This window comes from Melanaphis sacchari, unplaced genomic scaffold (genome assembly GCF_002803265.2).
Source record: "Melanaphis sacchari strain LSU unplaced genomic scaffold, SCAv2.0 Contig0_pilon_pilon, whole genome shotgun sequence".
Taxonomy (NCBI): Eukaryota; Metazoa; Arthropoda; class Insecta; order Hemiptera; family Aphididae; genus Melanaphis; species Melanaphis sacchari.
In genome coordinates, this window is record NW_020270366.1 from 11,468,031 (window position 1) to 11,612,209 (window position 144,179).

The 144,179-nt window shown below is 25.8% G+C and overlaps 4 protein-coding genes across 4 annotated transcripts; 1 reads left to right on the forward strand and 3 right to left on the reverse strand.

The window, feature by feature from the left end:
* Positions 1 to 4,681: 4,681 nt before the first annotated feature.
* On the reverse strand, positions 4,682 to 6,095 carry LOC112597773. Its single transcript, XM_025343977.1, has 3 exons — positions 5,743 to 6,095; positions 5,350 to 5,570; positions 4,682 to 4,904 (listed from the first exon to the last, which is right to left on the reverse strand). The coding sequence occupies exons 1-3, from the start codon at positions 5,810 to 5,812 to the stop codon at positions 4,779 to 4,781; spliced, it is 417 nt and encodes a 138-aa protein (XP_025199762.1). The 5' UTR covers positions 5,813 to 6,095; the 3' UTR covers positions 4,682 to 4,778.
* A 1,395-nt stretch (positions 6,096 to 7,490) lies between these two features.
* Positions 7,491 to 12,383, forward strand: LOC112590829 (ancient ubiquitous protein 1-like). The gene is made up of 9 exons (XM_025337983.1): positions 7,491 to 7,694; positions 8,057 to 8,197; positions 8,268 to 8,415; positions 8,480 to 8,658; positions 8,727 to 8,888; positions 8,968 to 9,088; positions 9,200 to 9,371; positions 10,375 to 10,469; positions 11,901 to 12,383. Exons 1-9 carry the CDS (start codon positions 7,651 to 7,653, stop codon positions 12,018 to 12,020), a joined length of 1,182 nt encoding a protein of 393 aa, XP_025193768.1. The 5' UTR covers positions 7,491 to 7,650; the 3' UTR covers positions 12,021 to 12,383.
* Positions 12,384 to 12,871: 488 nt separating this feature from the next.
* Positions 12,872 to 21,106, reverse strand: LOC112598909 (DDB1- and CUL4-associated factor 10). Its single transcript, XM_025349322.1, has 8 exons — positions 19,947 to 21,106; positions 18,299 to 18,412; positions 17,561 to 17,758; positions 17,308 to 17,482; positions 16,754 to 16,903; positions 16,507 to 16,682; positions 16,265 to 16,446; positions 12,872 to 14,816 (listed from the first exon to the last, which is right to left on the reverse strand). The coding sequence occupies exons 1-8, from the start codon at positions 20,189 to 20,191 to the stop codon at positions 14,140 to 14,142; spliced, it is 1,917 nt and encodes a 638-aa protein (XP_025205107.1). The 5' UTR covers positions 20,192 to 21,106; the 3' UTR covers positions 12,872 to 14,139.
* Positions 21,107 to 27,885: 6,779 nt separating this feature from the next.
* LOC112591211 (protein Skeletor, isoforms B/C) lies at positions 27,886 to 61,403 on the reverse strand. The gene is made up of 14 exons (XM_025334961.1): positions 61,179 to 61,403; positions 46,992 to 47,132; positions 46,180 to 46,252; positions 45,977 to 46,085; positions 44,620 to 44,782; positions 43,719 to 43,978; positions 33,895 to 33,994; positions 32,080 to 32,282; positions 31,543 to 31,741; positions 30,518 to 30,666; positions 30,279 to 30,447; positions 29,981 to 30,174; positions 29,638 to 29,865; positions 27,886 to 29,356 (listed from the first exon to the last, which is right to left on the reverse strand). Exons 1-14 carry the CDS (start codon positions 61,288 to 61,290, stop codon positions 27,986 to 27,988), a joined length of 3,471 nt encoding a protein of 1,156 aa, XP_025190746.1. The 5' UTR covers positions 61,291 to 61,403; the 3' UTR covers positions 27,886 to 27,985.
* Positions 61,404 to 144,179: the final 82,776 nt, after the last annotated feature.

Consider the following 144,179-nt stretch of genomic DNA (forward strand, 5'->3'; position numbering starts at 1 on the left):
TTACATCGAATAGATAACTCGAAAATCAACAATCCACAACGGATTTCTTAAGATTCTGCGATCGGTTACAATTTTCTGAGTGCGTGCAATGGCAAAAATTGTATAGGTAATAATTACATTACTAGGTATTAGATAGGTTCGTAAAATCTACACTGTACATATATATAGTATTTTAATTTTTATCGAGTTCACTTCCCTCCCTTAAAAGTTGTCTAAACGAACGCCCACGTTTTATTCAAAAGTTATTAGTTTATTACGTTAGGTAGTGTTTTTATATAGTATAATTGTTCAACAGTTAATTTTAATTACGTTATTATAATATAAAGTTAAAGTTTTAATTTTAGTTATAGCCTTAAAGGCACAAGTATTCAAACTTTCTAAGATAAGAAAATCAGATTATAGACGAAGTAAGATTTTATTGTTATTACACAAACATAATGTACCTACCTAAGGTCTTACGAATGACATCACATTGTTATAGTTCTTTATCTATTACTGACAGTTCTTGTTGTTGATTGTTGATACTTCAAAAGAAATTATAACAGAAAAATAAAAACCAAATGTCACGCCCACAATACTATCGTTTATTTACATTTTTATAGAGTTCTTTTTCATTAACGTTATTAACAGCAAAACCCTTTTATAGTAGGTAATAATAATAATAATAATAATAATAATAGTAATAATAATAACAATAATAGGTACAAAACATTTTAATTCGAAACTTCTTACTTTTATTATTATATTAAAGTTAACTCTCGACGTTTTTATTCATTCTTAAGTAAATATTTACATTTTACCTCTAATTGAAAAGAAAAACAATTGACTTCTAGAAAATAAAAATTATCAAATTGGTATGATTTATCATAATAATAAACTCCTAGCTCCTCACAATTCTAGCATAATCATATGGGAAATCAATAACAATAATAATTTATATACCTAGGTATACCACACAGAATAAGTTGGTCGTACATTGTTGCTATTATAATATATTAAGTGGTACACTGATCACTGGTGCAACTTGTCCTAAAATGTTGAGGTTACAGTAACCATTATAATTTTTACAATGCGATATAATATGTTTATTGGAGAAAATTATTATATGTTATAGTCATAATCACATCGTGATTCGTAGTTATAATATTATAATTAAATATAAAATAAATATTATATGATATGTAAATCGGGTTATGTATCTTTCTTGTAACTATTGTAGCTGATAAAAAAAAATTTCAAGTAAATTCAAATTTGTATTCATTGATTCTGGATAAATATTTTACGAGTTTAATTTTTTTAGAGGGAAAATATACGTAGGTAATTTTTAACAGGCTTAGCCACTCCAGCATTCTTTTTTGATCTTATTTATATATTCTTTATGTTCGTTATTATATTAAAAGCTATTTTATATAAGGAAGGTATATTAATATGGTATAAATACATTATGGTATTAAACACAGGTATCTAGGCAAATACAAGAGAAATTATGGTGGTGTAATAGAGTCCACAGATATATAAAATCAAGGAATGTGTATCTAGTGAAACTAGAGTGATGCCTATAACATAAGTCATGAAATTATAATAACGAAAATGATTTTGAGTTCATAAAAATATAGTTATTTTAACTTAATAAGATAAAGATCTATATTAGTATATTAGGTACGGTATCTAATCCTTACGCTATCATTATGGAAATTTTGCAGACTATTGCGTCAAGGGCAGCGAGTGAATTTTTGCGGGCTGACAGACCGCGACGCCATATTGCGGTTAGTGCCGAGCAACGTGCGTCAGCGCTGTAACCACAACACGTTTTTGTTAGGCCGCAATGGTAGCACGCTGTACTATACAGCATACTACCGAATGTTATCTAGACGGCGGTGCCACCGACAAAGCAGAAAGAAATGATTTACGTCGATAACTATATACCCAACCACAGTAGCAGAAACAAGATCAGGATCAGGACCGGAACCGTGATCTGGATCAGAATCAAGACCAAAATCTTACCATGATCACGGTTTGGATCTAGAACAGGAGAAGGATGAGAATGACGATCATCAAGTAGACGAGTCAAGAGATCAGCCGTGGGCAAACAATTACAGACATGTGACGAAAACGCTACCTACGTCCGTGAAGTCAATCACGGGGTTGTTTTTGAGCGACTACGAACACGTGTACGTTCTGTGCATGTGTAAGCAGCCGGATAGACGAGACGAGAAAGACCGACTGCAGATCGAGGTAAGCGTATCCAAATGGGTGCCTAACCCGTTGATGGAGACATTCGAGTCATTGAATTTACAGGAAGTTATAACGAATCTGTAAAGCACAAAAAGCACCAAGAAATGCAACAGTTCCAAAAAAAACCAGCTACTTCGATAGTCCCACCGGTTAAATTGTGTTCGATCTTGCGTTGTAGTAAAACGCGCCGGTACCACTGTACTAGTATTGCAGACTGCAGTCGACGTATCTAATGCGTCCTGATACTTCAGCCCTCTACCGATCTCTCCAGCTGTCTTTCAAGCAATACATCTGAAAACCCGCAATGTACATTCCCTGATGTTACCTACAGAATCAATTAAGTAGGTACATTAGCATTTCTACTGATAGATTTTCCCGAAGTTTCGGATTTCCTGTAATCGTGGGCTTAAAGTTGTTTCAAACATATCTTTCGTTTTCGTGTGCTTTAGAACAGCCATTGGATAGCTCATAATTTATTTATTTTGCTAATAACACTTTTCGAGTTTCGGATTTAGCTATCCGATTGAAGTTGTGTGTGTTATTGAATCTTTTATTGCGTGGTTTGAACAATAACATTAGAAATGTTTTCGTGTTATTATGAAAATGATCTGCACAAAATTAAAACAAAAAACTAATGCAAATAAACGCTTCCATTATGATGTGTACTGTGTAGGCAAAAAAAAATACCATAAACATATAGGTATAAATATTAATTATATTATTTTTCCTGTTCATAACTTATAGTATATAACCAACATAATGTTATATAAATTATAATTTGATCAAAATACAAAAATAATAATCGAAACGAGTAGATATGTGAACTTTTTTTTTCAAAAAACGTCGATTCACATAAAAGAGCGGATCATGGAGATCGATTCAAAATATCGATTAATCGCATGAAAAAGATCGATTTAGATTGTTCATCACAATGAATACTATAATACAATTTACCTTAAATTATAACTTGTAAAGACTGAAAACTATATTTGAGTAATTGCACGTAATACATATATGATATATAAGTATCGCACGAATAAAAAGACTGTGGATTTACTCTTGTTTTTTTATCTCATTAATAAGAACTTATGAGTTCTTGTGATATATACCAAAATTTTTTTTAATTAATGAGGAAAAACCTTAAAAAATAAAAAAACATCATATGTCTATACTCTATAGTTTAAAACGAATCAAAATATTTTGAAAATGAATGTATATAAAATACTTGATTAAACTGCATTTAGTGAAAATCTCATTTTTAAGTAAAATAAAAAAAAATAAAATTAATTTTGTCAAGAAGTATTTGTTTTTCTAATTATAAGAGTTTTTTTTTTTATTTTTGAACTCGTAAAGTATTAAATTGATCTAATTTTCTATTAAAATTATTGTCCAAAGTTTATTAATTTTAAGCACATTTTGTTACTAGTATTTTTAGATACATAAATAAAAACATACATTGTAAAATCAAAACCTACTAACATTTAGTGATATGCTCTGAATCTATATACTGGAAATCATTATTTTTTCACAGGAATAGATTAAAAAATAAAACGTAACATAATAAATAATAATATTCAACATATTATAATAGGTAAAAGGATTTTTGCAAAATTTATAATTTTCAGTGTTAAATGGATTAAAAACAAATAGACATATTTTATATGATTAGGTTGTACCTAAGATACATACAATTGAAAAGTTTAAATAAGGAATCATTTCCTTTTACTTTATAAAAAAATGAAAACATAAAAATATCTACTCAAGCAAGTCAATAGATATGTTAGAAAGGGGTTCAACTGGTTGAAGCCCTACTTATAGGCTTCTCTTAAATTTGGTAGGAAGAAAAAAGCCTATTTTTAAAAATTTACTTTATAAACAAGTAGTGGAAAGGAATTAGGTAATAAGTCTGTGCCCTCTTCAATGTTTTAGATAATATATGTTATATGAAAACTTAATAATTTATACTACGGATATTACACTGTTTATAAAATATTTATTGACGTCATTCCTCATTGTTAAATCCATGTCTCTTCCAAAAACATATGTGTAAGTACATACAGGTTTTAAATTTTATGTTTTCACTTTATATTAATTAATTTATTAATTTTAAATTTTAAATTTTAAAGGATAGTCTAAGGTATCTAAAGATATTATTATTAAGCATTTTTATAATTTATTAATTACTTTTTTTTTTATTTAGAACAGCTTTTAAAATAGAAGATTTTATCCAACATCATGTGTCATAATATTATGTATTGAATTTTATTGTACTAGAACTAGACCTTAATAATTAGTAGATATTGTTAATAAGATATAAATTAAAAAATTAATGTAGATATTAATAGTTTAATGTTGTATGAAAATGTTTGAAATTAAAAATAAAAACAAAGTTAAAATGGTTTATTTAGGTTTTTAATCTTAATGTATATGTAGGTAGTATATTTAACAAAAAAATCTTTATATTATGATTATTTTTCCGTAAAATAATATTTTAACCTTTAGATAACAATTTATAAAACACATCGGTTAGTAACATTTTCAAGTTAACATTCACATTCACATTCAAATTCATACTCTTCATCACAATCGGCACATTCAAATATATCTTCTCTGACTTTATTGAAGGGATAAGGAGGCGGAAATGCATTAAAAAACACAGATTCTTTAAGCTGAAAAAAAATTAAAATATGACTACATGTACAATTTGATATTTTATTTTATTCAAATACTAATTAAGTATTTATCTACATGTCAATGATACAAAATTAGAATATAATTCTAAATATTGATACTTAAATATTATTAGTAGTCATGTATAACTATATAAGAATTTAATAAGATGGATAAATTTTGTGTTAGTATTAAATTGTATATTAGTAATAACTTATGATTCTTGAACATTTATTTATCATATAAGTATACTAAGTAATTAGTACTTTATTAGCCTTTACTACTTTGTAGTCTATACTTTTTGTCTTATAAGTTACTATTTTATAGTATAGATAAGTAATAAATTTAAAAATCTATAATATCATTTAATAAACTAAAGTTTTAAATTTTTATCTTATGATCTGTACAAGAAGAAATTTTCTAAAATAATTAAGTTTGACTTACAAATATTATAGAACCAATCAATGAAACTAAACCAAACAAGAATACTCTATTGTAAGATTTGTTTCTTTTTGCATTTTGTTCTTTCCAATTACCATATGGCAATTGCATATCATCCATAGTTAGTATTTTGTAATGTATTGGAGGACAAATACATTCTAAGACTGGCTGTTTTTGTTTGCATTCATTTTGTTTTATGTCTTTTTTATCATGTAAACGCCGAACTATGTAAATGTAAAAAAATATTGTAAATTATAATAGATTAGTGAGTGATAACTTACTTGAGTGATTTCTGTCTACATAAAAATATATCAAATCACCAAGATGATGAATTTTTTATACAAAATACAATTTTTTATTTTTTACTTATCCAAAGCTAAAAGATTAATTTCTTACCATTAAGATTCTGTACCATATAAGAATGTCGATACAATTTCGATTGTGCAATGATCAATCTCCGAAACATATTTTAAACTTTTAATTTTTAATTTATATAGTAGTCAGTATTCAATACAAGTATTAGATAATCAATTTATTTAAAAATATATGTCATATAATACGTATTTTGATACTTAATAGATTTAAGAATTATACAGTGTAGTAAAAAATATGTAACGTTAAAACTTTATTGCAAATAATTAAGTGTAATGGACCGTCGACTGGTGTAAACTGTAAACGTATAACGTATAACGATTGATCGAAAGTGACTTAGCAATTTAGCATTTAGCAAATTGCAAATAAATAATGACCAACGTAAATAGTATTACTATTATTAAAATAATAATATAGATTTCGACAGGGATGTTACTAAAATAGTACCCATCTAGAATTTAGTATTTACCACGGTTATGAATATATATCATGGAATGAATGGTTGGTAAGATCTGCGGTTATGATGGTTAGATATTGAGAACACAACCCACAGGATAAATATTATTAATTATTATTTACCGTACAATTTTTTGTTCACATCTCAATATCTGAGATAGAAAATGACATGATTTTTTTTTGAAATTTTACATCATCGACTCCTATTTTATAATTTTTTTTATGACTGACAGCTTTGTGGATCGTGCGTATATTAGAACGAACGTCTCAAAAGTATTTTTGTCTATGCATCTCAAATAATTTATGGCAGTACTGTCTAGTTGCGGAAGTGTGCGTCAGACGTTCAAACTAATATTATTTTGATAGATGGCACTATCATTATCGTTCTTGACTGAAATCCTAAAAATCTTAACAGTGAATAGCGATTGCCATTTGCCACTTGGCACTTACTACTTTAGTATGACATACATAACGAATCAGTAATCAGTAATCACAGGCTTGCAGTCGGTGACATAGAAAGACTCGCTAACTTCCCTGATAAACGTAGAAAAAAGCGCCTTTTTACTAATTAAAAAATCAATGTGTTGATATATTTTTTTGTAATCTTTATTCTTACTAAATTTTTTTATGAATACAATTTATATTTATTAGTTATTATTATAGTGAAAATTTCAAACTTTAAAAATTTGCTTTTCTTGATTTAAGACCGGCGAATTCATCGATAATATAAATGTTGTGTTGAAGGTAGATAAAAATACCACATTTGAAGTATGATTTTGCGTCCCAGGCGTTGTCACAGTTCGTCTTACCCTTACTACGTCACTGCTTACGAGACTATAATATTTTATAAAGCGTGTAGGTGTATATACTATATACCTAGTGTTTAGAATATCAGTATAACAAGATGTAGCAAATTATTTTAAAAATATACAAATATTAAAATATTATCTTAACTATTACCTATATATTTTGACAAAATGTAAGTGCCAATCGTGTATGTTTAGCTTAAAAACCTAATCACAACTACTATTACAACTCTGAAGCAAATCTAATTATTACAAAAAAAATGTTAAGTATAATAAGTATCTTATTTTACCAATAATTCTTTATGGAAGAATTTAAAAAAAAACAGTATTTTTTTTTTATAAACATCCGTAGGTCGTATTTGTTTGGAGCAATCAATGCCACAATGAGCAATGATTGCCGATTGGTATCTACAGCTGCTGTCAGCTGACTAACGAGAGAAATTTAGATATCAGACCTGTTATCACCTATCAATACTTAAGAAATATAATAATTGATAATGCAATGATCGTATTCTACTATATTATATAGTATTAACTACCTATTATGTTTACTCAGATTTTTTTTAATAAATGACAATTCCACTGTTCACGAAGTGAAAACACATTTAGGCGTTTGAAATATAATTAAATATTTTGTTTCACAAATAGACAGTACAATATCCTCTGAATAATGAACGCCAAAATTGAAGTTGGAAATTTAGTGGAAAAATCAAGGTAAGCAATTCATTATTATTGTTGTATTATAATTTTTAATGTTCAGTTTGTTTCTTTTCGTTTTTTCCACATCATGAGTGTTTATGTTAACAAAATACATAACACTATTTGTACATAATCTAAGTACCTATTTAATGTATTTTGTTAGTAGTGCATACATGTAAGGTTGAATGTATGCCATATAAATGTCATATTTTTATTAAATCATTATGTTACTTATTTTAATACAATATATTAAACTGTTATTATTAGTTAAAGATAATTAAATATTTTAGTTATTACACTTATAATATTTATTTTTTTTTTTTGAAATGTTTACCTATGAGTTAATAAACTGTGATGTATAATTGTATAATTTTTAGGTTTCCAAAGACTGTAAATGAAACACTAGGAATAATTGCTTATTTTCCATTTGGAGTTGTACTAGTTGTTTTGAGAATTTTTATTGCAATAAATGCATTACTTTTAACAGTTATTTTGAGCAATTACCCAAACATCCGCAGGTAAATTATTTTTATAAATGACTGTTCATTGTTACGATTGTTTACTCATAATTAGGATTTGTGTTTATAGACCACTTCTAAGAATTATGTCTGGTGTTCTTGGATTAATTGTAGTCGAAAAAGAAAATTCTTCATCTAAGAACAGCAGAGTGTTGGTTTCAAATAATTTGTCATTGTTTGATCACATTGCGTTGCATTTGACAACAGGATGTTTTACTGTATGTATATAATTATCAATTATAAATTGTCAACATTTATTATATTTTTACTTCAAATTTTCAGCCAACAACTTTATTCAATACACCTATAGCATTGTATTTTGGGTTGATATCTATATTGACTAATGATAATCCTTCATCGGAGATCACTGTATTGAAACAATTTTTAGCTAACAATGATAAAAAATCGTTGCTCTTATTTCCAGAAGGAGCTTCTACTAATGGAAAATGCGCTTTACTTAAGTAAATATTGAAATGTTTATTTATTTTTAGATATTTATAACAATTTCTTTTGTTTATCAAAACACTAGATTTTCTTATGTACCAGCCTTAATAAGTGACAATTTACAACCAGTAGTCTTAAGAGTTACTCGACCATCATTTGTTAATATTAATATATCAGTGCTTGGATCAAACACTATTTCAGAAGTACTTTGGTTTTTTTTTGTTCCGTTTACTAAATTTGAGTACAAGTAAGTAAACTGTCAACTGTTTTAGTTAGCATCTATGTAATTTAATATTCAAATTCAAATTATTTAAAAATAATTATAGACTTCTTGAAGTGATTCAAAGATCCAAAGACGAATCTAATGAAACTTTAATGTTCAGGGTGGAAAAAGCTATTTCACAAGACCTCAATATATCTACTTCAAATATTACTAAGAATGCTAAAGTATGATAAAAGAAAATGTTGAAAGCTTATTATCTAATATTGTATTTTAAAGAGTATGATTAATATCAACTGCAAGTTACCTTTAATTAAATAATTTAATTTTAATTTTAGGATGAATATAAAAAAATATATTTAATCGAGTTGGCGGAAAAAAAAGCTAAAAATCATAATAGACATGTAACTCGGGATAATTTTGAAGAGGATCCAGAAATATTAAGAATGGCTGCACAAGTTACTGATGTTCTTCCATATGTTCCCAAAAATGTCATTGTTGCTAATCTTAGTAAGCTGATTAATAAACTTCTATTTATAAAATTAATATAATTTTGTTTTTTTATTTATAAAATAAATTGTCTTTAAAAAATTGTTACTGGGGATCACGAGTTCATGTATTATACTTATCAATCTTGCCAAGTCGTATAACAGTTTAATTTGTAAATTTGTACTAAGGTTGACAGGACATAATAGGGGTGACCTGCAAGAAGAGACTTGTGGTTTGCCTAATATATTAATAAATATGAAAGAGCTAAAATGAAAATAATATTACATATTAATATATAATATGATTATCGTAAAAAAGATAATTCAATATCAATTGTAATAAAATGTGTAAAATACATAACAATATAAGATATTAATTAATAATTAAATTAAAATATATATATATATCTAAATATCATATTAAAAACACTATTTTTTTGTAAATATTTTATTAATTGAAATTTAATAAAATATACTTCTTTTATATTGAAAAATAAAAATATAATTTTTTTTTTATGTTAGTATTTTATGATAAGATGTAATCAACAGTTTGGCCACCCCTGGGATGTAATATGTGAAATTTTGTTTTACTTTTAAGGTTTTTGCTGTTGACATTTTTTTTTAAATTTTAAAAGTATTCCTTTTTTTTTTTTAATTGTTAATGGTTTTTAAAAGAAGGTATCAATTATTTTAATGTTTATCATGTACAGAACTTTAACTCAAATTATTAAATAATAAAAATTATAGTCAACCTGCTAGGTCCAATGAAAATAATTATAAAGACATGCATGATCAAAAAAAGTATTTATATTTTATTAATTTCACAAAATATTAGGGTGAATTAGGTTTTGTTCATAAAGTAGATTTCTTTTTTTTATTTATGAATTATTAAAATCAAAATAACACATATTTTTTAAACACATTTTATTACATTCTATATTATTATATGAGCCTCAGACATTATTATATAATATATTAATTATGTTATAATTTCATTCAATGGATTTTTTTTTGTTGCTTTACAGGGCGAACAAGAAGTGTTGACATAACAATAACTAATATGCTTGATGGTACTGTTAAGTTTACTCCATTGCCACAGTCTTCCAAACCAAAAACAACGGTAATATATGAAATATTATGCAAATTATATAAATTATTGCTACAAAAACTTACACAATAGTCCAGCAGTTTCTTAACTATTTTGAATACACTACTCTAAAAATAAGAAAAATAAATTATGGCTCCTCTGAATAAATGAAATAATTTTTATCATTAGTATATAATGTATACAATGTAAAAATTTACCTTTATCTTCCCCTGTTAAGTGCTCACAGTTTAGGAACCACTGTTGTCTGTTTTACTTGCATAAAGATATTAATATGTCTGATTTGTAGTGAACATTTTTTTTCAAATTTTATTCACTTTTCATTATTTAGTTATAATATTTAACTTGAGTTCCTTTTGTCTAAACTATTGATTATGGTTTAAAATATTTTTATTTTATTACATAATACATACATTTATTATGATCTTAATAAATAAACAATCAATAATCAATTATTCCATTAAATTGATTTTATATTAACAGTAACTTAATCATTGAAATTTAGACTTTAGTTATTACACTTGTTTTTTCATAAATCATTGGCAACAATTTCCCATTATTAATATTAAATATATTGATTTACCAAAGTTTAAAGAGGATAGAGATATGAAGACCCAATATGTAAAAAATAGATTATAACAAAGATTAAACTAAGATTTAATTGAACAATTAATACGTGAAATAATTATTATTATCTAAATGAGACAGGAAACTTGTTTATTTTATAAAGAATTAAAATATTGTGAGCTCAATACTACACAAAAATATCATTAAATTTACTGTAAACAAGCACAATAAAATATCATAAGTTTTTCCTATTTTTTCATTTTACATTTAAATTTGAGAAATCAATTAAAACCGAATGAAATAAATGTGTTGGTCTATTAATTTTATTTAATTTAAGAGAATATTTATTTTACATTGGATTGACACATAACAGACAAAATTCAATACATAAAATCATTTTTTTTTTTTTTTTTTTTGAGTAATTTTGGAATAACATTTTACTATTATAAAAATATCAGTAAATAGTACTTTTTAAGGTTTGACATATAACGATTTTATTGATTGACTTTAAAAATAAAAAAAATTTATGTCAAATTTTCATAATTTATATAATGGGTAATTTTATTCCAAGATCACTAGCAACATAAAAAAAAAATGATTTAGGCATTTTATCTGTTATGTATAGGCTAGCAGTGAAAACAAATGGTGCGCTAATATTCTCTAAATTAATATTATTTATTTCACAAAAGTTAACATGATCATTAACCACTTATTTTTATTTTATTTAAAATTCTGTCTTTGTTGTATTATAAGTTATTAACTTCCATAAAATTCAATAAGAAAAAAAATTTAGTTTAAATCATATTTTATAGTTTGTTTTGCAGTCTTGTACTGTTATGTTTGATCAATGATTAATTATTTTTGTGGTTAATTTTATAGACCAAAAAAACGGAACCCAATAATTTTGGGGTTGGATCATTCTTAGAGAGGAAAACAAAATTAATTAATGAAGCTCGCCAACGATACATTAAGAAACATGGACTTCATCACTTAGTTTAGTGACTTACACCGATGTGTAGATAATGGCTAAAAAACATTGGTGTACTTTATTATCATTGTGAACATTTCCCAATTTAATTAATTTGAACGCTCTTTGTTTACTATTGTTTTTTTTTCTTATGGAAATGGAGCAGGTACTTATTGGATATTATAAAAGGCGTTTATCCTTTGTACTAATATTAACACAATTCTTATTAAATAAATAAATTACTATAGACAATATTTATGTATTATGTTATTTCCTATTGAAATTTTGTTATACATTTACTTCTTAAGTAAAAAACATTTATGTCATTTGATTGTATTCTTAACATGTTCATACATGATACATGTATAAATACTAAATATAACACGTACACGGATCAAGTAGTGTTGTTTTATGATATGTTTGTAAATCGATTTATTATTATAGTTAATCATTTTATTTTTATTTTTTTTTTTTTATTGATCTTATATTATTATTTTTTATATAAGTATGCATATTATATTTATCTAATAATATCATGTTTATGGTTATAAGGCTATTAACAACTTGTATTATATTTTAAAATAATAAACAATATACACGTTGATTCGCGCTTTACAAATGTTTTATTTTATTAAACATATCAGAGCGTACAAAGGGATCATTTAATGTCACTAAAACTAATACAATAAACCTTCAAAATGGATAAAAACAAAAACAAAATCAACAGTGCAGAGGAATAGAAGAGTGACCATTAAGTGTTTGAAAGGAGTAAACACGAGACAGTATTGAAAAAACGAATAATGCGTAATTTATATATTACTACACATTATAGTATATATGTTAATGGTATATGTACATATAGCACGTACTATGATACAATTTGTATAATTTTTTATATTGCTCTGGATACAAATATTTAATAATAATAATAATTAATTTTGATATAGTATTTAATCCCCTATTTACATTAACACGAGGTAATTATAATGAAAAAAAAAAACAATACATAATAATTTACATTATTATTGGAAAAATAATGTTACAGAGAGAGCCTAACAAAATATTCTCAATTGTAAGCATCAATAACATTTACTATTTAGACGAAACAAAAATTATTTTTAAGGCACCTTATATAATTATAAGACAAAGCTAGAATGCACTTACCCGAGATTATTATAATAGTAACATTAGGTTGTAATTTTTTTACCAAAAAGTTCTTTTATCATAGGTTCGACGTCGGAAATAAATCAACTGTTATTAACAGTGTTATCGAAACAAATTATGAGATTTAATATTTTTTACGATAAGCAAATATTTTTGAAGCCCATATCAATTACATTGATATTATAAATGTTTTTGAACTTTTTAAAATACTAATTGGTCTGGGAGATACATGATCCATTCAGTTAAATGTTTACTAAAACTTATTATATCAAATTGTAAAATTTTATGGAAACCGAGTTTATTGTTGTACTACAAATAAGCCACTGCATTATTCTTAAAGTCTAGTATTATAGAAAAAATTTTGTGTTGCAAAATGTACAACAGTTAGAAATTGTCTAGATAAATAAATTATACTATTGCAGTCACTTAAACTTTTTTTAAAAGACAGACAAGAATAAATGAATTTTACATAGTCTCTTACTAATTGAGCACACATTTTTTGCGTACAAGTGACTAACTTTGTATATAGTTCATTAAATCCATATGAAAAAACTACTCATTTGGTATATATTATAGTCCGCGACACAATAATTGACCAGTAACCCTAGTCATCCAACCGCCATAGACCAGCCATTAGCTATGCATTCTGAAACTCCACGGCAACATTGCAATGTTTATACAATAGGCACATAGCTTATGTTTTTTAAAACCACTGATTGGAAAATGGCTGCCAGGCACACTGGTCATTGGTCAGTTTTTGTGTCACAGACTTTAGATCTTAAATAATGTTTACAAATATAATCGCTGACATATTCAATACAAATAACATTTAAACATGAGAAGATATGTTGTCTTTATATGTTCTATAGATACAGTGGCATAAGTTTTTATGTTAAAACAAACAATAAACATATTATTCAAATCTAAAATTGTAGATTATTATAAATAAAAAACATAACATACATACAATATTAAAGTCATTAAGTATTATAGTCTCGGTTGGTACCAAACGATTCGACCAGCTAAACAACCAGATACGAGTAAAGGATGGACCGGCGAAAATTTGGTACAAAGTACAATGTTAGCATGAGAAACGTTTGTACCAATTTCATGAAGTTTTACACCTGGCAGTTTTGGAAGCAAAGTAGATAATTCATCACAATTTGGTGAAAATGATAATAGTCTAACCCCATGACTAAAGGGCGAGCATATAATACGCCCATCACTAGAATAACAGAGTTCTTTGATGTACCCTCTACCCACATTTGCCTCTTCAATAAAATGTGTAAGACGGTTAAAATTTTTATGTATTTTATGATTATGGGGAACCTGAAATCTATTCATACAATTCAGAACATAGTTGTTACGACGTTGCCTATTGCCAATAAACACCACAGTATCTGTACCAGTTCCTACTTCTACGGTATTACGTCTACTTGGCCGAGTGATATCAATTCTAGAACTTGAGGATAAATAACCACGCATTCTAATATCAGGTGCACGATTACCATTCCGATTAAATAATACTGTGACTAATCGCTCTGAAGAGGCATCATCATCTGCTATTATTTCCTCTACGTCGTCTTGGTCTTGATCTTGTAATCCAGTTGCACTACGTACGATCCGTACACCAGAATATGTTCCTAATATTCGCTCTCGTCCTTCTGAAATATTATTTTTAAATATTGATTATAAAGTAGTATATAAAATCAATATTTTAAAAAGAATATGATTAAAACACTTTGTTGTCTCAGAATATTATCTTATTTACATATTTCATCATAATAATTATTCTGTATTTTATAATTTCTCAAAATCCAAATTTGAGATTAATAGTAAAATTGAAAGAATATCATGCAAATTCTTACTTTTCAAAACTTTAAACACTTATTTATATTTATCTTATTTGTTCAATTTAAAATGTAAGTAATAAATACACTGTATACAAATTGTATAAAAATAAAAATAAAAAGTAAATCAATTTAAGTAATTATTTATTTAACAATTTAAAAATATGAAAGGTTTAACAATCAGATGTGTAAATCAATAATATTCTGAAATAAGAAATAGTTTTATAAAATTAATCTATAGTCTGTTCAGGTTAGGAGTGAACCACTACATGTAGACTGAACTACTGCCCAACAGACCCACCTGCAGTATAAGCTATTTACGTGTAAAAGCATGTATAAATATGACCAATATAATATGGTTTACTCATAATCTGAATAGACAATATAAGTAAGTACTGGTTTATTATTGCTTGACTTATTATTAACTAGGGGAATAACTGTAATTTATCAGTAAACATTTTCAATTTTATATTAAAATAACAAGATCGATCTGATCGATATCTAAAGGATTACAAAGAAAAAATGTGCAATACTTGTCTTAATAATTGATAAAAAAAAAAAATGTATAAGATCTCTGTGTAGTGTTAAGTAAACTTCATTATTGAGTAATTCACTGAAATGTATGTGTAAAATTTTAATTCAGTTATAAATAATTGCACATTAAAAACGGTTCTGAGCTAAGGCTGTCTATATTACTAGGTAAATTTAATGAGATGTTTTTTGATATTGCTATTAAAGTAATTTATTTAATTATAATAGGTTAATTTAATTTCTGAAAACAGAATTTATTTTATTATTATAATAGTATAGGTATATTAATATTATTTAATGTTGATTTCAACATTTTTATCAGTATAGTCTTACCATTAAACAGAGTGAAAAGGTTTGTGATATAAAATATAATATTATAAGCAAGTTTCAAGTCTTCACAAATAATATTTTTGAATTACAAAAAATAATTAAAATTGTTATTTTTTAATTAAATACCTACCTAATGTTATTCAAATTTGAACTTCTAATGTCTAGTCTATATTAAAATTTATAATAAAATATTTATTTTTTAGATTTTTTGGATACAATATGAGCTATTTATGAGAAACCTTGTTGCTGTAGTTTTAGTACTAAATATTTCTCACTCTAAGTCATAATTTATGGATAATGTGAGTTGTAAAATTAATTAACATAATTGAATTGATTAATAAAAAATAGTACTTATAAGTAAATATATTTGATTTTAATATTTAATAGTATACTATACATGCCTGATAAATATCTTAAACTTCTTATGCGATTACCACTATTGACATTCATCATCGCTTCCCATAAGTCAGCTTGGCGGTTACCTCTTGTTGGTCCTAACACAGAAAATGGTATCATACTACTTATGCCAACATTTATATCTCGAGGAATCACAACATGTGTACGTCGGTGAAGTCTTCCCTCCCTAAAAAATGGAAAGAAATGTATAATTCACTTTCAAAATGTATTTTTAATTATTAATTACATTGGGTCGTCAGCTAAAGAATGTTCTAATGAGTTTGCTTCTTCAGAATTTAGTTCTTCAGGTTCATTTTGTTGTTTAGGAACAGCAAAGTCTTGTATATCATGTACACATGTCCATTCAGATTGTTCATCAGTGGTAACATTTCTGCTTAATACATTCCAACCTTGTGGATGCACCTGATGATAAAATATTTATAGATTAAATAATTTAGATAAAAAAAGTGTGTATATATAAATAAATGTATTACCTGGATAGAAGATATTATTTCAGCATCATCATTTCTTGGAAAATCTACAATGAATTCAACACGATTTCGTTTACGAGTAAACATGTGTGTGTGTGCAGCTGCATTAGGAATGGTAGTTTTACTCAGTTGCATCAAACGATACATATTTGGCTAGACATAATATTAAACAGTATTTAAAATATTGATAAAATGAAAAAGTAGAAAAATAATTTTAAGTAAGTTTTAATTTTATACTAAGCTCTAAGCAAATAAGTAATAATTTTTGTGAAATTATTTATTGTAAATATTATAAAAAACAAATATTTAAATTATGATATTAAATATAGAAATTAGGTATATATTTAGAATATAATTATATATTATTTTTCTTATCAAATTAATTAATGTTACTATAGTTATTAATTTTAAGTATAAAAATTCATCTGGAAAATTTCTAGCCCATTATTAACACAAGGTTATTATTAATTCAATAAATAATTTTGCTTAAATTTAAATTGCACTATTATGCTAAATAAAAAAACTTATAATATAGATATTTTATACACAAAAATTACTTTGAATCCTTGAATATCTGCACCAAGTGTTTCCAAGTCTAAATTATTTATAAGTAATATGAAGCCACTTGTTGTACAAATAATTAACTTGCTAGAATCAGGAAGAAGTTTAATACGCATAAGCCCATTAATGTGACATACAGAGTTATTAGGAACTCTTCCTTCTTCTGAGTAACTACATCAAAACAAATAATAGTTTTTGTTAAATACAATTCATGAATATTTATTACTGACAGACAAAAAATATTTTTACCTATTAATATCCCATGTGTAAATTTGCCCATCAAATCCACTAGAAACAAGTAAATTGTCTTTTGCTGAATATTCAATACTTTTTACCCAATTGCAATGCCCTCTCAATACCCTAATATTGTCTTTAAGATTTCGAACATCCCATAATGCTATTGTTGTATCATCACTACAAGTTGCAAACATTCTAGAATCTAAAAACCTAAAATAAATAATAGATACATAATTTAAATAACTAATATAAAGAAAATACATTTAAAAACTTTATAAATACACATATACAGTTAAATGTAATAAGATAAAAATTAAATTAAATTAATATTATTAAACTATCAAAAAAATGTTTTTAAATTTTAAAAATTGTATTATTTTTAACTCTATTTTGCTGCAAATTAATATTTAAAGCAAAATATTAATTTATTAATATAAAAAAAAAAGTGATATAAATGTAAAAATATAAAGATGTTCACATAAGTTTGCTTGGATTTATTTTATTTATAGATAAAAAAAACAAATGTTGACGATAGGTAAGGTTAATTTTAATTTCCAATTATACATAATTTCATAGAATAAATATGTTTATAATTAGGTACTTAAATGAAAACAATTAAAATATTGTATCATAAGACATAAGTTATGTTTTCTTTTAGCTATAATAATATACATAACAGGATACTTTTCCTATGTTTAACTTTTTTTTTATAAAAAGAATATTATAGAATTACAAATATTGAGTACTTACTTTATACAATTAACACAATCATTATGTGCTTTTTTTATTGATGTTATATACTTTTGAGTTACAGGATCAAATAACATAATGCTTTTTTTTTCACATGCTGCTGCCAATATTTTTCTAGAAAACATGGTGAATTATCATTAAATAATTTATTCTTATTATTTATAAAACATTAAAAATTTTAAAAAATATCATAATTTGCAATTTTAACTTGTTTTATAGAAAATTATATTTTTATAATAAACCATATATAATCAGGTATATTAAATTTATTTTAACTGTAAGATTTATAAAAATATTACTATGACTAAAAATGTTTTAACTAAAGGTTAAGGTTATTATTAGTATTAGTCATTTGATGATGTATAAATATATAAATATATATATATATGAATACCTCTATTATATATATAATTGACCATGATCGGAAAGGTTATTAGTTTTTTTTTTAGAATATTTAAATGATATAATAACAATAATAGCATGTGGATTAGGTATCATCAAAAATCATATATTTATTAATTCCCAATTTAAAATTTAAAAACATGTTTTAAATGTACTTACCAAACACAGATCTAATACAATGATAATACAGAAATAGTTGTAAACAAATTTATAGAAGTTTTAAATATTGAAAAAGGAAATAGAAAATGCTCCTAATAGTATTTTCTAAAAGATTTAAAATTAAATTGTTTACAGTTTTTTAAATATATCTTTATAAAATTCCATCAATAAATAGTTTCTTCAATAAAGACTCCTAATCCATCACTTGTACTAATTCACTAACTGTATACACTGCTATGTATATCTACAATTATCAAAACACTGAATCAAAACAAAACAAAAAGGGCTTGATAATACAACTGCTTTTTTTATTATTATTGAAAAATAGAAGGAAAAAGACAAACTATACACATAATTTATACAATAAGTAATTGGGATAACAATAGTAAATAATACTAAACATAACATGAGTCACTTGATAGGGGAAGTCACCCACTGGTAATAATTCATAAAAAATTTCTTAGATTAAATTATTAATCTAGGTGTGAAGAAAGTAATTGTATAGTTCTAAGTTTTTTTGTCAGAGTATTAAGTAGCAATTTCAGTTTCTTTTCAGTCTGCATGAAGAATGATCAGAGATAAGATTTGAGGACATTTTTTGAATTAAGGAGTTGATATTTGTAGGCAGTTTTATGTAATAAGATTTGTAGTGGTGCTTTGAAAGAAAATTTACTGTTTCTATTTGTAAGTTGTTAATTAAAGATAGATTTGTTATGAACAGGGTGCACCAGTGATGGTACAAAGGGTTATATCTTGGAATGACTGGATGGGGTGAATGTTTGAAGATTTGGCTGGCTCCCAAATTTGAATAACATAGGACCAAAGTGGTTTAATAGTGAAAGTATTTTTAATTTGAGTTTGAGTATGGACTTAGGAGAGGTCGAAAAGCTGGAGTCTGCTATTCATGATTTTTCTTACGTTTTTGAGGCGAGAGCACCAAGTTAGACGTTTGTCAAGTAAAATGTCAAGATATTTAAGAAACATATTGTGATAGCATTGACACACCAATTATGTACAACTAATTGGCCATAAGAATAATAACTTTGAGAATATTTTAAAAAAGGTAAAAAATAGATAGAATGCTTACCCATCTGGGGAGAATTCCAAATTAAATATACCAGCAGGATTGGTGATGTCATTGTTTGAAACATCGTATTCCCACTTAGCGATGGGATATATGGATGTATACATTTCGCAGTGTAAACGACTTTGATCACCATACTTGGGTCTGAAGCCATACTCACGATTACGCAAATACGTGTCACGGAAGTTAGAGGTACGTCTGCGTTTGACGCTCTGTAAACCATCCGGATCGTAATATGTCGTACTCATGACGACGATGACGACAGCGACGAGGCTGTTAATGCATACGATCAACGTACATGAAACCAAGCGCCAAATAGTTGGGACAGACGAATCACTGCTAAGTGTACTTAGCGAAATCAAAACTTTTCAAAAATTGTCGACGACAAGTGGGTTCACGACTCGTGACAAAGGAGAGGACTAAAAACAAACGATAATCTCGCAAAATGGTCGCGGTAAGGGGTTCGACGTTAACTTTTCATGTTGAGCGTACCAGCAATATCGACTTTGCGCAATAGAAATCGAGAGTAAGACCAGAGTAGTGGCTATCAGCGAAAAAATAATATAACTTTTCGTTATCAACGGTACCGTGTCGTTATCAGTTTATCAAAATCGCGATCCGATGGTGCGTTTCGTCGCCCGTCAGTCGTCCATACGACCGTACTACAATACTCCCATGGTCCACGCCGCCGCCGCCGCCGCCCATGCCGTCGAAATCGAAAACAATCTCGAACGTGTGAAACGTCGACGACAATATTATTTATAACGATTACTAAATTTGTTGCCTATACCGATCTACGAATAATTATTACGGTCAACACGCTCGGAAATGTATACAAACAACGACGACGAAATACCACGGGAAACACGCGCCGCCGATTCGTCGACGAATTGAGCACGTTCGTCGGTGGGTCGATTCGACGCTGTCACGCCGATTGGAGGTGGCGTGCGCCGTCCACTACTATCCACAAAACCGCGACCGAACGGAGCGGAGTGTACTGTTTCCCGTTTGATTCTCGACAACAGCTGCGACCGCGACGACGGCGGAGTCGGTGAAAATACGCTTACGCAACACGCGACGAGCCCGACGGACGTGTGCGGCGTACGCCGTGTCGCAATCCAATAGCAATATTAATAATAATACTGTAATAACGCCCGCGACGAAGACGTCGTCGAACGCGTCGTATTTTCAGGCGTAATGGAATATCGGGGTCGCGGCACGACAAACGGGGCGATCGGGTCGTTTAAAAAATCTATAAAGTATATTAAATAAAAACCGTCGGGGCCGTATCGACGCGGATGGGTAATCGATTTTTTCGTGCGCCAAACGAGTTTGGGCGACTACTTGTTTTTTCGAGGATCGTCGAAAACAATGTTTTGTTATTACCGCGGCGCGGAGAGCGAAAAAAAAAACGCCAAATTGGAAAGTGTGGCGCGTTTTAACCGACGTCGCGGATAATATATTGTATTATTATTTATTATACTATTCATGCACGCTCGCCGTGCTGTGTGTTACGACTGCGATGTACCATGTACGCGCAATATTGTATTAATTATTTATAATTATTTTTTGGTCACGCTGAAATACCAATAATTGTTCTTATTATTGCTAATTAGTAATTACTAATTTGATGATAAATTCCGGTTATTTACTATTATTGTCGGCACGAGTAGGGGTTTCCGTTGATCGATCGGAACAACAATAATATTAGCTATAGGTATATGAACGCCGTTGCACAATGCGCCCGCCAATAAGTTTATAAATACAAACATTGTGATCGTGAGCTACACGCCGACTTCCAATGTCGACTTTGCCGTATTTATATATCCGATATCGAACAGCTTTGGCGCGGTACCCTTTACCCGTAAGCCACTCACACATAATTTAATATAGTTGTTATTATCTATGTTTGTTTATTTATCTATAACTGTTGAGTAAGATTTAATATTTTGATTTCTCTATATTCGTTATTGGCTGTTGCAAGTTGCAATATTTTCAAAACTTAATTGTTATAATTGCATAGAACTGAATGAGCATCACGAGTGAATTTATCGATACACATAAAACCGGTGCAACAATTTAACTTCGGGACTTCGAAAATATTTTGAAAAATAATATTCTGCAGATTAAAGAGTGATGAATGATGATAATATATAATGCTAAAAAGGTCTAGGATTCCTGAGATATAATTTTAATTATGAAACCCATGTTCTTATTCTTAACGACGTTTATAAGTTCAGTTTATAATTAATGCCCTTTTATAATGTGATATGTGTATTGTATAACTGTATAAGCTGTGTCCACACCTAGCAAACATATACGTCTGAGGAAACATAATTTGTTAAATGTTTGTTGAATAGTTTTTCAAAAAAACATACATTTTATTTATTCACTTAAATATTTGCTCATTTCATTAATCTACCAATTATAATTATAGCTTCTGCAGAGCAAATTGCGTGTGTAGGAGCTACGTTCATAATTATTCATAATTACTATAAAAATTAAAATAAGTATAGAAGTAAAAGACGATGGTGAGTATTGAACAAATAAGAAATAAGATACTGGCTACCAACTAACAAATATTATATCATTTAAATGTGTAAAATAAATACAACGTATTTCTACAAAATGTGCATTAAGAGTATTATGACTGATTAGTGATTCGTCCAATTCGACTGATTCATTTATGGCTGGCCAGCTATCGGTTTTCCTGTTTTTATTTAAATATATATAAATAGTACTTGGGCACTTAATATAAGCAACTGATATTATTTGGATTATGTTGATTAAAAACTGATATAGAAGGTTTGCGCTTGTCTTCAAAATTTCCAGATTTTATTATTAGCGTAGGTACGAGTTTCCTATACATAATAAAATGTTCACAAATAGCTCATGGGTATTATTAGTTTTATTTACGAATAATAATTACTGTTTATTTTATATTGATTAAAGATAATTCAGTAGTGGTTTTGAATGTTTTGAATTATTGACTTCAAGAAGAGAGCGATCACTCCTCCCCAAGTGTATACTGTTACCTCAAATTAAAAAATAATACATAGATATTAAATAAACAAGTTATTTGAAATAACTTTCAAAAAATGAATGCCATAATGTTCGAATAATTAGCGAACAATTTTATTCAGGATATTGATGAACAAAATTGTTTTGAACACGTCTATATCGATTATCGACCAAACGTTTGTAAAATGTTAATTAGGTGTGGATGCTATATTGTACCTATAAAATACTTCTCTGGATCTCGAACCTCTTTAATTATGTCTTAATCCTTAGAAGTGGTTAAATAGAGCAATAATAACGAATGAATAGGATTAATATAATATTGTAATCATCATAAGGATTTGATATTATTAAAACATTACCTTGGTTAATAATAGGTTGGCATATTATTATTTATGATAAATTATAACATTTTAAACCACATTTCACACGTTGTTGCTGCATAATTCGTGATATAACCAATAGAGTATAGAACTAGGTTATTTTTTTTATCATAGAATTATTGTTACTTATTTGGTATTGTGATTTGTGAATGGATGAGTGGGGTATATATTGTATACACAATATTATAAATACTTCGGAAGGACATTGTATCACATTTTCAAACCTTAAATATTTAAATAAAATTGAAAATGAAATTAAGTTTTAAATATAATATAGAATTTTGAATCTGTATCTACCAAAGTCTAAAGTAAAATATATATTCGTATTTTTATCTATAATTAATAATTATTAACTACAACCTAATAGATAGTGTTCTGTGTTATAATATGATAATTATGAAATTAGACAAAATAATAGCTTATTATATTATAGCTTTAACATCTATATAAATGAAACATTAAATATTTAAATCTATGAATTACGAAGAGTAAGTCTCGGTTAGATGGTTTTATACAAAAAAAAAAAAATAATTAATTTTTTCATAAATATTTTAATTACATGGTCCATTAATTAAAAAATGATTATTTAAGAACAGCCGTTATGAATTATGATTATACTTCAACAAATGTACTGAAATAATATTAATTACAATTGAATTTCCTTGAGTGGGATGAAATTCAATCACTGCAGAATGAACGGGGAAGTAAAAATTAATTTATTCGTCTATTGATTTTACACATTTTAGTCATATTATTTATCAATGAAACTTGAATGAGTATGTTATAAACTACACAATCGTGTAAAAATAAATGCAAAATTATTTATATCCATCGCGACTATCTTGTATTATTAATAAATGGAGTGTATTGAATAATTCATATTTGTTTGGACTTAGGTGATAAATATTGTACATTGTACATATAATACATATACAAGTATATATATGCTGTATTAAAATAATTTGTCAATTTGTCTACGGTTTAAAAAAAATTAATATTATAATATACTGTGCGTTGCGGAGCATAATAATATTATGTAACCAAAGTATTATACTTTAATATTACTACAATCTACAGATTTGGCTAAAATACGTTTTTCCGTGCCATTGCATTTGAATAATTTGTGAAAAAGTTCGCTATATAATCGAACTGTTTTTCGTTTATGTTTGTTGTGCGACAATTCGTGAATAAGGCAGTTCTTACTTTAATGAAAAATTTACATCAATTTAACTATCTAAAATGTATTATTATAATAAAAAATTATAATTTTATTTATGTATAAAATAGTGAGCTTTGTAATGGAATTTTTTTTTTACCACTTTTGTATATTTTTGTTGCTTCAAAATTTGAAAAATTGGACACTCGCCCTTTTTGAATTTTCATGGATTAATCAATCTAATTACTTATTGGTAGTTTAGTTCTTATGTACCAACTAGCGTGTCAAGGTCTGAGTTCTAACGGGTCAATACTCGATACGTATCGCTAAAATATCGTACAATTTGTACATTAGTACATGCAACTTTCTGAACTATCGATTTTGAGCCCATACGTATCGTTAATACACCTATATGGCTATACTCGTATTTCTTCCTTAAAAAGTTGAATTGTACCTTACGTGTTCTACTATTACAGCGATCGAGCAATTGTTTTTGGTTTTCAGTACCTACCGTTAATTATTTTTCTCACGCTCACACTTAGGTGTCGGCGTGTCGCATAATATAACTTTATTGTTTACTCCGAATTTTCATAACAACGGTGTATCATCGTTTGAAACCGATTTTTGGTAGGTATACCACGACAAATCTACATATTGCACTTTTTTATAAGATTGTCACTACTCAAAAATTAAGTTTTAATAAAATTCAATTTGAAAATATTATTTGCTTTCAAAGTCTCAAATGATTATATTTGAAGCTTTAGTTTTAATTCTTTAAATTTACCAATGTTACCCAAAGCTTATTATTTTTATATTAATTTACTTATTCTACTTAGTTGAAGCACAGTTAGACATAGGAAAATGAGGTTATAGCACTTTCGGAAGAAGCGGAATAATAAAATTGCCATATTTAGTTTTGTGTCGCCACATTATTAATTAATTGTCATATAACTATAATCAATACTGTCATCATTAAGATTTTAGGTAATAAAACTAAAGGTGATAAATGATAATATTCATTACTGCCATAAACTGAAATGTTGCAGTTTTTATTTTTTCGTGGATAGACACCTAGTTGAGAATTTTAAGCTGAAATGCCTCAAATTATTATGAAGCAACCATAATTTTTCATGTTAATTATTCAAACAAACATACAATTGTTAACAAAACAAATTCGACAGAAAAAAAATCATACTGAGGAAATGGTGTACATTTGATTACTTATCTACGATTGTCGTAATCTCTTGTTGTCATCTGTTACGACTAAAGGTATATGGTTTCGTTTCTGATTGAAAATTTTAAAACGAGATTTCGGGACTCGGCGATTTTGTTCACACCTGTCGTCGTTCGTGACGATGTCTATCGATCACCTTACATCGGATATAAATCTGAGTGTACGTTTATCTTTAACTCGAATTCTGATGCACAATTTATTCTTATTATCAGTCGTCAACAATTACGTTTTACCATAATTTTATGCTTAAAAACGTATACAACATGTTCAATAAGTTAAAAAAAAAGTGGCCAGGATTTACATTTGTTTTCGATTTACCACTTAACCTGTACTATCAAATATTAGCATCCCAAATTTATATGATTGCCAATGGTATAGGACCTATGTTATAGGTCATTGGACTTGTAAGGTATCACAAAAACTATGTGTTTAATAAAAAAAATTAAATATTTTATAAAATTTAAACATGGAATCTTCTTTGGAAATCACTCTAAATGATTATATTTTTATAAATTATAATGTTTTAAAATATAATTTATAAAATAAAATAATGAACTTGGATTTTGTATTTTTGATTTATACAATAAAAATGATAAGTTTGTTTAGAAATAAAACAAATATATTCAAAATTGTTATATTTGAGATATTTAAATCAAGTTTAAATACTTTGCACGAATAAATTATAACTATATAACATTTTTCTTAATCAAAATTGTACTAAATTAAAAATAACTGGTGACTATGATAAATTTTTTAGATTATTATTTTTTAAATAATAATATGTTAGTTAAAAATGAGTAAACCACTGTTTGACATAATTTTTTTTGCAATTTGTTTATCGCTTTTATACTTGAAGGTTGTTGAAAGTATACCAACTGTAGTGAAAATTGAAAAATGACCGTTTTGAAGTCCCGAGTCAGACAACATTTTTGATCTAAAAAGTTTCTACGTACAACTTTCAGAATACTCCTTCTGATCTAAATTAGTGATTATAAAAGTATAAAAAAATAAAAACTCATCAACTGGGTTGATTCAACTCATCTTTGTAAAACCTACTACACGTAATCACATTGTTAGAAATAAGTTTACGATTGTATTGTAATATATATAAAACGTAAAAATTAAATTACTGTTTTTTTTTTTTTTTTTTAGAGGAATTATGTTTATAATATCATAAATTGAACACAATATTTCCTAAACTTTTATAATGGTATTATAATACAATACTGCTTCAGAATGATTCATTAAGCATATTTACACTAATTTTTATTTAATAATAAATTTAGTCAAATTCTGATTTTTAGAATTTTTAAATAAGCTTTAGAACTATATTTTCAAATCTTTAGATTTTTATGTATATATAATTTAAGGAGTGACCTAATGTGGTGAATCCAACTTTTTTCGCAAACGAGAATAATGATAAAATAAATTGAAAAATGCATTTTTTGAAAATATTTATTTATATAAATCAAAATTTCAATCAGTAATTCTTGAATTAATAAAGTTTAGGTATACTAAGGATAATATTTTATAAGAGTTTTAGACGATTAGAGGCTTTAATGATTTAAAAATGAATCTCATTTTGTATCCACCGAATCAATTTATAGACTTAAATTAAGATGGGGTGATTATAATTTAAAAAAAAAAATTTGTATCGCCATTTAGCAGTAATAGGTATTTCTTAAATGACAAAAGTTAAGTATTTTAAAATATAATATTTAAGTATTCTTAAAAATCAAAGTATTAATGATTGATGACAAATGATAAACAAATATGTTTTCATAATATTAATGATTTCGTAAAATGTAATTAATGATATTTTATATTGTAGGTACAAATGAAAAATTGTTATTATTTATTTATTTTATTTTTTTAATCAATAGTAGTATTATTTAAATCATTCAAAATATAGAAGAATTGAAGTCTAAAATAAATAAATAGACATATTTTTGTATTTATAAACGTGTTACTTTAATGGCATAATTTAAGCCGAATAAAAAAAAAGTACTTATATTATAATGTAATAAACTATTAAACTTATAACAAATAGTTTTTTAAAAATAATTAAAGTGCAACAAACTAATAAGTAAATGTTTGTAAAAAAAATATATTTACTACTATATTTAATACTAATTTTTAATATAACATTATTTTATTTAATATAGTAAGTTTATGGTATAACGCCGATAGGGCAAATACGATGGCATTAATGTATAAAATATATAAATAGATCATTATCTACTATATATTATTATAAAACAAGTATTCCAGTAGTTTGATATAATTCCATGGTGTTTTCGGTGTTCGCTTTGTTTTTGTAGTTTACGTTTTCGGTTGTAGTGACAATCGTATTTTGTGGTTCCTTGGTGTCTTCTTTTGTCATGACGTCTTCGTGCTTAACCATAGGTTTTCTGGATATTAATTTTTTGCTCATTTTCTTTTCGTAATGCCTGACCGTCGCCGTTTCATCAAAATCGCCTACAGGGCCACTGATATCTTTATCAGACCTTTCTTGTAGAATACCACTACCACCGGGTAATATTGGTATAAAACCACCCTCAACTACCACGGTATTTGGGTTGAAACCACCTTGGGATTGGTGTTTTTGTACTTCGGTTTCTTGTCTGCTCTGAATTGGTATATATGATTGACCAGTTACTTGTTGAATTTTCGGGTGTTTGGATGAGGAATACGACACCGAAACAGACTGCGACACCGAAGTACTGGGTTGTTGGATTAGTGGTTGCTGTTGCTGATAAAACATTGGTTTTTGTTGCTGATAGAACATTGGCTGCTGCAGCTGTTGTGGTTGCTGTTGCTGTTGGAAATAATTGGGATAGACTGAGAGCATGGGCTGCGAAATAGGTGGCACCGGACTGTAGTTGCTTACTAAAGGTAATGGTGATTGTGTGTTAAACTTGTAAACGGGTTTCTTGAATACGACAGAATGATGAGCACCATTAGGCATGGGTCCATTTGGTGGTAACCTCTTACCCGATACCCTATAACCATGTTTAACAGCAACTGGCTGTTTAGGAGTGAAGACTATTTGTGACGGATGTTGGTCTGGAAGAATATTGGGTTGTACTTGGAAATTTGGAATGACCGGCTGTCTTATGGGTCTATAATTATTATTGTTAACATTATATGACGGTAACATATAATTATAAGTAGGAGATGTCACAGGTTGTGGACTGCCGTAATGAAATTTCGGCATATAAAACGGCACGTTCCCATATGTATAATTTGAGTTTGGATATGTGTAAAGAGTATTTTGTTGTAATGTAGTTGGCGGAAATTTGTAGTTATTATTAACAAATTGATCACGATTATTTGAAGACTTATAAAAATCGGTTTTAAGATTTTCTTCCAACGCGGTGGGAATTAATGGCATATTATACCCTTTGTGATCTGATTGTAAATCGATGTTATTCCTCAAAGGTTCATTTTTACTAAAATACTGTTTATTCTCAATATCTGGTTTCACTCTAGTTGTGTATTGAATGCTACCCCTAGACTGTAAATCTTCTGAAACAGGCGCACTATGCTCAGAGTTGGGCTGATCTTTATCACATGCATCCAATACGTTAATTTTCCAACCTAAGTGACGATGTGTAAAACACTAAAAAAACAAAATAATTAGTAAAAATGAGAAATTTTTTGAAATAATTTGATAAGCTTTTAACATACTAAAAAAAAAATAAAAAAATAAAATAAATAAAGTGTATAATAAAAATTATAATCAACTACATTTTTAATAAATAAAAATATTGAATTAAATAATATTATAACTGTTTCAAAATATTTAGTTAATTTACTGAATTTATAGACGAATTTGGGTTTTTTTTAAAAATAAATACGCAAATACTTTTATATTTTAAATTAATAAATTATATGAATTACTTGGTAATAAACGGTGTCTGGTGTGTCCGCATCTGGAGTCCATTGTACTATTCCAGGATCTCCGTTATCACATGCCAGGCTTAGAGTTCTTTGATAAGCTCCAAAGGAAACAAATTCATCTGCAGAAGGCTGTTGTGGATCTGGAGTCCAATTGCATAAACGACCAATACCTGTTGGGATTACTTCTCCTGATTTGCTAACGCTTACACCGGCAAATATTCGTATGTTCTGTTAAATAAAAGATTAAATTAATAAAAAGATAAATTATAAATACTGCACTTACATCAAGTGTAAATTAGTTTAATAAAACACGATTATAACGTGGGCACTAAAAAATAATTACATCTCTTTCTTCGGCTGTTTTGTAACCATAACCGCCAACAGGATCATCAGTAATATAAAATGGGTGGTATTTCGCTGGTATTTCTGGATCTAATCCACCTTCAACTACAAATGTGTATGTTTGTCCTCTAACGACATTTATTTCTGGTATGAGTAATCCGTTTATGTACCATGAAATTCCCCATCCAACGTGTCCTATGTAAAAATTTAATAAAACATTAGTCACTTATAATTCATAAATATAAGTGCTTACGTAGTTTATTTTTGTATTTTTATATAAATGATAAGCAATAACAGACCTGTAATAGCAGAATATCCGTGTTTTCCTCCCGTAGGACCCATTTGAGCATAGAAAACACCATCGTCTGGTTCGTAACATTGAATGGCTGGGATATCCCATGCAACATTCTTTTCTACCGGAGCAGGTTTGGGAACTGGACGAGGGCGAATTTTTTTAGTAGGGGTTACCTGAAAAATATATATTTGTACATGATAAGCTTACTTACCGGAATAAAATTTATATAAAAATCATATTAACCTCTTTTATTGAACTTTGACTGGTCGCAGTAAAATCTGATGAACTTTTTACGGTTGTAACTTCGTTATGAACTGTAACTGATTTAGTATCTGTATCTGGTATAGGGCAATTCCATTCTGGTAAACGGCCAAAATCAATTTTTATTGTTTCTGTAATAAATACAAAAATATATAAGTTAGTTTACAATCATAATCCTTGTACTAATAAGTTATAATTTTGAAAATAAATTATAAATAAAAATGTGTCAAAAATTATAATTTATTGTTTTTTAAATATTATAATTATTATCGATTATGTATTCATTTTTATAAGCTTTAAGATACTTTTTAGAATTCATAAAATATTAAAATTATGACAATCAAAAGAAAAAATAAGAACAACGTTTAATCATAAAAATAAAAGGGCCCCTTAAACTTTAGAAAAAATTTAAACTTATAGTATTAAGAACGTATGAAATGTAAGCCAAGAATAGTTATGATGTTTTTAGTGGGTTTTCCGGGGGTATAATACTTTGATATATTATATATATTACTTTATAAATTCAGTCGTTTCAGCCTATGGCGTACTAGGATTTTAAAAATAATACAGACTTCTGCATTAAATAAAATAATATATAGTAGGTAAATCAAGTATAACAATTTTTTTCTGCAAGGATTTATATGAAATGTGGGCATATTTAATTTGTTAGCGTCCACAATAATATAATGTTACACAAGAAAAATATGGTACAGTGACGGTTCTAATCTCGACGTGTATCCTTTGTATGCATATAACAATAGAAATACGGTTATTGAATGTGTTCGATGTCAATGTATGATTATGATTATCCGTGTATATACCAATATAAGTATAGATAGATACACAATACACAATAAAGTTCATTGGGTATGAATACGGATGTAATATGTATCATATTCACCAATATATCTTCATAAAATGATTATTACTTATAGCTTAAATAATAATAACAAAACATACTGATGAAAGGTTTAAATGTATAATGTTAGTTACTAATAAATAAATACCTTTTGAGAATATTGGATGATATGAAACCTCGTGTTTATCATTCAAAGGACCGACTGCCCAAATTATTGGTTGGCTGTTATTGGTTAATATTGGTAAGTCAAGATTATCTTTTGACTTTAATGGCCTCTGGTATGTGACTATCGAATATCCATTGACTATTGCCGCATTTAATAAACGAACACTTTCACCGGCCGGGCCCTAGGAAATATTATATTATTTTTAAATATATTTGTGTCACATTATTATGCACGTGAACAAACTTTAATCAAATCAGAAAATTTTAAATTATCAGTGTTAAATCAATATAAATTAGTTTATGTAATTGATGCTTTAATAAAATTTAATAATTTAAACTAGATTCAAACATAAGCTAACTTTATTATGTATGTATATACAGTATACACATAATATAATACAAATAATATAAATATAATACTAAGTACTAACTACTAATGATAAATGAACTTTAATAAAATAACATCCTTTCTTGAGAGAGCATCAAATATTTAATTATGTTAAATTTGTTATTTGTATACCTGAATATTTGAATCGGGACAACTACCGCTGACTTGTCCAGTATCTTGTTGTACAATGCACTGTGATTTATCCAATAAATAATAATCTTGAGCAAAGCCACTGATTGTGGTTTGATCTACTCCAGCTACAACTACGTCACCTCCAATCATGCGATTTGATGTAGGTGAACCAGATATACCAAAAGACATGTATTGGTTGATTTCTAAAAATCAACAGTATTTGCATTAAGTAATAATGAATTACATGACCAATACAATAAAAACGCTGAATTTTAAATGTAATTACGTTGGATAAAAATATTATTGAATTTAATGGAAGATGAGATATAAATTTTTTTTTTTGTCAAAAGTATTTTTGAATTGTATCTCAGGATATTACAATAGAATATTGATCATAAAAAATGGCATTAATAAAAATAAATAAAATATAAATTTATTCTTTTTTATTACTTATTTTGTATTAAAAATACATTTTTAATGAAAGTTTATTTAAAATTTTAATTTTATTAATGTACCAATATTGTTAAAAATACGGTATAGGCAAATAAAGTGTGTATTTTCAATAAATTTTACTGTGATTACTAATAAGTATAATATAATACTTACTATTATAAAATACGTATAACTAACTAGTAGTTAACTAATTGTTTATTACTAAGTAATTAAAAATAAGTAGATTTAATATTCTTGATTATTTTTCATTAGATATACAAGGTATAGAAACAAGATGGATAAATGTTAATTTATGTTTTAATTAAATTTAATCAATAGAAGCGCCTCACTTTTAGATACTGAACATTTTAAGATAATGACTTTTCTTAATAAATTTTACTTTCATTCAAAATGAGATTTCATGATAAATTTTTTAGGATAATTTTTAATTATTTATGGCACCTAGTAAAAATATACAATAAAAATAAACTATTATTCTATTTCTACCGAATTAGCTTATAATAATTAATAATTGCCTAATAAATAAAAAAAACCGGGCGCATTATATGAGAATAGTAAATCATGTTTAAAATTCACAACTTTGATTATGTAGTAGTTTGGTAGGAAAAGTGTGAGAAATATTGTTGATTAAAGCAATAATAATTCGTGATATGCCAAGATTGTGTAAGGTAATAACTAATATTAGATCAACGATTGAAAATCGTGACGATAAATATTTAAAAACGATTTTAATTTACTATATTAGTAGTTTTGTAAATAACATTTAAACTTAATTAAAATAAATACATATATATATTTTCAAATTTCTGTCGAAAATCAGATTAGTTATAGTCTATAGATAATAATTAATTAATATCAATATTCAATATTGACGATATTCTTTATTTTAGTATTTGTATGAAATGTTAAAGTATTTAGTTTGTAAAATACCCAAATTTTATTGTTTAAATACTTTAAAATATTTAATTAAATACAATAAGTTATAATTATTTTAATAAAAGGAATTATAATTTCATTTTAAAAATATAAACACAATAATCATTCCCTTTAGTTATTTCACCGCGTAGAGTGAATCACGGATTTCGTTTTCCTTTTATGTGCTTCAAATTTATTTTATATTCAATATTTTATTACTTGTACTTATTAAATACAACATATGTGCAATTTTGATATTCATTATGTTGTAAAAATATATCTTCTAATAAAACTTTTTATAAAATTTTAAAAATGTGGAGCTTATAATGCACGCATATTATTAAGAAATCGAGTTTTAAATTAAGATTAAAATCGAAACAAAAATCATGTACTTACCTATATTATATATTTAATAAATTACAAATCGTAATATTTTACATAACTTACCTAACTTAGCGACCAGTTGAACTACAATGCTATCACCTGCTATTGCCCAACGTACTTCGTATCCTAAAGGTTCATGGAGTACTTCACAGTTTAATTTTGACTAAAACAAAATAACATATATTGAAAATATGTATAATCATATTCTCATAATAATAAATAATGTTATATTTTAATGTATGTAGAATTAAACATGAATAATGTATATAAATCATAAATGTTTATATTTACAAACGATCGTGATGGAATGTACCTCATATGTAACAGCGCGCAGATATAATTTTCTATTTTAATATGATATATTATCATATGCATACTCGTTATTATCGTAATAAATATTTCTTAGATTTAATTGTATTAGCTGGCCATTATTTGTTTTTATTTTTTTTTATTTTTGAGTTGTATAAACTATATGTTGTATATTTGATGGTTCGTGAATTAAAAGCGTACATATTTAATTGTAAATAATATATCTTATGGATAACTGTTACATGGTATAATACATTATAGTATGATAAATGTAATACTACTTTGGGATTTTTTAACTGTATTATAATTTATTGCAGATATGTTGATAAAAGTTAAACATAATACATTGTTCACTTATTTAACACTGAGATGTACCTACACGTGTATATTGAGTTTTTTAACCTATCTAGGTTATAATAGTTTTTAAATATAATATACCTATCTAAAACATTTTACAACCATTATAAAGCTGTACAATTTTCAATTTAACCACATTTGTTTAGTACATAACAATCGACGAGCATTAAAAAAAAAAAAAAAAAAACCCCAAAATTAATTTAAGAGTTTATTTATAATATCGTGCTTGTATTTACATTTTTGACATTAATTGTTCACTAAACAAAAATTATGTTAATAATTACTATATTTTTGAGCAAAAGAGTGCTAAATTATATTTAGCATCTTATTTTGTCCCTATAATTTAGTATTATAGCCTATAGGTGTAGCATTATTACAAAAAGTTTACAAGGTATTTTGTTAGATAGACATACTTAATGTATATAAGTATTAAGTATATATATATATATATATATATAAATTACATTAACTTTTAAAAACTATTCCTTTACAGATATAGTTTTTCTTTTTATTATTATTCGCTTAATGTTTATAATTAAATACAATCGCAAAAGGACTAAAGAACATTAAATAAATAAAAAATTAATTTTTATTGACCGGCTATAGAAACCAGGAAAAATACAACTGTAGAGAAACTTTAGTGGAACAACAACTAATTTGTGTTTAATAGTATCTTTTAGATTAAACGTTGACTTGAATAAAAATTATATTTAAACAATCATTTTTCTTTTACTACGTTAAAGTTATAAATACTACAAAATGACTTCAAATACATTTCATTTTTTACAAAACTCTTAAGAAGAAATAAATAAATAAAATATTTTAAAAGTATACGAATAGCAAATTTTAAATCGTCGGACAATGGTAATAAGTAAAAATGTTTTAAGTACATAGACATATATCTACCTATCTGTCCATCTAGAGCGAAGGGGTATTTTATTTGAATTATTCATTTGTATTTCAAACCACTGTTGGTAGTAGGAATTGAAATAATTGTTATCTGTATACTCTTTTTGAATTACACCGACCTTCATAATTTATAATGATTAATACTGTGTATATGTCAGACGAGAAGTAGCTACAAGTATACAGAGATTATACGAAGCAATAATGATTATTGCCTTTCTTCTACATGCTAGTTAAAACCTCGTAGTTTATCTAGCTTAATAATGGGCGGGTACTTAAAGAGAAACTGCAAAGAAAGTAGTATATAAATATATGTATATACATTTTGATAGATTACTTGAAATTGTTAGGCGCGCTTGTAATTGGATATCCGAGCTGAGAGAAAAAGTCATAGAATCAGAGTAAACAAAAAAAAAAAAAAAAAAATAGAGAGATAGATAGATAAAGAGATAGAGGGAAAAGACACGATACCTTGCACCTTACAGTGACTACACCTTAAAGGATTGGATTGGAATGCAAGTTTATAAGTCATTGACAGACCTATCAAAATTTAAAAACAAATTTTTAACCGTCAGTGTTACTGTCGCACAGCCATTATAAAATAATAATATACATAGGCGTAGTAGATTCTATTTATTATATTATACTTGACGCGGAGGTATTTTTATTTCGTTTTATCGAATGCGTTCATTATAATATTATTATACGCATCCCACGTTGGCGCGTGACGGCGCGGATAGTGAAGGTGTTTGTTATTATAGGTATACGTTATATTTTGTTCTCTTGCAAACAGCGTAATGTTCTCTCTGCGGGTCGTCCACGCCGGCTCGCGTGGTGTTGTGCAATACATACCATAAAATAGTTAGGTATACATAACGACAACATTGTAGCTAGCAATAATAATGATAATTATACATTTATAAATACATTTCGTTCAAATTGGAGTTTGAATACAGCGTGGTCACCGTTTCGAAAACATCGTACCTATATCCTTTAATGCATAGTCAGTGATAATGGCTTAATCGAGGTAAGATTAGTACGAACAATTCGTTTGTACGCGCGTTGATGTTTTAGACACTGGATCAGAACATACTTTGTATTCACGTGTGAAACATGTGTAACCCTATTTTACGAGTATATAGCAGACATAAAAAGTTGAAATTCTTTAAACTTAAAATCGGTCATGTATCTGAGTACTATAGGCTTCTAAATGTGTTTCGAGAATATTTACGATTTCAACAAATTAATTGAAATTTCAGTTTGTTGTAATTATTCGGATGTGCAGCTATAAACGTCAAGACTATTCGCAGAAAACCTGTACACAATTTTAGATTATGCCTTTATCTGCAGAAACAAGTTTTTTGCGTGAAAACAATAAATACCACCGAATTTTAGAATAATATTTTGTTTCGCAATTTGACGATACGGAAATTTATCTAAACGATAAAGATTCTAAATAGTGATGGACATCTGCAGACTATGATTGAGATAGTACCTTTACCTACAATATTTTCGTTACCATCAAAACGTGTATAGTGTACATGTGCCTAGAAAAATAGTAGAAAAATAGTTATTGGTCGCGTGTAGACGAATAATATCATTATTATTTTCAGTTTTCAAAATTATTTTTAAAATGTGCTCAAACGACGGTTCGATATAATAAGAAAGTGCACGGAAAGGCCGCGTCTTAGCATCGCCGAGACAATAGTTCACACGATGGATTGCTATAATAATAATAATAATAATAATAATAATAATAATAATTGGTCTCGCGCAAAGGTCACACACGACGACGACCGCAACGGCGTCGGTCGTATAATATAATTGCGCAACGCGACGGGGTTAGTCGGGCGCGCGTAGGAGTAGAGCGACGGCGGCGGGTGCGAAGAAGCGTCGGTCGCCGTCGTCGCCGTAACCGGTACGCGCAGCGTCGTCTTCGCGGTCGGTTTGGAAAACAATTCGTGCGCGACGGAAATCGAAAGAAGAAGACTCGTTGCGTAATGGCACAAACACTACGTTATATTACATTTTATTATTATTATTGTTATCGTCGTCGGTGCCTTCTTTTTGTCGGTCATAATCGCGCGCACCGACCTAATGTAATAACAACTCACTATGTGGATAATACAGCTATACCCCTTGGCCGTGCGGAGGCGTCGCGAACGACGTACTTCTTGACGTTATTGTATTACAATAAAATTTACCGGTGTTGCGTATTATTATTGTTATATTATTATTATTATTATGACTTTGCATGTATAGTATTACGATCGTTGTAAATTTAATTTTAAACATGTTATCATCTGTCCGCGTTTGACAATAGGACGTTCGAAAGTAAATGTTCGCAATATTAAACCGCGGGTTCTGGCCCGGATGGAACCGTTTAGAATGCTGTAAATATTTCGATGGGTCGCAAGAATGTATACGAAGACGTATACTGATAGCCGAAAATGTTATTTAAAACCTGATCATATCACGGCGACGATCAAAGAATTAACGTCCGTAACATAATATTAAGCTCGGAACAAAAATTAAGAGTAACACATAAACGTTATAATACGAACCTAATATATAGTTTGGATAATAGTTTTTAAATATTAAATTTCGTTGACGTATTAGTTGGACTAGTTATCCGGGTTTAGTTGGGTATTTTATTTTATTTCATTCACATCCTTTTAGAAGGTAGTAAAAAATAGATTTTTATGTTGCTTGTCAAAAAACGTAATACTAATTTATGTATCGTTTATTTTCTGTTTGTTTAAATAAGCTTTTATCATCCTTATAGATAAATGCACTAGATGATAATAATATTGTCTAAGTCACGCGGTGGGGTGATTACGAAGATTTTAGTATTGTTTCTCTACTTGTTTTGAAAATCAAGCACAGTTATACGAAATCACATTATTTTGATGGTAAAACTCCGAATCCTATATATTTAACTTATATTACTTGGAGTAAAAGTTGAATAAAATAAAGTAAAGTGAACTAAATATTTAAAGCTTATTTTAAAACAATATTGCATTTCCTCTTATTTTAATGTTCCAACCCTTTGAAATTATGAAATATCATGTAAATGTTTAAATCTGTGTTATAATCGTCTTTTTTTTAAATCGAATCGATAGCCGTTTGATAATAAATAGCAGTCTTATATTGATTTTTGGTATATTATTAAAAGGCTGTATGAGGTCAGTTATATATTAGATTTTTGTATGTTGTGTTAAAAAATAATATATGAATATTATATCATAGATACCTAACCTATTTATCGAGGTCTAAGGGATAGGTTTACATATAATAAATATTACTTAAATAATATTTTTTTAATATTTAAATTATCGATAACTTATAAAATTTAGTATTTACACACAAATCACGCAATGTTAAGAGATAAAGTCTAAGGATAAAGTTATTTTGGATACTCGTTTAATATTATTAATGTTAAATCTACATATATATTAAACAAAACTCTACTATTTCTCTATAATTGCGTATTATAAATTTATAAACAATAAACATAAAATCTTATTCAATCCTCAATCCTTGAGTATACCATTTTAGAAGCTTAAATCAAATAAAAGTTTAATTATATAATTTCATGTATAAAATAATGTGTTTGTGTTTCAATGTTTTATATTCTCTACACTTAGAAGAAAAACACATAAAATTAAAAGTTTATATTATTGTTACTAATGTTAGTTTATCGTTGATAAATGATATCATTAATAAAATATAATTTCAGCTCATATTTATAAAAATATTTAAATTTTGTACTAAAATGTATTCATTTCTGCCTCTTTTTGTCTTATTAAATATTTGTTAAACAATTATATATTATCTTTATGTACTTTATTAATATGTTCAAACATTTTTAAAACAATAAAGATTTATTTTGTGTACCATTTAAGTTACAGAAAATCCAAGATTAGTACTTACTGAACGTGCAGTGTCTAAATACTAAGCAGTTTTATATATTTTATGATTATAATTCATGGTTTATAGCGAACGTATAACATATTATTATTGTTTGTTTGAATTCAGCACTTCTACAATTACTAATGTAATTTCTCATTTCGCTAACGGCGTTAATAACAATTAAAAAAATAATAAAACGTAAGACTGGCGCTGGGTATAAATAATTGCATATCTAGGATACATACAGGTTCGTAAATGTGCGTGTTTTTAGACACATTAAGTTATTCTTATGGGTAATCAGCTAATAAAGCGAAAAAAAAAAATAGCGAATTAAAATTATCGAAAATAAAAATAACAAAACTAAATATTATTATTAAAAAATAATAAATCCAATGTTTAGGGGAAAACTCTTATTACATAATAATATAATCTTTATTAGTCTGTCATTATTATTGTGACTCAAGGTAATATCCGTTATCTATTTTATCGTGAATATTGTGTAGATCATCAAATAATTTGTACGAGTACGACGTTCGATAACGTAATAATCGTTGGCAAAGTGTTATGTTTATTATTTTATTTCTTAGTATTCTATTTTTTTAAATTTGATTTTGGAGTTATGGAATTTATTAAATCTAATAAAAATAAACTTTTACTCGTGTATAATAATTATACTTATAGAGAAGAAAAAATGTACAAGGAAACGAAGTATTGGAAATGTATAGATATGCGATGTAAAGGTCGATTAACAACTACTAGTAATAATAAAATTAAAAAAGAATCTTCAGAGCATAACCACGTTCAAGATATATGAAAATTAGAAGTAAAAAAAGAAGTCGAGAGAATGAAATCACTACTCACAAGCACTATCGTCACAAGATAATCCTTAATAAATAATCGCTTCATTACCCGGAATATCTAATTTAAAACTCATTTTAAGAAGAGTACGCCAACGTAATGATTGTGCACCGTCGAATCCTCAGTCACTTTTTTACCTCCAAATACTTGAAAGGTATACTTTAACTAAAAAGATGGAAGGAAATTCATGCAATACGATAGCGGCCTATTAGATGATCGTATTTTAATATTTTTTATTAAAAAAAATCTAGAATTAATGGAAAAATGTAATAACTAGTTCGTTGATGGTACATTTAAGTGCACTTCGACACTTTTCACTCAAATTTACACAATACATAATGATAATATATTGACAACCAATTCGTTGATACCTACTGTTCACGCTTTACCAAACAAATCATAAAAAACATATGTATACCTCCTTAATCAATTAAAAAAAATTAAATCAACTTTATTACCGAAATCAATTATGTCAGATTTTGAAATGACATAAATTAATGCATTTAAAGAAGTATTTTCAAATTTAAAACAAGAAGGATGCCATTTCCATTTTCCCCAATATATTTGACGTAAAATACAATAAATTAAATATATGACTCAAAAATATACATTAGATACGATTTTCATTACCGATATGACTTTTATTAGCATTAGTAAATGTACCAGAAAATCATGAGATGTGTTTGAAGAATTAATAGATTCACAATACTACACAGATAACGAAAACAGTTTACGACCACTTATTGATTACTTTGAAAACACTTGGATAGGTCGCCCAATGGGTCGAAGAAAAGGTCGTAGATTACCAAAGTATTCAATTAGTTTATGGAATTGTTACGATTCGGCAAGTACCTTATTGCCAAGGACTAACAATGTAGTAGAGGGTTGGCATAGAGGTTCCCGTTCATTACTTGGTTACTTTTTTAAAATATATTTTATTAAATTTATATTTTAATTCAATATAATTTATAATGTAATGTTACCTATTTAAGGTGCATATCTAACATAATGGACATTTATCGATGTGTTGAAAGATCAACAACATTTAGAGGACATTAAACAGGAACAGTTCATTGCTGGTGCAAAAAAACAAAAAAAAAAAATAAAAAATAATATAAAAACTGTTCAGAAAAAAAAATACGTAAATTAACTTTATCTTACAATACTATCGACAATATTAACTATTTAAAAGGTATCGCTACAAATGTAATTATATGATTTTGTGAATATTTTTATATTATATTTTTATACTTATACTTGTTATAATAATATTTTTTCGCTATTTTTGATTTCGTAATTATGTAAACTTCGCTTTTATTTTTTTTTTCATTATTTTGGTTTCGCTATTCTTCTTTTCGATTTTTTTTTTCGTCATTATGGCTTAGAATCATTGTTATGAGCGGTCCGTTTGTATTCTGTCTCGTCCTAATAACGAGAGTAAAGACGCGTTACCGATGACCGGTTACAACTAACGCAAGTCGAGACAATAAATGCATGCATTTAGGTAAGTATAATTTTAATTATATGTATACCAAGGCGTAGGTTATTGTTTAAGATTCGTATATTGTATTACAGATCGATTGAATAACAATTTGTTAACAGATAATATTTTCATAGATTCATATTATTTAATAATAATAATGCATAACGTTGTGTCGATCGCGGACGGTCGCGGGACCCGGTTAAGACTTGAACGACAAAACGTCGACGTCTGTAATATCATAATATCAAGTATTATACGCGATGCATCCGGTCAGTGGCTTAGATTTTTTGTTGCGGCCGGACCGGAAGTTTGACGATTGGCCTATACGTGGTGGCCAGCAATGATTGATGGATCTTCGCGGATTTGAGGGTCGTCGTCTGTTGCTGCTGCTGTTGCTGCAGACCCGTTACAGCCGCCACGGTTGGACCGATGACCGTCGGCATCTCCGGCTTCTGCAACACGGATAACGGAATGCGTTTCGATCAGCGCCTGCAATCGCTGCAGCTGCAACGGGTAGTGGATCGACTAGGCGGCGGCGATGGCGGTAGCGGCGGAAACGTACAATTCACGCATGTAATTTGGCGAATATTCGTAATGGGAAGATATATTTTTTTTTGTTTAGACTTTAGGAAAAGGAACGGAAATTCAGATATAATTAGACCACATTAATGTATCTTTGATATAGTTTTTTTTTTTAGATATTCCAAACAACTGCTGTAAGTACCGCAGAATTTTCGGTATTTACTTAATTAAAAAAATACTCAAATTTACACTCCTTATACATCTATACATGTATACATCATAATATCGTGTTGAGGAAAGCCGCTGACGTACATTCTTTTTAATCATCAAAATATTACCAGAAATTAAACCCTAAAATCTTTACAATGGTTTTTAAAAAGAATATTTTATATTTAATTTTTAAACACAAACATTATTTATGGTATTTTGTGTTTTAATAAAAATTGTTTTTACCTCGTTTATCTCTAATCAAACATGTATAGATAGAGATTTATATACTAAAATACTATGAGATATAGATGTAAGATATATAGTATTACAATAGTATAGGTGCGTTATAATATTTATAAAATATTGAGTACATTCATTATTTTATTATTATGACATCAATTCTCACTATAGTCTTAAGTATATATATTCGCAAGTTTAGTTGTAGTATGTTAATGGTAATAGATACATAACATTTAGTTATGTATTCCATGGACTTAACTCACTAACACTAAAATACGTATATATGATTCGATAAATGTAAGTAATTGGCTATATGTGGCGTAAATATTATAAACAAGTATATAATAATAATAATTTTAAAATACATTTGAAATCGTTTTTACACAATTTTTTTCATTTGGTATTGTGTCTTTATAGTTTACACTTCTGTTCGCATTAAACATAATACTGTTACGACGTAAAAGCGTATATTTAAAAATAAATCTACGAGTAAAATTGAATATTATTGTTTCTATTTTAATATTTTCAAATTAGAAATAGTACTTTAAATACATAGTTTAAACACTATATTATTACATATTATATCGTTAAAATTATTTCTCAGTCGTAGTGTATTTTTATGGTTTAAAGATTATACGTTAGAATTTTTGACTTTATATTTATATTTATATTTTAATATTTGTGTTATTATGTTTTGAAAAATAATTTTCATACTACGAGTATTTAAAATAATACATTTTTAATAAATAAGTATGATACTTAGTTTCTTTAATTTATAATTATGACTTAAATAATCAGTTTTCACAATATACAGCTAGATAGTAGATATATACGAAATATTTACATGTTTGGTTAGAAAATTGGAATCAGTTAAAGATAATATATGTTAAAAATACTACCAATACTCCATTCAAGTAAAACATAATGTATTTGCATGCATACTTCATGAATCTACATGAAGATGAACATGTACATTAGCATCTACATTTATTTTATCTTTGTGGAGAACAACACCGCACGAATGTCCGCCGAATACACTATTTTCGTGAATTATACGACAATAAATTATTATAATAACTTGTGTACTGACCTGTGGCAACACTCCAAGCATTTTCAGTGATGGGGGTACGCTAAGAACTGATGGCACGGTTACATGGCCAAAATCTACTGTAAAAGCCTCACACCATATACCGAAGTGACCAATATCGAATATGGTAAGATCACCCGGTAACGTTAGCACAATAGTCTTACGATCATACCGACGCAAAGGTACTTCTTTTCCATTCTCATCCGCCACCCTAATGCCCTGAGGAGTCGGTTTGTCGCCAGGGCCTACCCAAAACTTGGCATCTAAAAAAAAATCGTTATGGTCCAAATTAACTTTTACATACTATATGTGGTATTTATTTATTTGTTTTTATTTTTTAGCAATAAATAAATTAAATGTACTGCTATAGTAAAAACAACTTTTCATAAAGGATCTCATAGTTGGCAACTAATATTTTTTCGAGCAAAAAAATTTGGAAACACATTCTATCTGTTTCAGTAAAATATATGAAAGTTTTAAATATTCTACAGTAAAAGCCACACAATAGTTATATTTTTAAATGTTTAAAGTTTAAGGAAAAAGCTTAATGCGTGATCATGATATAAACTGCGGTTTTTCCTTTTTCTTTGAAATGATAATATAAAATTATTTAAAAAGGCTAAAATACCTACAGTTTTAATATTTTAATTTATTTTCTATGTAATATAACAGTTCACAACTATATTATGATTTAATATTTAATATTAATAATTAATATAAATATTAATTAAATCAAAAGGTTTCATAAGGTTATATAAATTAATTCAATTATTTTATAATTAAATTTTCTAAATACTAAAAGTAAACCCATTTATGCCAAGGTAAGAACAAATTTAAAATCAATTTAATTGTATATCGATAATAATTAATTATTATTTATTGTTGTAATATTGTTGATCGTTACCTGGTGCTTCACCATCGTAGGAAAATCCTGGTATCAGCAATGTCTGTGCATCAACTACGACTATGTTTTCAGAAGAAACTCCGTGAATTCCGGACAAACTATCGATTTTTTGAGGTTTTGGGTAATCCAGATTGTAAGGAATTTTTACGTCTCCAAAATTAACCTTTTAAAATACAAATATTTAATAAGACATTGTGTTGTAGAAAGAGTATTTGAAGTATTTCTATAAACATACAACATTATGATATGGGTATAAATGGGTAGGTTTTTAAAAGTTGTACTAATAAATTATCTATGTAACATTAAAGTGTCAAAAAAATAGAAATATCCATGATTTTAACTAATTTGATGATAAGAAATTAGAAATTAGAATATTGTAATCTTTTATTTAAAAGACTTCATGATGTACCTATATATGTAATTAAAGATTGTAATGATGATATTATTATTATTATTATATAATTTCAATCAACCGTTTTATTATTGTGTAGTATGTAACCGTTTATTAGATAGGAATCAATCGAAAGTATACAGATTATTTTAACACAAAACGTTGAGTTTAAATGTTCGTAATTAAATGCGGCATTGCGCTCTTAAGTGCTCGTATAATTATTTCGGAGGCAGCCGTCGGCGATGGCCATCAGAAGGTCGAAGATAAAGCGATTTGTTAACATGCCTTTCTACGACGATATAGACACGACATTAAAAATAGTAAAAAAATAATAATTCTCAGTACACGGCATTTTAATTTTGTTTATTACTTTTTCTTTTTTTTCATCGTATTACAATATAACCGGCTCGTTATTTGACGGTTATTAAGAATTGGAATGGCAAATTAAACAAGTGACCGAGAAAGCACATTTACGAACGAGTGTTTTCAAGCTGTTTTTTGATTTGGTTTCATTAAAGCAACTACGGAGGCCTTACATGATATAGCAGTGTACACGTATAATATACGCGTATGAATTAACCGGAGAAAGTGGTCAGGACCGTCTGCTACCGTTAGGTATAATATTATATGTTTGCATATTATATGTACTCTGTTTGAACCGAACGAACACCACAGATATGTTTTTATCACGATAATCCATACCTATACAGAATGTGTAATACGAGGTTTCTCTAATAAATGATATCGATATGAATTCCAAACTCACATACGTGTATACAACAAAACGTATACATAATGTGTGTATGTGTGTTTGTGTGTGCATGAACATATAACTATGGTATGTGCTAGTATTAATTTGTGTAAATGTGCATAAATAAAGCTCTTCCTGTTAGTCGAGTACAAAAAACTGGGCAGACGACAAACGTGGCGGCCGAACTCGTTATTTCGTCTATAATATGCACTCACCGAGAAGTCTTCGCACCAAACGTAAAACCACTTGATATCGTGCAGTGTCAAACCCTCCGGCAGAGTGATTGTCAAGTGTTCATTTCTATACCGTTTCAGCGGGTTAGTTCTGTGGCAAGAAAAAAATAAATTCATATTTAAAAAGGGTTTTTTTTTTATGCGAACAGAATGTGTATAATAATAATAATAGTAGTAGTACTCACGTTGCTTTCTCGTCACGAATCCTATATCCGTTGACGCCGGGTTGTTTGCCATTGGAACCATAAAAATATGCGGCTGAAAACACGCATACAATATTGTCGTGTAGAATTTAAAATGTGATATAATTGAAATAAATAATTATTATTATTTATGTATAAATATTTTTTAATTTTATATCTAACCCAATTTAATTTAATAAAATATAAATTATTGTTTTATCCACTAGTTTGATCGATACATAGATGATATACTATTGATGTCAGTCTTTCAAATTTGTTAGCTGACAAATGTATTTTAGTTGAATAATAATTAATAGGTAATGGAAAATTGGATACTATATAATAAATCCAATCATTGACACCATTACAAAATGTAGAGCTTGAAAATCGCATTAGTTTGTGTAATCGAATCAATACATATGTTATCATACTTCAGTTGTTTTTAAATTAAATTGTTTGTATATAATAACAATTATTAAATAAAATAATAAATAGTTTTATAATAGATGAATTCTCCCTCTTCCAATGAAAAAATATATAAGTATAAATAATATTTCGTGAATACAAAAATATAGAAATTAAATATATTTATCTATTTTAATATTTTTTTAAAGTTAAATTATCTGTTCAGATTAAATAAATACCGTAAAGCACTAATTTAAACTTTATTTTATTATTGATACGTATTTAATTAAATTAGTTTACTTAAATATTGGCTTAAAATTATTTTTAACGCTTTCTGTTATAGCTACATCTGAGCTTGTTATCAAACGATGTCAACTATGCACTACTAAACAGTAAAAAGTAATGATTACCTGGTCCTTCACCGTCGTAAACAAAATTCCTGATGTGCAAGGTTCTAGCGTCTACAGCATATACGTCTCCACCTAAACCATGGTGATAAGACTTCAAAGGGCCTAAGTATTTTCCATAATATTCTGAGGCGCTAGATACAGCTGAAATAAAAAAATAAAAAATACAATATTATACCTAATAAATGTATTTTATTTAACGTATAAAATAAAAAAAATACCTACATCATCTAGGATTTATAAAATTAAAAATGTCTAAAACTTAGTAAGAAACCTTGTATTATTTGAATATAATTGGAGTATGTAATATGTATCTTCTATAACTTTTTACGTTTGTATTTTACCCGATGAATTGTAATTATTTTAAACAACTTAAATATCTTTAATAACTAACATGGTTTTTAATTTTTTTATTAATTAAAAATAAAAATACAAGTGTAGTTCAGTATAAAACTAATGTCTACATCGGAAACATTCTGTGAATGTTATAGTTATTTGTATTATGTATATTCATAATGACCGTACAAGCGTATAGTGCACGTGGCATTATAATATCTGTCAATGATTATAGTTCAAGGTTTGAATTGCATAAGGTTCACAATTAAAGTGAAAGTGTAAAAATTTAGAAAGGAGAGTTTCAATAATGTTCAACTTAGAAATTTAAAAAATCTACTTTAAAATGTTGTGGCGTTTAAATTTGTTTCTTGGATACCTAATAAAATATAACACCCTGCAGCCGGCGTTAACTATTTGTTTTTCGTTAGACTCATACTTGAACACGAATACATATTTCTGAAAGCTGATTGGAAATGAAAAATTAACATACAATTATTATACTAGCCAATAAATCATTGTCATTTTTTTCGGTAATATAGAATGAAAGTTTTCAAAAAACAAATTTTTACATTAAACAAGGATTAATTTTATATAAAAAAACAAAACATACAAGAAATTACCAGATTAGTGATTTATTATTTTGAAAATATAGTTTATAATTTTATAAGTATAAGTATTCGTTTTCGAAATAATTTTAAAGAACTATCTAGTTATTTTTATGATGTGGTAAGGCAAGTTTGTTTATTTATCGCATTTTTTTTGAGAACAGTTGATTTATATTTCATAATGTTATCTAAATTAATCGTGTTTGTTCAGACCTTGGTTATCGAAAAACCCTTTGTCGAAATCAATACGTCATATATTATGATATATTTAATTGTATTAGAACTTTATATTTTTATTGCTGAACAGTTAATATATTATTGCAAACGGTCTATTGAAAGAAACAGGTTACAAGATAATATTATTGTTTCGGGTCAGGTCACACATAAAAATTAAAAAATAAAAATTATTACAAGATCATAATCCGCATAAACCGTAGATGGCCCAATAACCTGCATACGTATATCATCGTACATAATTTATGTACAGGACGTACACGACGGATACGCATATATAAATATGTATATACAATATACATACATACATACATACTTGTATATACATAAACACGATCTAATGTGGATGAACATGTTTCGCTATGTTCAGTCGGTAGTCATGATAAACAATTATCGCACACATTTTCAATTAGAGCGGAAGAAAATTTTAATTACTAGTCTCATGTGTAGTGTAATACGTATAACGGATATCAACGAGACCATAACGACGAATTGGTAAAAAATAGAGGGACGCATTTATAGTTACTTTACTGATGTCACATAGATTACAATATAATATAGGCGCGTGTATGGACGGTATAAACGAGTCGGAGTACTCTAAAAAGGCTGCCGGGTATTGTGGGATGAACGCCAGGAGGAGAGGAAGTCTTCTACACGATGCATTTGCGTTAGAAGTTTTACATGTCACCTTGTATGAAAACGCTTTTGTAGTCGTCGGCAATTTTAATCATGTCAACCTAGTATATAGAATAGAGTGGAAAATCTGTTGACCTGTAAAGTACCCGATTGACTTTTCTATTACACACAATACACGCTTATATAATATATATATATATATATATATATATATTACAGTGCAACTCCTTATTTCTAAAGAAACTTCACGCTTTTTTGCGGATCGTATATATCTATGGTTGATCGTATTCAATCCAATTATTTATATATCGAATTGGTCACCATCATATGGGTTACTAAAAAAGTACCTAACCGTAGAGTTTTTTTTCTATTTAGTTACCAAGATTGAAGATACCATTTTTTATATACAAGTAAGGCGAATTTTAATCGTTTTAATTGAAAATCGATCCGGATCCAAGATATGTTTGCACGAATAACATTGAGAAATGAATAGTTTTACGTACTTCATTTTTATCTCTGCTGTCCATTGTTCTATTTATTATTATTATTTTTGTTTCATTATTATTATACCATCAATAATAAATAATAATAACATTAAACGACAGTGAATTGCACATATTATCATAACAATAGAAGTTTGATTTTATGTATTCTCCATTACATTTCGACGATGCTTGAAATTTTAGTAGAAAGTCGATTTGGGCGGCCGAATAAGGATAGGTACTTTTAGTAAACGATAAAGTCGTGTCTACCCCATATACACACGATGTATTTCGAACAAATGCTGCATTGATAAAGCTGAAACGGAAAGATCCCAAACTTGGGCATCATTACATAATATCATACACGAAATTCAAAACCGAAATCGAATTTAAATTATTTTTTATTGTGATGGTTATTGCATTTATTCGGTCATAACATACACAATGCAATTAGTAAATCATGAAATTCTATTGCTGTGTGTATAGTTAGTTTCATCTATAAATAACGTAACATAAATATTATTGTTGAAAAATTAGTATGTATTTACACTCTAACTACAATCTAACTAATTATTCAAGTTACATAATAACTTATATTAAACAGTTTATATTTTGAAGTGAAAAAATAATGATTATTCAATTTTATACAATAACAAATTGTAAGTGCATTGTATTATTACTCTCAGTACTCACTCAAACTACAATATAATTATGTACTTTTGATATTAAACTTAAAACCACCTTAATTAAGACTATTTAGATCACAGAATCCACAAAATTCTTTAACGGGCATCAGCTTATAATAAATATGAAATTTTCAGATGACAGTAACACTGTTTTTATAACGTAGTATAAATTTAAAATTGTTTTAACCAATAACAAATAATTAGTGAAATTTATTACTTAATCATTAATGTAAATCAAAACTTTTAAAAAAATGTTTCTGTAAATAATTAGAACTTTAGGTATGAATTATAATGCCGTTTGAAAATTAAAAGTATATATTTTTTAAAATCTCGATATTAGGTTAAGACGATGTGCACTTATAAACCTTCCATTAGTGTTACAGATATATTTAAACGACGTCTCATTTGGTTCATTTGAAACTTTGAACACATTTTAAATGATCGATTCACGCGTGTAATATAATACATTTTATTCCCGCTTTTCTAGCAGCGAATTCAATACATTTGCCTTTGCAATATGTGTTTCGATAGCTTCGCAATTTGGAATAACAAAAGTTTTTCTACTTCCAATAGGAACGTTGAATATAGTGAATATTTTTGTTGTCGTTTGGAATATGACTGCCAAGGACAACGGCGGTGAACGGGATATTTTACAACGGTTTTTATTATTATTATTTTTTATTTTTTTGTTATTAAATACGGTATCGTAATAATATAGTCCAGTGACAGCAGTCACTCGTATAAGTTTCGAAAGTGCGAGGGCGATTAAATACAAAAAAACGTTTCTTTCCGATAATGATTTCATTATCTCATATAAACGTATGCGCGTGTGTGTATGCTATAATTATATTATATGTATACTGCAGATAAACCTGTATTATGAAAGGCGTACACAACTGTAACATCGACAAATGTGTCAATAAATTCTACATGTATTGAATGAAGGTTTCAGATCAACCCTCCTGATTCCTTACAATAATTCGGTTAAGTAATTTTATGTGTCAGAAACTAATAAGCAATCTTCAATGGCTTAAGTTTCATAAGAAATTTGTCGATATGTTTATAAGATACGTAGAAAATACGAGGAAAAACTTTTTGAAAACATATTTAAGTACTAAGTAGTTAATTTTATCATGGGCCTTCCCATATCTTTGATTTATAATAATAATTAATGAAAATTATATTCAGTAATCAAATTAATAAACAAAAATACTATTTATCGTTTTCACAAAATAAATTATTAATATCATCTCCATAAAAATTGCATTGAGCATATTTCTATAATTCTATAATATTATACAAACCACGTTATGTGAAACTTATAAGCTATTTAACTGATAAGTGTGTTTGTATGTTACTGTTTTCTTTTCAATTTATTAAAAAAAAAAAAAAAAAAAAAAATGAAAGCATGCAACTAAATAACAACAGTTTTTATTATGGTTGTATGTTTTAGTATTTTTCTTTTAATTTAGTCATTATTTTTTTTTGTAAATTTATTTTAGAATTTTGATAAAAATAAAAAATTTAATTATTATCAAAAAATATAAATCAACCTTATAATTTCAAAAATAATATCTATAAGTTATGTGGATTATTTTAAGTGATTATGGAACTTATTAAAACGTATTAATACCTCGATATCATAATTTAAGTCACCACTGTCTGCGTGTCACTGTATCGCTATAAATAAGAAGTGTTGAATATTGATGTTAGCTCCTTCCAAAAAACAAAATTTTATTCATGATCGAAAGATAATTTTGTCACGTGACTTGACATGTGTTTGGCTGAGTTCATAAAATTATTGAAACGTAAATCATATAAAAAAGGACGTATTCCTTCATTTTAATCACGTGCAATTGATCAATTCGCTGAAAGTTCGAACCCATTTCTTTTTTCGAACACATTTGTCATATAATATGTCATCTACAGTTTATTTCGATTTATTAGTTATTTTATTATTAATGTAATAACATGTTTTAGCTTTATCATTGATAAAGTATAAACATGAAAAAAAAATGGTTTCATATTTTTATTGCTTACTAAAATGTATAGTCAGAAATATAATTTAAAGCTAGAGTACAGATATTTATAAAACGATTTAGAGTTTAATCAAAAATATTTTTATTATATATTATATACATATAAAACTATACCCATACATTGATAATTATTATTTATTACAAACTTAAATTAAATATTAAAGTATAGCTTACGTAGTACATATTTAATAAAAAACTAAAACTAAATAGGAATTGTAATAAAATTAATATTTATTGTATTTATGATTTCACAATCCTACAGATTTAAAATATTAAAATTGTTTGATAGAGTTCAATCATGTTATTTCAATATTTAATAACTTACATTTAATAATGCGGTACTTTTAATTTTTTTTATTAGTATTTATTGTATAAAAATTAAAACATGATTTAACATGAAATTATTATTTTCGTATAATAATATGTAAAATACTTTTAAAAATTACAAAAGTTCCTTTAATAATTTATTTAATTAATTGGATTTTTTGTTTCTCAATTATTTATGTTTATAGAAATAAAATAACTGTTGAACAATTTAAAAGTAATAATAGGATTTAATTTAAAAAAAAAAAGGAATTTTATTAGGTATTTAATTATAATTATGAGCATTACAATTATTCAATTATTGACTAAACATAATAAGGAAAATTTAACTTTGAAGTAGTGAATGAGCTAAAAATTAAAACTTTGAATGATTTAAAAATATAAATTTATCACATAATCAATTAATTTTTTTAAATTTTATCAGCGATTTTTAGAACTATTCTCGACTTTTAGGGTATCTATTGTAATAGGTACCTATTTATGATAATACAATTTTACTTGATGTTATTTATAATGTGTTATTGAGTTTATATTATTTGAATAAAACCATTAAACAATTTTAAACATATTAAAACAATCATTTTCTTTTTGTAAACTCTAAAGTAATTTTTTTTAATAAATCAAGATAAATATTATACTAATTATAGTAAATTGTATTAATAGATATAAAATAATTTGATTGTGATTGGAAATTATAAGCTTTATATTATTTCTTGTTATAAATTCTAATCAGTAGATTATTTTAAATACATATTTTTAGACTTTTTAAAAAAAAAAATCTTAAGATTATTTATATTCTTTATATTTTTTTATTTTTATATTTTGGCTATAAGAAATTAAATATAAGATATTTCGTATAATATGAATATCTAACTAAAATAATTTCCAAATTGAACTATAAAAAAAATAAATATATTCACCCCATTATTTTTTAATTTAATGAATAAACATAATTGTAGTTGAGCAGTAAGTATAAAATTAGATTTAAAACTATTGCTAACTTTTAAATTACTTTATAATATATAAAGATATTACTGTTCTAACAATATTATTAGTTTATTGTCATATAATAATATTATAGCAACTATTTGTACTATAGTTACTTGACTTGAATCATCAAAGTTTCTTTTGTGGATTTTTTTTTTTATAGTTATTATAAATTATAATGTTATAGACTTTTAGGATTACGCTAAATAACCCTACCTTTATTTTTAACCATAATGGATCTGTTCATAATATTGTGTATACATTGTATTATTATTCAAACGTAAAATAATACTGGCATTTTATCTTTAAGTTTAAAAACTAAACATTAGCAAAATTTGTCAAGATAGTTTAAAGTTCATTTTTTTTATTGAAAATGGGTTTAAATTGGTTTTAATAGGACTAATAGAGTCAATAGTTATAAAAATATCATAATATTTTAAATGTACATACATTTTTTATATACAAATTAAAAAAATATTGCACATTTATAACAAACACATAATATCATTCCATTACTGTGAATAATTTTTATTGAATATTTGCTGTTACATATTATTATAATATTATTATGTAAGCATCGTATTGTATACTATAAATAAGTGCGTTCTATTTTTTTAAAAATTAAATTGTGTTATCGATAACCATCGTGAAACACTAAATAAATTTGTAAACCGGATTCAGACTACGTTAAAGAATTATTATTTTCGACAGGTGGAAAGTGATCGTGGTATTCAGTAGTTATTTGAAACAAACCTTAGGTCTTTACTTGTTTAATCAAACTTACCAAAGGCTATATTATTATTGAATTTGTATATTATTATTATTATTATATACATATATTATACAGTACTATATTTATATGTGCATTGAAAATAATCAATAAATAAATTGAAGAGGAAGTAAAATAGTGTCCGTTATTGAGAGATGTTAGAAAACAGAGATTTCACTTTTTTAGGTATAAAATACAAAAGTCAAGAAACAAATTGTAAATTTTCCTAGTAAAATTATTATTTTTACTCAATAATAATTGTAATAGAACTTTATGTAATTTCTAATGATAAAATCCGTACTAAAAATGTATTCGTCTAAATCATCGATGGTGGGCGATTACGATCTGAGATAACAGCACAACCGAGGCAATAACATTTAATACGGTCTTAAATCCATTTAGGCCATTAAGTGCTACCGTCGCGCACACTAATGTCGTCGTTACAGTATTTCAATCTCTCTCTCTTTCATTAAACTAAATATTTATGTTTTCCGTATTATCATTATTATTGTTACTATACGTCCGCACACATAATATAATAATATTATATTATAATACATGTCTATGTTCCCAAAGTATAGTGGTTGTTATAAATTTCGCGTAAAACGCGCTCGCTTCCATTATCCAGTGACCGCGGAATTGGCACGAGGTGTTTGGATTGCTCTTGGTTTGACTAATTTATTTGGTTTCGGCAAGACGGGTCGTGTTGCGGTCAAAAGCGGTTCAGTGCCGTAGTGTCCGATAGTAATTAATAATTGGGGCGACTGATAAATCATCAGCCAAGCTGCAATTTGCGCGTGAATGCTTTTGGAAAACCGTGCAGAGTTTAGCAGCGCAAGCCACAGAAAAAAAAAACAATTAAAAAAATACCAAAAAAAAAAAAAAATACTAACGTATAAAATATAATGTATGTGTGTGTGAATATAATATACATTATACATGCATACATACATACGTATATAGTATATACATATACGTTCAAATGTGATCATCATTGCCAATTTCTCTTTGTTCGGGCGTAAATTTTCCATCAGTGTGTCCGACGGTGACAATAGCAGTTTTATTTATAAACGATACCTATATAATATTTACTTTATCCTCCCTAAACCTCATTTTAATCTTGTTTATATCTTTAAACATACAATATAATTATTACATTTTATATTATGCATGTACCCACTATACTCGTGTAGTCGTGTGTATACTTATCCACGTTTTTATATTTTATTATATGTATTATAGGTAGGTACTACGAAAATTGGTTGGAATTTTATTAGAAAAGTCGGAACGCACATATCATTATATTGATTTAGTTATAAGCTCTTTGTACGTAGGTTCCGTAATATCCTTTAATCTTATTACTTGATAATTACATTATATACGTACTGTGATGCTTAAGTGTGGTTATTATATTATTTTAGAAATGTTCGTATTATAGTTTGTACTTGAACTCTGCAGACTATGGAAATAGAATTGCATAGTATAACAAGCCACGTCATTTGTTAAAATTAAATTTCTTTTATAGTGTTGTGAGCATTTAAGTTTTATTAAAATTTTTAATTAGGTTATCCCCCTTAACCTATTTTCAAATCGTCTGAAAAAAAATTCAAAAAACAAATTTATCAAGTTTTATATTAATTAAAATTAAAACATTAATTCTAATGTGATACTTTTTTTAAGATTATATTAATTTATGAGTATGTTCAATTATCTAATTATTGTATTAAATTAATACAAAATAATATTAATAATAAATATTAATATCTAATAATAAAAAATAAATAATAATTATTCTTCTACTATTTTTTAATTATAAGTTTAAAAACTTTGAAATATTTTTGATCAAATAACAAAAAAGTCAAGATATTACAAGTCAAAATTATAGATTTGATAAAAATATAAAATATTTAAGAATTAATTTTTCCTTGAATATAATGTACCTATAATAAAATGACCTTCATTTTTCGAAACGCTAAAAACTAAAAAGTCTTTTGTAATAATTTAATTTACGAAAATTCTTTTGGGTATATTTTATGTTTTATTCTTACGATCTAAAAATTAAAAGACTATCTAATTTACATATGGATTATCGGTTTATTTTATTTTTATGTGAATTGCTATATGTAATTATAAAAAGAAGTAGAATGTAAATTAAATTAAAAACATACCTATGTGTAGTGTAAACAAAAAATTATCTTAGAGAAATCATCTAAGTATATTTTATATATTTGCACATGGTAAAGATGGTTGAGAAGTTTGCTCAGTTTATTTTTACTAGCAATATTAAATTTTATTCATCTTGTTAAATAGTGCAAGTATTTTAGGTTAATGAATTCCGCATGGTTGTTAAATAAAAAATAAAAATTCAGATTAATATTAATTTTTAGTAATCTGTTAAATGTATAGTTTAAAAATAATGAATTACTGAATTTTTTAATATAGAAAAAGGTAATGAGGTTTTTAAAAAAAGTATATTTAAGTTTTATTATTATTTTAATATATACATTACAAAATTATTTAATAAAATTGTGAATAGTTGAACGAATGAAAGAATAATTTTTGTGTATCAGTAAACTAATTTATGTTATTACAAATCATTTTTCCAGTAATTATTCCCATATGATAAGCATTACATATTTATCGAAATCTATGGGAAAAATACAATTAGTAATATTATGATCTACGGGCAATATTAAATTTATAATTTTAATTTAAGTCTTCAATTTTATATATTTTTTTAAACATTTTTTATCACTTATTTAAAATATGTTATTTTAATCGATAGTTAAATTGGGAATTTTAGATTGTGTATTTTGAACTGTTATGTATCCGCTGAGGTACGATATCATCTCAGTTGAGAAAGAGAATATAAATATTTTGGCAAAATGAACTAGGTATTGTTTTATTTGTTTTTATGAAATACCTACCTTGTTTATAAAATTAATTAATAATATATTATAATTTTTAATTTCTTAGCGATTTTTCACTTAAATTGCTCTAATTATTTTCAAAATTATTTTTTATTATTATACATAGTTACACTTCATAGTACATACTTTTAAATTTAAATGTCTTCATATCAAATGATTAAATGAGAACTTATTTTTTTTCAAGTTTATTCCAGAAAACTTGTTTACTTTGGAAAATTAATATAAAATAAAACTTACAACGTATAAATTTTAGATCCACTTCATGTTTTTTTTGCATAATTATCACATTACATTATCCACTTGACAAAGAAGAATTAAGTATTGAGGTCCATACATTATTTAGAAATATTTCACTATATGAGTATAAAATATATTTAGGTATTCTCATTTTCCCTAAATTTTCAATGACCTAAATATATAATTTATGTGAAATTAAAAATTTTACTTATAAATTACTTTGATGATTGTAATTAAAGTAAAATAATACTACTCGTCTATCACTATTAAAAATATTTTGGGATAATTATGCTATATTTTAGTCTTGTCTATCTATACTCTTCGTTATTATTCATTAAAAAAAAACATTCAAGCACAATATGTTTCAGCAGTTAATATAATATTTAAACCGCTATTATTTGGCTTAAATAATGATTAACTATACGTATAAGACTTTAAAATTATGCAATTTTGTAACCCAATGAAATAATATTTAAAACCTATAATTATAGTATAAATCAAAATATTTTTAAGTATAAAAATGTGAAAAATAAGAAACATGTTTCATTAAATACAATTAAGTCGATAATATCTATTGCTTTATTATGCGGTTATTAAAATTATAAGGTCTACATATTATTTTGAATAATTTAAATTTTACATAACGGTATCCCCCTAGTATACATCGAATATTGTTATATAAATTACACCTAATCGATTTAATGAACGAAATAAATTTATTGATTTAATGGTTTTCTCGTTGATTTCAAACAATTCATCGTGTAAATACATACACCAGACAATGGCAAACTTTTAGTTTTCCAAGTGAATTCTAAACTATGGTCAAGTCGTTTTGGTCACATCAAAGGTCCTACTTAACTGCGAGAATCACTCGTATACAATGTATATATTATGAATTTTGGAGGATGACGTGGTAATGAATAGAAGGAACACGATGGAATACGTGGTTACGTACCTACATAAAGTTTTCGAACACCGAACGAAACCTCTGACGGTGCAGGCGCACAGTGGTATACGCGTATTAATTTATATAGTTTTCACTAGCGTTCCAGCGATCTTCTATTTAATTAAATCGTGTATGCAATGCAGTGTCGATGAACGCACCGAAGCAATTAGTTACACTAGTATAACTTGCTGTCTCTCGAAATCTCAACTCCTCCCCAATCATCGTCGCTCGAGTTCGTATCGTCTTAATTTGTCAATATGATAGTGTGTTATAGTCGTATCGAACACATAATATACTCCTCATTACTCGTAAATTGTTCGGCTTTTGACATTAATATCATTACAGTTTGTGATTTATGTGAATAGTTATTAATTTATTATTGTGATATAGCTTCATGTACGATATACGGTATCATTATATTTCGTAATTTACTTACAACAAGATTTCTCATCTATAGAGATCAAATTCTATTAGTGCGCATATTTAGCTTATATCGTATATATGTATAATAAAATAAATTCTTCTTGGTGAGTTTATGTAACTGGGCCTGCCATGGTTTCACTACTATTTGATAAAAAATTATCCTAAAAGAACCTTTATGATAATTTATTTTCTAGCCACCTGAGAGAGACACTGTTAATACCATATCTGAGTATATAAATGAAATGCACTAACGACTGGTCTGAGTCTTCTGTCGTTATATATTCTTCATTTGTATGTCATCCTCTTGTCCCATGATAGCCATTTTAATTGTCGGCCATATAGTGTAGCCTAATGCCTGACTAATTCACCAAACTATAATTATACTCATATATACATGTAAGAGTTTTAAATGTACATTTTATAATGCGGTAATTTTCGCAGTAAATTTGACTTCGTGTAGTACCTTATATTTTACAATGTGTATTAACAAGTTTCTGAGTGTATAATATAATATATACCTATTGCCCAAGAATATTTTATGTATTATAAACATTTATCATACATGCATGTATAATTTGATCTTTTAAGTCAAGTTTAACATGGCTGTAGTGTGAAGGAGTGTCACCGCCCCGGTCGTAGTTTATATCGGTGATTAGTCTTTGATTAGAATTAGAGTATGATAGTGCTGACGATGGTAGTTATAGTGAAAGGCAGCAAATGTGGAAAAGTAAAATCATATTTTATTGCCAACTAACTTGAGCAATAATAATCACGATGACCTCCGTGGTGTTAACAAAAATAAAAACAAATATGCGATTTCAGCGTCAGGAACAATGGGACCGTTAATAATCATCAAGTAAGACATGTCCCTATAGACATAAAGGGTCAACAACGATCAGTTATTTCAAAATGTGGTTTTGCTAGCACTCATATATTTGTGTACTTAATCAGAACGACGGAAATGATTAGTATGATGAGAGTGGCTGGCTGACTAAGTAATATGGGTGTTATTAATTTTTTATGGATAGTTTATTAATAATTTTTAGTTTTTATATATCTATTGTCTTATATTATTATTCTTAATTTTATTTTAGTTTATGATCATATGATTACTTAAATTAATTAAACGAGTGACACCATAAAATGTGTATTAACTTGAATTGGTTTAATCAATATTATTTAGTATGTTAATCGGTATAAAAATTTAGGTAATTGGTCCAACCCTTTGAATTAGTTTTGTCTTGTTGTAGAGAATATTGTTGGTTCATAGAATCTTGTTTAATTATATACTTAAACGCTCTTAACACGGTTGTAGTTTTCTCGTATCAACGATAATAATAATTGGGCCGAACGAATGGGGAAACCATGGGGTTTTGTCTCTATCCGGACGCTGAATTTCAATGAAGAGGTGAAAACCATCCAAGAAAATAAAAAAGAAAAAAATTATTTACTTGAGCTGAATACGCGCGTGACTTTATACCGGTAAATCCGTGTCGTCGTCATTGTTATATTTTTTTTTTACCATAGGTATTTTGTATATATTATAATGGACAGGAATAGATTGGTGGACAATGTGTTGGCATAACACAATAAGTGAATAATATGTTAAAAGACACCTATCCAACGTGTAATTTTCATATGATAGGCAGCATAATTTTCTAAAATTTCCTAATTTATGTATTTACCTATATAATTAATTATTTACGAACAAATATAAGACGGTTCAAATAAAAGGAAAAACAAATATTTTATGTAATAGATTAAACTTTGTTTCTGAGAATGTGTTTGAGTCATGTTATGTATATTATAATGGTATTATATTGTCAAATCAAATACTAAAAAAACAATTTATAAAAACATAATATTAATATCTGATGCAGGTTGATAGATGGTTTTCATCAGTCGATGTAAAGACTAAGCGTATAGAATATTTATCAAAAAGTATGATTTAAAGTATAAAAATATATTAAACTCCTTGTACCATGATTAAAAATAGATATATTTATATTATAATAGAAGGGGAAAAAAATAAAACACTTTTTGATAAAAGTGTCACAGCTTAAACGTGCCCTTTTTTGCAATTTTCTTGGACGTGTTTATTAATTTTATAAATTTAAGTAATTTTCTCTTCAAAAGAAACCTTTTTAATACTTTACGACTATTGTGTTGAAAATATAATACGTTTATTTGAAAAAGCCCCCTGCCGGGTTTTAAAGAAATTATTATTTACGCATTTACACCTTTAAAATCAATAATATGTTTGTTATTTGTACTTAATATGTTAGGTTTGAAGGAACTCGTGTCAAATAATGATAATTAATAGTAATAATACATCGAGCGGAAATTCATCGAACGGGACACATTCATATTATAACGGTGGCGATATCATTATTCAATTATACACATCATAAACATAAGCGAATGTCACTGTAACTATTACGAAGTTAAATCGTTCACGCGTGTACAGCCGTGTATTAGCCTATTGTTATAACTTATAAGCAAGCTAACGGAATAACGTAACGTATACCGCCGAATGCGACGGAAAACGAGACTTACCGGAAATCAGACAGAGCAATGCGACGAGCATCTGCAGCCCTGGACGATGATTGCGATGGTCGCGATGACGGCTGTGGCGGACCACGGTAGACGCTACGTCGGAACTACGCATCGTGCTGCTTTGCGCGCGCGTTTCAACAGGTGAACGTGTGCGACACGAGTGAGCACCAGAACTCGAAGTCGCGCGGTCGTCTCGGGAGCCAGCCTGTCGCGGTGGTTGTGGAAAAGACGCGGCGTCGACGGCCCCATTGGACGACCGGCGGGCCCGGTTGCCGTGCCGTCCTCGAGTTTCCCCACCAACGACGGCGGTGGCAGCGAAGAAACAGCGCCGGCGGCAGCGACGTTTGCAGCAGCAGCAGTCGAGGTGCGTTGGTACCTATGTCATGAATATTTTAATCTTGTGCATTATTGCTTGCGTCGGAATAATACCTATCACCCGACGATTGGCATCACGAACATTTATTTATCTACGAGGGAAGATATCGAAACTATCCACCCGTACACGACATTATGATCTGCCTGTTTATGGTTTTTTTTTTTTTTTTATCTTCGCATTTTTTTCATTCCATACAACAATGTTGAATACGTCTTGTTACCTATATAATATGGCGATTTTAAAATGATAATTTATCACGATGAAATACTAAATTAAAATCAAAATATTATTATATTATTTATTAAATAATGGTAGTTAAATATATAAAGATATTTTCACACCATTTTTCAAAAAAAATATTCTCCCTTTAAGTCTTTTGGAGCGATTGCCTCAAGAAAAATATGTCTATGATTCCACTGCTAGTACTTATATAATTCTTCGTCATTAAGTGTCAACAAAGACGATAATAATATTATTATTTTTATGATATCGCTAATGGGCTATCACTATTGTTTAATACAAATAATAATAATGTCGTATTGAAAGTAACATGTGTATTACTTTAGTTTTATATTACCCGCTCACGTCATAATGTTAGCCGTAAGGTTTTTCTATAAGAAACTATTATGTTATTTAGAACTCGGAAATAATTAAAAATGTATAATAATGTTTGATGTTTATCATGTAATGTATATATAATTAAAATGATTTAAATAACGGATAAACATTGTTTTTTAAATTTTTCATATTTTTGAACTGTGTTTAAATAATTTCTAAAATATACGTTTAGATTATTTTCATGTTATCGTTATTATCTTCAAAATATTTCACAAAGTACTTTAGAATTTTAAATAAGCCATCAATAACAATTTTAAGTACTTAGGTGATAATAATAATAATGATTAATAAATGTGTAAGTCTATAGAATAATGCATATAAATGTCATAGTATTATAATGATTTTTGTCCATTATATCAAGTATATTTTAGATAATGATTAATTTTTTTACGATAAAAACAAAATGTATTTAGGTACGTAGTGGTATTAGTGGTATCTAGTAATTTGTATTAAAAAGAGCATCGTTATGGTGAAGTTGAAATACGCATTCAAATTGTAAGTTATGTCTTGTCAACACATTTAATACACGTAAGACGTGACACAATGCAGCGTGAAAAACCCTTAAGTCCCTAATGTGTCATGGTCATTGACTACCAAATAATAGAAGATAGTAAAAATATGTGCCAACAGCTGTTTAACAATATTCAAGTATTAACCATGAACTAAGTTTGTAGTGGTAATAATAGGCTGTTCGAATATTCCTACATAACAATTAACAACATCGTTTTTTTTTATAAAAAAAAAAAAAATCCCGAAAATTCGAGACCATTTCTCCTGCGCTGCGACGAATTGCGTCTAGTATTTAATGGTGTAAAAAGGTATAATACTAATTGCCTCTTGGGTTTTTCTTGAGCACTTCTGAATTGCGTTCCAATTACTTGTGATATATAAAATGTTTAAAGGCGAAATTATTGGTTATTATCAAATATTTTAGTATTATCAAAATTTAGTATAAATTATTACGTTTAACCTTTGATAATTATCTTGTGTGTTATATTATTATGTAGACAGACACAATAATTGTTGTAGTGCAGTGTTAATGGTTCACTACTTTATGCGTATTCCTTTTTTAAAACCAAGTTTTTAACTTTGATTATGGCGAATTAGCGAAGGTATAAGAAATTATTTTTTATTGACCCAAGTTTAGAACATAAAATTGATAGTGATACTTGTTAATGTTAAAATATTTTTAAGATTACCGTTTCTCTATCCTGACGAAATGATCTACTGTTTCACAAACGATTTATTATCTATTAAATCGTTAGATGAAACAATAGATATATTCACTAATCATATATTAGAAACATATATACTGTTGCAGTGGTGCGCAACCTGGGGGTCTCCAATTAAATGAAAAATTTATATCTTACATTCTTACATAATGTTGGTAGAAGAAGAGGGGGGGTCGTATTATCAAAATAAATAATTTTGGATTAAAGAAGGTTGCATATCATCGTACTATTGGAATCTAATTTCCTATTTTATTATGTGCATATTACTCGGTTACTTCTTTGCGAACTACTAATAATTGCGATTATTTTCATTCTAAGTTCAACGCGACGTTTTAAAATGCTCATCCAAGCATTTTTCAATTTATTGATTCTCTGAATAGATTACAATTTATTAATTATACAACAAAAATAAATAAATAGAGCACTCAATTAAACAATTTTATAATTGCTCAAATTAATAAAGAACAATTTTTTAGACAAGCAATGACAGATTTTTAACCAAAAACATGTAGTAGATTTGAATTCATAAAACAGTTATTTTCTAAATTGTTACCGATATAATTATTTATTAATTACAATTATAAAATATTATATACAAAAATATAATAATAATATAAAAAGCAAAAATAATATTTCTAACTTATCTGTAGTAGTAATTATTACTATAAAAAAAAAAAAAAAAAATACATATAATCTTAATTCTGTATAAAAATGGGAAGGGAAATAAATATTGATTAGATTTTATAACTTGCAGGGCACAATTGGTACGATTCAAAAAAATAAAAGGAACGCACAATAGGTACCTATGCTGCTTATTCCAGATTATAAGAGAAACATAAAAACTATAAATAAATAAATGTCAATTCTAACGATATTTTAAAATTATGTTTTATCATAATAATAATAATAATTATTATTATGATTACTTTTTGTTTTGGTCATAAGACATCACCCATTTGCACAAAAAAAAAAAAAATTCGTTTTAAATACAGCCCATTTGCGCCAAATTAACCTAATATAACTATAATAAATAAATACATTTTTTTCTCAAACAAAAATTAATATAGGTTTATTTAAATTACAGTAAATTGTATGAATTTTTAAAATAATAATAACAAAAATTCTTTCAAACAATAAAAAATAGTTACTAACTTTATTTTCAAAATTTTTAGAAGATGTATATGCTAAAATATTCTTATGGTCATTTTCTACAACCATTTTTTCCCTCTTGTGCTTATTATAAACTCCATTCTTATAATTTATAATTCAGATATTAATTAGTTTAACGTAATTACATTTATATAAACAAGGATAATATGTAAAATAAAATAATAAAATCACACTGAAATTGTTCTTTTGACGAATGACGAAACGATTAACGAAGTAACTAAGTTGTTAACATAATAAAACTGATATAAAACTTTTCTTTATCTTTCTACGCAATAATTTACAAAGCTTTAAAATGTATAGACTAGATTTATCAAAATAATGTTATTATTTGTTACAGATATGACGAGTTTTTTAATTAACCAATAAACCAATAAACCAATTCGATAATGTAAAATTTTTACGCAGGTAAATTTGGCGCAAATAGACTATACCCAAAACAAATTAATTTTTTTGGCGCAAATGGGTAACTCCCGGTTATACGTATGTGTGTGTATGTTTGTGGAGAGGGGGCTAAACCCCTTAACCGAGTAACTAAATAAATCATTACCGCTTCACAAAATCAATTTTTTTATGAAACAGAAATATTGCATAAATAATTACATTGTATCATATCGGCTTTGGTTTGGATTGGATTTTTGATATGGCTACTCCTAAGTGTTTTTGCTTAACTTTATTGTTTTATTAACTTTGAATTACTGTAATATGGTAATACTACCTTTCGAATGGGTCTATTATAGAATTTCGACGTCACATCGATACTGTAAGATGTTACACTTTTTAAAACGATACTGAAGATAATAATTCAATGTACGTAATCACAATTACTCGATTTATCTGGCACGGAATTATTTCATCCATTGCCGCATTATAATTGTCAATTACTATTTTTCAAACTGACAACCTTTCGAAAACACATATACATATTATTCGTTCACATAATCGCATTGCATCCGAATACTTGGTTTTCGAACACGTGACCTGCAAGTTATTCATTTGTTACCGATCGATTTAAATGTTCCGTAATGTTATATTCAGCTGTATTATAAACGTGAATAATTTGAAATAGATGGATAATATAATACGTGTACGACTGTATATGATGTATCACGTTGAAATCGCACGGTTCTTCCAGACGATCACGAACAAAGATAATTCATAGATGTATTTACTAATCTTAATGCGTAAAGATGTCAGTTAGATAATCTTAGTTTGCCATAGCTTGCGGATACAAAGCGTATCATTCTTTGGTTACGAAAAGCCAACTGATGAATATTTGTTCCTACAAACGATCAATCGTGGAAGAACTATTGCATTAGATACATTTTTTCCAGAGAAATTTTCGTGTCGAAATCGATATTATTTTAAAACGTATACCTATAAATATTATTGTTTAAACCATTGTTCTTTATTGTTTTATAACCGATTATAGTATATACTATATAGAATTATTTAAAGAATTATTATTTGAGTTTCTAAAATACACTTATAACATATATGTATACTAAAATGTGATTGTAATAAAACTTCAAATTTAAAAATACATTTAATACGTACATTTTTTTTCGATAATTAAAAATTCAATGAAAGATATAAATTTTTAAAACTTTAAAATCATAATATTATCAAATATTTAAAGATATTATTTAAAAATATTTAAATTATGGTAGTGGTTATTATAATTATGAAGTCCAAATTAAATTGTTACAAAAAATTAAGTAATATAGATATAGCATTCTATAACCATTTGTCCCGAGTTTTAATAAATAATTTAATTCATCAAATTCAGGTTACTACAGCCGTAAGTAAAAATACTATTTTTTAAATATCCAAAAGTGATTAAAAATACATTGATAATATTGTAAAACTAGTTGTTTTTGTTCTAAACAATTTTTTTCATGAATTAATATTTGAAAATTTTCCATATTAAAATATTGATGAATTCACATAAATATGCTTTATAATTGAATGATTTGAATAAATAAAGAATAATTTATCAGGCATTTATGTACTTGTCTGTACGTATAAATTATTTATGTTATTTTATCGTGTAAAACGATGAATTTATTATGATTGAAGGTATATTATTTTTCTCATCTGTTTTAATTGGGAAACAGCGTTGAATTGTTGAAGTTATGTTTAAACAATTCTGAAATAATTAAGTTAGATTTAACTTACTTCATAAACATTGAATATATTTAATGATTAAGTAATTTTTATCATTCTAATATATTTATTAACAATATAAAACATAAATATATTAAATTGTATACACTAAAGATTACTTAGTAATTATGGTATCTATATCAAAAACAAATAATAAGTACCTAATTGAAAAGAACAAAAAAAAAACATTGAAAATTTCTTATGCCTATTAACTCAAAACAATTTTGAAAATTTTATCGTATAATAAAAATGATGATATGAAAATTTTGCGGAAATAACAAATATCTTTTGTTTTTTTTTTTAAAAAAAAATACAATAAAATATTAAAAATTGTTTGGGAAGAAATCATTATTTTTTAGGTTAATATCGAATATTGTAGACATTTGAACTTGAAATGCTCTTGAAAAATAAATTTACCTTCCAAAAGATTAATTTTTTTTTCATTAATAGGTTAAAAAACTAATAAAGAACTTTATATCTTTATATTAATATTTTAAATGTTTGATTTAAGAACGTATCTTTTCATGAATTTCTAATTAAAAAATAATTCATTTATTTTTGCAATTTTTACAAATTTTGTCGAAATCTTAGTTTTATACATTTATAAAAAAAAACATTTTGACTTTAGATTTTTAACTTTATTTTAATTATGCAAATAACAACTTATGAGATGCTCTGTATTTAATTTTTAAGAATTTCTACTTAGCAAATAATTTTTAATAAATTTATTTTATATAGAAAAGAAAAAAAACTTCTGATGCCTATAAATAACATAAAAATATTATTTTAAATAGAAAACGATCACATAAATATTTGGCAAACATTAAGTTTTTTGGTTTTTTGTTTGTCGAATAGTATCAATAAAATAAAATCTATTTTGTCGGAAGTACCTATAATTTGTGCAAAAATATCCATTTTTCCTTAATTTTTTGCTTATTCTAACGGTATTATAATTTTTTAAGTTTGACCTCTTAGATAAAATTATATACTGAAAACTGCACCTATTTTTGAAAATTAAAGCATTTATCGACAACTTATCGTGTCATCCATGAAAAAAATAAAAACACATCACTGTAAAATCAATACATTCATTGATTCTCTCAGAATCTAAAATAGAAATAAATATTATATTTTATGGGATTATTATAGTTTACTAAACTATAATATTATTATTTTCGTATAAAATATTATTGTAATATTTTTATTTTAGTTATTATGATTTATATTTTTTTTTATTATTTTTTATTTAAAACTCGCTCAATCTTGTTTATCTTAAATTATTAATTATTAATTATCAATAGGTTTTTAATTTTATTTTAAGATTAATTTTCTTGAAATGCCATTTATAGTTTTCGGGAGCTGGTTCATTATTGTATAATATGGAAATTAAGCTATATACATATTTCTGTTCAGTTCTATAGAGTTTACCGCATAATTGATTGTGGGTAATGAATTAATATCAATGGTTATAGGGTAGTAATCTATTGTCAATATTGTTTTATTTATTGTGATACCACGGGTAATTGATAGGCAATAAAATATATTTAGTACGATATTGTAAGCTTATTATATTAGATGCCTAATATTTATATTAAATATGTTAAATAAATATATTTTAACATACATGTATAGTTTAAACACAAAAGGTTAAAATAATCTATTTGCATCCGATTAGAAATTATTTCAAAACTATTATTGTTGAATTTAAATAATTAATAGTTACATTAATTTATAGTTATGTACAATCTACTAATATGACATATTTAGATTAAGAGAAAAGAAAATATTTTTTTTTCGATATGTGAACCTATCCATATAATATTAATAAATGTTCAACTTACCATTGTCGATTAGTTCTTTATAGATTATTGAAATACCTACGTATAAAACATAATAAATAATATGTATACTTAGCTAAGGCTAGAGGTAATTTTATAAAATTCATTATATTTGAAGTAAAGTACTTATGTCGTAGTTTTAATGAAAAATATGATTAGAGTTAATAAAAGATGGTAACAAAGTATTATAAATATAATGTTTAAACATGTCACACATATAATTTTACAACAGTTTATTTTTACCATATTTTTTGTGATATACCTAATATGTTTTGATTATTCGGAAAAATGTAAGTAATTTAAAAAAAATGTAAATAATAAACTACATGATTTATCTAACCTTTTCGGTTTATTGTATACTAGATGTTAGGTATATCGTATACTACTTATAAAAAATTTAAATAAAAAATAAAATTGTTAACAAAAAGTTTTTGTTATAATATCAATTATTCATTCTTAGGTTAGGTTATAATGACGGATAAGAAAGAACAATGATTATAGTTAAGATTTTAGTTTGTAGGATGAAAATAATGACATAATAAGTACGTATTGTTTTGGCAATGACTGATGATGCTCTAACTTTATCACTTTGTTCATATTATTAGACAGTGATTTGAATAATTTGTAATAATAGTAATATTAATAAAATATCGTGAACTTATTTCTTTAGTCATTTATTTTTTTAATTATTATGAAAGTTAAAATTTAACATCCAGTATTCACACATATTGAATGAATAGATTTCACTTGAATTTAATTAAATTTGATTATGTTGTATTGTGTATATATACTATATACATTTTATTCTAAATAAAGTTTATTCTTTGCGTATCTAGTGGATAGGTAGTGATTATTAGAGTAGATCTACGAAGTTAACATTGTATTACTCGTTGATTGGCCATTAAATAGAATAGAATAATTAAAGAAATATTAACTTCTCTTTTTTTGGATTTATTTTAGTGTTATTTAAATTGTTATTTAGAAAAAAAAAAGTAAAAATGATGTAATAAAAAAGCCTAGTTTTCAATTAGCTTCAAAATTATTAATTATTAAATTATGATCAATTTCTTTAGATAATCAAGTGTAGATAAATAAAAAAGGTAAACCTAAATATATACAATTACGAGTTAAATAAATGATTTATAAATGTATTTCACATAAAAGTAGTATAATGATGTACATATGAAAAATATATATGCACATATTATTATGTTTATCATATGTATTATTCATTCATTATATTTTTATTTATATCATGTAAACTGTTTTTTTAACACTTCTCTATTTCTCTATATTTCATTGCATAAAACTTTAGTTTTGTATGTTTCCTTAATACTATTAAAAAAAATCATTAAGCTAATATTTAATCTGGATAATATGGGATATCCTATACATTTTTATTGCTATTGATCATTTTGATAATGTAGATGTTCCAATCATTATTTATTACTTTATTCATTATTTTTGAAATATTGTTTATTCCTATTCGATTAAACACAATGAACATTTACAAAATTATGCGTAGGTGTATTTTGTTAACAATTAGCGAATACCACAAATAATGGGTAGAGTATCATGTTTTCGTAATAATCATTGACATAATCATCCGATAGTCATAATTCATAAAATTGTATTAGTTAGCAATATATTGTTCGTACACAGACCACACACTTTACCAGTAATGAAACTTAATTAATAAAATCATTATGATGTATACTTCCCTGGACAATTTATAATGTATATGTTACAATTGTAACAATGCAGTAAAATATTATATCCAAGTTATTGCGATATATTAATAATATGTATTTCTTAATGTTCGTTCAATCGTTCCTCAGATAAACAATGTACCTACTGTTAAAAAAATATATTCTTTATTTTCTTCAATGATTACATTCAAAACTATTAATAATTCTATCTGCCGAACAAATAATTATTAATGTATATATATTAATATATAATACAAAGTGGACCATATAATTTGTAATATATGGTATTGTACAAGTAAAATATTTTATACTATTGTGTTTATGCTGTCTTAAAAATATAAAATCACTAAGAATAGTTTTTTTTTAAATTCACTCAAACTACATAACTTATGACCTGACCATAGTATATATGGTAGGAGGTAGAACTAAAAACCCATTTAAAATTTACGGTAAGAGTAGTATACATTAGTCCCTACGACTTGAAATAAGGTGGTGTTGGAATTTATTTCACGGTGTCCAGCACGGTTCAACGACTACAAACGGTTATGATAATATTAAGTAACAACCACTTAATACAAGAATAATGGTACACGCATTCGAATAAAAGCAGAGGTGATACCATGGTTTAACAATTTCAGGAGTTTAATTTTTAATTCAGGTGACCGACGCACTGTAGTCCGGCATGATCGGTTTGCGTTGTTTTGATAGATTCTATTATTATTTATTAATATATATTTTATATTAATGCATAGAAAAGTTCATCAATTTTTAACTTGTGGTAGTGTAAAAAAATAGTTTTAAATGTATTTAAAAAAAATAATTAAAATTTATCTATATATTTTAATGAAGTATCTTCCCACTGAGAGATTCTTTTAATCCGTAAATTTTGTTCGTATACTATTGTATCAATTATTATCACTTAAGCTTACTGTTATTACTGTATTAGATTGCTTAATAAATAATTATGTTAAAAAGTCTGTCTATGAAAGATCGTTAGAACTGGAATTTATTTTAGGTACTTTTTGGTTGGTAGGTATACGTTTATATTTACAAAATGACGATTGAATATTTTTTAAATCGATCGAAAATATACATCCCAACGGAATTCAGCATTTATGTATACCATATTTTTATTTTTATATTTTCAATTTTGTACAAAATTATAAAAAAAAGTAACTGAAGTACAAAAAATTCAAATACTTAACAGATATATAATATGTATAATACGCTATTATACAACGGGAAACGACATATACGACCGAGTGAGCCGGTAGTTAAGTAGGTACCTACTAAAATAGTAGTATAGCATAAATTAAATAATCCTTTATTTAATCCGCGATAATAGCAGTACTAGTAGTATTATAAACATAGGTATGTTATACTTAGTCAGTGGTAACTGGCAGTAGTGCGAGTGGATAGCAGATCATTCTAACGCAACGGGCTAGGGAGCATTGAATAATTCAACGCGATCTCGCATGCCAGTGTAATGTATAATATATATATTCTATATAATATACGCATAAACGCGTAAACGCATACGCGTATATATTTATATATATATACTACAATATCGTCATGGAGAGGTTTAGGGCGAGGCGGGCGATGGCCCGAGCGCGCGCGGCTATGAATTTTCCATTTATAATGTCATTTCTTTTCGACTTGGGAACCGCGTGTATAATACATACAGTTTCAAAATGCCCTCATCAATTAAACGCCACTGTGTGTTTAGTGGGCATTAGTGTGCGTGTATATGTATTATTATTCGAAAAGGTTTTCGTTGTTAAGTCCCTCGTCATAGTCGTCAGATGAGAGTAGGTACGTTTCTATAATCCTAGTACTCCTATATCCAAATTAAAAAGGATAAGAATTGTGTTAGAAATGTTTCTTATCTCACACGTGTATACATATGAGAAAGTCATTCGTTATTTCGAAAACCTTTTGCATCCCCCCGGTATACGCATGTTTTAAAGTTGCTACCCAGTTAATCACAGCCATTGTATAAAGCAGTGGTTACGAAACTATGGCCCACTATTATTTAATATCTGGCCTGCAAAAGTATTCTACATTACAACACTTATTTGCTTACTTATACCTAAAAATTCTGATAACTTTGAATAGTTTAAGGAAAATTTTTTTTTTTATGGCTCGCGGTAAAAAAAAGTTTGACCACCACTGGTCAAAAGCCTATATTAGGTATAGTTATAAAATTATAGTCCGCTGACCATCGTCAAGCCTATTTGAGTAACGAATATTAATGAACTATGAAATATACTATATAGTTAATATTATATAATGTACCTATGTCCTATAGGATGTAATATACCATAAAGTATTAATGTAGTATTAACGTACAGTTAAGAATACATGTTTATTCGATTTACTATATTGTTATATTTTTAAATGTATCAAGTTATCACTTAAATTAATTTTAAATATTGTTTGTTAATTTATATAATGATATAACTAAAATGCTTTTACTTTAATGTCATCAAATAAAATATCTCATGTAAAGATTGAAAGGTTGAAAGCCAAAACGGAAAAGTAAAGGTTACCTGGGGTCTGGTGCATTGAACATTAGATACTAGTATTAATATACATTATATGCTATACCTTGAACATACTAAAAATATTTATCTATATTCTATATATATAATGTAAGTATGACAGGTATGTGTATTAAATAAAATATCTATAGTATCAACTATCAAAGTATTAAACAAGAAAAATAACATTTACTTGATATTTAAGTTCATTGTTAACTATATATTTATTTAACTAATATATGTTAAAATGTATAGCATTTAATTATTTTATGATAAACGCAAAGTGTAATAATATGGTGTATGCAAGTATAATTTTTTAGAGTAAAATTAAACAAACCAATAACTAATTTATTGTTACTCGTTAGTATTGTTATACATTCAAAAATTAATGCCAAATTCTAACAGTAAAGAGGGAATAGTCTTATTTAATTATGTTAATTAGAAATATAATTTATGTTTTTAACAGATTATAAATTAAAAATAGATTTAATATTATAATTGTTAAAAAAATATTTAAGTATATTGAATTAGAATAAAAAAAATATATACTTATTGCAACCCACATAAATTATTTATACCTATTTAATTGCATAATTATTAATAATACATTCAAATGCGACAAGTTGATAAATAAATAATAATTATCTTATTTGGAACATTTCTCAGTAAATAGATTTTGATTGTAGTAATTTAAAAGTCATTTTGAATAATTATTTATATTGCCAATTGGTTTTATTTGAACAATTACGGTTAGACTGTTTTTTTAGAGGCAATATAAAATACGTTTTTAGATGAAAATTGAGTCATTTTTCATTATAATACGTATAAAAACCTTTTTATTCTTGAAGTAATATAATTAATGTTTGTTACGTGTACGTTTTTACGTACCTATGTTCTACAAACAATGTAAGTGTATATTATTTAATTTGTGTTCTGAAAAATTCTTTTGAATTTTGAATTTTTAAGTTATATATATTTTATATTTTTTTTTTTATATTTTATTTTAGTGATACCTATGAAGTTCTTGATTTTGTTATGACATTTTTTGGAAGACATAAAGTGAATTAAAAAAGTCGTAGTTACAGAAAGTTGAAATTTCAATTAATAATAAATAACGTGTACTTAAATTTCATAAATAATTGTATTTTAAATAAACAAATTAAATAAATAAATATTAAATAATTACTTATTAAGTTAAATAAATAAATTTACTTCTGACACAAAATAATGTAAATAAGTTTGTTAGTTTGCAATTTGAATATATGTTTTTTTAATGTACCATAATATTACCATTGATTTTATAATATTATGTCTATATTTCAGTATTGTAATAGTAAAATCTTGTTATACTAAATATTGACTCGAACAATGATTTCATTTTAAAAGATAACTACAGTGTTTATATACTGGGGAGAGGTAGAAGATGATATTTATGTACATTTCACCTATTATTCACAATAAAATAAACTAAAAATTGGAGTTACGAAAACAAACGAACTGAGAAGAGTTGGTCAAGGATCGCAGAAGTTGGAGAGCATTGACTGAGGCGGCGAAAACTCTTGTAGTCATGAAGTCACATGAATAAATGTACTTATATCGTTACAATATTTTTCATTATTATTATTTTTATTATAATTATAAGAATAATATTTTTTTTGAAAAACATGAAAAAAGTGTATTTGTTTTACTTTAATCTCTTTTTCTTTTTCTCCATTTTTATTATTATAAAAATTAACCTTTTTATTTACAATTTACAATTGTACAGATTGTATATATTTCATGTAAAATAATAAAAAAAAAAAAATACAATTTACGTCTTCACTTTGTTTATTTTTTTTTTTTTAGAAAAACAGAAACGACTAAAAACTCGAACTGTCGTTTATAATTTGGTATTCACCAGAAAGTAACAATGATAATACAACGCACTGCGTCAATAGATAATACCAGCTATGACTATGTCCGAAGAATCTCGATTCTATGGAAAGTAAAATAATGCATCTCTTTTTTTTCATGATATTTTTAACGTAACCTATCTATCACTTAACAGTAACCATAGAACAAGTAACCGATGACAAAAGATTATAATCATAGTTCGTGTATTGTGTTACAAACTTAAGATAACTTATGGGTTGAGTACAATCGATAGATAATAATCAAGATACTTCAATTACGACAAAAATAATCAATTTTGTGAAATAGCGTTTATTATGTAGATAAATCTTTATCTTATCTTGGTTTTATACATCAAATTAGGGGATTTAAGTTTTTTAAAATTATTTCTATAAAATAAGCTGTAGGTAGTAGTGTTAAAAAGTATGTAAAAAGTACATATATATGATGTGCAGTCTAAAAACAAGTCGTGTGGGAGGGGGGGAAACGACATCCAAATTCTTTAAAATTACGCCACTGTTTCTATAGCTTGGTAATAGGTATATATGTCGTGTGTATAAAAATTTAGTGTTTTATCAATCTTTAGTGGAGTGTATACGCGGGTATACCTACTTCTCTGTTTTTCTGTAAGTGTGTATACTTATAGAATAACATATGAAACGCGGATATGCGCGTATGAGAATGCATTTATTTTGTAAACCAATTTGATAAATAATTTTTAATTAATAAATAAAATATCGAACAAACCTTATCAATTTGACGGTTTCTATAATCAAAACAATTGCTAATATTAAAATTTAAATGTATTCATAGTATTTAGGTGAAACCCAAATCGTCGATTTTTTTCGATAGACCAAAAGCGTAAATTAATTTTGTGCTTTTGTCCCACTACTAAGGTACAAAGCGCAAAAATAAATACTGTACTCATCACACTATAAGTTTCATTTTAAAATAATTAATTATTAAATTATTAATTTTTATTAAATATATGTATTTTTATAATTCAAAATACATCAATAGTAATTGAATTCATTAGTTTCGTATTATCGTAACGAATTATAGTGAAAGTTGACAATCATAGATAATTATACAATATAATAAACAGTATAAACTTACACCCAATTTATAAAATACACTTTACTTTTGTAAAATTTATTTGCGTTTTCGCACTTACAGGCTACAGCCTAGTATTTTTTAGTATAATATACGACAGTACAATATTGTAATTAGACATTAATATTTGTTGCATGGCGTAGGTATATTGACCATAGAGTTATTTAGAAACATATTGGGAAAACGTATTATATGTAACTGATAAGATGTTATTCAGATTACAGATACAGATCTCGAAAAATTGCACGGATAAAATTAAATGAAAAAAAAGCTTATCTGTGGAAAATTTTATAATTTATTTATTTGTTTATAATGTTAATATGCCTTTTTAATTTTCATTTGCTTATTATTTTATAAGCTAAGCATGTTAGGTACCTAAATATATACTAAATTTAACAGTAGCTCAACATACCTGTAATGATTTCAAAGAGTATGAGATATATTTTATTTTGTATTTAAATAATTTCTTCTAATTCTGTTTTTGTTTTTATTAACTATTACAATATATAATTATAACTTAAAAATCTGTTATTTGATTAAAACCACTTAAAAATGAATATTACTTAATAACTTATTATCTAGGTAATCATAAAAATGTAAATGTATAATATATTTCTAGGAGTATGATTGTAGACTGTAGAGACTCAATTGCGGCATGATAGTAATAAAGTGACATAATGTATATATGTAATTATAAATATAAAAATAATAATGTAGTATATTAAGTGGGTGTAGGGGGCGAAGCCCCCATGTTTATATGTCAAGCACATTTAAACGTATACTCATTAAAAAATTCACGACTACATCATTGGTGTATAGTGTATAATATTCTAAATATAAGATATTTTTAATTATTTATGCAATTTAAAATTGTGTTATTTAACTTCCATTTTTGAAATGGAATAAGCTAAATAATTTAATATTAAAAGTTGATAGGAAATTGTTATGTTAGGTATTATAAGTGTATGTATTATTTTCATTATATTCTTATTCTTATTCTAATTGTACGAAAATAAATTTGTTTTGAATACTATTAAATATTTAATAATATTTAATCAATAATTTTACAATAACTGTTAGATCTAAGTGATTAAGACAACGATACAGTTTTATTAAGTTATAAAGTTAATATTGGTTCTCCAATGACTTATGATAACTTAATCCTCAAATATCTATTCTATATCAATACAATTATAAAATAGGTCAATTAAGATTAAATATAGTCAACTCGCTCGAAAATGAAATTCGACATAACGAATGAAATTATCGGTCCCTGTAATATAATGCGATATAACGAAAAAATGTAATATATTTTGGTCCCTTTGATATAGCGGAGCTTTTTTGATTAAAACTCTCGCAATGTAACGAATTTTTACAAATTTGGAACTTGCTATTACGAATTTTTAATTTTAATTGATAATATACAATATGTCTCTAGTATATAAATTTATGAAAAATATATAAAAATAAATAAATTACTATTTAAAAAAAAAAAAAAATGCACATGTATAATGCAAAGCGATATTATTATATTAAAAGCATATTTTTATTAGAAATATTATTATGTACATATTTATATTGATATTAAACAATAAATACATACTTTACAACTCGTGTATTTTATGTTTAATATATATGCAATTAAATACAATTATTAAATAAATATGAATTTATATTTTATTGATTTAAATTTTGAATTTTTCTTAGAATTTCGTTATAACGTATAATTTTTTTTCGGTCTCTTGAAATTCGTTATATTGCAAGTTGATTGTAATAATAAAAGATAATAATAGTTATATTATATCATAATATACTTGAACTTTTAAGCTAGTTATAAGTATGTAAATTATAACAAAATAAAAATAATTATAACTCCATTAAAATTAAAATACCCCAAAAACAAACAAAAAATACAATCAGATAATGTTCTTAAATCTTAAATTAATGGAAATAATACAATATGCAGGTTTACGTCTTATTATTAAAATATATGATTAATTTAATTTAATTATTTTAAATTAGGATAGGTAATTCAACTATATAAATTCATTAATAAATAATATATTGATGTTTAAAACTAATTATTTGTAATAGAAATTTCATATTAAATTATTTAAAAATTATGTATAAAAACTTAGATTATAATAAAAGTTATGAATTTCAGCTGATATAATTTTTCGTAGTAAATAAATCTTTGAAACTTTTTGAAAAAATAATCATATCTAGATGAATAACTAAAAATCTAAAAATTTTCTTCTTTTAAACTAATAACAATTTTTCTTGAATATATAAAATTAATTATAATATATATAAAATACAGAAATGTTTAATAGTGTTGATGCTTATGGTTATGCGAATTTACATGGTTTTAAAATGAATTTAATATAATTTAAAAAAACATAATAAGTAATCAACAATTTGAAAAATATTTATATTGTGTTTAGTAGTAATACAATTATACAAATGCGTGGTTCAAAACAATTCAATAACTATGGTACCAGATCAACCATGCATGTATTTAAGATTCAATTAAAGAATGTTACCACTTACCACACAATACTGTCCGACAACTGATTGACCTTCACATAGTAGCAAAATAATATTATTCTCACAACGATACTGAGACGCGTTATTTTAGTGGGAGAATGATGATGTGGTTGTGTAATACTGGTTATTAAATTTGTTGCAGAAATGAGTCTCAGTGTTTCATAGTTGTAATTTTATTTTTTTAGACTCTCAATTTGTTTTACGTTTTTACTGTGATTTTCAAACGCCGTTACGTCAAAAAAAATTAAATCAGGTATGTAATATTTATACTTTCATACTACTTAGATAATTACATAAAACAATACGATAGGTACATTTCGACAAGTATTAAAATGTTATCAGAAATTATGATAAGATTAATGTGGGAATATAATTATAATCTCTGCCGTGATAAAATTCTTGTTGATTGTGTTCGAATTTAAGTGTGTCGTTTGTCGAAAAGTAGAACAATAAAAATTTGCCCAAGTAATAGTCACGCATTATCGTTTATCCACCTCAAGTCCTCAATTATGCGTATTGTAATTTAAAATATTAAGTTTATATTAAGTGTATGTATTATGTGATGATGATATAATATCTGAACGCCATACACAAAATTATAAGGATACAAAAGATAGTATTACTAATATAAAGTACCTAAGTAGCAAATATAATGCATAAAAGAAAATCACGACTTAATTTGAAATATTATTCAGTGTAATTATTTTGCAGCCATGAAATAGATAAAAACTTTACTAAAATTAAAAACACATTTTCCCTTATATTTATTCGTACCAATGTAAATAAGGGTTTGTAGTATTTAAAATCAAATTAGTAAATGAGTAATGCTTTTTTCTTTTTAAATTTAATTATAAAAATCTGAAGTAAAATTATATTTTCATAATATGTATATGTATGTATATGTATTTATGATAAGCCTCTGAAATCGTGGTCATTTTATTGATAAGCGTTTAATAAAATTATTTGTAAAATAAATAGTAATATCAAAATAATGGGTTATAAAATAGTACCAACCGTTTAAAATTTGTTAAGTAAGTACACAGAAATATAAAATCTATCATAGGTATTCTGTTTATTCTGTCAAACTACTTTAATCACTGAAATAATGAAGTAATAATATATTTATAAGTCTATGAAAAATACCTAATATATATTGTGAGGTATTATTTTTAAATTTTTTCATAACATATTTTGTGTATTGTTTGTTTAACTTTAATTTATTTAGAATTTGGTTGACCTGTATGTATTTAAAAATAATAAATTACTTGAAAATGAGAAATTAATAAAGTTAGGTATTTATAAATAATATTTCCTTACAAAATTATGCGTATAGTACGGCACAGATAAAGAATAATGGAGGGATTTGATGAATTTTATTTTGTAAACCAATGGTATACTAATAACACGTTATAAGTAATAATACTGGTAGGCGGTAGCGCCGGTAGCGGTGTCGTATGCTATTTACGCAATAAATGTTATCTACAAATTTGCTATTTACGTATAAATGATGTCGTATAATTATATGAAAAGTCTTACTTCGTTTTAAACCAGAGAACTTCATAAATAAATGAAGATTGACAATGAATGTTCTTAATTAAAGTTGAATCATATCATTAAAACATTTTTCTAACGTATTTGTTGTATTTATGGAGCGCCACCATTCTTCTTTAAGCTGCCTTTCCAGAAAATTAGTGGCACCATGCAATTTTATACCATATTTCACTTTTATATGTCGCCAATAACATTCCATAGTTTGAATTTCAGCTCTTGTTTGTAAATCAATGAAATTATTTTTATGATTTACGGTATTGTGAATATAGCCATGATCGTTTAACAGCTGTAAGCTTTCCATTCATCTGAGAAAATAGACGTACCTGGCTCAATTTCTCTTTGAATAATTGGAAGCAAACTAACGCAGTCTCTTTATTGAACGATAAATAATCGACGTTCTACAATATTATCACATCTACAATACATTCCAAACACCCACGGCTCTTGTACGCTAACACCGTAATTTCGATTAGTTATTTCAGTATCAGAACTGCTAGATTCTGATTCCACAATTTCTCCTTTAGGTTGACGATTACGGTTGTACTTCCACTTGTCTTGAAATAAAGATTCGTCTATTTGCACTATGAGTCCTACACCACCCATTTTCGTACGTTTTTCAAATTGGTCACCACAAATATCACAGCAAAGATTGTACTAATCCGACACAGTATGTTGACTTCTACCTGTCCATTTCATAGTTGTAGTTACTTTCATACCATGTGCCCAATACCACACGACTTCTACTATCTGGCATAAACTTAATCTGCTATTACATTTTCCATTAGTATCGACATAGGTGAGAAACGGATTTTTTTTACGAATGGACTGTTAAATTTGACAACCACGTGTTTGGTAACGTACATATTTTGATTTTACAAATTGCCCATCAGAATTTCGTTTGCGGCTATTTTTATGACATTGCTTAAGAACGCCACCACACATTTCATTTTTGACATTATTGATTTTTTCACAAAGTTCTTGTTTAGGTAATACACCTTTTTGTTTTAAAAAATGTACACAAGTATCATCATTCATCAATATAAATAATATGTCTATATAAATCACCAATTGAAGTCATTTTGAACACAAATACAAATGACAAAAAACACGAATAGTTCACAGACACAACTAATCCTTGAAAACCCGTAGGTCTAACTTTGTAGAATGTAGATTAATATTATTACGATTATATAGATAACGTCAGACGATAAATAGTATTTGTAGATAGCATACGACACTAATATTTATTGCGTAGTTAGCATATGACACTTCTACTATAATCTTTAGCCTATTAGAAAAATATAAAAATAATTATTTAAATTACGGACTTTTTACGTAGGTAAATTGTAATAGAATTACAGTAGAACCTCGATTATCCGGGGTAATGATGGGGAGAGGGTCACACGGATAAATGAAAATCACGGTTAATCGAGACTTTTTATAATAATGAAATTTTAAAAATTTTGATTCAATTGTAATTAGAAATATACATAAGAAGACGTATACATACAATAATGTTATACATACGTCCTACATCCATAATATTGTATACCTACAACAAGTTATTAGGGCTTAAAATATGAAGTTATCGTCAAAAATGTCATTAATACGATTGTCGATATCGAGTATTATGTTTAAAAATGTTCGGAAGAATGGGCACGGTTAATCGCAAACACGGATAATCGAGTCACGGATAATCGAGGTTCTACTGTATTATTATTAATTGAATCATAATATGAACCGCTGGTTTTTAGAAATTACAATTTTTACAAACACAATAATCATATATTTATCGATTAATGTTGATGAAAATTATAAGACTAATAAATTTATTATTATGTTTATTTATTTTAAATATCTTTTGAAGTTTTCTATAAATATTTTATTTATAATTTTATTATTGAATATTTTTATTTAACATCTCAATTGCAATAGTTAAAATATGATTATTTTCAGAGTTTCCTAAAGCTATCTTTTAATTTTTTTTATAAAATCTTTATAGTTTTGAATTTTTGAATTGTTGTTGTTATTATAAATTATATCATATTATTATTATGATATACAGTTAGTAAATTTTAAATATATTTTCTGGTCAAAATTTAAGAAGTTTGTTGTAGAGATATACTTTTTATTCAATAGATTTAAATATAAATAATATAATATAATTTTTAATAATGATTATAAAAAAAAAAAAAAAAATGATTATAGTTTTACTTTTAATAGAATAGAAAATTAATATCTCAAATACTAGGTTTTAAATCTATTTGTTTTCTTTGTAACTGCTAACAACTCGTTCACCTGGAAATTAATGTACATTGTATGCATTGTATTCATTTAGTTAAGAACAACAAATATTTATAATATTTGTCCTGTCAATTGTTTACCTAATTTTTAATTTTTTGTGATTTATGTACAACTTAGTAATCAACATTTGGATAAATTGTTTTATTTGTTGATTATTAACAGTAAATATCTACTGAAAAAATCAAATACAAACAATAAATTAATGCTCAACACAGGATGCTCTTTAACTTGGTTTGTATTATTTATTCTTTAGTGACGTACAGATGGTCCCGTGAGAATTTACTAATTTAGAATAGTGGGGTAATGGAGTTTCCATTGTCCTACCACTTTAAATTAGTAAATTCTCACGGGGCACACACTACATCCTATTTCATTGATAATATCAGTGTTCACAATTTTGAATGTAATTCATATTAATTTTATGCGAACATTGAGTAATGTCTTATAAAGTCTTGAAAAAATATAGGAAAATCCTTGATGATAGAATTATTTGCTAAATTGAGAAAAAGACTAAATAATTAAAAGTTATAAAATGTTTGGTCTATGTTGAGTTATATAAATATTATCGTCAATATTCTTAAGAATTTAATGCCTTAAGAATGTTTTTATTTTTTATGAAATAACGATTTCTTAAAAGAATATTAATTGTTGATAAATTGTATTGTATTGCATATAATAATATTTAATACAAGTTATAGATAAGTATGTACTAATGTAAAAAACTATTAAAAGTGTTAACATTTCTAATTTACGTTAGGCAATAAGAAACGAGTACGTAGGATGGACAGTTGTGTATCCGATTTTATACGAGTGTGTTTTTGGTGTTACCCTAGCTTATAAATATATATAAAAAACATTAATATTGAAATCTAGATAGGAGCATGTTTAAAAAAAAAGAACACAATATTATGGTAATCGTAATAATTTTTATCGCGTTACCATAAAAAACTACAATAACCAATAATGCTCAATATACATATATATTATGTATTATTCTATTAATGAGTATAATAGTGTAGGCACCTATCAAAATAACTTGGTTGCGTAATATCGTAAAGAAGGTATAATCATTTGGCATCTCACTACAATGGTTAGGAAGTAGAATTTTTGTTTTTTTTGTTTTTAGGGGTTTTATTTATAAGATCTGGGCTCTAATATTATTTTTGATATAATATATTATGAAATAATAAAATATCGATATTCAATGAATTTTTCTCGATCAATAAAAACTTGGCCTCTATACTATACTATTGGCTATACTTAGTGTTTAGTTTCACAATGTTTTAGATTAACCATTTATAATATTTGATTAGGTGCAATATTATAAGTATTAACTAATAAGTAATATATATTTAACAAATAATAAATTAAAAATAAATAAATAATTTATTTAATAATCATAATTTTTTAAAAACTTCTTATTAAATTACACGAATTTCATCCCTTATTTTTTGAGACGCAACTCATGTATTCCTGTACTTGTCGAGCAAATTATAAATGTTATCATCGAAAATCAGTGTATTATTGTCATTAATCGCTTACACCTATAGCTGTTTATTAAATATACATGCGTATTATACATAATAATATCTACATTTCATAAAATTACATCAAGCTGGCAATAATACGTTTAGATTTAATACCTTATAAGCATGCGCAGATTTTTTTCGCAGTGTTGTGGCTGATGAGATGTGCCTCTACCCAAGAAAGTAATAAATGCTTCTAAAATTAATGCACAAGACATTGCATTATAAAACTTATGGTTACTACTTCTTAATAGAAAATAATGGTTTTCATATTTTTTTTCACTGTAAAATAATGGAATATTTTTTAAAGACACATTTATTGAAATTAAAATTTACACTATATATAATTTTTAGAATTCAAGTCTTCTTTTTCCTGGTATATGGACTTTAAATTCTTCAATCACATCTTCTATATAAATTTTAGTTGAAACAAGTCCATATCGATATCGTATTATTATTTTATAACCAGCCAAAATTATGAACTGATACTTGGTTCATGCGTCGCTTAAAATAATCGTAGGGTAGTAAGCGCATACCCTGCATACTTTGTACACATAGGTAACAAAATGACGGTACCACTTTATTTACAAATTGAATATCATGTTTTCAATTAGATGAATGAGCATGGCACTATATGAAAACCTAGCTTTATGCTTAAAAGCGAACGCTGCTGTATTATATTACATTGGTGGCTAGGTGCAGATGTACCTTTTTTTCTCCCAAAATTTGGACGAGGCTAACAGTAATTATGATATATCTGTTGGGCTGTTGGCTAGGGTCCTGTTGAATGTCCGTCAGTTCACATTTTATTTATCCGATAAACATATTAAAATTCATACATTTTACTATGGGTTCCATGTTCGTGGTTTGGTTTACAGGATTTTCAAAGCCTACTTAGAATCTGAGACTCTCCTATAACCTAAAGCTGCGTACATATTTGTAACATTTGTGCATAACGTATCGTAGAAGAGTAACAGCAATAGATGTGTGGACGTAAAGGCGTAACATCGTCGCGTAATAAAAGTTGATACGCGGCGAAGTTACATTACGTTCTAAGAGTTGTCGGAAAATTCGAGTAGCATCAAAAGATTGTTGCTTGGTAGGATTAAGAATAGCGCGTCTACGTTACGTTACGCGCAAATGTTACAAGTGTGCACGAAGTTTAACATACTCTTATCTAGACCTAGTGTGGAACACATCCACAAGCCTTCTTTTCTATTTAATGCATGATGTAGATCAGTAGATATTGAGTAAGGGTAATAATTGTTAGACTGTTGACGTGGGTTTATACTCTAAGGCATATGCAGGAGGGGGAATCATACTACTGGTCTGCTTAAGTGCATTTGTACACAATTTATAATAATTACTATAGTATATAAATAAATAATTTTACAAGAAAGGCTAAATGGCTTGGCTTTTATAAACATAAATGAGGGACAAAATGTAATAGTGAGGAAATGACACACGACTGCATAACAAATACTGCTTGAAAAATGCAATTACAAGACGAGTAAAAATAATTGACAATATATACTTAATTTAATTTAGTTTATTTACCTATTTACTGTGTAAATTAATATATTTAAATGTATTAATTTTATGTTTTATCTGATACCTCCTCTCTCTCCCCTCTTGAGAAATTTCTGGTTCATTGCTTCTTATAATATAGCTAGCCAGAAATATATCACAGTAGTAAATTTAATTGCCAACTTAAAGAATTCAGTGGCTTGTGGTTGTGCGTACGCATAATGTACACGAGGTTTGAGTTAAGACTTTAAAATATGTTGTCGGACAAATTATTGTTTTTAATGGAATTAAATTTTAGATTTTAATTACTTATAGTGAGATCAATGCGTGCGCATGATTTCTTAAGTGTAATAATATTATAAACTATATTAGTTGTTTTTTTCTTTTCAAACCTGCAACGAGTCTGTCACAAATAACATTTTTATATTATTTTCAATTTCAATAAATATTAACTGCTATCGGTTTGTTTTTCCGGTCGAATTACCAAAATCTGTTTTGCTGTATAACGGGACAGAAAACAGATTTCTCTATTTTTGCAAAAGAATCATAATAAATAATAATGTATGTGAACTAACGTCGCATTAGTATTAACGTAACCGCATAGTTTTCAGTACCGATAATTTCGAACAATGCGTCGACATGTTGCCGCAAACGGCAATAATATTATTGTATACGTGTTATAGGAGACTGTATATTTCACCGTTCTTACCTTTTTTATAATATGTAAATTATATCGGCATACATTTTTTATCCGTAAAAATGTAAATTCAATAGTGGTACTAATTTTTGACATGTAAAATAAACGTAAACTAAGCCAATACTATTTTTTGATCAATATTAAAATTTTTTAAATTCTAAGTTAAAATTTAACTGTTGTATAATGACACTTTTCCTGCTTCATCCACGTGATCATAAAATAGTATGAAACACAATTTCAAATGATAATTATTACATACTGTATAATATAAGTATTCTGATATTATCATGACGGTAGTCACGATAACACGAATAAGCATTGGCATGAAAATTAAAGACTAAATAGTAGTTGCTTTAAGCCGGAAGTTCTAAAAATTTAATTAAAAAAAAAAAAAAATCAGCAATTTATTTATCCATCTAAAATAATTTATTAATTACTAAATTCATCTACGAGAAAGGGCGCAAATAAAAAATCAGAGTGAAAAAATTGATGTTGGATAATATTTAGGGCGGTGATGTACAATTACGCGCGTTTGTTTCTTTTAGTGGCCAATTTCGTACGATTTCACAACCTTGAATAACATGATTACGTACGAAAATTAACGTAACGTTGCCAATATATCATACTACTTAGCATTCAATATTAATAAAATTAATGATATTTTCAAATAAACATAGTAAATTAAATGTTAAGAATGTTAAAATGTTGAGTAAAAATGTTGTTTCTATAAGTTAATTATTTAATCAGGTTCATGTTATAAAAAATCATAATAATAACAATAATAATAATAATATAATTTTAAATAATTTTAATAACTAAAACTATTAAAATAAAACTAATAGTATTTTAAATTAAATATATTTACATAAATATATATTGTATGTATGTATAATAATAAAATTATAAATTAAAACTAGTATCGATAACTTGTTAGTTCTGAAAATTTTGGCACTGAAAATAATAGCCATGGCACGATGTAAAATATATATATATATCTTAAATTTAAATTGTGAGTCACTGTAATGTTTATTAAACTTCATCACAGACGAGTAATTATTTCCTAAAATAAGTCATTTTACAAATGTTCATGGTTGTAAACAACGGCAACGTTGCGCTATAAGTTTGAGTAGATAGAACGTACGCAATCATTATAGTGAAAAAGTCTGTAGAGTGTAGGTAGTAGGTACTCTGTAGTCTGTACGCAATCGTAACGGATCTATTTGGGGAGTTAATTTTCAATTAGGAGTTAAACCATTTCATATTGTAGACATTTTTATTTTAAATATTAATCAATGACACTTATTTTTTTTTTTTAACAATCTAATTTTTATTATAGTGAAATGTAATTTTTTTTTACTTAGTCATCATACATTATTTTTATTTTTAGTTGTTGATGATTTTAGTTAAATGCGTATTAAAACTATTATAACGTTAATATATGTACGAGTATATATATATATATGTGTATATATAAATATTCAATTGATTATTATTACCTTGTAAAATCACTGTATAATTCAGGTAAATTTGGCGTAAACGGGCGATGCCCATTTGCATGTGGTAAATAGGAATTTTAAAATATTTTTACATTTTGAAATCGTAATAATTACAGCACTGCAGTACAAATACATAACATATTAAATATTAAGAAACTCTATTATATTATTACTTATGAGTAGTTTATCTTTTTAAAATATAATATTTAGATGTAGGTACGATGTTTATGTTGTAGGGTATAAAATCATACAGTCAATGAACATTTCAAATGTACTATATCTAATCAAACGGAATGATGTGTTAAATAATTTAACATGGTTTTAGTGATATTAAAAATAATTAATTACCGTTAAAATTTTAAGTTTGGCTTCAAATCAAAATATGTGTTTTCCAATTAGATGAAGTAGTTCATAAATAGATATCTTAGTTTCAAATATTTCCGTTTTTAAAAACAGAATTCGTCGACATGTTTGTTTGGCAAATATCCATTTCAATTGTTCAAAATATGAGAAGTTCTTAAAATTGATTTATGTTACAACTTTAAACCTTAGATTTAACCGTAAATAAAGTATTGAGGTAAATAAAGATTTGAAATAAGTAAATTATAAATGTTTTAAATGTTTAAATATAATTTTTATTTAATAATATTTTTGTGTAATAATGTTTATTTAAATATTTTTATTTTTGTTTCACCTTTTTTGCTTTACGAATACCTTATGATTTTCCACTCGAATAAATAGTAAGTTTTATTTTTTTAGTAAAAGTCATTGTTTGTAGAATTGTGCAAACTCCATCTACTTTTTTAAAAATATTAATATGATAGTAAAAATATGCTCTGTCTGCATTATTTGTTGCCTTTTGTGATTTTAGTGATGATAGAAAATACTTTACGGGTCATATTGTTGTAGATATATCTATTAAGATATATTATATATATACGAATAGAACAAATATTATAAAACCTGCAATATTACGCATTACTAACATATCTAATAAGTAAAATATTAATATTGGCGATAGGTATGTAATATTAATAATTTTTTTTAAATGAAAATTTTATGTTACAGGTGAGATACTTTGGAATACCTACGTATATTCTATACTTAGGTTTAAAGTTTATAATTTTGATAGTTGAAGGATTTTAAAGTTGATATTTATGCGGATATTAAAGATAAGATTTTTTCAGGTAAAACAATATTTCTTAGGACGGCAAATAAGGCCGGCGGCATCAATAATACCTATAACTGATTTAACATTTCAGTCTGCCATCATCTGTAGCGAGTATGTCGTGAAACATCAAATTTTAATTAAGCATACTAGTTGGAAGAGGTTGGGACCTTCTGCTCTATAGGAATAACTAGACAAGAGAAATATAATATATAGTACATTTATGACGGATGTATGACGCAAATCTCTTAATTCTGTTGATATCTTTTTGATGGAACGAATATTAGGAATTTATTAGGATGATATATAAAACCGGAGCTGTTTACTTATAAATTAAATTATGCAATATTATAAGAGCTTTAGTCTTGTGTTTGTTTTTGTAGAATATCATTTGAATGTACATTAGGTAGTAGTATTTTATATATTTGAACAACAAACACCACCACGGGGCATTGTATAATATCATCATATTATTTGAAGTTGGTACGTAGTTACTAGTTACCTAACCTATGTGTATAGATATTGAAATAATTTAAACTAAGTACTAGAGGTTGGAAATGAATAGTTAGTTTGCTATAAATATTTTGATTTTTGAGTTATTATTTAGGGTTTTATTTTTGGTAATATTCTTTACAATATAATATAGTTTATAGTGTTGATTAAATTTTGTGTATTTTTAATTTTTCTAAATAATGTACGTACTTAGTAAAATAATAGTTATTGGCATATTGTGCATATTTTATTATACTAATAATGTAAAATATGTTAATAATAATTAAAAGTATGTGCTATAATTAAATACAAATTAAATAAATTATTTGTACATAAATAGATTCATATTTGACAGTTTGATTATTTTTAGATATTTTACTTTTAAAGAGTATTACCTATATTTGTTCTTAAATAATGTATTTTTTTCTTCATAATTTTGAATTTTATGCTATGTTTAAAACTTTTAGAAATGTAGTCTATAAGTCTATATTATATTTTTGTGCAATGTGTTAAATTATAAGTTATAACCTTAATTAATCTGTCGATAATTTCATAACATACAGGAGTGTAAGAAAACTAAAAACGGCTAAATTAAATTCTGTGTATCGAGATAGTTAACTAGTAGATAAGTTATTAGTTTATTACTTATTTTGTTTTGAAGATTAATTCTTTTATTTGCTTGAACAGTGCTTTTTGTTAATAGTTCTATAAAACGTTATAGTCGTACAACGTATAACTAAAGTAGTTATAGCTTATAATAGGACACCCATATATTTGGACATATAAATATATATTTTAAGCATTGTAGTGTATTTTGACGATTGTAGGAATTTATTCTTTGTGTAAATTATACATAATAGAATGCAAATTCAAAAATAATAATACTCCTACGAATAAATGGGTTACTTTTTTTTTATTCTAAACCCTATTTTTCCCTGTATACATACAATTGAAGTTTAAAATAAATTTTTTTAATAATATAAACAAAATAACTTTTTGTTATTATACAAACTGTATCGTTATGCAATATTTTCTGGTAAAACTTATGAGTGAAGTTCTTTAAGATAGTAGATTAAATTGCCTATAAAGTATAATGTTATAAAATTCAAATAACCATTTCTTTCCTAATAATAGATTTCTTTTTTACTGTGTAAAATCTTTATGTATTTTTCTATTCCGATATTTTATATGAATTTGTTATCAGATTTTTATTTTTCTTCGTTTTTTGTAGGATGAACATTACAAATGTATTTACAGTATATCAGTATTTTTTTTATACACTATTTCGTAAAAAAAAAAAAAAACCAAACAATAATAATATTTTTCAGCATAGGTAAATAATTAATAAATTAACATTTTTTTCCTATTTTCTATTGCGTGTTATTATGTATTAACTTTAAATTGTATGTGAAATAGGTGCTTTTATGAATACTTTTCAATCATTTAATGTTAAAAATTAGTTGATTAAATAATTTTAGATTAATTTTGGTGGACTTAAGTTACAAAATAACATAAATATTTATTTTCCTTTTTTGCATAATTATGTAAATAAACGATGAGTACTTTTTACTCTTAAAATTAATAAGTTTATAAAAAATTAATTTTGTTATACAATTTTGAATTTGAATAGTACTAATTAAGTTTTGTTGGTATAATAATTTATTTAGATAATTTTGATATTAATATTTCTTATAATTGTATCTAGAAATCAGATTAGTTCCAATTTATCGTGGAAATAAATTTCTAATTAAAATCAAGTGAAATTAAATAACACTATAATAATAATAATAATAATAATAATAATAATACTGTATCATTTTAAAGCGAATTTTCTGAAATTAGCAAACGGAGTACTGAGGAAACGTTTCTCCAGCACACGCATAGTTAAAACAAGTTTGGCTGTATTTAGTGGTGTAAAAAATTGTACAAAAAAATATTGTCAAGGTTTTGTATTTAAATACGAAAGTGGCAGTGCTGGCGAAATGGATCTCGCTATGTAAGCTATTAAAAATAAATATCTTCATATTCAGTACATCGCTTTACAACGAAATTAAATTAAATTGAAATAACTTTATTCGTTATCTATCAATACGTTGTTTTAGAATTATATTTATTACGTAGTTAATGAAACTATATTATTAATTTACATAGTTTAAAATTGACGGAGAAACATATATTTTTCACATTTGATAAGTATATTGACTTCTTATTTCAAAAGTGCATATTGTAGTTATAAAGTTAGACACATTATTTTTCAAAATATCAAAAATTACAATTATCAATAGTTATTACTAAGGAGCGGATGTTTATGCTCTAAAACATTTTAAAATATGCATGCAATTATGCACTATAAAGTATAAAAATATGCGTAGAATTTATTAAAAATATGCATCAATAAATTTTTTTATTTATTAAAAATTTAAAGTAATAAATTATTAATAGGTAATTTAAAAAATAAAATAAAAATCATTATTATTATTAAAATTAAAAACGATGTTTCAAACTTCTGTTGAGTTTTTTGTTAATCTGAAAATCGACTATTCCCGGTTGACGCAAATATTATATGGGCGATATACCTATAGCCGCGGAAAATGTTGATCTATTAAGATTAGTCTTATCGAGTCCGTTAAAAATATAATACAAAAAAACCACATATATGCACTAAAAGTAAGATGAATGTAGAAATATGATCAAACAAGTAAAAATCGAACAAATATGCAAAAATATGCAAAATTAAATTGATAAATTTAAATTCTTTGAGTGATGAAACAAATTTCTATCGCACTCCGCATTAATTTAGATGTTATTAAAAAATATGATAAATGCATAAACATCCGCTCCTTAGTTATTACTTATTATTATAAATCAGTAAATTATGTATAAATTGAATTTGTTTTAAATAAGAAATCATTTTAAGAATAACACGATATTATTTTTAAGATATATTTAATTTTTAGTACAAAACTTAGGAATTTTTATTAGTTTTCGATTAAAAAAATAAAAAAGTATCTATAAATACAAGATATTAGATATTAGATATAACTGACGAACTTCAAAAGATAAGAGATACAAATGTATCTGAGATACGCATCTTAGATAGCATCCATATCTGCAGGTTTGAGAGATAGGCGTCAGCTCAATTTGAGACAAAGCTTGGAGAGCTTATCACCTCAAAAACTAGTTTAATCTTCCTTCTTAGATGTTTGTAACAAATATAATTATTTAATCACATAATAGTTTAAAAAAAAAATAAAAATAATTATAAAATTTGTTTTCAATTATCACTAAAATTTAACTAACTGCAGCCTGAGATATTGTAATCTAAATATATTTTGGTTATATTCTAACTATTTATTTTTGTCATTAAAAGTGAATAATATTGATTAAGACTTGAGAAGATTTCAGTGCTATATTTGTTTTCCTCTTTAAATCACACAGGAAATATTATATACCAGACAGAAAGAATATCGCGCCGTTAGTTTTAACATTACAGTGAATTTACTTATTATTTTAATATATGAAGAACAATTATGTTTGTTTTTCGTATTTTTCTATATATTTAAATGTTAATGCAAGTTATTAATGTATACACCTTTATATTTTAAAAATACTTTTAATATCACAGAAAAATTACCCTTACGTGTCTTTTTGGTATAAATTGTTTAACCTCTACCCTTCCATCAAAAAAAAAAAAAATTAATAGAAATCGAGCTTTTGTAGGTAGCGTTCTAATTGATCTATTTAAGTTTATTATTTTCTAAATTTTTCTACTTAATAATGTGATTGAATTTATTTTGATCTTGTAAATCATAGTTATGTATAAATAAAAGCTTCATTTATTATTTAGGTACACTAAAATAATAATTAGAACTTTCGATTTTGATAAAAAATTATATTGCTTATGAACTCATGAACTTTTTTTTAGTACTGTCGAGTTGAGTTTTGTGTTTTATTTACAAGATTTTATTGGTTTAAGAAATTATGTTGTATGACGAAAATATGTCCAAATGGCGATTTAAAACTATATTCGTATGTTTTATTTTTTTGTCTTTTATACGTAAATAAATGGACATTCGGAGTGATGAAAAATAAATTGTAATAAGCTTTCAAAATGAGTTGGAGCAAAAAAAAAAAAAAAACTCATCTTTATTCGAATTCGTCGTTAGCAACAATATCATTGTACGGTGCACACATTAATAAAATATGGTCTATATGTACCTATATCACGTAACTGTTTATGTTTTTTTTTTTTTTCATAATTGATACTAAAAACACTGTAGTTTGCATTCGTAAGTTGCAGAAGTTAAAATAATAACAATCAAACAGAAAAAATACGTTCGCGATATATACGCAACTAAACGTAGGTAGGTATAGTATTACATTACCAGTGTACCTAACGTTCGTACAGTGAGGTCAGTGCGTGTGCATATTATGTATTCACATTACCGAATGTGGATCCACAGGCAGCACCATGCCGCACTCGGAATGGACGGGGAAGAGATGGGTAAAGGTGGTGGCAGGTAAGACGATATGGTTTATGGAATAGCGGTGGCGGCGGCGGTGGCGGGCGCGCGCGCCTGTGCGTGTTGCGTGTCCGTCGAACGAGCGGTTCGTCGCTGCCGCCGCCGTGGCCGTCGTCGGCGGTGGCGACGGCCGAGGTGGCGCCGCATCGCGCGCGTATACCATTATACGTACGAATCGATAGGGACATCGCGGTAGAGACGGCCACGGTTGCGGCGGCGGCGGAGCGTTCGTAGCGCCTTGTTGGTCGTCCGCGCGGTCGCGCCACCGTAGCGCCGGCCACCATAGTGCGCCGGAATCGCGCCGAGCGCCGTCACGCCGCCGCCGAGCACCGATTTCGCGCGGATCACCGACACGCGGACAAACGCGCACGCGCGCGCTCGAGCACATTTATTATACACATAATATACCACCGCAAAAACACACACACATATACACGTACAAACGCGCGTGCGCTTATTTACGCGAAGCGCCGGTGTCGTCGCACCATCGCTGCCGGTCAGTGGTACCATTTCTGTCGACGTCAGTCCACCACGAGACCACGACACGCAATTGTCTAGTGTCACACTACTTGCACGTCTTTTTCACTCTTTCTAAAATAAATTTATTTACACGTACATTCATAAAAAAAAAACCCTCCACACAGACGCATATATATATATATTATATTATATACTTAGAAACGTTTATACATATATTATATGTATATGTGTGTATGTATGTATGTATGTATTTATATATGTGACAAAATGTTGTTGTTGTAATGTTATAATATAATCTCTGAATAATAATATAGTCTCAGACACGTTGTCTGTCGGACGAAATATTAATAATCGACTGTTATCGGATGAGATCATTCGACGACAATAATTCGTGCGTACTCAGAGTGATCAAGGCATAAAATAAAAATACTATATATAAAAAAAAAAAAAAAAAAAAAAAAAAAAAAAAAACACTTGCCCGTAAGACAACGACAACAAGACAACGGACAAAATTTTTGCCGGTATCGGCTTCAAAGGGGGCTTTTGACGGGCCGTCCATCAGCGGCAACGTACGTATTCCGTACTGGCAGAATACACACGTGTTGGCACGTTTCCACGTTTTACACGTAAGTCGTTTACACGTTTTATGTATATTAATTTTGTTGATGTTGTTGTTGTTATTGTTATAATTATATAATATTATAAAATATTGAATACTGATATGTTATTTTTTTATTTGGATGAGGTCATCGAAGTGATGATTTTTTTTCTATTTTTTTGAAATGACATTCATCATTCTGTCGCTTTTATTATTATTACATTTTTGTCTGTTTTTTTACGAATACAGCTGACCCAAAAATATGTATACATTTAATAAACTCTAAAAATTTCCCTTGCCAAGTTTATGATTGTTTTATTTTATTTAGTAACAAAATTATCAGATCTCCTTAGTAGGTCGTCAGTAAATTAATCGTTTTTCGTCGTTTGAAATCATTGAGTTTGTGTTAATACAATTTCATACATCGTATTTTGTTTATTAAATACGAATGTTTATTGGTGTTAATATGATGTTAATGTATTAGAGTTTTAGTTGGTTTTGAATGATTTTTAAACTACTCATAAAATTACCTAATTGTCGTATTATTACAATTTTTGAAAATACTAAATTTGTGATTATTATTCATAGTCTGTGGAAAATGTAAAAATCTTACAATTACGGTAAATTATACTTAATTACCATTGATACAATTTACTTAACTATATCAATTACCTATTACTATTTCCTTTTAATATAATAATTTAAAACTTATTGTAAACTGCATTGTACGTAGTTTTTATAGTTCCATTATGATATTATCACATTTGATTTCATTAGTTGGTGAGTAAATATAATTCCATTTTATAAACATATTTTATTTTGAATTAAAAATTCAATATTTATAACTGATTTTGTCCCCATCAGATTTTTTACTGGCTTTTTTGTTTGAATATTAAATAACTATTGTTTAAATTACTATTATGATCGATCAAAGCATGATAAGTTTTTAGCAATTAATTATTTTTGAGAAATTTAAATAAAAATGAAATGTCATATTATAGACATTTTTTCCAGAAAACAAGATAATATTTATTTTATTTTAGAAGTATTTTTTTTTTTTTTTTTAAATGTTGGTTGCTTGTGGAATTAAATAAAGATAAAATTAGCTATTTGATTTATTAGATATGCATAAGAATATACTTATTATTGAGAAGTTGTAAATGTAACGGACGCTTTTCTTTATATTATTTCTTTAAGCGCCAGTTGTGTGTAACTCTTCTAACGCTACTTGACCTTTTTCTAAAGCTACGTATTTCGTAAGTAAGGCTTCGTTTGATCGACGTTGTTAAGGCGATGAGTTGATATTGCATACTTTTTACACCATATAGGTACAAGTTTTTTCTGTGAGCCTCACTGAGTCTCTATTATTTAACTTAACCACCTTTCCTATTTATCAGAGGGTTATAGCCTATAGACTATTATGCTCAAATGAATCCTTATGTATTACAGCTTATGGACGATTACTTGCATTATATCAAGAGATAATTGGGTCAACATGTTTTATCATGTCAAAAATTATCAGGACATTTTTAGGAATTGTATATAAAATTTCAATACGACTGAACTAATAAGTGTTGTATACTTTTAAATATGCTAATGTATTATAGAGTTATTTAATATTTAATGTTTATTTCAAAAAATAAACAAATACATTCATATTTCATAAGAGTTGATAAAAATAACTTATTTAAAATTTACATTACTCTTTAGAAGTTTTTGTCACTGTAATTTTCCAAGCAGTTACGATGTGCACATAGGAGATTACTGCAGGGGTGGTGTTTTTTATGTACGGAATTTCCGGCGGATCCGGAAAAATCAAATTCCCTCTAGTTATATGGAACTTGTAAATTGTATGTCACAGATAAAAACCATTACTTTAGGTGGTCTAAATTTGTGGAAATGTTTTTCAGAAATTAGGCTGGTACGCGGTTGTTAATTATTAGTTATTTCACGTTTATAAAAGTCAGTTTATATTTCGTTCATATAGAATCTTCTTCTATTTTAGCAAAGAATGTTTTAGAAAAATTTGAATCTTGTTAGTGAGTCATTTAAAATATAGAAATTTAGGATAGGTGAGCTAATTATAAAATGAACTAATTGTAAAATTAATAAAAGCACAAGCAGATATGTTATAGATATTTATAAAAGATTATAGATGAACATACAGATTTTTAAATTAAAAATTAATTTATTTTGCTAAGAATGTCATCTTATTCCATTACTAAACATTATTTTTTTAAAACTTTATTATGTAATTTTCTTATGAGTTCCATCCTTTGACCTTTAAGCAATTAAGTATAATTTTGTTCTAACAATACCACTGCTGAATAATAGTGGTTAGACCTGAGTGTTAAATATCAAAGGTGTCCTTAATAGCTTCACAAAAGCATAGGATATGGTTATCTACAAATAAAGCTATTATGAAGGAATGAAGGATACCTTTTAAGTTATTGAAGTATGTCAATATGTCATATTAAAATCAATGAAGGGTATCATTGTTCTAAAGTCTGAATACGGTCAGCTAGAATAATTTAATTATGTGAGTACGAACAAGCGTGGGCATGTATGTATAATCATTTATACCTAAATAACTTATAGGTACCTAAGCTTATAATTTTTTATACAATAATTGATTTTTAATATTCTTATCAGTCATATATATGCATTACGAATATTTTTATGTACGAGTACAATATTATAGTTTATTATGTACACGATGATCTTCATATTAGTTTAATATTAAAAATCAAGTATTATTGTCAGAGTTTATTATTTAACTTCTTGTGTTATTAAGTCATTGTTATTTTTGGTAAATTAAAGGTTTTTTTGAATCATAGCTGAAATACGTTATTCTAATAAACTATATGCCCAATAATACAATAATATAAAAATGTAAATCTTGATTTATCTATATTGTCACCTGTGTGATGTGTAACACAGAGGGCAATATTTTTACATCGGTACTAAAAGTAGTTTTGGTATAACTACCCATCATTAATGATTCTCGAAAATATGCTGACAGATTGTGTACAATTTTGAAGCTAATTTTTTTTTTTGTCGTCTATAACTATTATAAGGTACTTTTGTCTTTTATTAGCTATATACAGTATGTACTATTTACACCGATATTTAATATTCATTATTTTCTTCCCTTTGTAAACGCAATTTTAATAGTGATAATTATTTTCATAACAGTTTCTAAAAGTTAAAAAGTTAAAAATTCTTAAGAACTTGTACGTTAATTTAACTTTAACGGTACTCTTTTACTCATCTTCGTATACAGAAATACTTATGTTAATTATAAATGTTATGTTTATATAGCAATAATTAATAAATTATTATTAAAATCAAAATTTGATGATATTAAGTATTAGAGACTTTTGAGATTTAATTTCCATGAAAATAATTTTAATAAATCGAGCATAATATTTTTCATCATTAAAATAATATAATTAACAGACTCAATTTAAAATTTAGTATTTATCAAAATTGATAAAGTTGTAATGTTTTATGAGATATAGTTATAAATATTAAAAAAAAAAAGTAGAGATTTTTGAGCAATGAAACGATTTAAAACTTTTAATCTACATTATTATTACCTAGATTCAATTTAAATTTAAATAAATATATACACTTGATACTTTTATAATATTTATTGAATGATTTAAAATAAAACAAGGAAATGAAGTAAAGGCTTATTTGATATTAAACTATAAAAGGAACCAATTATTACCTACTATTCAGTATTAACTATCTGATACGAGTACATTCACGATGTTTGGTAAAATGTATGAATCTATATATAAAATAAAATTTCAGTCAATAAAAGTAATAAAAAATGTATAGTTAAAAGGCTTTAACGTTAAGCGATGAATGTGAAAAAAACTAGGACACCTATCTAGATTACCTATCCCAATTATTTATAAAAAATAAATAATTAATATCGTTGTTTAAATTGTTTTATTTAATTTTTTTTAAGTGAAGTATTATAAATACGTATATTAATGTTAAGGTATTGTTTTTTAATCTATGATTCTACAATTAATTTTCAATAAGTAATATTATTATATTGTTCGTAATTTTTTTTATTGATAAGATTACTTTAATAATAATGTTTTATACTCAATAGTTATACTGTTATATTTTAATTAAAAAACATATTATTTAAATAAATAACTGTTATTATCATTATTATTATTACTCGTATTATTAATTGTTTTCATTGAAATGTTAATTTCTTTATTTTTTTTTTTCTAATGATTTAACTCCTATAACTTTTAAATATTCCAAACTATGTATTTTGAAGAACATTAAATTTCGGGTATAGTATTTGGCTATGGGGTTTTGCCTGGAACTAATGTCGGTGTAATTTCAAGCATTTCTCTTTGCACAAAGGCCGAATGATAAAACTTTGTTCCCCTAACCCTGTTGTCTTTAACAATAGGTTCATAGCATCGAAACAGGGTGCAAATTATCCGGTATCATTTGGTCGTATCATACTCACGCGACCAAAATCCCCGACAGTTAAAATGAATAATAATTTAACCCTGTCAATGTAATATAGACTAGTTATGTTGTTATTAAAATATCTTCATTCCTCAGTAAGTATTTCAAATGTATCCAATAATAAAAAATATTTTAGTTTAAGAACAGAAAAAATTGTATAATTTATGAACTTAATTTTATAATTGGTTTATTTATTAAAAATATGATAACGGAATTAATGATGAACAAATTAATTGAAATTTAAATAAAACATACTATTGAAAATATTATACTCAATATATTTTTCAAAAGCATTACAAATTAAAATAAATTATTCAGAAGTATAAGATTCATTTTATAACATTAGAAAAATGATATTTTTTGAATAATTTTTTAAAATGTAAATACTTTTTTTTTGGAAAAATTATGTAAATTGATTTTATAAAAATAATTATGATTGAAAATTCGTTGAATATATTATGAAATATTTAAAGATTAAGTGGTTTCTATGAAAAGTTTTGTAAAAAAATATTTATACAAATTAAAGTAATTATGTTTCAAATAAAATCTTAATTAATAATTATCTTAAATAATATGTATTCATAAAATAGTTAAATTATTTGCTTGTAATATTATTGAAATCAGCTGTAGAAATGTATTTATAGAAAAAATATATTGTAATCTTTTGAATATAAAAAAATAAATTTTATACTTATTATTATTTATTATTCAATTTAACTTACAAAATACATTTTTTTATTAATATATAATATATATTATATATAGTTGTAATCGTTGAGCTGTATTAATTGAAAGCTTTTAAATATATATAAATGTATATTGTAAGAAGTTAATATTCTAAAATATAATATTGTATATTATTTTCTTTATTCCATGTAGATGAACTATTTAATTTATTAAAAGATTTATACAATTTAAATTATTATTAGTTTGTTATTAAAAAAAATTGCCGTCAAATTATCTATTTTAAGGGATTGCAAGATAAATGTAACGTGTTATAAACTAATAAGTAATAATATTTATAAATAAATGTATAAAATAAAAACTTAAGTTTCAAGCTATGTATTCGAAGAATAAGTATACTTTGTAATACTTTTTGTGTGTTGCTTAAAACTGGCATTCGTTGACTTTATTCTTTATTTAATACAAATTTTGATCATACTCGTATTTATTACTTGACAAAAGTACAATATATATTTATAATTTGTTTCATATTTTTGTATACTTAAGGTGTAATAAATGTATTTTCTAAAACGATTTAATATATAAAATTTACCTTTTCAACAAAGTACACTATATAATTTAAATATTTTATTGTTTAAAATATAAACATTTAATTGTTAATTTGGATTTTATAATTTGTTTTCGTTGTATTGTTTCTTCATTAATTAAATAAAAAGTATGAGATATCATTTAAAAGTTGAAAAACATAAAAAAATTACATAATTATAATTTCAAAAATAAAATAGAATCATCAATATTAATAAACAGAACCATTTATTATATTTAACGACTCATATGTCATTTTTATGAACTATACCGAGAGTATATTATTGTTTTTATTAAAGTTTGAAAAATAGAAAACAATAGTTATACGTGATAAAATCAATAGTGACTGACCATTGATACTATTATAGGGTTATACACATATACATACACATCGTTTTATTTCCTTGAGGGTAATATTCATGTTGGTGCAATTTGTTGTTAAGAAAAATAAGATCCCACAGGACTAAGTTCTAAAGCGGAGAGAAAAAATTAAAAATAAAAGGTATCTTTCAGCATAATTTAGATTAAAGCATGGTATGAAAATTTTAATGAAAAAGAATGAAAGAAAAAATGTCCGAAATAGTATAAAATCTGTGTTGTCGAAAATAACAAAGTGTCAAATAGTGCAAAAATTGGTGGATTGTTTCAAAACGAGGTTTTAAGTTGAATTTTTTTTTTACTGTAAAAACTATTTGTCTATAAAATGTCGATACATTTGTGATATATTTTTTGTATATAAAGATTTATGAAAGTGTTATTGATTAAACAATAAATATTATAATGATTATTTTGTTGGTATTTTAGTTGATATTAAACAATATTTTTTAAACAATTCATTAATAATTCATTTTTAAGGAATTTTAGATTAATAAATATTTAAATTCTGTATTATAATATTTTTATTATTTTGAAATAAAATAAAAATGACTAAAAATAAAAAATTAGATGAATGACAAATTAAATTTATTAATACACACAAAAAATAAAGAAGTAAAATAAATATATTTGTTGGTATAGTTTAAATATTGTTGAATATATATGATATTTGTGTCGTAGCCACTTCGTGAAATCGATCTTTTCATGAAAAGATGGCCATTTTATGAAATGGAAACAGATTTTTACACTTCGTGAAATTTGAAAATATTTCACGAAATGGCCATTCTTTCATAAAATGGTCACATGAATTTAACATCGTGTTATTTTTTTCACAATTTGGTCATTCATTTTGTATACTGAAATATAACATTTAACGGAAACGTCAAATTTGATGTAATTCAAGAGTTTAAAATGAATAACTGCATTACAACTTCTGTTCCAAAAGTCGAAAAAGTACCATCAGACCCTACTCGCGTAATTGCTATCACTGGTGAAGAAAAAAATAAATTGTATAAAGTAAGAACTACACATGGTCTTATCAAAAGATGGTTCAATTCTGGAAATATGCAGTATGCCACTGCAAACTTTATTTTAGCTAAACAGGTCAATAAACAAAAATAATTGACCTTGCGTGAAACTATACAAGTTATATCTTGAGGTTAAGATTCCTAGGATGTTCGTATAAAAGTGCTTGTCAAACCAAAATATGTGTTTGTTTTAAAATTAGCTTAAAATGTAACAGTCGTTGTCACGATTTATTTTCCTGCTCTAATATTGTTAATAAATTATTATGACATAAATATACTTTATTATTAAGCATGATAATTTAATTTATATTTAGATGGGTAAAACAAATTGTAGATAATTAAGTACTTGAAATAACTAATAATGAATCTAATCAAATTTGACGTTTCCGTTAAATGTTGTATTTTAGTACACAACTTGAATGACCAAATTGTGAAAAAAATTACACAATGTTAAATTTAAATGACTATTTCATGAAAAAGTGATCATTTCGTGAAATATTTTCAAATTTTACGAAGTGTAAAAAATCTATTTCCATTTCATAAAATAGCCATCTTTTCATGAAAAGATCGATTTCACGGAGTGGCTACGGCATATATATATATATATATATATATATTTTATTGTTACCTAGAAAATTGAACAGTATTTTCAAAATGGCCTTTTTTTATTTTTTGAATTTAATAAATAATTTTATCTTATTTCTTTTTCTCTAAACCTCTTATGCTGTACTGTGAGAATAAATACATCTGCTAGCTTCCTCGTAACTTTTAACTTTCTCAAACAGTAACATGCGCTTTTGTATATAACGGATGTATGATATATACTTATAGATATCTACTCTAGTCTGACCGTTCTTACTGTCGATTTAGGTAATAATAATGGTGTAAATGCAAATAATATCGTGTTATACTGATTATGAACCACACATTTACAGTGTTATATTGACGGACGCAGATTTTGGTCGCAAGGTATGCAGCTGATTAAATGTCCTCTTTGAAAATCTATATTTTCCTAATAGATAAAATACCTTTAAATAAAATAATGCATACATTATTGTTTTTAAAACATCAGGCTATAAAAATGATTTTTTATATTGAAAAATAAAACATTTGAAAAAATAATTTTATGAGGATATAATTTTATAATTTTCGTCACATAATTAAACCATAAACATAAATTGTATTTACATATTTTTTTTTTTTTTTTTAAACATTATTTTGAGATTTTTTTCGTAATATGTTCTATAAAATAGTTTATGCACTCAACCAGCAGGATAAACAATAATCATATACTCTACATATCTCGTACGCATAAATATGGTATAATATTATTATTAACAATTTATTTCAGTTAAGATATTTTATTGGTTTGTTTCAGATTCATTGAGAATATATTTCAAATAGAAAATTTACGGGCTTATCAGGTAATTTAATCTATTTTATTATTTTAATTATTTAAATACTGTTACGTTATATTTTGGTAGACATATAGCGCTCAGTAGAATTTTGTAGTGTCAAGAAATAACGTAACTTTTGACTAAGATTTCAAATTTTAATATAATTCCTTAATTAACATAATAGTTTATTATTATATTAATGAAAAATAAAAATGTTTATTAACTGTTAAATATTATTAAACTATATTTATTATGTAGTGTAATACTTAAAGAAAAGTAAAAATCTGTGCTTGAATTCCCAAGTGTGCATGATGTATCTTACTTAATTAGGGTGTAAACTATTAAGTCAGGTGATGGATGAAGATGTTGTCTAGTGATGAAGATAGTAATACAGAAAAACGGTTTAATAATTTAAATGGTAAGTATACTGAAAGGCGTACAAAGAAAAAAAAACTGATATCGTAATTCGTAGTTAACTAGTAAAAAAACGATGGGTAACGATAACTGTGGGATAAAAGCAAAATGACCATTTATATGGTGACAAAGATGATAATAAAACAAAAGTTATAGTAATTTTATTGTTGTTGAATGTTATTCTTAAATTCACTTTGGTAAAAGTATTGAAGTATATTTTGTTAAGAGCTTAAATTAATTAATATAAGTATATAACTAATATATTTTTATAAGTGATAAAAACATTTTATTAGGATAAAAAGTGATTGTTATAAATATGATTTATATTTAAGACAAACGTTTAATATAAAAGTTACAAAAACTTTATATTTTTTTATTGTTGTTACATATTCTTATCAATATTATTAATTATATTTGAAATTTTACTTCTTGATTACTTTATTAAAAAACACATGTTTCTTATCAAAATTTAAGTATGTAAAAAATATATTGTCTGTGATTAGAATATGACGAATGATATTATTTATAATAATTATTTTTAATTAAATATTGTAGAGATGAGTTCATAATCTTTAAATAAAACTGATGTATACGTACATACTGATTTATATTATTATATTATTTTAATTGTATTGTAAGTAATCTTTTTTTTTTTTTTTTTATTGAATATGTTGATTAAAGATAATGGATTTGGGATATCATCAAACATTTTTATTTCAAAAAGTTGTAGTATTTAGATTTCAAGCAACCTGTCAGTATTTTATTTGCATTAAAAGTGATTCATAATTGGATAATTGTTTAATTATAAATATAAATATATTTAATCATAACTCAAGTTTTATTTGTTTAAAGTATATGTTTACACACGTGAAGTACTATAAGTACTAATTTGTAATACTTAAATAGATTTATATGTATTAAGTATAGCTGTAGGTATAGGATAATTATTAGTTATATATGTTAATTTTAACTTTTGTGTTTATTTATTGTTATAATCTAGATATTGAATTTTTATAGACGTCTCAATAGGTCAAAGTATTATTTTTATAATGTTGGTAGGTTGTAGTTGATGGTCTTCAACGTTTAAGTAGTACATTCTTGGTTCACGTTCCGTAGAATATTTGTAACTAAACTTATTGGTATTTTGATATTTAACAAATTTATCAAATTTAGTTGACGATTTATTAATAAATGAAATGATTTATAAAATAAATAAATCATAAAAAAATGAATGTTTAGTATATTGTAAGAAATTATAATTCTATTCGTTTTCTTGCTATATCGTGCTATAACTAATTTTTGTAGGATTCTTATCACTTTTAAACTTTAAGTAGATCATGGCTTCACAGTGTTTTTCTTGTGGCTAATACTTATTGAGAGTAAATAAGATTTATACAATTTCTCCGAGCGTTTATATTTGAAATAGAATTTAGATTGTGAATTGTCTTTTAATTAGGTAATGAACTGTTAGATAATTATTTGGGATTAAAAATAAAATCTGATAAAAAAAATTATTTATTATATTTATATTTTAATATGTTTAAAATATTAATCAATGTTAATAAATTATTATTTCGTAAATACTTTGAATATTCACTCCCATTCGAGGATTCATTTTTTTTTTTAAATTTATTTTTTTAGTTTTGAAGAAGTGATTTAACGCATTAATAGTTATTATAATCATTTTGTTGATACAGTGATACCTACAGCCATTGAAAAATAAAATGCTTTTATGTTAAGTAACTTAATATGGTTTGGTGTAAACAAATTAAATTTCAAGTTGTCACTTTAATAATTATGGTTAAACACTAAACAATTTTAGACTGATTCAATAGTTATTAGCAGCAGTTTGATGTTTGGTCGAAAGTTATTTGGCTAACAGCATGATGTTTTTCTGGTCGGGAAAGTTTACAGATTTGCAATAAGTTTCTCATGCATTTATTTTGTTAAAAACAGTCACGTAGGTTCAGAGTCAGGAGGTAGAAAAAAAATAGAAAGCAAAAATTGCCGGAATAACGTAAAAAAGTCTAAATGGAGTGCGTGAAAAAATGTTTTACACAGCAAAGCAATTTGTAAGATCCAAAGACGCAAGATAACAAACTGATTTTAAATTTAATGGTGTTGTGGCGCTGCATCATTTTGTTATGACAGTCGATCGAACCCAATAATGAACACGAATTATATGTCCTTCTATCTTAGGGTATGAGTAATGGGCTTAACTATATTATTGGTTTTCACTTCATATTTTTATAATACTATATTTTTTCAACTGATAATACATCTTAATAATATGCTGACCAAACAAACTGTGACTATGAATAAACTTAATTTTGATTTATGATGTAAAACAAAAGCATGATTTATTTTCATTTTGTGTTGGGCAATGAAAAGTCAATTTACAATATTATGTTTACTTGGTAAATAAAAATCTTGTCATTTAAAAATTGTACGTTTTGTACTCCATACTCAACTAAACACACCAATCATTTTCATGAAACGAATACTGAAATAATTATGTTAAATAAATCCATCAAATGAACATAGATATATTTAAAATTTGTACGCTCCGTTGTTAATACTTTTGCCATGACCCTTTATATAAATATCAATTTTGCAAAAGAAAGTAATTTTGTGTAATTTTGTGTAATATGTTGTATGCTTATGGGAAAATAAATGTAGAAAAATAAGAAGAATATTTAATACTATGCAACTTATACATTATCTATTTAACAATTTTTAATATTATGCTTTGTACAAAATATATAATTTTCTATGATTTATTAGTATAAATTATTTTATTAAAATGAACAATTATCATATACATATATTATAATATTTCTGTTTACCATAGTTTTGGTTTTAAATTTATTCGAACAGTACCTCCAGAAACTGATAACCTATTTATTTTATAAAATATATTATTTGTTTATAATATATGATATTTAATATTGTCTAACTATATGTAAGGCTGGTTTCAAATAATTTGTTCACTACAAATACAATATATCACAAAAATAAACATGAAAATTGAACGTTATCACTTGGTATCCAGGAGTATGTAATAAATTTCATCAGTGAAAATGTTATCAGAAAATTATACTAGGTTTTCCCTAGTGTTTCACATACTGTTAGGTACGTGAGTGTGGTGTGTGCTTATGGGTATATGTTTTATGTGTGTAATGTGTATGTCATTGTACACTGGTTATGAAAAACATTCTTGTGTAAGAGGTGTAAAATTAGTTTAGTTTATCTGTAACCAACAGCACAGTCTTTTTTTATTTTTGTGGCTTTATAATCAGAGTCCTGTTTTTAAATGCAATTTTGTATTATGTTGCGCTACATAATATGAGATAGTAAAAATAAAATTACTTAACCTCGTTTTAAGTATGAAATCTTACTGTTTAAATCGTGACATTATAGATTTAAAATGGCACTTTGAATACATATAATTTATGAAAAATATATTTTAGTTAAATGTGTAGAAGGCTTACATATAAACTTATAAACTTTATTTTTAAAATTAATATTAGTTATGTGACCTTGATATCAACTTTAAAATAGCTTATCATTTAAAATTTACATATATATCTAAATAACTAGACATGATTAATAGTGCACAATTATTTCTTAAATTTCATTTTTATGGTATAATGCATATTTATAATGTATGTAGTATAAAATAGTATTTTTAAGAAAGACAATGAATTTTATTTGTTTTTAATTTTCATTAAAATTTCAAATTAATCTCAAGTTTATTGTACTTTGTTTATTTTATGAGTGTTTCATATTTAAATGGAGGCAAGCGCAAAACGATTAAATAGTATGATTAATAATAAATTTTGAATCTGCGCAAATAAATAATTTAATACAATAGTTTTAATTTAGTTGCAAAGCAATTAAATACAAATTATTCACTGAGACGGTAGGTTAGTAGAAATTATATTTATTTTTGTACACATTTTACATTAACTTGCTCTGATGTTAAATCTATAATTTTCATATAGTATTCTATGCTTATTGAGCATTTTGTTTGTTTCTAAAAATCAAGAAAACTGGTAATGTTGATTATTGGTTAAATATTCAATTAATAATTTATTCTAATATTTCCTTCTATACTAAAATGTTCATTTATCCATATAAATCTCAATTTTTCTTTCTTTATCTTCTTTCTTTCTAGTTCGATCTTTTACAATAAGAGCTAAGAAAACATCCCATTTAAATAACCATTCGCTAAGAAAACATAAGACTAAAAAGTTTTTTTTTCCGGTGAATGTGAATGTCAGAAGTTTGTAAAAGTGGACAATAAAACAGCGTACAACAAAAGTTGGGAAACGCATGAATCTCATCCGTCAAAAAGTTTAAGGATTTTTTTCATGGACACATTGCGACTTTTTTATGTATTTGCAACCTTGTTAATTTAATAATTTTGCAATTGAGTTTATTTATCCATTTTAATTTATTTAAAAGTATACCTTTTTTGTAATCTGCTAAATCGGCTGACCTGTAAGAAACAAATATTATAATTTAATTAATCAGGAAGTATGTTTATGTAAGGATTGATTTTACTACCAAAACAAAATTAGGTCGTAAATTTGAGTATAATATTTGACAGTTAAATTATGTTTTGTGAAAAATTTACTACATTATTGTATAATATGGTATAATACGAGTATAGTTAATATAAATAGTTTGTAATGGAATATAGATAATAATCGTGTATTTTTAGGAAAACATTTAATATATATATAATGTTTATAATCAGATAATACGACTGACATAATTTGTATTATTGATAAATTCATTAGATATTTTTTATAAAAAAATAAATTATGCTATTATCTTAAGCTAAAAGTCATAAAATGGCGTTTATTAAAACTTAGAAGTACTAAAAAATTACCAAAAATAAAATGATTTTTAAAAATGTTATGAATTATTTGTTTCTTTATTTTTTATCTTTTGAAAAAGTAAGGTTCGATGAATTTTTTATTATTACAACTATAAACAGTTGATTTATTTTTATCATGCGCATCGTAAAGGATAATGAAATTTCAACTTTGTGTCTTCAATCTTCATGGTACCTTTCTTTATTTTGATTCCGTTTAGTTGAAATAGATGTTAGTGTAAGATGTATAGAAGATAACGATGTTATAAGGTGAGTTATATAGGCAATAAAGCGCCATAGTTGTAAGTTAGTTAATTATATGTAAATTGTTAGGTATATTTTTTGTATATATATAAATATAGATTAAAAAACAAAAACATCTATCATGTAGTATATAGCATATCATTAATGTGACTAAAAATAGCAGTTAATTTTTTTGTAATTCGTGAGCTGGCAATTAATTGTTTACACTCTTTGGAATTTTTTAATTTACAACTGTAACAAATATACTCAAATTTAATATCATATAATGCACTGTGTGTTTATCTCATATTCTCGTTATATAGGCCATTATAATATTATATTTTTATTTAATGGTACATCTTTGTATAAGATGAAAAATGGTTCTGGATGATACGATTTATCAGTAGGTATATTATATTGCTAATGTTATTTTAATATATTTATTGTATATTGTTACTAATAATTTATTTGTATATTGTAGTATTTGTTAATCTCACAACGATAGATTGAACTAATATTTTTGTCAAAAATAAATCACATTTATGTTAAATATTAATTATTATAAAACTCTTACCTATACTTATCTAAAAACATTGAAAATTGTATTGCGTATAGTTAATAATAATATAGTTATGTATTATGTATATTAGTTAAAAATTCTAAATCTTTAAAATTAATATTTTCAATCATAACAAAATCAATTATCATTATTTATCGTTGAAATATTCAATTTTGTTGAAATTTGAACTTTAAATGTGTAAAAAGAAATTAGTTTATGTGTTATTGAAAATGCTATGTTCTCGTAAGGAAGTTTTAATTAAATTATACGAAAATAAAATATTTTGTTTTTATAATATAAATATAGATAGGTAGCATATAAATGTTTTTATTCTTTTAATTATTTAATATATATTATAATATATCATCTACTAATAATCCATTCAGTAGTTAATGTATATGAAATACATTTTATTTTTTCGGTCTCATTTCAAATTATTCTTTTATTTTATTTTAAAACAGTTTTTTTTTATATCTCATTTGTCAAAGAGTTGTTTAAAAAAAACCACAGTAGTTCCGTTCAGTTGGGCTCATACCTCCATTCATCATTTGTGTACGTATTCATATTTTCCAAACTACCTTTTTCTGCTATAGTCTACAATCAAAATATTTTTTTTTTTGTATTTTTTTTTTTTTACTATCTACTTTACATTTAGTCTCTTTTTAATTAATTAAAAAACTCGTAAAATACATACACGTTGTATTAACAATACTTTTCAATGACATTATTAGTTTTATCAAAAATAATTATGAAGTAATTAATATAAAAATTGATTGTTTTTGGCGACAATATTTAAATGAAAAAAAAAAAAATAAATAAATAAATAAATGTAATGTTATTAAATATGTTTACAAATTTTTGTATTCTATTGATTAAAAAATATAATTATTCATACTTTATCACGTTTTAAAATTCATTCAATTATAAATTAAATAAATATGTATAAGATATATTATTGTTTATTCGTTCAAATTCTAGATCAATGCGCTATAAATATGTTGTTTTAGTTATGAAATACTGACTATATTTAAGTAAATTAGGTTCATGTATATTTGTATTTTTATCAATAATGTAAAATTTAATTGGGTTCCCATTTTGTGTAGCAAATAATATGTATCTTATTCAAACATAATTTTTGATAAAATATTAATGCTTAATTTATACAAAAAAAGGTCTTTTGTTTGTATCAAATATGAAAAACACATACATACACAAACAAAAATTATATTATACGGAGTAACTAATGATCTTAACATATTTACCAAAAGTTATTTATAATGGAAAATAGAACATCAGTATTATTCAGTATATCTCTATATTTAAATCGTTAATATTATTCTATGTAATTTGTTTAGATCAAATACATATTTTTTAATTCTATACTGTATACCACATAGTTCTTATATCATTGATATTTTCTTAAAGTATTTTAATGAGATCTTAATTATTAAGCTTGCAGTTGAGATAAATCCATATACACTAAGGCTTGTTGTTTTTGTTCGGTCTAGGAAATTATTTTGTGAGTGACTGTTTTTGACATTGAGTAGGGGATGTAATTAATGTAGAATTCACAAGAAGAATAGAAAATAAATTGACCACTTGGTATATAGTGAATTGGTATTTCAAATAAAGTTTCTTTAAGAATTTATAAATGTATATTTTTGTAGGAGTAGAAAAGCACATTGAAATATCCACTCGAAATAATCAAAATAGAAAATTATTATTTATGATTTGACATATTAATGACATTTTTTTTTTTTTAAAGAAAAAATACTTAAAAAACGATATGTAATTTTTAAGTAGACCGTATATTCCTTGATCATCGTTATCATGATCGTGAAATTTTTCTTTGAAAAACTAAAATTATAGTTGTTTTTACTTTCAATTTGTCGTAAAAGTACTTTTCATTAAGCTTCAAACTTTTCGTCCCCTATATGATGAAATAAGTTTTCCAATGTGAACGTAACTTTTAGCAATATCACCCCCGAGTAGTAGCGGTCTGAACTGTTATTTTTCTTTTACTCTTCCTTTTTCTTATTTTTATTAGACATGCAATGGAATTCATCGTGTTTGCAACATCCTTGGAGCTTAACGAATTGGTTTTGTTAAAAGTTTAATTGGAAAATTAAACTTAACAACCACGAGTTTTGAGTATATATGACCTTCTAAATAATTATAATTCAACATAACGTAAAGACTACTTATTTTCGTGAAATGCATATTTTTCCATTCTCTAATACTTTAAATAATTGAGACCAAGTTTTATTCCTATTAAAAAAGATTAACAAATTTTATTATTAATTTTCTGAATAACATGTAAATAAGCTTAAGTGACATGCATTTACTTTAATTTTAAGTTTATTTTGTATCATAATTTTACTAAGAAACTATAAATATAAAATTAGGTTAAAATATGATGAATTTAAAATTATAATATATGATTAAAACAAAATATATACAGTACGTAATATTATACAATTAAACAATATAATATACAAATTAATCAAAAACATTAGTTGGTTAATAAATCATATTAAGATATATTTTATTACTGTATTATGCTTAAACGCTTTATTATATTTACATTTCAATTACATTATTATATGTAATAAGTCAACAGTCAACTATCTAGTCGTGGATTTTTTTTTTAAATTATTTAGTTGGCTTAATGTATTTTTTTTTTTTTAATATTTGTTGTATGTTGATAAATGTACAATTTAACTTGTATTTATGGTAATTTGGAGAAGAAAATGTAATGTTGTAAATTTTATTTTACAATGTATCTTGTGTAATACTCTTGACGTGTAATTGTTATTTCTATTGCATAAATAACTTTTTGTCAATTAAAATTGAATTATTTTACAATAATTTATTGATTCAATAAGTTTATATGTATATATTATTTTTGTATTGAATAGATTTTTTTTTGATCTTATATTAAGGATTATATTGAACATAATTTTATGGCTACTATTTATATCTGAGACAATAAACTGGATAGCTTATATAATGGTTGATGTTTATGAAATAAGGCTAAAGGACGTACCAGAGTTAATTAAAAAGTTTACCCAAAAAATAACGAGGTCATCCGCATCTTCAACGATAGGTACTGTGTTGGCAGAGGCTATTAAAATAACGGTCGGAGTTTTAATGGTTGTAAAAAAAATGAGGAGAGAAAAAAATATATATTTAGGGGCCGTTTTACTCGCGAAAACCGTCCATTGGGATGTTACCTGACCGAAAAGGATTTTACCGTAAGTCCGCATTAACAAGGTGGGGACTTAGAAATTCCGTGCAAAACCTAACTAATAAGTTGAAAATTTTAATCGTTTTAAGCCGTGTGGGGTCGTTACATGAAGTTAGTATTACATTTGAAGTAAAACCACCAAATAAATGTATCCGAAAAGTAAACAAATTATGTTTTTTTTAGAATTATTTATCAATTATTTACAATCTAATTTATCATCGTTCATTTAATTTGTATAGTATATATTAGGTATATAAATAATGTAATAAAACTTATACTTATACTAGTATTTTGTCTAAAAATCAAATTACTTCGTTATTTATTAGTTCGTTTTTTATATTTTTCTGTAGTGTGGTAAATTTGACATTAGCAAGTTAATTTTGTTTTATAAATTACTTATATATTAAATTTAAAAACAATATTAATTATAATACATTTCATTATTATTGACACCATAATATTATTTTCATATTTATTACATGAATATCACTTACATAATTTTTTGTGTTTTTATACTCGGATTTAATATACATTTTCGTGCGTATCAAATTAAATATTTTACTTTTGATACGTTATAATAATATATCATTTTGCATACGTAATGTTATTACCAATTCATATCATATTAACATACTAATTTTTATATTACTAATTTATTCACGTATAATATTATTAATTATCCACTTTCTATTCAAAGATGATAATTTAAAAATATTGATTATTACCTACTTTAATTATCAATTTATTTTAGTCTTTAATCTATGTACATAATTACATATTAACTGATTATAAGTAATTAAATATTATATTCAATTTTAAAATGATCTATATTATTATAGTTATGAATACTTTAAATTAATAGCTAGTAATTATTGGAGTTGTACAATTGTTTATTGTTTTCGAGTCCTCCAAAAGTTACATATTATATTCTTAGTACGATACTACGATACGTATAGATATTTAAACACAGATTATAAATAAGAAAATATTATAAATTTTCGGTAGTTTTCTAAGTTTTTAATAATATTAATAAATGAACATCTTTGCGTCAGGTTTTTTTTTATGGTTTTTAAGGGTTTATGTTTTACGGCATATTGCAATTAATGATTTGACTTTTTTCAATTAATTAGAAATTTTTGATAAATAACATGACAAGTAATAAGAGATTTATACTACTATTAATTATTATTATTATTATTTAAAAAAATATTAAATTAAATTTATAGTTATATAATGTAAATTTTCCATTGAATGTATTCAGTGTACTTAAATTAGTATATAAATTATATTATTGTATGAACTACAAAATACATATTATTATAAGATTCACACTAGATATAGAAATTGGATTTAAGTACTTATCTTATTTTGCTTACTTTGAGAAAAATAATCCTTTTTTTTTTGATAATACATTTGAAAACATTAATTAATTTGTAATCGTGTAATAATTAAAATAAAAGTGAGTGAAGCTAATACCAATATAATTTTTTGATTTTTATGAATATTCTAGTTTGTACGCAAAATTAGTGTTCACTGACAGCAAAAACACTGGAAAATAAATACATTTAATTTATTCATAATCCTAATAGTTAAATATACTGCTATATCTTCTGTTAAAGAAATTGTTCTGTATTACGTATATATAATATGTATTGTATTTAATTTAATAACCTCGAGTTACTCACCCAAATGTTGGTTTAAAGACTATTTTTCATGTTTGTTAGAAATCTTAAAATTGTAGTTTAAATTTTATTAAAGTTAGGTACAAAATTTTTCATTACATTAGAGATTGTTATACGAGTTTTGCTTCCATAATATTTTGTTAATTTTAATCATACTTTACTCATCAAAACATTTTAGTTTTAGTCATAATACACATGATTTTTTTTATATGTTTTTCGTGTTTTGAAAAGTATTTGAATTTGAAAATATTGAATTTGGAAATTTGATATTTGTTTGTTGTTAAGAAAATTTAATTGATTTATGTTATTTTTAAGATTTAAATAATAAAAACAATTAAACTGATAAAACTAATATAGAACTTATTTAAGTAATTTTTAAATATATATACCACTATTACAGTCAGTGACTTATAAATATAATATTATATAATTATTATAATTTGAAAAGAAACACGGACTAGAGATTATTATTTATTACTTTTTTATACTTTTGATTGCAAATTTTCTGAGATTTTTTAAAGTTGAGAAATTTTTTATCAAATGTTTCTTCGATAAATAATTTATAAACAGGAAAGCGAGGATGTGAAAATCGAGGACAAGTAAACGTCGATCAATCTTTACGTGTTTGACAGTCTATTTCTATCGTCACGCATATAAACGATCTCAAGAGACACGGTCTCACCTATTTACTCAAGTGTTTCAATTATTTTAACTTTTTAAATACGTTTGTTTTATATTTTTTATACTGATTTATGGCGAAATTAATTTTTTCTATTCTTTAAAGGAATGTTTTTATATAATACATTGTGTCAACTATCGAAATATATATAGATTACTCAAAAGTGATGGCTCATAATTTTATTATACCTAATATTAAAAAAAATATAATATGGTATTAATGTTATCTGTATGTTCTGTTTTATTTTTTCTAATAATTAATACATTGAATAGATATTAGATGCTTACTAAATGCATGTTTATACTCATAAATATATTTATATTTTTATTACAAATTTACATGGAAAAGATAAAAATCATTCTAAAAGATTATGTGCTATGTTTGCTGCATTTAACAGTTTTTTCAAAAATTTAAATGACGTAAATTTAAATTGAGATATTATAACTAATGAAAATTTTTATTGCTAGTAATAAAAGGAATTAATAAATTTGTATTACTATGAAACAGTTTTAGTGTTAGAGCATAAAGTGATAATAATAATAAAATAAAAAAAAAATACGTGTATTTATTTATTAGTTAATAAAAGTCAAGTGATTATGTAGTAAAAATGTTAAGTTTATAGATGGTTTCTGGTCTATAGATCAGTTTTAGTGAAAATCATCACACCTGTGTTCACTATGGTGCATCATAGTCATTCTACTTTAATTATTGCTTTTTTAAACAACTTTCAACGGAGCCAGATATGAGCTGGTATGTGAGTATAAAAAGTTGATCGATAATGGAAAATGAGAGAACATTGGAAATCGCTCGGTATGAGGTAGCTTTTGGTAGACCGAGAGAAGCAATAATTTGCGACTATCAGATTTGTATTTTTCATCGTTCAGTTTATTCAGTATATTATGTAGGTAGGCAGCATTGTCAGGAAAAAACATCGACTGGGAAAAGTATAGTCAATATCACACACGTATACTCGGACAAATGTCATTGAAATGCGTTTTTTTATTTTATTTTGATGCTAGTGGCGAAGGTTTTTGGTAAAAATCCATTGTTGAAACCTTTTTTTCTCCTTTTCTGCATTCCACATGTAGTGTATTGGTATGTGTGGTTGACGGCTGTTTATTTTTTCTGCACCTCGACATAACGACCAATGAAAGTAGCAGAAATACATAGTACGATCGTTACGTGTAAATGGAAAAACTTGATTGTCGCCAATGAATAGGCCTCGTCGATGCGTTTCCATTTTTCAGTTTTCCTCAACAACGTCGGTGGCATGGTAGTCTAATAAGAATGATTGTAATTATATGTAATAATTATTGTATTTAGGAAAATTGTTCTCAAGGAAAGATAAATATTTAAACGTATTAATACTAGTATATTAATTACTTTCTTATCATTACTAAAATGTGTATATAACGTTCGTTTACGTATAACTACCATTATAGAAGTTAAGAATTTCATTATTAATATTATTTTTTTTTAATAATAAGTTTCTTGCTTTGCTGTTGTTAGAAGGTTGATAGCAGTTGGTTATTGCTGTCAACTTGGGCGTCTAATAAGATTTTAATTACTTACTAAAATACTTACATATATTTTAAAATTAAAAAGTTAAAAAATAGTTTTTTTGAAAGATAATTATAATGATGCATAGCTCTTATAAAACATTACTCTTTAAAGGATTTAAGACGTATAATTATACAACTGAAATGAAAATATTTAATATTTCTTTTCTAACATTGCATTCCTTTACTTTTAATTTAATATTTTTATTTTAAATCTTTGAAATGTATTAACTATGGTTAATTAATAAATTTGTTTTACAATTACCTAACAAACGTTTGTAGATTAGGTCAATTTCTATTTGAATGTCAATTATCAGAGTTGAAGTTTTATTTTTAAAACAAAAATAATATTATGATTTGCCATATGGCATTGAAAGAACTGTAAAAATCTTATTTCATCAATTTCATCTTAAAAACATATTATAATAGTAATAAAATAAAATAAATGAAAATTGTTTTCTAATTTTAGATCTAAGCTTGAGTACTTTATATGTTTTGTCGTTTTGAACATCGCTGTTTTTTATTTGACTAATCATTTTATATTATTTTTGTAAAATAATAGAGTTCTTGTTTGATGTTTGTTTTTAACATTATAAATATAAAAATTAATTTTGTTTTTCTTTTTAATATAAAAACTTACAATTGTTTCATAATTTATCATTAAAATTTTAAAATTGAATTATTTTCTACATTTTTAGTATTATACTTAGCTCTTGGTTATGATTAATTAACAAACATATTGTTCTCCATATCTATTTTGTTTAACTAACCTAACTTAATCATGATTGCATATGATTGTTTGTTTATTAGAGGTTTATTAAATTAAGATTCAATTGTGTTGTATGTTAACATTTTGAAACTGTATTTATTTGAGTTAATTTTTATTTCTATTGCATATTATTCAAACAAACAAATCTCTTTCTTTTTAAAAAAAAAAAAAAAAAACTATAGAAATTCAAAGTTCGTAATGCGGGATACCTTGTGTATACTGTATACATATAGGTAAAATTATAAATATATAATATCATTCATTATCATAATAATTCCATGTTTTTCATGCTTATTATTTTTGAAACTCTCAACTTCTATACTTCTTTTTTAATATTCTTTATTCAATTTCAATGGCCAATTATCCTCCGTCAAATATATAATACATCGTACGTGCAAAAATGAATACGAAGAAAAGCAGTTTATATCTTAAATTTGGTGAAACTGTCTTAAGAGGAGCACGAACTTTGTATTCTGTCTTATTATTATTTATTACCTAGTGCCAGTAAAATCAAAGTATAGGAAGTTACTGCCCGGCCATTGTAGACATTGAAACATGTGCTGTTAATTTTGTATTTTCTACCGGATTTCAATCTCTTTCTTGTCATAGTATAGTAAATAGCATACGCGTAATTGTAAACATAACTAATTTAATATACTTATATTTTCCATCTAAATGTAACACTTTGAAATATGTCAAATAGCAGAGACTTCGAATTATTTAAGGAATAGTTTGGATCTAGGCGTCACGTGAATTTAAAATATTACCAAGTCAGAGATACTGACGAATCCATTTAATCAACTAATTGAACTACCATCGGTTGTGATCATTATATACCTCAGAATTATTTTACACACCATTTCACCATCGTCAACATGCATCATCAATGTATAATACTATATTATTCCGATACCTAATACTGACGCCATCGTAAATCTTCTTCATTGTTACCACTCACTTGATTAAATAAATACACAATACTACACTGTTACTAACGTCTTACCATTTTTTTTCATACGAAAATTCTCATTTGTATCTAATTAAATTATACCAAATAGTTATTTGTTAATATTATATTATAAACTCGTTGATATAGGAATTGGTAGTTATGAATCATATTTTTAGTTTAAAACAAAAATTTTTTGTGATAGTTTCGAAAGCATACAATATGGTTTTAAATAATAAATTGATGACATGTCAAAACTATATTTAGAGTAATATCGCTTCACATAAACATTAAATAAACTATTTTTGGTTTATTTAAATATTTTTTGATTTGATTTAATATATTTATAGTGATGACATTTTGAGTCTTGTATTTTATTTTAAAAAATGTACTAATATATTATAAACAGTAATCTAGCAATATCTAGTATAGTTATATGCTATTTTTATGATCAATTATTTACACAACCAATTGTTTTATATACAAGTACGTAAATAAAAGTATTGATTAGAACTATTACACACACACGTTTGTGTGTATTTATGTATACATAATTAATACAGAACATTATTAAAATAACTAAATTAATTTGTATTTAAAATACATTAGATTAAATTAGGTTTTGGAATTTAATTTTCAATTTAATCAAAAATAGGTGCACTCTAGTGTTATAATTAATTGAATTATAGATTTTGTGAGTAGTGTAATAACGCTACAAATAAAATAAAACATTATGATTTGAAACTCATAAATAAAAGCGATATGTTAAAATTATTATCAATTAATGACATTAAATGTCGTAATAATTATTATTTTTAGTCAGATCACATAGTATCGATATGATTCTTTGTCATGAATACAAACTAATGTTTTTTTCAAACATCCATGCATATTTTATCATAATTATTGTTTAGGTACATCGTATTTACCATATTGCGATAAAAAATAAAATTTGTTTATTATGACACCAATCGCACTATGCCCGCCGCAAATAGATTTTCGAAGACTTCAAAATCCGAGTTAACGTCAGAGAGTGACAGCAGTGACAGTCGATCATAAAAATATTATAATATCTGTACGATAAATTATGTTCACTAATTGATTTGTACGCGCAGTGATTATAATGATGTCATAATAATATATGACATTATTTAGGTATTCGGATACTTTTATAATGTCCGATGCGACAAGATGATGAAACGTTGTAGTACTGTAGAGTCGTCGTCATCGTTCGCCACCGATTGTATTATTAAATTCCATTGTTTATATTTTATCATAAAACATTTAAACGGGTATAACGGCGTTCTGAAGCTGTGACGCCAACGACGGTGGTGTTTTGGTCGTATAATTTCGAGAAACGGGGTGTAGCGCTGTTTTACGCATCACTAGTTGCTTTACTAATTATTATTACCCTCGATCAAAAATGACACCCTCACTGCTGTTGCGCGTACACATACACACACACTTACAGTATAATAATATGCACTTGTATAATGTATATATATATATACATTGCGTAGGTATTACTAAACGATCGGTTGCTATCCCCTAAAATATACGAACCCGTTGCGTATCACCCTCCAACACGACCGCATTCAAGTCCCGGCTCACAGTTTCACGCGTTTTCGCAGTAATGTAATCCGTTTACCGGTTTTCACGCACTGGAGATCCGCGGTTCACGACTTGATAGCTAAGATTTAAGATTCACGGGCATGTGAGTAGATGTGTGGAATGAGGGGAGGTGTCGACGTCGCTGTCGCCGGATATACATTATTGTTATGTACCGCGTAATGTATGTGACGTATAGTTTATGATGGTATATATGTAGGTATACACCACACGCTTGCAATCAGTGAGAATAGCGAGCACCGTAGGAACGATGATAAATTAGCAGCGACAGCAGAGCAGCGGTATATCATTATAAATTCGCGTACGTGTTTGTGCGCGTGCGCGTGTGTTTCCTCGTTTTCGAGCACCTAGACGGTGTTAGCGAATTAGTTGTATAATGACTATTCGTATAACGAATTATTATAATATGAGCTTTGCTGGAAAGTATTATATACTGCACTTTGTCGATGCGTGCAGTGGCGACCCTCACGAACAATAGCAATAATGATTGAAAGTAAAATTTTAAATCATTTTTTTTTTTTTTAACGAATCTTACTTTCACTTTGAAATTAACAATTCCTAAGCTTCGTTTATATTATATAATGGTTTTTGTTTTCGAAGATTATTCTTCTTATGCACAGAAACGGTTGTATTTATGATAGAGCCAACGTGTTTATTTTATAAATAAAAAACAATTGTCTATAATAAAATATTACAATATAGATGTTATAATGATAACTAAGAGTTTCTAGTTGCGAATACTATTTTTATAAAGAAATTGAATTTTCACGTTAGACAAAAAAATGTTTTAAAATTAAGTACCTATATAAGTTGCATGTATAGAAAATATGTATAAATACATAGATTTTTTTTTTATTTGGATATTTATTTTAACGAAAATGTATTGATAAGGAACTGTAAAAAAATTACAGTAATAACTGTAATACTTAACTCTATTAATAACTTTTTTTTACAGGTTTTCAAACGGACTACTTAAAGAAAAATACTTAACTTACGTTTTCTTGAGGTAAGTAATTTTTATGACATAAATACCATATCTATAATTGATAAAATTGATGTAATATTTATTAGGTATATGTAAAACTTACAATTATCCTAGAACGAATTATTCGTAGTCATCAGGTCTTTATTATAAATAAAAAATTATGTAAAAACTGTTTATTATATTGTACGATTTCATGAATCAGTTTTCCTTAAATTAGAATTTAAAGTCTCAAACCTAACCTTAGAAAGCAATACCTACTTTTGACTGATAATATGTATTGTCTGTTATGTTTTCCCTGCGTTTTATTACATTTTTTCCACTCAACATGAAAATTACTTATTTACGAAATTCACTTATCCATGGTTGTCATAACACCCTTTTTTGCGGATAATTAAAAGTTTCTTGTGCTTGAAAAATTTTAAATAATATTAAATGTTGATAGATTAATAATGATTACTTCAATTTTTAAATCATTATAGATCCGATATATTCTAAACCTTTAATATGGATAATGTTATATATCCTTAGTATCTACACAAAGTTATTCAAGAATATTCTTTCAAATTTCGAGTTGAATTCAATAAACAATATCAAAATGTCATCGCGATTTTATAATTTGTCGGGGGAAAGAGTGGTTCTCATTTACATAAAAGAAATTTAAAAAAATTACATATTTTTCATTTTCATTTAAATATCAATTACTTAGGTATTGTAGTTGTAATACAGAAATGCATTGTGTTTGAATTTTCGTGCAATTCTTCACCAATAGTACGAGTTACTCTATTGTAGATACACCTATACTTAAAAAAATGTTATCAATCATTGATGTTATTTTGGTTCATGTTTATATGAAGTAACATATTCAATTCAGCTTTGTTTGTACTATTTAGTGACAATAGTTATTGGTATTGTCTAGTGTCATACAAAACAATTTTGAATGATTCTTTTGTACGCATCTTGGTCAATTAATTAACAAGTATTAAAAAATATTAAAAATGTTCAAGAGAATTTTGAAATGAGTAATAAGGTAACCGGAGATTTTACGGAAACTTACAAACGGAACTTGATAATTAGAAATACCTATAAATATCAGTTTACATGTGCGCGTCATGGAATTGTTTGGTAGAAATATTCTGTCATGACGTACCTGTATATATTTATATAGTTTAACGAATTATTTATTTACTAAAAACACCGAAGTCATTCTTTATAAAAGTTGTTATTTTTGGTAAAGGATCAAATTTGAAAAGTATAATTTTTTTCCACGAATATTCCGTGGTTCTATATACACATTAATAATAGCAAATGTTTGATATATACATATCTATTATTTTCATTAAAATAATGATTGTAGTATTGTTGTTAGAATTTTAATTATTATTACTAAAATATTTGATACCATAAGGACTTAATATGTGTGTATTTAATATATTTTGATTTTATTCTGATAAATATCTTACAAAGTCTTAGTGCATGCTATGCTTGTCGTGTGAAATGACGTGGAAAGCCATTTATAAGTAATAACTTAGGGTAAAATTTTAAAACGTTTAATAACACGGTTTATCAGACGTTAACAAAAACAAGTGACCTGATTTTAATAATTTTTATCACTTGTAAACAATTTGAACGTCTATGAATAATCAAATTGATGTTCATAAGTCAAAAATAATATAAGTAAAAATGTGATAATTCTTTTATAACGACGATCAAGTTATTTTCGGATGATCTGGTAAACAAATAACGTTATTAATTGGTATCAAAGATTAAAAATATCACTGTTGATTTTTCTTAGAAAAAAATACACACACACATACAACACGTGCATATAATATTACACACACTCACCTATGTGTATAAATATTTCATAATGTATTCAATGAGAATGTTATAGTGTGCTGAAAAAATAAACCATTAAGCCGATCATTCCTGTGATGTTGACGGTAGATTGTATAAAAGTGGCAAACAGTGTAAGGCTCTTTTATAATAATAATAATAATAATAATAATAATAATAACAATAATAATGGATTTTTAGAGTTTTTCACACCACTATAACCTATGCTTCACGCACTATCACTGTTTTTATTTTGGGGGATCGAGCAACGGCAACAGTAACAATGACATATCACATTAGATGATGAATTTCATATTATGCTGTGTCATTGTTTCATGCAGAAGTTGACATTTTAATGGAATCGCCGAAAAATGGTGTGGTGTGTAGTGGGTTGGCAACGTTGTATGTTTGTTGTAAATACTCTGCAGCGGCGACGGTAGCAACACACGTAACTGGACCGTTGACGACTTTTTCTTGTGCATAGACCATTTTTATATTATATCGTCCATAAATAAACCAAACAGATTTCATTCGACGTTTTTTTTCTCTCTGGTCTGCATTATTTGTTTAGTATTTTCCATTTCCAGCCCCAGTGGTATATTGTATTATATATTGTGTACACGTTGGCAACCTGGAAAATCTGTTGTAAATCTCGCAGTGAAATCATTAGACCTCATCGTATTCTACTATATTTTAGTCGTCTTAGCCAAAGTACGCTGGTTGTTCCTTTGCAATAAACGACACCGACAACGACGTGAATATACACATAAGCCGCTTAACGTCCATTTTCCAAGTCACCGGTCACAGATGACACAGCAGTGCTTGTTGTATCAGACCATATAAATAATACAGTTGCTGTAGTGGTGAGCTGTTGCTGCTGCTGTTGCTACTAACGCTGATGACTGCTCCTTCATCTTGTCACTGCAGCCATCTTCGAGAATTATTATGCAAATACGATACCGTAAGGCGTCCTCAACGGATTTGACTGGAGTGGTGGGGGTTAGTTGGTTTTGGAAGGGTGTGTGAGTGGACCCTCGCATTATACACACTTTATCCCTTTGTTGTTAAATCTATTTGACCTTTAAATCTCTAGAAATATTCACTTTTGGTACAGTTTTTATTATATTCTATAAACAGTCGTATTCTTCGAGTATTGCCGTTGTGCTGTCACTTTGACAAAGATTTTGAACTCAAGAAAAAAATACAGTAGTAGTATAATTTGAAGCACTATATATTATTATTTTCTGTTGAAGCTTCTGCATTATTAAAATAATATATTTATCACGAATATAGTTATATTTTTAAATTACAATGTTTGATTTATTATTTAATTTTTAAATTATACTTTGGAAACTTTTCATGAGTCTGTAACAGGGGTGGCCAACATGAATAGGTTCGTGAACTACATAGATAAATACAATGATACCAATAGCCAAAATGTTTATATAATTTGATATTTTTTTATATGTTAATAACTAAAAATTAAAATTTATAATGATATTAAGTAAATAAGACAGGAACCGCATCTGACTATGAAGAGAACCACATGTGACTCGCTAGCCGCAAGTTGGCTACCTATGATTTATAATATCAAATATGAAGTAGTTTTAATATTTAATAGTTATATTGAATACAATTTTTTGTTAGCTTTAATAAATAAAAAAAACATTTACCAAATATTTTTAATAGATAATTTAGTCGTTGATCTGCCATTTCAAAATAATTAATAGTTACATCATAATTTAATAATATATTATGGTTTGAATCATATTTTTTCAATTTAATTTAATTTTTGAACATTAGTGTAATTATAAGAATTTTATCACACTATCTAAAATAATAATAATGATCTTTGTTTCAAAAATAAAAATTCAAATTACACGTTTAATGTTTGATTATATAGTTCACCTTATATAAGTTTTTGTATCTTACAATAGAAAATTATTATAAGTGTATAGCTTACTATATTATAAACCATTATACGTGTAATTTTACAAATAAAAAACAAAAAAAAAAATATTCAATAAGACTTTTATTCGAAAAACATAAAAATATTATGCAATGAATTTGTATTGTACGTATATCATGAAATATCGTAAAACATTACAACGTATGTAATATACAAGTATGAAGTTTGTTATTTGATTTAATTGTGATATTAAACTAATTTAGTAATTTCATAATATCGATAAAATATAGTGATGAAAATGTATAAATGTTAATTATTCAATTAGTTTACATTTTATCGATTCTACAGTGTATTATTTTACCAAGATTTTAGAATTTTAATTTGCGATTTATTATGTTATATGCAATTTGTATAGTATTTTTTTTTTAATGGTACTGATTTATCATGTATACGTAACTTTTTATCTTTTCATCAAAATATTTTTTGTTTTCTTTGCGTCAATTGACCACACATAAATCGTACAAGTAAACTTTTTTCTCTCAAGCCTCGTTTGACTTTTATATAATTATTTATTTCATTACCTACAGATTTTACTCGTCTAGAGTAATTATGAAATGTAAGCATTATTTATTGGTCGTTTTCGTTGCACAAAACAAGAACTGAATGATTTTTTTTTCTTTTAAAGACTACTAACGGAAAATAAAACATTAATTCACCGTGACAAAAATCGATACTATTTTTTCTTTTTAATAATACGTAACTAGACGGAAACGCGTTCTGGGATAATGAAACGAATGCGTAGTTGGTGGTTGAAGTACAGCCTAAAGGATACTATAACCTTGTAAAGGGTATAATATAATGGCCAAACAATTTTTCTCAATAATTCTAACGAACGGTACGATTTTTCCTCCATCGATGTGTACAAGTTGAGTACATTGAATGTACTGCTAATGGCCAAAGAAATCCTATCGAAAGTTTCAATATTACATTTCAGATGGCACATACGTTAAGAAAATCACAGCCATTTCGCTACTACACTATCGATAAATCAGTAAAATGGTTTGAAAATTTTCGGCCATATAACAAGCAAATAATTGTTATAGCTGTAAAAGCGGGTAATAACACATTAGTATAGGTTTTTTCTCCATTCCATAGGTACTTTTCAAAATTTTATAATTGAGTAAGATTTTAGTTTCTTGGCATTCTTTTTGTAGTATCAGCGCCTATTTCTAAAGGTAGTTTATATTATTCTAATGTAGAATAATATCATATCACATTATATTATTGTTATTAATTTACTAGATAATATTGACAATTAGAGCATTGTAAGAATAAATTTTAAGTGAAAATTGCTTAAAATTAGAATTAATTTTTTCAAAATTATTATACCTATTTATAAAATAATTATATATGTACGTGGAAATAATGAAAAATCTCAAGTTACTACGTCTAAAACATTTTTTTTTTTACTGAAAAATAAAATAAAATAATTATTTATTGATAGATAATAATTTTTTTTTTACATTTGAACTTAAAATGTTTATAAATAGAAACTGTGAAAATAAATATTCGATATTTTTAAATTTTTGTAAGGAAAACTTATAAGAAACCTTGTATTACGTTTTTAAGATTATAGACAGAGATAAAAAGTTTTAAGCTTCTTTACTGCATTTAAAGGATGATGTCAGATACACAAAAAAAACTACAGACGCATCATTGTAAAACTTATTTATTTATTGCATTACTTATAATTTATATATTTTAATGAACTTAAAAGGACTCAAATTTTGTGTTATATATTAAAATTTCATTTAATTACGATATGATATGTAAATACTTATTACTATATTTTATTATAGTAAATAACTAAAAATATTTTATTAGTATATATTCTTTGATATTTTTATTTCTCTAATATAGTATTTATGCATTTATTAATTACATTTTTAATCATTAATCATTTTTATGTTAATGTTTTGATAATAATATATTCAAATATGATCGATTACTTATAATATTTATGTGTAGATTTATTTACATTCCGTTTTTACCTAATTTATAAGAGTGATCAATATAAATTACTTTTAAATAATTGAGTTAATGCTTCTATAAGGAACTTTATCAAAAAAATGTATTTTAAATGAGTGAATAAATAATACTGGATAAGTATTAGGAAAAAAAATGTTGAATGATTGAATGATTACAAAACTATTTAAAAATTATATTTTTTTGTTATTTCATAAAAATTTATCTTAATTAATGGTGAGCATATCAGTACACACTATAACTATTAAATTAATATTAAAAATCGTTAAATAATAAAATGTTAAATAATTTTGTATTATAATTATACAAATGTTATAGCGATTTTATCATTATTCTCAATCTTAACTTGGTTTTTACAGTTTGTAATAAAATTGAATTGACGGATTATTAGGAAATGTGCAGTGAATAAGTAGTTAAAAGTTTAGTTAAGTAAAGAATTACGTTAAAGTAATGAAAAAATCCTACTATTTTTGTGACATAAAACTGAAATGGCCTTTAATTCTAAATTCTATTATACGTTAAATTTGTTTGTGTTTTGATTAGTTGAGGAAGACGTAATACTTAGTTTACGTCGCTGACAGAAGTCAGCACCTTTAATGTTCATTATAAGTTTAAAATATATTAGATGATATAAAGTATCCTGTTTAGTATGAAAACAAAATATTCACGATGTTTGTCATTATTTAAATTGATTAAATACATTAATTATTAGAACAAACTATATGTTTATATTATTTTTGTCAGTAATATTGAAAAAGAAAAAAAAAATTTGATTTTTCATTGTCTGTTTATTAGTCACTGTGTTTTAAACATTCTTCACTCTTCTTACACTCAGTAACATAAGCTTCTTCAATTCTTTCACACATAACGTTCATCTACTTCCACCTCTACCTACCCCCAATCGTCATCAACCACCACCATAATCACTATACCAAGAAACGTGATGGCAATCAGTCATTGCCATCCTTCTTAGCTGTTGTCACTGCCGTCATACAAAGCTGAAAACACCGTAGCTTTACGTGTGTTATTAAATCAATATGTGTGAAGTAGGACCAAGAGGATTTTCGAATTTTGCATCTAAATGGAAAATAGACAACGCTAAAACAACAAAAACCGCACACATAAATCAGCGTTCGTAAATCCTGGTGTTGACGGTGCCAATAAAATGGAAAATAAAAATTTATAATTTTTGCAAAGTGGTTATTTTCTGTAGATAGATTCATTTCTGTTATCTTTAAAAATGCAACTTTATCTTTGTTCAAGTACAATGCTAAACAATGTATATATTTTACGCTCCTCACGAAAATAAATGTTGCCGATTTATTATATGAATATACGTTTAGTCACATCTGTTATCGTATTGTAATAATATTACAGATTAGATATTATCGAATAATATTTGCAGTACACTACGTCTATTATTTGACTCTTAAAATTATAATTAAATGTCAGCTATACTAATTATGTTGTTTTTACATAAATCTATAGTTTGGTATTGATATTTGACTAGGAATAATGAAAGATTACAAAATATATTGTTACAATAAAAATAAAAATAATAGTTAATTATCTTTTTGCGCCATTATTGTTGTCAAAATCATGCTGTTGAAATTTATTTTTCACAATAATATATTATCATTGTTATTATTATTATTATCGTATTATTTAATAAGTAGCATTTAAAGTCTGATTAATTATATTAATGGATGTTATTTAATTGAACTGCATTGATAATAACATGATTAGTTTTTGTGCATAATGATGGAAGAGAAAATGGTCGTGTAAACTATAATATGATGTATAAAACCTCAATATTCTTAAATTACTACTACAATTATTATTTAATTATAATAATTACAAACATGTTTTAAGTTATTTTAAACAAATTGAACAAATTATTAAAAATTTAAATAGTTATTTTACTATAACAATATTTAAAAAAAATTTAATACTTGTATTATTTTTGTTAGTGATGTACTTTTCGAATTTTTTTTTTATTAATTTATATTAAGTTTTAAAGCCAGAACTATACAAATCTAATCATTAAAACTTTTCCTTTCTATAACTACAAATGATTTTTTTAACAATTGTTTCTATATTTTGTATCAGAATTTCTTTTTTTAATATATTATTGTAGAGGGACTGTAGGTTTGTATCAATATTATAGTAAGTATTTGGAGTTGAAAATTCACTAAAGATTTTGTTTTTTATGTGTGTGTTTTCTGATAAGTAAACAACTTTGAGTGGTTAACTGTTCTTCTTGAATATATTTGCTTTTATTTAATGTTAAATAAAATATACTATACTTATAACTATTGGTCTTTTATATAAGTTAAAATATATTGAAATTGTATAAAATTTAATTCATTAGACCTCTATTTGTACGAACAGATTTCAAATACTCAATAGAAATTCACATACAATTATGGTAATATTTTTTATATTACATATTGTCTTAACTTTCATGATTGGAATCGTAATTTCCCTTAACCAACGACTATTTTCACATTGTGATTTATTTAAGTAATATTTCATTTCAATTAATTTAAGTATTTCATTTTTAATATACAATTCTTTTCTTTTCTTTCGAAATATTTTATTCCTTCCGAACTTAAAATATTTGTAATATTAATAAAAAATAACTGTTTATTCCGAAAATTCAAAGTTCAATATATGGTAAAGAAGTAGTTGTTTAATTTTATTTTATTAATGGTATATTAATAATTCTCTGTAGATTTTTTATGGAATAACTAAGTTGAACTTTATTTACTAGTTATTATACATAAAGTTATTTATTATTTAATAGTTTTTTAAAAAATAATTTTTTTCTTATTTATTTAATGACATTTAGATATTTTTTTATATTTGTATAATCTATTATATCATATACTTAAAGTGTTATAAATAATGTTATTAATAGTATTTTTGTTTAAATCATTGAAAGATAATTTTTATTTTTAAAAAATATCATGATTTTTGTAGAGATAGAATAACTATTTAAATATTTTATAAAGTGTTTTAAATTGTATTTTATATTTATTGTGTTTATTTTATATTTTTATTCTTATTAAAGGACCAATATAATTTTAAAAGATAAATTAATAATCTTTAGTTGTTATTGTCCAGTAATTTGCTCTGGTATTTGTAATTCTAAAATGAATAATAAAATCAAATTGTTAACATGAATAATATACAACATTTTTTATTTTTATATTTTTGATCCATCATAAAAAAAAATGTCACTGATATGTTTATACAAAATATGATTTATTACATTAATTTATTTTTCATAATTTGCATTTAAAAAATGAGATAATTATGAATTACAGTTTCTTTTGATCATTTTTTTTTTTTTTTTTCATATTGCTATTTCAATTTATATTTGAATATATTTATTTTTAAAGAAAAGTGTTATAAATTAAATGGGTATGATAATACATTGTTTTTTAATTAACAGATACATTACTTAAATAGTTCTAGAAATTTTAAAACAATGCTATTTTAAGAAGAAAATAATAGTATTAATTTATTTTTGTAGCAATAATAATTATTTTGATTTAATTTTAATTAATTTGTGTTAATTTTAATATCGTGTATAATCTATAACACGTATGATATGATTTTTAAAGCTTGGTGGTGACAGACACTCACTATTAAACTACACTACACTATATTATTGTCTATTGATACGCGACTTAGTAAGGACACTTTTTTTCAGTTGGCGACATTTTATAAATCACATTTTGCAGTGCAATCAATTATTCCCATGCCAAACATTCTGGTGAATGTTCCTTCGTCCCTAGGTACCTGGCACCACAGCTTTTACTATCGCAAAAACATACACATACGCGCGTGCTCTCGTAGAATAAATGACTTCTACCAGTCATCAACAACTCATTTAAGTAGGACACATACTATTGATGTGTTGCAAACACCATGTCCATCACACAAACCATGTTACTGTCAACATTTATTAATTATATCTACTTGTAAAAGGTTGTATTTAATCACAGTTTTATTGTAATATAAAATAAAAACTAATTATACGACGGCGCATTGTATAGGCAATTTACGTACACAGATGTGTAAGTAGGAATTAAATGTGCTTGTTTCCAGTTTGAATTAGTTATTGTTTATCGTTTAATTATCTTTATTTTATTTGCCATTGCCTTTGATATGCATACTTGTTTTTAATAAATTAAATTTGTTTAAGCTATAGTTAATTAAACCGTTTAAGGAATTTCACTTTAAATATAATAGCTAATGATTTTTATATAGCCCTACATTGTTTTTCAGACATCATATATTATTATAATTATTTAGTATTTAGTATGTCGTTAGTTTTAAAAAAACAATTATAGAAAATAAATATGCATAGTTAAATATGAATTTTAAGAGAACTTTGGTTATAAAAGGTACTATCTATATTTTTATAATTAAAAATTATTATTAGAATAAACATAATATTATATTTGAAATTATTGTAATAAAATATTAATTATAGTCGGGGACATGAAAACTGGCATGTGATCTTCGTTATATACAGACCCTCACCCTATCTGCAGACAATGGTTCTTAATTTGCGATGTTCTTCCCGCGCGTATTATGAAATGTGTATTTTTAAATTGCGAACTAATTCATTTTAGAATTTTGAGAACACATTATACGATTTTACACGCCTCTTTTCGTGTCCCCGACTGTAATATTGAAATCATATTAATAATCGCGAATCAAATTTAAAACGTAACAGAAATGGCTATGGGCTTATGTTAATCAATACTATTTGTACATAAATTTCAACTTCAAAATTTAAACTTTATTTGTACTTAGTGAGTTAGAGGACAAGTTTATTTATTATACAAATAGTTATTACACACAAACAAAGTAATATAGCGTTCAACTTCTATAAAATATTTTCATCACCTATGAAATATAATAGTATAAATACAATTTTGTACACCTTACTCCATAAATCAAAATATTGAATATTGTTAAACATCTACAACTATTTCCTAATTATTATTTTTGGAACGCCAGTGTAGTTATACAATAATTGAAGCTATGTTGAGATACAATACAGATAATTTTATTTCAAATATTTTAATTTAATATGTATTTAATATCGTAAGTACTTAAAAACTTTTAAATTTGATGACTTTACCACTGGGTCCACACACATTGACTTAAATTTAATTTAAAAAAAGGTATTAAAGAATGGTGTATTAAACATTTTTAAAAATATTTGATAGATATCTTCTCAAAAATAACTTTATATAATCGATAAACTTAATAATAATGATAATATATGTTTATAGATATAACTATAAGTATCATATTATTACGGAGAAAAAATATAATCAAAAGATGAATTAACTACCCTTCGTTTATACAGATAATTTATCAGTCCCAATGATTATTTTATTATTAATTAATTAATTTAACTTTATAAATCACTGAATCGAAAATATTTTTTATTATTTTTGGTTTAAATTATTTGAGATTTTATTTTGTACAATCAAAAACATTTTTGTGTTGATAATAAATACTTAAAATTATTTAAATTAGTCACATGTAGTTATAATGTATTATTTGTTACATTTAGTTTAAACTTTCTAAGTAACCAAATCTATGTTGGTATTTAATTATTTTTTTTTATATTAAAAATAGACATTATATTGATATATTTTGTTATCAATATATCATTCAATTATAGAGAATACTGAATATTTTTTTGGAGAAGTACTTTGATTTTTTCACGTATCAGTAGTTTGGCCATTTAGCACCAAGTAATGTGGTTAAATATAGTTTAATTTAAATAAATGGTATTTTAGTTCATTTATCATTGTTATGTGATAAAAAAAAAAAAAAAAAATCAAAATATTAATAAATACAATGTTTTAATACGATAAATGAACATGTAATAAAAAAAATGATATAGTATACTATGTATTATATAATTGACACAATTCGTTGAAATTTTGAAAATTAAAAATTATTTTGCAGTTAGAAATTCATAAAAATGTTTCTATTTATACCCAAGATTTAAAAAAATTGAATATTAGGTTCTTTATGTTTTGCAACCTTTATTGAAAACAATATTTCTACAGGAAAAACTAATTAATTTTTTATGAAGTTTAAATTTAAAGTTTTTACGACAACAAATATTCGCCCTTATAGTAACTTTCTTTCTTGTTGTAATTAAAAAAAGAATAATTGTTTTAAAAAAAATCGAGAAAACAAAAAAAAATTACGGAAAAACGGGAATTTTAACGAAAAACCAGTTTTCGACCAAATCGTTTTTTTTATATGGTTGTAATTCAAAAACTAATAACTGTAAATACTTGAAGTTTTCACCAATTGTTTATGTTAGTTTTATTTATATACAGTTTAATTTTCAAAAAATTTTGACTTTTTTTTGACCAGTGACCAGTAGACCACTGAAGTTATCGATTTTTATGAGAATTTTTTTTAAGTGTCAATAAAAAAATGTTGGATGACCAAAAAATGTTGAAAATTTAATATAAGGTTCCTTATTAGTTGTTCTTATTGTAGCTAAAAAAAATTAAAAATCGTTAGTCACAATTTTTTTTATAAACGTTTATAGTTCAAATATTTACGAAATCTATGGAAAACGTGAAAATTTGTAAGTGATTTTGAAGTTGAAAAATCATAAAATTTTTTGTGTTTATAACTAATGATTAAAAATACTACACTATGTTTTCCCTAAGTTTTCCTTCAAGTAGCTATAGTAAAAATTCGAAGTATCATTATAGGAAAAATTTTAAGTGCATTTGAATTTTAAATTTTTACGAAATAGCGTAACGATAACGATTTATCCTCAAACGATTTTAAATATTTGTTAATATTCAAAAAGTATAAGTCGTAGATACTTGAAAGTTTACCAGTTATTTAAATTGGCATTTTCTTAACATGATTTTATTTTCAAAATATTTTAACTTTTTTTGAGCTATTTATAGACAACTGAAATTTTCAATTTTTCTGAAAATTTTTTTTTGAAGTGTCGATAAAATTTTTTTGATTGAAAATTTAATACAAAGTTTCTCATAAGTTATTTTTATAGTAATCAAAACATTTTAAGAATACATAGGCACAATTTTTTTTTATTAGCATTTGAAGTTCTAATATTGATAAAAATTCGTCAAAACCATGAATATTTGCAAACTATTTTGTTGGTATAATTTATAAAAATTAATAATTAATTGATTAACCATGACTTTTGCAAATGCGTTCTAATTGAAAAATAAAATATTTGTTTCAAAATAGAATGTATAACAATATTTAAATATAATATATCCTAGACTGACAAATCATCTCCGTTCAGAATCGTTTTTCGTATACAATGATACCTATCATTGCATTCAAATTTAACCTACCCTAGTCCGAGGTTTACCCCACCTCCAATGTACAGCAGAGCGGTACCCACTTGCCCGTTTTTTTTAATATGTATTGCCTATACGTATTATATTTTGTACTTTTTTTATTATATTATATAAACTTATTTCTACGATAAGATTTTTTAATTATAGATGTTTATATGTATAATATGTCTATATTATAAGGATACAGTATTAACTTCAATAACATATAATTTAAAAAAAAAATCTGTTTTTTTTTGTATTTTTTTGCTATTTTTAACGAAAACTTGTTTTAACTGGTCAATACGAGAACAATTGGATGCTCCTTGAAACTCATTGTAACTGTTTTTTACTGTATTTTTAGAAAAAATTATATTAACCTACCGCAATACTAAAAATAAAATTAATGATTTTAATAGCTATATCAAAAAAACATATCATGAAATATATTTAGTGATATAGGCTGACACTCTGACAGACAGTTTCCGCTCAAAAACGTTTTTCACTTACAATAATTTATCATTGAATTCAAATTTAATATACCTATAACAGTAACCTACTCGATCTATACCTTATGTATATCAGAGGCGTACGTATTGTTAAATTTTTTTTTTAGTTTTCCTGTTTTCATCTATTTAGTGCATATATAGTTTATATAATTAAAACTTATACATTTATTTTAGTGTATTGTAATTTTCTTCAGTTCGTAAAGCACATTAAATTCTGTTGATATTAATTGATTTAAGTGTATTAGTGTATATTGCATAACGATATATATAAATTATGGTAAAAATAATATTGCTACATTTTATTTTTAAAACCAAACGCGTACACGCTTTATTAAGGTACACCACTTTATATATTATATAATTATTATCAAAACTGCTAGAAATGTAAATTATAGGATATGTTCATATCATATTATAATAATGTGCGTTTATTAAAATAAAATATACATGAAAAAGTTATTTTATTTATAAGTCCTAATATTTATTTGTTTTCTTTGAGATAATAAAATATCGTATTTCTCCATTGAACAACAATAAAAAACAAAACATTTAATTCGATAAAAAAAAAGAAAAAGTTGCTTAAGATATAATCACATATAATATAATTTATATTTTGTGTATTTTATGCTAAAAAAACCTAAATGAATAAATATAAAATCTCCCCTAATGCTAGACAATACAACCGATTAATCTGGAGCGTAAGCGCGTTTATTCAGGAAATGAAAAATATCGACTGCAAATAAATGGCGTATAGTTAGTGAAAAATAGAAGAAAGGGTGCATTTTTGATTTGTTGAGCAATGCTTCATCACGAAAAGTACTATTAATGTTTCCGTTGTTTTTGGAACTGGATAATGGTCGTTTTTTAATGAATTTAAATATGATTACCATGATCATATTTTGGTTGGTAAAAAAACCGGGGACTAGAGAATGTAAAATAATAAAGTTACTACTGCTTTTGTTGCTCTGTTACAATAAAATATGATTGAAAAGGCAATAACTTAGATGTCTTTTGTAGAACGATACGGTTATTTAATTAAGCAATGGTGCCTTTGAAGTGAACAGGTTGCACATAATTTAATATTGACCGTAAGGTATTTTTAAGTCCTATTATTTCATATTATGATAAAGTTTTCAATGAATTTACCGGAGAATAATATATGTTTTGATCTTGTGTATATATATTAAATTGTAGTATATGACGTAAAATATACATTCTGAAAGTCATACCATTAATTATGGCATTAGTTTTTCAATGAAAATAATATGTAATAATAAATACAGAAAAACATCAAAAAATAGTTTTATATTTTGTCGATTTGAGGGCTACTTAGTACTGGCACTAGAGTGGGAAGCTGCAACTAAATTTTTGCAAAACCACAAAAATTGTTCATTTCTTAATTTTTATTTTATCAAGCATAATAGTATTCTGATGGTTGTAGCAATTTTCTGTCTTCGTCTTTTTTGTTTTACTTATACGTGTAGATTACATAACACGCTACTACAAATTGTTTTTTTTTTATATTAGATCAAATTGTGCGGTATATAACTTAAGAAATAATTTAATAAGCTCCAAGAAAGTTCATTGTCATTGATTAAATAAACAATATTATTTTATATTCATGGAAATTTATTTTTGTTATTTCTGCTTACGTATTATATAGCGTAGGTAATTGTTATAGTTTATTTTGAATTTTCGTTATTGGAATATACTGAAACTGGGCCAGATGCGCTAGAGATCAGTTTTACACTTAATGATATTATATGCTGTGTCATCGTCAAAGCCGGCCGTCTCTAAGATCAATTATTGGTGCTAACCATATATTTTTGTATAGTTATTATCATTTTATAATTTACAAATTTAGTATTTATACATGAGACAATAATTAATGAGATTTTTATAATTTCTGTATAGTGATAAAAAACAAAAATAGAATATTCATAAATATTTATTATTTAAGAGTGTAATAAAACTAATAACTTAATAATATTTCATTAAAGTAAAAAAAATGAATATTAAAATGATTATAAAATGAAAATAACGCAAGATAAATACAGAGAATCATTTAATTATATTTATTTAGATATCTTTGTTCGTGTTAAAGAACAATTGTTTACAATTTTTATTGATAAATAACTAGTTTAAGTTGTGACAAGAATAAAATAGGTTGTATCAGAATTCTATTTCCAGATTTATATAGTCGAGTGTTGTAGCTTTGTTAAATACTGCTTCCACATACCGCGAAGTATCAGTGTATACTTGTATAATATTATAAACATAATGTTTATAAATAATGATAGAGAACATTTCACAGTATTTAATGCCATTCTTGTTATTATTATCGAAATGAATAATTATTATATATATGTTAGTAATCTCAAATTATGCTTACACTTTCCATCGTTACGAATATGGATATGATCATCTATTTATATTGTATAGTGACTTCGCGCGCGTTCTTATACCCAGGGTTAAATATTTACACACATGCACGCACGTATATAATATATAATATGTGTGTGTGTGTGTGTAAAGGCAATGACGACTTATGAAGGGTCATACAATTTTGGGGCGACCGATGTCGTAAATCCCTGTAACGCACCATCGTTATATAACTATGGGCATATAACCCACATATCTTTCTTTCTCTCATTTCAAGAGTGGTGTCGAACACGGTGTTATAATTTATTACTATCAGAGTTTCTGGCCGTGTAGATTATAGATGTAGGAGGTATTTATGTGGCGAGAAAATAAAACCTCATGGCAAACAATATACTATAACATTTTCGTTCATCTCGGTCAATTAATGAATTTTTACAAACTCTCCATTTATTAGATTTTAGTTTAAATATTTTTGATTTTTAAACTGTAAACAATTTATAAATTTGCAAAAAGCCATAAAGACTTTATCATAAAAGTATATGTTGACGTAGAAAAATGACAGTGCATAAACAAATTGAAATTATATAAACCTTGCAGTAAATTGAGAACGCGTGTATTTTAAACAGTTAAGTTAAATAAGAAATAAACTTAACTGAAAAACTTTAAAAAATATCTAAGATTTGATTCAGTCTGTAATCGCCGAGTTTGAATACTTACATAATAACACAAACAATTGTTGTATGTATCTACTTAAATATTTGGTGTACTCGTATTTCTCATTCTCGTTTTATCTCTCTCTTTTTCTCTACTCTTTTTTCGTTGACGCCCATAAAATGTCGATAGTTTGATGGTACCACAATTTCATACATGTGTTTTCACGTGAAATCCTTTGAAAAGATAAAGCACACGTTAATGGTAAAGATGTTTTCTTGTCGTAGTCATTCGTATTTTTCTTACGTTTTATAACATATCAAAAACTTTCCTTGAAAAGTCTTATCACTGTTTTGAATACCACGTGTTTACATCAACTACAAAACACGGTAATAAAAACGGCTAACTCTGACGTATTACACAAGTATTGTACGATAACCTTTAAATATAACCTCGCTATATTATATTATCAAGAAAAAGAATTAAATGCTCAGTTTCTTTTAAAAATATTTATTTTTGGTTTTGTTTTTGAAGACTAAATAATATATTAAACATCAATTTGCCAAAAATTTAATAAAATTCTAATTATTCAAAATTTCAGTTTATATAATAAAAATCTAGAAAAAAGCATATGATTTTGATGATTCAGTTTTGTTATTATTAAATTAATTTACTGTTTTCAATTAAAAAAATAAATTACGAAATATATGGCCAATTTAAAACTAAATAATTTTATGCTATTTGATTTTGCTATAAAATGTATTTAAATTTAATCAAGTCGTATACATAAATTAAAATTATATTATATTTAATAGCACTTTTAATACCATTTAAAACCTTCTATAATTTAATGAAAATGCAATTTCAGTTTTATTTGTTAGAATAACTATCATATTGAATACTATTTCATTTTCTTTGTATAAGTTAAGTTACCTTTTTTTTAATATTAAATGAAAATTTTAGTAGTAAAATGAAAAAATAAATACTTGATGTTAATAAGTTAAGAGACATTATTATGGAACGATTATAAAAATGCATACAAAAAGATTTTCAAAATATTTAAAAAGTATAAAACTACTAAAAAGTACGATTCTTTATTAAAGAAATCTAAAAAACTTGAATTTATTGAATTATTTTATTTTTTGAGTTTATATTATATAATAATATAAAGATTGTTAATAGGTTATTTTTAAGAGATTATATAACAGGAGTTTATAAAATATTTGTTAAATTATGTACTTATTAATATTTGATTAAATAACAAAATATATAATATACTTAAAATGGTGGAAAAAATTAAATCCTATATTTTGTGTTACTATAGTGTTATGTTTATGGTGTTTGAGAATAAAAAAAAGATTTCTGTAGTTTTATACCACATTTTAAAACATATGTTTATTTCTTATATTGGATTAATTTTGCGTAGATTTGCTATTATTTTATTTTACTTATTATTTATAATTTTTATTAAAATTCTGACTATATTATAAGGTACAGCAGAAAAAAATCCAATTTGAGTATATTGTTCAAATTTTTGCATTACACTACTATAGTGGTTGCATCAGCAAATACCACCTGGCTCTTCTTCATAAAACACATATGATATAAATGGCGTGTCATATGTGCAGTTTCATATAAATTACCTTGAAATATATGCTTAAAGGTTGTTGGGGAACGAATTCAATGGTTAAATACCAAAAAGTTTTTCAGTTTTTTTATTTCAATCACTTTGTATTTATAGTTACGATAAAGTTAAAATTATTTTTAATAAAATATTCTTGTTTAAATTAATAGTTTAAAAATTAAAATTATATTTATCCGGTAACAGTTTATTATATAGCATTTAGCTATAATATATTAAATCATTGTTTCTTACCTTTTTAGTGTCGCGACCCGCAAAATTGATATAAAACATAGTCAATCCCTTCGCGTTTCCTTTATCTATATTAAGTACAAATTTAAACAATAGAAATATAATATTACCGATTAACCAAACGAAATATACCATTTTAAATATTAATTTATAAATATCATGTGTAGTAATTTAAATGTTGAACCATAGATTAAGCAACTTTTAAATGTACAACAAATTCAACGATCACACTAATTATTTATTTTATAATGTTTATTCATTTATAATATTATTATATTAAGTATTTTTTTCAATAAAAAAAATTAAATAAAATGGTAATTTTGTATGTCGGCTTTATATTATTTTTGACCTACATGATCCCTAGTTAAAGTGATTGCGACTCCTAGTTTGAAAAACGCTGTATTAAATTATACATAAATAAATATACATTTTAATACGTTAAAAATTATATTGAAATACATTTTTTAGTTGTATACTTAAATTTACTATCATCACGCAATTTTATAAGAGAATGACTTTAATATAAGTAATACTAAAGATTTTATTAATGATTAAATTAAATCCTTAAATTGATTCATAATGTATAAATTAGGTTTGAGAATTTAATAATAAATCGCTCTAATTAAAAAAAAAAAAAAAACTTAATTAAAACACTTGTCGAAGAGTTGAGTACGTAATAAAAAAGTAAATAACTTTAAATTTTGAAAAAAAAATTTAATAGGTATTGTAGTTAAAACTTTTACGTCTAAAATTGATGAATATTATTTAAATATTTTCTTTTTTCTAGCCGCAGAGAATTATAATTTTGAATCGTTGTATTATATGAGTAGTAGTATCTTATGTTTAAAAATCTAGTTGTTTGTTGTAGCTTGAAGATTTGATTTTGATTAAAAAATAATGAATTACCAACTTACTTTTCTTTTTTTTTAATACATACATATATTATAGTTATTATACGTGTACGTGCCTTTACTTCCGTCACGTCACATTATTAATGCATATAATATATCATATGTATATATAATATGACCCAACTAGACACAAACACGCTGCCACACTTGTATAAAATATCACAATGTCAATAATTCAAAACACACGTACACGTACACCCACATACACACACACGCGCGTAGCTGTAGCTAATTAGGTAGTGTCCCAACTCGGTCATGATGACAGCGGCGGCCAGAGTCCATTAGACTTAGGACACGGTTTGTGCATTAAAATGTTATGGTCGTTGCGAGTTTTCATCTGACAGACATCTTCGGACAAACTCTGGTTCCATTGTCCAACCCTCTTCTTCTGTTCCTTTTCCCCTCAAAAATACTCAGCTCTCAGCATATTTAACTATAGATGGCCATATGTACTCATACACATACACTCACATGTACACACACTACACTCACATGTACACACACTGGCAATTAGTATAGTAAAATCAAATAATACCGCTAAAACATAAGGTTAAAAAAATCTTCAGACATTTGAATATAATGAAGTACCTATTAAATCGTATTAAGAACGTGGCGTGTAACATCCCGACTTGTGTATTCGTATAAGTTATCGATATAAATAGATCTCAAACCGTAATAGAGTTAGCGTGACGTTATGTGTTCTGAAAAGAGAACTTGTAAAATTAAATGATTGTGTCAAAATATCGTATATATTTCGATTGACAAGCAAAGTAGACTTATTTATTATTCAAAATAATAAATCTCTAAAAAGTTTGATCCCTACCTTATAGTATACATATTAAAATTTAAACATATTTCAGTGAAATTATAGAAAATATAAACGCTTATCCAAAATTATTAATGTAATTTAAAACTTAACACTTAAAATATGTCCTTGGGTACTTATCTTACTTGTTAGTCAAAATTTATGTCACTAGTCGGTGCTATTATATAAATGTATAAAACGATATTATTATATATATTGATATACGTAGCGGTCGTGAGTAAATCGTATTCAATTGCGAAACTTCATATTATTTATATGGATTTATTTTTACCGTAAAATTTTGGGTTACCCTAAATAGTACAAAAATTCTTAGGTACCTATATCGTGTTATTAGATTTTCATCTTTCATATTAAAATTGCATGAAATTAAACTGTATGCATTAACAAGACAATTTTTTATTTTATTCAAATTAAATAGATTTATACTTACCGAATCTGCTGAGAAATTATTATTTGGCTTTCTTTCGTGTTTTAGTCAACCAATATTGTGTAGTTTAATTTTAAGTCACGCTGCGTTAATACACAATATGTTGATCAATTAAACAAAATTTACATTGTCATTTGTTTCTAATGCTTGTTAAACTCATTTAACAATTTAGTGATACATTTAGTATGTTAATTCTTAGCTATTCCATTACGATATTTAATAAAGAAATACTAACACAGGTTTTATGGCACTTAAAACGTGCACTGGCTTTTTTGCTGCACTCAACATATATAGTATTCATTGACTTCACTCGTGTCAGTTTTCAAAACTAAATTTAATCTGCCACAATATTAAATAAACACTCGGTTATATAGGGCATTTTGTGGGTACAAGCTTAACCCTTTCATACGAAACCAAAAGATATTTGAACGGAAGAGGTTCCAAATGCAATTATAAATTGTTCTGTTGGGTAGTTTTGATAAATATTCGCAGGACAACCCTTATTAATAAAACAAACAAAGACGTTTGTAAAATGTAATCCTAAAATCACAAACTATTTTCTTATGAGGTGACGATTATTATTTTTAATTTTTACTTTATCAAATAAGCAATTTGTTTTGATTTTTTTCTTAGTTTTTTAATTGTAGTATACCGATATAATATATTATATTCAATATAAAATATAAACACGATATTCTACTCAAATTTAGCAAATATTTATTTCAAATTTATAATTCTGAAAAATTAAAGCGTTAAGTTAAAAATATAAGTACCAAGTTTGAAGACGATATAAATGATTGATAATAAAAGTATTAAAGATTGATTAAGTTGTCGAATCCCAATAAAAGTTAGATTTTGGAAAAGATTTAATTAAATTATTTACCTAAGGGCTAAAACATCCTTATTTATAGCTGCAGGATAAAAGTATTAGTTAACTTTTAATTTATATTTTTAATATAATTTTTTCGGTTGGTTAAAATTGATATTATATGTATTTTTTGGTGTAGATTAAATAATATTAGTTGTAGCAGCTACGTGGTATGTACGAGTAGGTGTAAAAAAACAGAATTCAACAGTTGTATGATATATAAGATGTGATGAATAACTCGATTTATAGATTTACAAACTACGTGAGCTTACAAAACAAGGGTTATAACTCTCATTATGTGTAGGCATGTGGGTAAAACGTGTTATTTGGTAGTGATCCTTATATTGTTTAAAAATGTTGACAGTTGCGAAACATATGTACCAATAATAATATAGGTCTTTTGTGTATTATTTTATTCCGTTTTTCTAGTCGATTTTAAACAACTTGTGACTTCACGAAATTGCTGTCAGTGCAGTATTACGCCATTATAATAATATATACAATGTATAATATTGATATGTATATTCTACATACCTAATACACCTGTGTAACCTGCATCATTCATACCTACTATCATGTGTTGACATACCCGTTTTTCTCATTTAACGAGGTCAAAAGGTCGTGTCGATACTGTCATGGATAATCCTTACAGTGGTCGTATACGCGTATTATACTTTTCGAGATTAAAGGATACGTGAGTGGTGACAGCCGGTTAAGGTATTTGACAAGCCTTTTCCATGGATGATGAGATGATCGGAAGAGTAGTAGTGGTGGGGATTCAATCTGCCTAAGCGCTGTACTTGAGTATGTAAAAGTGTGTGTGTATTTACTGAGGATGAGAGTGTCGGCAATGGTTGTGGTGATGGTAATGGTGGTAAAGGAGTAAGGGAGGTCCTCGAACAGTTTAATGTTCACGATGTCCAGCGTGACACACATTTTCGTATAGCTCGAAGACTAATGCATAATGCATACGACGTTTCCGAGGACGTATTTTTGACTCTAGGCCGCTCATCCAACGTCTTTGACCGCTGAACGCATCGTCGTTTTCGGCTGAATAAATTATTTTGCTTGGTCGTTTTTCAGTTGAAAATATATCGGTTTAACGTAGATTAGTATTCATCTGTATGGGTGTGTACTTAGGGTAAACTTAATGATCCAAGGTAGTGTAGATATTATTTAATGTAGGTGGGTAAATGTATCAATTAGATGAAAGGCTGTTACAGGCACAAAATGGAATGAAAATTAGAAACTTCTCTTCGATCAAATAAATATATATATAAAAAAAAGTCGGACCGAATAATAATTGTCGGTAACTATCGCTGCAGTCGACCGACACTGCTTCTCCATCGTCATCAGTGACGTGCCGCGGCTGCTAATTTGGTTATTTTTGCCCTCTTGAATTTACGACATACCGTTTCATTTCTCTTATTTTTTTCCATCTCGTTATTTCATAGTTTTCTTTGCTGGTACTTAACAAGGGAATAAAACTTCGATTTTCTTCATAACGTGTAAAAATCATTGATTTCCTACTGGATGTTGACTACAAAACTTTTAAACAGTGAATTTTCCATGATTATAATAAAATATTATTACATATAATTATGATTAATAATACGTTTAAAAATGTATTAGTTTAAGTCTGTTAAAATAATATAATAAT

Excerpts from the sequence above, each read along its gene's own strand:
- LOC112590829 (XM_025337983.1), top strand. The coding sequence starts at position 7,651 with ATGAACGCCAAAATTGAAGTTGGAAATTTAGTGGAAAAATCAAG. Across the intron at positions 9,089-9,199 it reads ATATTACTAAGAATGCTAAA|GATGAATATAAAAAAATATA; the intron begins GTATGATAAAAG and ends TTTTAATTTTAG. Across the intron at positions 9,372-10,374 it reads TGTCATTGTTGCTAATCTTA|GGCGAACAAGAAGTGTTGAC; the intron begins GTAAGCTGATTA and ends GTTGCTTTACAG.
- LOC112598909 (XM_025349322.1), bottom strand. The coding sequence starts at position 20,191 with ATGAGTACGACATATTACGATCCGGATGGTTTACAGAGCGTCAAACGC. Across the intron at positions 17,483-17,560 it reads TACACATGGGATATTAATAG|TTACTCAGAAGAAGGAAGAG; the intron begins GTAAAAATATTT and ends GTTTTGATGTAG. Across the intron at positions 16,447-16,506 it reads TCTTTAGCTGACGACCCAAT|GGAGGGAAGACTTCACCGAC; the intron begins GTAATTAATAAT and ends TCCATTTTTTAG.
- LOC112591211 (XM_025334961.1), bottom strand. The coding sequence starts at position 61,290 with ATGCGTAGTTCCGACGTAGCGTCTACCGTGGTCCGCCACAGCCGTCAT. Across the intron at positions 46,086-46,179 it reads ATTCGTGACGAGAAAGCAAC|AACTAACCCGCTGAAACGGT; the intron begins GTGAGTACTACT and ends TTCTTGCCACAG. Across the intron at positions 30,448-30,517 it reads GTCAAAGTTCAATAAAAGAG|GTAACCCCTACTAAAAAAAT; the intron begins GTTAATATGATT and ends TATATTTTTCAG.
- LOC112597773 (XM_025343977.1), bottom strand. The coding sequence starts at position 5,812 with ATGTTTCGGAGATTGATCATTGCACAATCGAAATTGTATCGACATTCT. Across the intron at positions 5,571-5,742 it reads TATGGTACAGAATCTTAATG|TTCGGCGTTTACATGATAAA; the intron begins GTAAGAAATTAA and ends ACATTTACATAG. Across the intron at positions 4,905-5,349 it reads TGATTGGTTCTATAATATTT|CTTAAAGAATCTGTGTTTTT; the intron begins GTAAGTCAAACT and ends ATTTTTTTTCAG.